Genomic DNA, 136,380 nt, shown 5'->3' on the forward strand with positions numbered 1-136,380 from the left:
AATAGAAGGGGGAAATCAACAAATCCCCACATTAGAGAACCTGAAACCAGCAGGCAAGTGTGCTTGATAAATAATTTAAACGATTATTGAAACAGTTTGCGATTCGTTTTCTGTCTATTGTCAGAATCGATTGGTCTATAATCAATAATAACCTAGTGTATACATTAAAAATTAAAGCGTGCTGCTGTCTCTTCTCTATAACATTTACATAGAAAGTTGACCGGGGGTTCAGTGACGAACACACACACTTAACTGACACATCATAGAAAAAGTAGTGGTGGAACTGTTTACACTAGAAATAAAAATAAAAACAGCTACAAAAATACTTGGACTACAAACAACCAGCCTTAAAAATGTCCTTAAAAACACTGTGGTCATGCAACATGCTCATTCTGTGTGTGTGTGTCAACTGTATATTTTGAAGCCAGCTATCACTGTGCATGGTAGCTCTGCGCGTGTGAGCTTTTGTCTGTGTGCAGTCCAACCATGTGCTAGATCAGCAGCTCACATCCCCATGCATGACCTTAAGCCCACGTACACCACAGTTAGCAAAGCAATTGCATAACAGTCCCACCATGCAGTGGCCTGTGAGGGGCTCTGTGAGCTAACTTAGATAGCACCTCCACATTCCCTCTTCCTCTAGATTATATCTGCCTGAAATTATTTAACTTTAGAGTGCAAAACTATCCTCAAGTCCAGAAAATAAAACACAAAACACACAGAAATTTTAATTGTTATGTATTTATATGTTGAATTTATATGTTAAATTGTTATGTATAAACATCTTTAGGCCTACATATAACGTGCTTCATGCTCTAATAAGAATGCAGCATGTACACGGAATTTGCGTTCCTTTCTAGTTCACCGCCTCTTGTGCAGCAAAAATGGCCATCTTGCAAGAAGCTTAACCACAGCATGTTGTATATTGCTAAACATAGCACAATGTTTGTATGCTCTGTATAGACAAAATGATGACTTATTATATTATTATGTTAATAAACCTCGGAACGTAACAACACATTATATAGGATTTTTTAAATCTGTCACCTACTCCAGTTAGTCAGCTAGTGGCCACACATACAACTTGTGCTTTTGTTTCTATATGTGAAGAGTTGGGAAAGAATGTCCCTTTTTTGGGGCCAATTTATAACACTGTTGCTCTTACACTAATAAATCATAAGACAGGTTTATGCAAATGTCAGACGTTGTTTAGATCAAAATATGTGGGGTGGAAAGAAAGTTTTAACAAGCCAAGGCTGGCTCCTGAAACTAAACTTACCAGATTTTTGTAAAACCATGGAGCATGTCTTCATTTGTATTGTGCTGCTCAGGCAGCCATCTGATTGGTTCATGCAGCCCATCCCCCTAAAACACCCCAGCCTCCATGGTGATGAAATGAATGTATTCTTGACCTCAGAGAGAGTTCCTGGGAGAGATCAGGCTACCCCTGTTTCTGGAAAACCACCTTCTGCTCCCTCTCCCTCTCATGTGTCTGACATGAGGTAACACACTGCAGGGGGACAGCTGGAGTGATAGAGGACCTATCAGCTAGCATACACCCACCCACATAAACAAAGCTCACGGCCACACATACGCTGTAATGAATGAAATTCCTGAAATTACACAAAAATTGAGTCTGTGTCAGTGTGTACAGTTTAATTTCCTTCCCACTTATATATGATGCCCTTGTTGGATTCAAAGACATGCAGCCAATGTGACACAAAAAAAGGGTTCAACCCAGGAAGGAACTAGAGAGCTCATCGACGAGCTGTCATTTGAGGGGTCCAAAAATGTTTAGTGCAGTACACTGCATATATTTCTTGATGGCTGATGAGAGAAATGGGAACAGGTGTGTAGATGGGTGGGGCAGTCAGGTGAAGAGGAAAGCGGGGAGAGTCAGAGGGCATCTGGCGGACAGCTTGAGGATGACAGGTCTGGAGAGTTGAGGGAAAGCTCATGGCCTGAGACACAGGACAAATAGAGTAATGCAGGGAGCTGGCAAAGAGAGTGTGTCAAGTACAAATCCTGTACTTGAGTACAGATACCCTTGCCAAATATTACTCCACTAAAAGTGGAAGTCTTCAATATAAATTTCAAAAGCAAAAAGTACTATTGGTTATGTTTGTCAGGGGTTGCTGACATGACCAACACAATTAGTAGGCAAACTTTCATATTTTTTAACAGGTTTCCCTTTCAATAATAATTCAAGTTACTCAGTCGTGTGTGTGTGTGTGTGTGTGTGTGTGTGTGTGTGTGTGTGTGTGTGTGTGTCAGTGATGAATGAAGTATTCAGCTCATTAATTATTAGATTATTAGATTATGATTATTACTAAGAAATTATTAAGAAATGCTGTCACTACCCAGAGCCCAAAGTGACACCTTCACAATGCTTGTTTTGTCTAACCAACAGCTTGATCTCATAACTGTGTCAGCTGTACTTGTATAAAATGTTGGGTAGTTTATTTTATAACAAAACATATTTTATTAAGTCTTCATATGTTTTGTGTGTAAAAATCTTACTTGTAAAGTAACTAGTAGTAACTGAAGCTGTCAGATAAATGTAGTGAAGTAAAAAGTACAATATCTCCCTCTAAGATGTAGTGGAGTAGAATTAGAAAGTGGCATGAAAAGTAAATATTCAAGTTAAGTACAAATACATACAGTTTGGAATTTCACCACTGGAGTTTGTTGCTGAAGAGAAGGACCGAGGAGCCAACTGTGACAGGCTGCCAGCAGCCAGTTAGCTGAGCTTAGCTTAGCTTAGCGTAAAGACTGGAAACAGGCAAACAGCTAGCCTGACTTTGTTTTTTGTACAGATTAAACGAGATATTACATGTTCATTTGTGCTAATAGGTGAATTTTGTTACCATTGGACTGAGCCAGGCTAGCTGTTTCCACTCTTTGTGCAAACCAACCGCCTGCTGGATGCAACTACATATTTACCATAGAAGCATTACAGTAGTATCCATCTCCTCAAAATATCAAACTATTTCTTTAAATGGTAATAACATTTTAGGGAGGTTAAAAATGAAAGTGAAAATAGCAAAATATGGGACAAAATAAAGATATAGAAGATAAATGTAATTAAAAGGTTCTTTTGCTAATCCATCTATGATCATATAGCCTAGATATTCAAAGTAGTGTTGTTTTCTACTGTTAACATCATCTGTACACCACAGACTCATTAAAACTACCTGACCCAGTGATCACCCTGCACAGTAGGGTAATAATCTCTCCTCGGTCGTACCTCTACAACCTTTAGCCACACAAACATTGACATTCTGCAAATAATGTATATATACAAATTCTCTCTGGCCTACCCTCCTACCTCCATGTTCTCTCAGTCTGTCTCCAGCACTCCCTCCCTCTCCCCTCTCTCCCCCTCTATTTGGCTCCTTGTGTCTCCCTGATGAATGGCTCAATTCTTAGAAAACCCAACACGTGTTTCCTTGTTCCCTCTCTGGCTCCCTGGTGCTGATAGTATGTGAGTGTGTCCGTCAGCGAGTTTCATGCACACACACACACATACACACCCACACACACACACACACACACACACTGTACTGTAGACCTGCATTCTTCAAGAGATATTCCTTCTCTTTTAGTGCTCACTTGTTTATAGAGTGCTGTGCACTGTGTTGTATTACCACTCTCTTATAAAGGTCCAGAATAACAAACAGTAGGATCTTGGATGTGAGTGTAAGTGGGGAGGACTGGTTCTTAGAATTATTGAGCAACAACAACAAAAAAGCTATGAGACTCAGACAGAGGACACTCTGTGAGGAGAGAAACTTCTGTGATTGTTTTTCTGAAGTGGGAAACCTGTATCCTGATCTGAGGTCAGGGTATAGCACATTACATAACCTTTCTATAATATGATAATATTCGTCAGGAAAATAAAAGTTAAGAAACACACTGAAAAGGGTACATTTTGATAAATTTCTGTCTAGTGAAAATAAATCAGTAGTATTTGTTTGCGCAGCAGCAATGTTTATGACTTCAGTTTCATTGTTATCCTGACTGACGTTTGGTTTGCAGCCATACATTAAACCTAGAAATCACAGGAACACACAGATGACAATAAACAGCAATTGTCAGAAACATAAAGTCTAATCTTGACTTACGAGAAAAGTTCCTTTTAGGAGCTATTTTTTTCTTGCATCGTCAAAGCTATTAAATGTGTGTGAACATTTGCATATTTATTTGAACAAATCTAAGGATGTCTGGAAGTGTTTGCCTGTTGCCGGAAGTGAACTTAGGTCATTACTTATTTTGCTCTGGTTTATTTGATTGATTTTCAGTTATCATCATAGTCTGCAGCACTCTGTTTAGTCAACTTGTCTCTCTAGCCCATAAATTTTCCAACATGTCAGCATAATGAGGTGACTATACTACTGACTAAGTAAAGTGGAAAATAACTTATTTATTGTCTGATATATATTTACATTACAAGTTTTATTACTTGCTATCAATAGATGTCAAATAACATGCCTGTTATTTTAACGTTTGATATTTTCCTCGTATGGAATTGATATGAGTAGTTTGATGTCTTGAGGGTAGATGAGAAGCTCGATACCGCTCTCCTATCTGTCATTTTAATCTGAAGCTGAAGCCAGCAGCTTAGATTGTTGCCTGACCACCTCACGGCAAAGATAAGACTTTAGGAAGTCACTGCTCCCAGACATAAATAGTACAGAACATAAAAAGTACAGCACATAAAAGTTGTTTTTTTTGAAGACAATAAAAGAGTATTATTTCTAAAGTAAATGTTTTTCTTTTTGTGAAATACACTCTCTAGACGTGGGATTAATGAGAAAATCAATACCACTTTTATGACAATGTATGCTAAATAAGAAGCTACAGATAGAAGCAAGTTAGCATAAACTGTGGTTTCACAGCAGGTAATGTGCCAGACTATGTCTTGGCTAGATGCAGTAATTTCCTAAAATATTGTCATCACCGTGCCAGGAAATCAGCAGAGACTCCTGGAAGTAAGTGCTCCCAGAACCCACACAACCTCTCTATAAAACCACAACATGCAAACAAAACATTAACAAAATGTTGAGCAGTAACTTTAAATTTTGGGGAATAAACTTTTCAGACAGCTGTATATACTGAAAAAAGACATTTTCCCACATAGATAAGGTACAATGTTACAATTGCAGAGCTGCGATTAATGGGGTTTCTAAAGCAGAACAGTTTTTCATTAAAAAACTGTGTACGCTTTACATTCCTAATTTACTGTGAAATCTGTCATCTGGGAGTGAAAACGTACTAAGAATAATAAACAGACCAACAATGTCTTGGTCTTGTCCCGATGTCTCAGGGCAGGTGGTTAGATTTACATTTCTGAAAACTGAGAAGACACAGTCAGTACATTGCACAACTACAGATGCCTTTGAGCTGTCTGAATGTCACTGCTATTCTTGTCTCCTCTGCTCCACATACTAGATTTGTATTTCTTTAGAATAAGAACAAGATACTGTCTACTGTTGCTCTTCTCCCAGTTATACACAAGGAGAAATGTATGCCCTAACGAATGCTGTTCTGTACGTGCTTTTAAGATTTAGCCAACTATGTGGACTAAGATTCTTATATTTTACTTATGTAGACCATTACTATATACTTCGTTGTATATAGTTTGAGTAACTTGGTTTTCACACGTCGTGTACTATTCTGCATAGTTAAAAAGGGAAGTGATACAGAATGAAAGCATTAACTTATTGTATGACAACTAAGCACTTAGTGTTTACATATTAGTAGATTAGATAGATTTAATGTGGCCCTGTTTGATAATTTACACTTACACTGAACAACTTCAGACAGAGTTTACAAGTTCTAACTAACAGCATTATTACTTAAAGAATAATAATAAAAAATCTGCAAATGCTTAATTTATCAGAAAAAAGACATTATGAATGTTAACAAATTAATTATTGTGTTATGTTTATTAGTTATGCCGTGATCTGTCTATGTATCTGTTTTATTTTGTATTTGTGTTACAGGATCCCCTTGAAAAGAGATGATGCATCTCAAAGCTATCCTGCAATAAATAAATTGCAATCAATAACAAGGGGTTCCCAATAGTCCAAATTTCCAATTGTAAATGTTAATGTTTATTAATAGGCCTAAATACATTTTGGTCCACATGCCCTTTTTCAGAAGGTCAGAAGTAAAACCCAGAAGTCCATTCCTGATTAGTTAAAGCTAAACGAAGAAACGTGTTATGCTGGATGAGGATGAACACTTAAACACAAAATGGCAATCCAGAAGCAGACTATCAGTAAATGATTTGTTAAACGTTAGTTAGCTACAACCTATAAATCATTCACAAATTATACCTTATTATACAGTAGAAGCCTAAATACGTTAAAGTAATAGAAAACAATACAGAAAACGTAATCACAGTAATATAATCATAAACAAAACTGATTTTAAGAGTGAATTTTTCAGTCAACATTGTGTGATGTCAGCGCCGGCTCAGCCAACCGGGTCGCTCGTTACATGATAGTACAGTCCGGTGGTGGGGGGGGGGGCGAATTTCTTAACTGTGGTTAAATAGCGAAGCACCCTTGAGCAGAAGATCTAAGATCAGAAAGCTTTACCGACAATGTTTGATTTGAGGACTGACCCGTTACGGATAAAACTGTAGAGGACGATTGGTGGGAAATTTGGATGGCGGAAAGATCCCCGAGCGAAGAGCGACATCAATAATTTACAATATAATGTAAGTAGGATTGCTGGACAGTACAGTAAGCCGCCGTGTTGGGAAATATTAAATATCCTTATAGGCTATTTATATGTAGCCCATTCAGTATGGGCTTGGAGCTCTGCTTCCCGTTGGCGTAATATGTGTGGCTGTTTGAATGAAGGCAGATCTCGGTGCAGGCTGCAGCCTCAGCCCGTGTGCAGATGTTTACATATCGCCTCACAGGCCACGCATGATACTACGATCCAATTATCCAATCTCATGTTGATGCAGCCTGTTTTATTCTGTCTCGTTTGTTACTCAGCTTTAACGTTTTCACGTCAGCAAAACTGACCTTTCCTTCCATTTAGGCTATGTGTATTCTGGGCTATATCAAATTTAAAGAAGATAAGGTCATACATAATTACAAGTTGTTTTGACAAAATGATATACCATAATATTAAACCATACCATAAATTTAGCTATAGCGTAACAGTCAGTAATCCTGGAGTAACTGCTGCACCAGTCACGTTAAACTGATTTAATTGGATAACCCTCCACATCATCATCATCAACTGTCTGTGGTCCCTCAGCTTCTCTGTCACCTCTGTCTGCGGTTTATATAAACAAGGCTCTGTGGGATTTCTGTTACAGACAGTGGTGTTTCCTTTGTAAAACAAAACAGCAGCTGAAGTGACAACAAATGGCCCACTGAATTGTGTCTCGTGATTGGTTGTTATGTAATACGGAAGCATTGTGATTGGCTGTCAAACAGTAATTTCCTGGGAGGGTCTCTAAGGCTTTGGTTGCGGGCGTGTGTGTGTGTGTGTGTGTGTGTGTGTGTGTGTGTGTGTGTGTGTGTGTGTGTGACTGGTCCCAAATGGTTGCACGTGGTCCATGTGGGCTGTGGCATGTACATGTGTGTGTTTGTGAGGCAACGAAAATAAAGGTACAAGTGAGACAACAGGTCTACTAATTTATCATTGTCAAACTCAAGTCCACTTCCAGTTCTTGAGAAAAGTGACGCCAGCAGATTAAAGGGTCAGTTCTCCCATATGGGAAGCAAAACACAATTTCACTCCTGTGGCCATGCAGGTTATTTTCATTTGCCAAGATATTTAGACTATTTACTTCAATTCATTTCAGTCATTGACATTGGAAACAGACCTAAACGGATTTTTTCCATCCATCCATCGTCAACCTGCGTACAGGGTCGCGGGGTGCTGGAGCCAATCCCAGATGACATCTGGTGAAAGGCGGGGTCATATTTACACCTAAGGACAATTTAGGGTTACCAGTCAACCTAGGCCGCATGTCTTTGGACGGTGGGAGGAAGCCGGAGAGAACCCATGCAGACACAGGGAGAACATGCAAACCACACAAAAATGCTGGGACAACGGGGATTTGAACCCGCGACCTTCTTGCTGTGAGGCCACAGTGCTGCCCTAATTTTTTTCATAGCCTTGAAAAGCATTTTCAATAACAATTCAATAGCTAAATTCCAGACACAGTGTCTTGGATAATCCACTGTGAGCAGTTTAATTGGATCTACTTTCTACTGCGGCACCACAGTTTGTTTCCATATTAATAGGTGTACTTTTAAGTACATGTGACATTTTTGTTTAAATACACCCAAATTTTGTTAGATGTGATCTAAGCACGTGCTCGTTGGTTTAATTGGAGCTTTGTAGTGTGTTGTGGTGCTATGGTGGGCTGGTCAGAACAAGCCTGTGATGAGCATCTCTCACATGGGTCTGATGGGTCATTAGAGCAGAGAGCAGTCTGTGATTCATTGTAATTGATGGTTATTAACAAATTATCCTCATCATTAGGATGTCCTTACATGGTCTGCCAAAATATTGAGCCATCTGTCACCTAGTGTGTGTGTGTGTGTGTGTGTGTGTATGTGTATGTGTTTCAGGAGATAGAGAGGATGCCAGTTTATGAGTCAGCACAAGCAGGTGGCGGGTGGAGATTTTAAGGGACAGTTTGTTTTACAGACAAGACAGTAATCTCATGCATTGTGTATGTGAAGGTGTGTACTTGTACTTCAGGACCAGAACAAGATTTTAACCAACACAGTGAGGACATTTTTGGGAAGTGAGGACATTCTGGCCTGTCCTCATATCTTCAAAGGCCTGTTTGAAGGTTAAGACTTGGTTTTAAGGGCTAGGGTAGAATTAGGTTTAGGGTAATATTTGGCATTTTAGTTGTGATGTTTAAGGTTAGGCTAAGGGTCCAGGGAACGCATTATTTCTATGAGTCCCCACAACTGTAGAAGTACAAGGAGCCCCCCCCCCCCCCCCCCCCACTCTTCCTTTCACCTCTCTTTCACAACCTCCTTTTGTTATCTCTCCCCAATTTCCTCTTAACATTAGATAACTTTATTAATTTACCTTTCTTCCTTTTGTTTGTTTCTTTCCTTTTTCTTAAAAACTCCCCTCTTTCTTCTCATCCTATTACTCTTTCATCCTCTCTTTCTGCACCTTCCCTCTTCTCCCCCTGTAGTCCCCCCTCACTTTCCCTAAAATCTGCCTCTATGTTTCTTTCTTTCTTTCTTTCGTTCTTTCTTTCTTTCGTAATCTCCTCAGCCTCCATCCTCTCACCCTAGTACTTTGTTGCCTTGTCCTTTAAATTAGTTTTTAGTCATTTAGCAAATTTCCACTTTGCAATGTTCTCTATAAAGATATCTGTTTACACATCATGGCTGTGGGGCCAGTAGCTGGTGTATTACATAATGCAGCATTCAATCCAAAAGAAATCACAAGCAGTAAACTTTCCATGTTGCATGAAATAATCAACTTATTTATTAACCAGCATAAACAATACTGTTGATTTCTCCTGGATGCTGAATGTATTCTGAATGTCCAGAATCAACAACCACCCATCTCGCAGCCAAGTGAATGCATTTCCCTATTTGCGTCTCTCATATTTGACATTTTAGACAGAGAGCATTAGAGGATGTGGATCAGAGAAACTGGCACAGCGCCGCATGATTGCTCTCATCCCCGTTGGAATGTATTGGCATTACACAGAGGACTTTTTTTCAGCAGTTGTTTAAAAAGCTAAATGTGTTCACATCCATGCACCCACACACTAACAAACATAGACATACCCCATACAAAGCAACACCACAAGAACAGAGGAAAGAATATGAGAATTGTTCATCTGCGTTAGCTGGCGTGAGTGGGGAGTAATTGTACACAGTGGATCAATAATGTATTTAAATGTGACAGGTTGACAGGGCGGCCTTATCTGTTGAGTGTTTGATCCCTGACAGATACAGAGAGTCCATTAAAGGTAATTTGTCTTGCCTGTGTGTGATGCTCTGCACATATTGAAGGCCTGAAATGTAAATTAAACCTTACTTAATGGACAAAAGAGAACAAGTAGAGAAGTCATAGTAGGAAAAAAAATGGAAACAAAACTCTCTCCCTCCTTCTTTTCTTCCTTGTCTGTCTCCAGTTACAGACCATGAACTATGTGGGTCAGTTGGCGGGCCAGGTCTTCGTGCAGGTCAAGGAGCTGTACAAGGGACTCAACCCTGCAACACTGTCTGGATGTATAGACGTCATCGTGGTCAGGCAGCCTGATGGCTCCCTGCAGTGCTCCCCCTTCCACGTCCGCTTCGGAAAGATGGGTGTGCTGCGGTCCCGTGAGAAAGTGGTGAGATTATAGGGTGCTCTCTTCCCCTTCACGTTTTCACTCCCTTTCTTGCGTTTTATTGCGTGGGTTTGTGTGAACAGCTATTTGAGAGCTCAGAGGCTTTTGCTGACCCTGTATTCTGACAACAGCCTAAAAACAAAGGCGGTTCCTAACAAATGATGACACATGTTTCAATCAGTGGTGGATGAAGCGTTGAGGTCTTTCACTCGTAAATAAATTTACAAGTGAAAGCCCTGCATTCAAAATCCTAGTTACTTTTTTATGACAAATTCACACTTTGCTGTAAAAGTCTGATGAATTTTACGCGTAAAGCAGTAACGTCTTTCAGCAGGTCAGAGACCATGTTGGACTTATTGAAAATCTAATAGTAGTGCATTGCAATGTTATATTACAGTGCATTAAAAGAAATAACAGTACAGCACCCCCAACACCGTATATGGATGCATTTCTACATGGTTATGCTAAAAAAGTGATAGATCCCACATAAAAATTCTTAGAGATATATTTTTAAAATAAAGATATATCTGTATACAGTATATACAGTATATTGTCAGACTGAGAGAGCTTAAGAGAAGAAGTGTGATAATAGTGTACAATTATTTTTATTATTTACAAAACTTAAAAGTTTCTGACCATGTTGTAGAAAAATCCTAAATTGAAGGTTGTTATATTCATGCCAAGGACTCTTTATTCTCATGCAGGTGGACATAGAGATTAATGGAGAGCCAGTGAGTTTGCACATGAAGCTGGGAGAGAATGGAGAGGCCTTCTTTGTTGAAGAGACTGAGAACACACGGGTGAGTAATGATTGACAGAGTCTTTACTCTGAGTCAATAAACACACACAAATATAGGACAGAACATAACTTACTGACATGAAGGTCATAAAGGCTGAACTAAAATACAGGCAGCGCTTGAATTGGACTGGTGTTCATAGGGAATACATTCAGTTCTTTCCCTCTTGCATTGTGGTAGTTTTAACTTACTTCACTTACAGATGAATCTGCAACTACACACCGTTGTCATTTTAACTATCAGGCTTAGATCTCTAGTTTTCCTGCCCAGACAAGATCCTAGGAGGCCGACATGTTCCCTTCCTCTCCCATAGTCTGCGATGCAACATGAGACTGAGTTCGGTCAGACAGCTGCTGGAGGACTGTTCAAAATCTTTTAATAGTGAAAACTGTTTATCATCATACTGTACCGGTGTGAAGCATGGCCAAAAAAAATCAAAACTGAATGATCTCAAGGACAATATCTTTCCATGAATTGAACAAATACTTAAAGGCAGTAATAATAGTGAGTTACAGACAAAAAACATAACAGATAACAGGAAATCAATGAAATGGCAACTTAAAACAGCCCAAGAGTTGTCTAAAACCATAAAAATAATCAATAACTGACTGGGCAGCTGTGCCTCAAGAGGTAGAGCGGGTCACTAATCAGAAGGTGTCAAATGTCCTTGGGCGAGGTACTGAACCCCACATTGCTCCAGAAAGGGTGTGTGAGTGTGTTAATGTATTAGTTTCTGTTTCTGATGAACATTTGGGATCTTGCGTGGTGGCCATGGTGGTTATGTTTTTCAAACACAATCCGACTCATCTCTTCTTATCTCCTGTTTTATTCATGTGTATGTGACCTGTGCTGAGTTCAGGCTTCAGTCCTCCATAGGAATACACAATGATGATGAGAAGGATGATGAGAGTTGGCTCTGGTTCCCAGTCAGGAATTACAGTTTATGTTGATTGCTTTAGTACTATTATCTCAATTATTTTGTAAAATTTCACAACTCTTACAAAACTCCAAACTCATTCCACTTGTAATACAGCCATTCTGCAATTCAAAACGTACCTTTGTGCATTAATTTGGATTGTAAACATCTGTCAGCACACAAGCCATTGACTCAAAATAAAAGTTTCTTGTGAAAAGTCATGACAACAAATAGTTTAAACACCAAAACACAACATAAGGATATCTTTTCAGTTTGGCTGTTTTAACAACCAGTGAATCCAAAACAAACGCAAGATACATGTTTCAAATTACCTTACATGTACTGAAAGTAGTAGGTATAGTACTGTGAAAAAGACAGAGACTACACAGTTTTCACATTGGGCATGGTTTTCCATAATATTTATGCTATGTGTAATCAAGATGTCATCAATAAAGACATTTTCTCCAATAATTAATGCAAAAAATAAACTTTTACTGTAAGAGGAGTATGTCGTAATCTGAGAAGATATAATTCCTAAACTAAGGATTACATTGGTCTCATTCTGCTTTCATTATTTACTGTCTTTGTCAAAGATTGGGAAACCTTTCTTCTACAGTCAATCAATCAATAGGTGCTCTGAAGGTGTTATAGATATTGTAATGCCTCACTCTTTAATGGATGGGAAAATAAAGGCTTTTAATGTTAAGGCCTTAGATGCTCTTTGAAATTCAAACAAAGACTGAGAATTATTCACATATTCTGTTTGACTATGTCTGCCACAGTGTTTGGGCCTTGTGTCCAGTCCTCTCCTTGACATAACTCTCCCTCTGCAGAGTGGAAAACCACCAAAGGGCTATTTATAGCTCTGCCAAAATTCATCTACAGTCGGTTGCACACAGACTGCAGTCAGAAACAGGCTGTCACAGATCTGTGTGGAAAAGGAGCACGACAAACAAGACAGGCACACACAACATATACAGTAAAGCACAGTGTGTCTTCCACACAGATAAACACGCACAGGATGGAACACTGTCTTATACGACAGCTTGAGGATCGCCATATTATGCTCTGTTTCAGTTTCAAATTATTTAGTGTTGTAGAGCATTGGTATTTTTGTTCCGTCTTTTATTAACAGCCTCAGTAATTGTCTCTCCGTTCCAAAGATAAACAACATTTTTAAGGAACTATTTGGCATCAAGCCCACTTTTCTGTGCCTCTCCTACCCAACCCCCCTTTAGCTATCTCCCTCTCTGTCCCTCAGAGTGTAAAGTTAAGCTTGAGGATTTGTTGGGGCTTGTGTATTGGCAAATAGATCCTGCACATGAAACATTAACCAAATGTTCCAGCAGAAATTAATCGTCACTCTAGAACATCAGGAATTTGACTACCTGTGGTAAAAAAACAACCCACATGGGGTAATTTATCTTGATGTTGTGCCTTACATGTGAAAACATAAAAATTGAGTGTGATTGTTTTCATGTTTGTCTCATCAGTTCACTGTATCACCAGCTTTCATTCAGTGTGACCGATCTCTTATTTAAAATGCTGTGTGATCTGTTTTATATCTCAGTTATAACATTATGGCGTCTAGTTATTGCAGTGTATAAACATGGTGTATTGCTAGTTCACTCTGTGGGTGAAGTGGGTTTGTGTCAAAAGATAGTCCATCTTTCTTTGATGCAGGTAGGTTCAGTTTTATTATTTACAGAAATAACACATGTAGTTTTGAGAGAAACAGTTATGCTCATCGATCGCGAATGAATCATCCAAAAGCATTTATGAATTAAAAGTGGTTTTGGAATGGATGTTTCCAGCAAGGCTAGAGTTCTGCGCAGATGAGCTATGTCCTGGCATAGTGTACAATCTGAGCACTGTCCCTTTTTCACTCCCATCAAAATGAATTGGGATGTGTTGGACTGTGTTATGACACGTGCACTGCAAGTCAGTCGGATCTGCACTATTTGGATCATCTCTTTATCGTTCACTGTCTGTCTCTGTGGCTCTGTCTATTTCTCTTTCTGGCATAGTCAGTTTAGCGAGACTGTGATGAGCAAATCTGTGTGAATCTTTGCTAATCTGAGCTCAAACCCAAAATCCCATCAGATTACGTAGACCCGTATAGGTGAATAAAAAGCATTTCTGTTTCATCAATCGGTTACACTCCACAATAGTGTGTTTTTATGGTATAACACATTTATGCATATTATATTTTTGTCATCGTTCTGTCCACTGCTTTGGTCCAAACTGAAAAATCTCAACTACTGTTACAGGCATATGGTTGACATTGTGTACAGACATTCATCTTCTTCAGGCTTTTCCCCTAGCAGCAACAGCATGTTGGCATTTATGGTTTAAGTAAAATGTCTCAAAAGCTATTCAGTGGATTGCCATCAAGTTCACACATTCATGTCCCCCTCAGGAAGAATTAGAATCACTTCGGTGATACTCTGACTTTTCAGTTAGCACCGTCATCAGGTAAAATTAGAATTTTTCCAATACTTTGATTTATGACCTAATACCAGCTAAACTAATGGCAATCGCATCAGCCTCAGCTGTACTTTGTGTATGTGGCAAATTAACACAGTTGCTGCTACCATGCTAAATTAAGATGGTAAAATATTATCTTTGCAGACATGCTAGCATTGTTATTATGAGCATCTTGTCATGCCAGTGCTAGCATTTAAGTAGAGCCTCACAGAGTTGCTAGCATGGGGGTTAGAGTCTTGCTGCTACCCCACCTATTCACATCATTCAACATCAAAAATTGTTTATTTTACTGTAGATAGGAAGTTACTTATGATTTTTGATCATATCGTGATCTCATGTGATCATGTCATGTTCTTTTGTTTACAGGAAATAGTTCCATCCTACCTTGCAACGTCACCCATCATGTCAATTGGGGAGCAGTTAATGGAGTCCCAGTTGGGCAGGGGCAGTTCTCGTCACCATGGTAGGCCCTGATGACAAAAATATATTTTGGAATTTGTGAAAATGTGTCTACACTTTTTTAAAAAAACGGTTTTTATGCTGCTCTCTCTCTCTCAACACAAAGACGCCATCCCCTGCAGCTCACTTCCTGTCCAGACTCTGGGACCGCAGCAGAGTGATGGTGGGACGACAAAGAAGAGGAGGAAAAGGAGGAGGAAGGCACGGCCAGAGGAAGGCAGTGGTGGAGGGAGGAGAGAGGAGAGTGGGGAAGAATTCTCAGAGGACGAGGACATGTTTACTATTGACTTGAGCTCGGATGAGGAGAGAGAGGTTGACGGCAGCAGGTGTGTGTGTGTGTGTAAGAGAGAGAGAGAGAGGGTGAGATAGGTTATTAAATACCTGTCAGTCTGTGGTAAACAACCTTTGTCAACAGTCACAGAACAGATGAACCACTGCCAATAACTTCTCTAGTTGTGCTTTAAGTGGAGAGACTATGTGTTTGTTTTTCATGAAAAAGTCTGTTAATGGTTGTTCCAGTTCTTTTACACCACATGAAACAGAAGAACAGAAAAGCCCTGTAAACTGAGGACATTCTGTTAATTCTGAAATTGGAATGTATCAATTTCAGCAGCTTGCAGTGTGGCTCTATGGATGGCCTAGTTCAGGCTGAAGTATCTCAACAACTATCGGATGGATTATGTCCTCCTTAGGATGAGTTGTAATGACTTTGGTGATTCCTTCACTCCTTATCTAACACTATCATCAATACTTATGTTTATAACCTAATATCAGTACTTGCGAAAATAACATTACTGATAGGCTCAGCTGTAATTACCAAAAGAATGTAAACTTGCTAAACTGAAATGGTGAACATGGTAAATATTATACCAACAATGGCAAGCACTGTTATTGTGAGAAACGTGTTTAATTCAGAGAATTATCTTATAACAATCAGTAAAACCCCTGAAAACTTGGCTTTATACTTTTTGCTATTCTGTAACATTAAATATGAATGATTAAAAAGCACAATCAAATAAGGAAATTAATTATTTATTAAGAGTTTAACACCTGCTTTAACCTGTTTTATTGGGACTGGGTGGGTGGGGTTTTGTTCAGATTTGATTGACATTGACAAAACAATACACCAACTGTCATCAGATTCTGATTCAAATGTTGCTAAACCCAGCTACAAATAAATGACATCACCTTTCACTTGCCTCATGGGGAAAATAAAAGAAATACAGATAGCTCTCATGTCAGAAAACGATGTGTTTATGGGAGAAACCATTACTCATTGAGAAAATATGTTTTCAGGGCCAGTAAACCAGTGTAACATGTTTTATGTCCTCTCTCTCTCAATTCAGTAAAATCATTTCAACAGTTAAACTTAAATGCTTAGGAACAATTTAGGGAGATAAGAATTAATGTGAGTCTGCATGTGTGTGCATGTTTCTGTTTATGTACGTGTGTGAAGCCCTTTGAAAACCGGCTCTCTTTGTTGGATGCGCGCCAGGGATTTGTTCTGTTCCCACAGTGTTCTCTCTCTCTTTTAAATAATGGCTCCTAAAGCAGGGGTTCCAAGCTTTTTGAGGAAGTTAACCACATGGCAGGGTGGGAAAATTCCTGAAACCCTTAAAGACATGAAAGAATGTGTGTCTGCCTCATCTCATGCTTCTTAATATGTATTTAATATGCAAAGTTTAGGCTGGTTTGTGACATGTGGTTATAGTCAAACAGGCTGCAAAAGTGTTTTGTCAGTGAAAGGGTGAAATATTGAATTATTAGTGTTTCAGGACATTTTTACTTGTTTTACTTTATTTGGACTTGCAGAGACATTGTGTATTTATATTGGGTGCACAGGTTTTGAAATAATGTGGGTGTGTATGGGATTGACCTCTCCTGCATGTCTGTGTTTGTGATCAGGTCTGTGTATGGTGATCAGGGGTCTACAGCTAACACGCGCACACACCCCAGCACTGATTGGATCCGTTCACAGAGGTATTATTTTGACACAGAAGACACACACACACACACATGCACAGATACACACTTAATGATAAACTTATTTTTGTCTTATTCAACTGTCTTGTAAAATCTTATTAACCCCTATTTAGTCTGTTCATATTTTACTAAGCATTTTAATACATTCTCTGTGCTCACGATGAGTAGATAATAATTATTCACTGTGTCATTCTCTCTTCCCCTCTCATATCCTTTTTCTGTTTTGTCTGTCTTTCTGTGTCTTCTTTTTTTCTGTAGTAATGTGATTAAGGAGACTCTCTCCATACCTCCACTCTGTGGACTGTCCATCTCTTGTCCTCAGCAGACCTCTCACCTCTCTTCCCCTGTTAGGTATCACCTTCAATTTTACTTTGAAAGCTTGAAATGAAATAGTGCACTAATGAAGGAAAACCACACAGTTTCAGTTCTGATTTATTTTATTCTAGTATTTTGAAGTTTATGATGTATGTTAAAGGTTCTTCATCAGTTAAAATATGGAGTACAAACGGGTCTAAATCAAGTGTCCGTCACTGTCCCAGCAGCCCCAACGATTCAAGGCCATCAACACCTAAGAGTGACTCAGAGCTAACCACTCAGAACAAAGACAATCCTGAGATGCTGTGGACCTGGGGGGAGCTGCCACAGGCTGCCCTGGTATCTAGATACACACACACACACACACACACAAGCAAATATCTCAGCACTTGCTTAAATATTTTATTCAGATTGCAAAACCGCAGGCATGTTGGTTCTACTACAGATTAGTACATTAGTAAATATTTAACTACTGCTTAAAGTTTGGGAAATACACACATACATACTTTCTTGCCAAAGGTTAGATTTCACTCTCATGTCTGTACATTTATTATGAAGTTATCACCAGCAGCCTGTTAGCTTAGGTTAGCATTAAGACCAACTAGCGGACTCTAGGAAGTTGATGCTCCGGACCAGGAAATGATCTGGCACATAACTATCTGTTACACTGAAATATGAACAAATGAGATATAATGTGTTTATTAGTGATCTCTAGAGCTTCTCATCTAAAGAAAGGGAATAAGCATATTTCCCAAAATGGAGTTATAAATAGAGATAAGAAAAGTAAGTGTAGATACAAAAATATAAATAAATATTGTGTAAAATGTTTAATCTTTGGCTCCCTCTCTCACAGCCATCCTTCCTGACTTCCCACCAGAAGCAGGAACCTGCCACAGCAGTCTCCATCCCGGTGTCTGCCAGCACTCACTTCAGAGCCATCAGGGACACTGGACCCCCCTCCCACACTCACTATGCTCCCCAGCCGGTGCAAGTCGCTGCTGATGGTGGGGACAAGGACGATGAAGAAAAGAAAAATGAAGCTAGGGTCGGACTAACCACTGACACTGGGGACAGGGCTAGAGATGAGCAAGGTAGTTATATGGAGGACGATATTGCTTACAAGCGTCTAGAATGACATAAAGATCTTAAATAACTCAATTCAATTCAATTCAATTCAATTTTATTTATATAGCGCCAAATCACAACAACAGTTATCTCACAGCGCTTTTCATAAAAGAGCAGGTCTAGACCATACTCTATTAACCAATAATTATGTAAATTGTATTATTACTCATTTATCAAGTTAAACGACCATCATGTTTTACAAAAACATTGCCAAAGGTAAAGCAACACTGTCAGTCTATACATTCAAAATTTTACTGTGTTCCTTTATAAGTGAATGTACTGCAGTTGAACAAATCTCTTTGAAGTTGGGAGTCAATCTAGCAAAATGCCTTGTGAGCCACAGTTGAAGTTGTTTGCAGGTTGTAAACAGCTCAGGCCTCTACAACACCTCTTTGTCAGACTTGCAGCACTTGCCTTTTAGTGACCACCAGTGGTAGTGGTGATTGTTTATAATATAAATATGACTTCTGAATGATTCAAATGTGACATGTTAACGTTTCCATGGATGAACCCTGAAACAACAGGAGAGCTTGATTCGTGTGATAAATCTAGTGATTTTAGAACTACAGAATCCTAGAGGGAAATTCAACTCTTAACCTCATGTAGCAGTATATCCTGTTGACCAATGAGTTTTTTATATACAAACTGATTCTCTGCTGTGTTTTTTTTCCTTAGGGAGAGAGGTGGAAAGGCCATTGTTTGCAGAGATGGACGGCTTAACAGCCTGCTCAGCATCTCCCAGGATTCTCCATGATCATCTTGATGAAGGCGGCAACAGAGGGAGTCCTATCAGAAGAACTGATTCACCATCCAAGAAGAAAGGTATTAGTGCTCTATCTTAAACAATACTAAGGATTTTCTTGAACTCAAAGTGTCGATATGCTTCAGTATCACATCTTATTTCTTTTACTGTTTGTGTGTGATGTTGTCTTGTATTAGAAAAGAGAAGTCAACACCTGGGTGCTGATGGCATATACCTCGATGACATTACAGAGCTGGAGCCTGAAGTAGCTGCCCTTTACTTCCCTAAAAGGTTCAGTAACCGACATGTACATGTAGGAGCATGTTTGTGCACGCCTTCAAATGAGTACATGAGAACTCACTCCATCTCAATTACACCAACCTGCTGTAATTACTTTCTGACTCATTTTGTGTTTTATGGCTATAACTAACCATCACTGCCTTATTATGAATACTTGCAGTAATTATTTATTAGTTAATAACTGTAGTAGCTGGCTGATGGGAACATTAACATTGTACCTTAGGATACTTTAAGCTAGTGTTTATTTGACTACATTATCAAACTGACCTACAATTTCAATGTCTGTGAGAGAGTGTGTTTCTCTCTCTCCACAGTGATGGAGGCAGTAGCTCAATGAGGGGGGACTCAGAGATGATGATGATGGGAGTGCGGAGCGTTAATCAGTCCCCACAGTCAGTGGGCAGCAGTGGGATGGACAGTGGTGTAGACAGTTTGTCCGACCAAATAGGGGACCTGCCTCATGTTGCCATCTCTTTGTGCGGTGGACTTACTGACAACAGGGAGATCACTAGAGGTAGGATAAGGAATGTGTAAGTAGGCGATGACAGAAGGAAAAAAGTGGTTACAAAAGAGGTTACAGTGCCGGTAAAACACCTGTCTGCAAACCTGTGTGCTGTGTGTTTGCGTGTGTTTCATGCTACAGAGCAGTTCCAGGAGAGGGCAATATCCTACCAGCAGTTCTCTGAAAACCCTTCTATGATCGATGACCCTAACCTGGTGGTCAAGATAGGAAACAAGTATGTACTACTATGCTATATTCAATAGTGTGATACACATTTAGACTGAGTGGAGAAACAATGACAACCATATGCTGTTTTTCAATAGTCTGAACACATTAAGACACACAAACCTGATTTTGTGTTTGTTTTGGGGTTAATGGGTATTAAAATGTATGGACAAAGTTATATGTAAAACGTGTAGCTGCGTCATGCTGCAATAAGAGATGGAGAGGTGGAGCCTTCAGAGGAATAGCTCGTTTTTTGGGAAATACTCTTATTTGCTTTCTTGCCTTTTTAAATGAGAAGACTGACACCACTCGCATGTCTGGGCAATAAATTTAAAGCTAGCGCCAGCAGCTGCTTAGCACAAAGACTGGAAACTTCTCATCTAACTCTTGGCAAAAAAGTGAATTGTCATAATTCTTCCTATTCTCTTTTGCAGATCTGAGCTGGAAAGAAGTGCTTATAGCTGTCTCTGTCATCTGTTGCAGGTACTACAACTGGAACACAGCAGCTCCTGTCATGCTGGCTATGCAGGTCTATCAGAAACCACTTCCACAGGTAAGACCAGCATGGTGAAATATACTCTCACTTGCTTCCATTTGACTATATGCTTTATGTTATCAGTTTACGGCATATGTGCTTGAATAAGTATTCAGCTTTATTTAAGTTAAAGTAGCCAGTGTTATCAGCAAATGTAATTAAAGTATCAAATGTAAGAGTACTCATTATGCAAAAGAATATGGAAAGCAATAAAGTAACTGAGAAAAAAATTACCCCTAGGACTATTTGGAACTATAACCCTGCCTTGTGTCTCAGCTTTAATTGTGCGTGATGTGTTCTTTTCATCACATCACCACTTTTTTTCATTGTGGGATTAAAATGAACCACTTGAGGCTACAACATACCTGTACTTCAGGTGTTGTCATGTTATACAGCATAGCAATGAGTGGCTCAATAAATTCTAAATAACTTTTTTAAAATTATTTTATTTTGATTATATACAGTATATTATATATTATCATTATTTCTCTGGTGGAGTTTGGTTTTTTAAAGTTTTCTGCAACCCGCTGCATCTCTTTAACCTGTGCACTCCCAGCATTTTGCAATTAATACTTCTTGATCTAATGTTTCACTGGTTTGGTTTTGCCATTTGTGAGCATCCTCTCATTATTTCATGAAAATTAAACCAAATGTTAGCGGATAATGTGTGTTCATATTTGTTTCTGACTCTAAGGTTGTCTGTGTACAGTACATATAGTATTTTTACAATAACCAAGGTGGGCAAAGCTGATAATGTTGTTATTTATACACAGTTTGATATGCCAGTAATTGAAATTGGCCGGTTTTGAACACACATGGGGAAGCTCACATCAAAGCTGCTAGTCTTATACCACGGTGAAATATGGCTTTAAATCTGTTTTCCTAACACTTTAATAATGTCATGTCTTTATCCCCCTTGTTATTTTCCCACTTTTATCTACATCTCTTTTATTTTCTCTCTCTATCCGATGTTTGTGTGTACTAAGTGTTGGTGTTTGAGTTATGTGTTTTCTGCTTTTGGACTTTTCTCATACTGCCTCCCTGGTCTGTTTGGCTCCAGCCCTCCACAGCCTGTATGATTTTTTCTTGCTTCAATTGGGTGTTGGTCGGGGCATGTCTTTGTCTGTCAGTTTGGTAGTTTTTTCATTACTGTCCCATCATTGTCAACCTGTCAATCTGCCCTTCTCTGTCTTATATGTCTCTCTCTTCATCCTTGTGGTGTGTCTTGCATTTTCTCCGATGCATTTTCCCACTGCAATCCAGTCACAATGTTTCTCTTCCTTTCAGGTTTTACTTTGCATCCTTTGCTCTTTGTTTGTGTGCCATTGAATTTTGACCTATGACTGCCTTTATGTTAGTTTTTATGTATTACTTCGCATTTTGGAAATTTATTTTGCGTTCTGTGCATTTATTTATGGGTTTAGATGTGTGTTCCGCTTCACTTCGTTTTCAGTTTCTTCAGTCAGTTTTGAGTTGTATGTGCACGGTTGTCTCCAGGCCTCAGTGGAGAACATCATGAAGGAGAAGATGCCAAAGAAAGGAGGACGCTGGTGGTTTTCATGGAGGAGCAGGAACAGCGAGTCCAAATCAGTAAGTACACAGACACACATTGTCGGTGGCCAAATATAATTTGTCCTTAGCCTTCATTATATTTACTGCACAGTAAAGAGTGTCAGAAGGGGGAAAAGCATAGGAGGCAAAGGCTGGGGGCCATTTTTGTTACTCAACATCGCCACATAATGTTTCAGTCGATTAAGCCAGTTGGGACCTTTTAACTTTGTGCACGTCAGGAATCAGTGACAGAGGCAGGAGAAGACAGAGGAGAGATGCCCTCAGTGAACAGGTGACTGTTTGTGTTTGTCACTATATTTCTCTCACAAACACTCCCATTCTCATCAGTTTTCAAAGTTTCATCTTATACCAAATTGGTATGTTTAATTTTTCAGGATGAAGGATGAGTCATCCTCTAGTGATGAGGAGAACAGATCGCCCAATCAGGCATCAGGATCCTGTCAGTCAGAGCCCCTCGTGAGTTCTGGCAGTGTCTGTTATAAGAAGACTCTTCGGCTCACCCCAGAGCAACTGGTATGCATTACCACAGTTGGCTGTATTGACTTTAATTGTTTTTTTTTAAACAAAAAACAAGCACAAAGTTCTGAATAGGATGACCAAGAGAACTGCTTGTCTGGAGTATATAGATAGCAAACATATTGATATAGCACTGATTCAGGAATCACATCTTACAAAGGAGTCTGTGAACAGTTTTAGTAACTCCAAATATGAAGTTGTAGCTTCATCTTCAGCAGATGACAAAACAAAAGGTGTGTTAGTTGTAATCAGACGCTCACTAAATATAAATATTATCGACATGGGCAATGATATGGAAGGTAGGATTGCTTATATTAAAGCAGATATATCTAATTTGAGAGCTGTTTTTGTCAGCACCTATGCTCCAGCTAATTATGATAAAAAATTATTTTCAACATTAACAAATATGCTGATGAATTTGTCAGAGTATTATTTAATTATTGGAGCAGATATGAATGCCATAATAAATCCTATGTTGGATAAATCAAACCCTTCAGCAAGCAGTTCCCAGTTATCCTGCTCCAAGGCCTTGCAGCAGTGCATGCTAGATCTTAATTTGTCAGACATATGGAGATTTCATAATCCAGTGGCTAAAGAGTATACTTTTTTTTCCAATAGACATAAATCATATTCAAGAATAGATTATATTTTTGCTTCTAAGACACTTTGCCAAAAAGTAAAAAAAGTTGATATTATTTTAGCCCATTGGAGGTGCCACTTTAATAATGAATGAATTGTTGCTCTCAATTTAAATCCAAATTGAGTGAATTTATTTCTCTCAATTTGGACTCAGTGAAAGATTTCAGGTTTATCTGGGAGGCGATCAAGGGATTTATAAAAGATAATGTCACATCATTCGCCTCCTTTCAAAATCGCTCTCATCAGCAAAGAATTGTTGAGTTGGAGAAGCAGCTGGCATCCTTGGAAAGAGCACAACAAAACTCCTTTTCTTCTTTATGAACAGGTCAGCTTAGTTTGGTGAAAAGTGAGCTTAACTTACTATTTAGAGTAAAAGCTGAGTTTCTAATTCAAAAATCCAGAGAACATCATTATTTTAATGGTAGCAGGCACTCACATCAGCTAGCCCTTCGCCTTCATTCTAACGAACAGCGGGCTTGCATTTCTGCAATACAATCTCCAGGTGGAAATATAGTAACTACTCCAACAGACATTAATGCAGCCTTTGTTTGTTTTTATAAAAATCTCTTTAAGTCTGATATGATATTTAATAAAGAGGGATACAAGAATTTCCTTACTGATGTAAATATAAGAAAACTATCTGAAACAGAAGCAGCTGAATTAGGAGAAAATATCTCCAGTACAAGAAATGAAGTTGGGAAAATCTCCTGGACCAGACGGTATTCTCATTGAGACTTATATCACTTTTTGGTCTGAATTAGGTCCTATGCTTTTGGAAATGATAAATACATCTATTAGAAGAGGATATTTTCTAAAGCAAACAAATACAGCATTAATATCTCTGCTTCTCAAAAAATACAAAGATCCAATATCATGTGCTTGTTGCCGTCCTATATCATTAATTAATATTAATATGAAGATTTATGCTAAAGTTTTAACGCTCCGTTTAAATAAACATCTTGGGAATCTTATTCACTGTGATCAAACAGGTTTTGTAAAAGGCCGTTTTAGCTCAGATAATATGAGAAGATTATTACACATCGTCTGTTTCACCTCTAAGTCCTCAGACTTTCTGAAGTCATGTGGTATTTTAACGCTTGACGCAGAAAAGGCCTTCGATAGACTTGAATGGGATTACTTTTGGGCCTTATTAGATCACATGGGGCTTGGTGAACAATTTATTAAGTATATTAAAGTTTTGTATGCAAATCCATGTGCAATGGTGTTATCAGGCAATGTTTGCTCTTCATATTTCACAATTTCCAAAGGTTCTCGCCAAGGATGTCCTCTGTCTCCTTTATTATTTATTTTATCCCTTGAACCTCTTGCTCAAAAAGTACGTCAATCTACAAATACTTTACCTATCATAATAAATTCTACCATTCACCATGTATCAATTTATGCAGATGATGTGCTTCTCTTTATTAGTAAACTCTCGCATACATTCCCTTATATCCTTTTCAGACTTCAGTAGTATCTCAGGATACAAAATAAACTTGCAGAAATCTGCTCTCCTTCCCCTAAGTAGCTCTGGTGATGATTTAACTCAAATTAAGATCCCAATTGTAAACCAATTTAAATATTTAGGAATTGACATTTTCCCAACTTTAGAATCTACAGTCAATAATAATTATATAAAAGTTCTGGAAAAAATCAAAAAAGATTTAGGGAAGTGGACATCAAGGCCTATATCTTTCAATGCTAGGATTTCTGTTATAAAAATTATAGTGTTACCGCAAGTAAATTTTCTTAGCTCTATGCTGCCTCAAGTCCACAGATTGAGTATTGGGATACTTTACATAGTCTAATCACCGGGTTTATTTGGAATAACAAAAGACCAAAGATTAAACTCACAACTCTTCAGAGAGAGAAATCAGCTGGAGGTTGGGGAGTTCCAAATTTCAAAGTCTATCATTGGTGTTTTGTATTGCATACTATAAAATCTTGGTTAGACCCCACAAAATCTGTTTGTTGGCGCCCTCCGGAAGAGAAATTAGTCCCATTAAAAGTCCCATTAAAAGAAGCTAAAATGCGTTTTGGGCCTATTATTTCTAATCTTACTAATACTAATTTGGAAGCTTGCGACCAATAACACTTACTATAATACTTCTCACGTTGCTCCTGCTCTCCGATGATGTTCAATTAAATCCTGGCCCGGTGACTCCTGGGGTACTGCAGAGTTCCGCCGCCGGTACTGAATTACAACCGTGTATTTGTGGAATTCCTCCGGTACCGGTGGTGAGTTGGCCAGATCATCATGTGATTTACAATGCGGGTAACACACTAGAATATGTTGGGTTAAAAATAATTTTGTCCCAACAAATGGCTTTTAACATTATTGGTGTGTATAGGCCCCCCTCTGCAGATGAAACTTTCTATGATCAACTCATGGGAGTATTGAAAGACTGTAATCCCAACAAAGAATTATTAGTGATGGGCGATTTTAATGTGAATTGGGAAGATAAATCTAAAAGGAGGAAATTGAAGATGATCACAGAGAAATTTCACCTTGAACAATTAATCAAACGTCCAACTAGTATTGCAAAATGTTCCAGTACACAAATTGATCTGATATTTACCAACAAACCAGAACGAATAATTAAAAGCTATAATTTAATAACTGGGTTGTCTGATCATAATTTAACCTTATGTGCCAGAAAGTTGACTAAAAATAGATTTGGAAATAAGATAAGATAAGATTTTTCAGTGCATACCCAGATCTAAGCAAGAAGAGTTTGTTAATGAAATTAAAACCTTGAACTGGGATTATATATTGTCAACTGATGATCTGGATATGGGCTGTAAAAATTTCAATCAACAAATCAATTTAGTGAGGGAAAGATTTAATGTGAGAGTCCACAAAAAATGTAAAAAAAAAACCATAATAATTTACCATGGTTTAATGAAACAGTGTGGAAATTGATGAAATCTAGAGACACTGTTTTATTGTGAGTAGTTCACATTGTATGTCTTGTGTCTTTTTCTGTGGAACCTTGTGCTGTTGGTGTGTGCTGGGGCTGAGCTATTTGGCTTGGGGTGGTGTCAGCCTTAGCAAATGTATTATTATTGTATTGTTATTACCCATGACCTGCCAAGGGACTGCAGATGTGAATTAGCTTGAAGCTATAATCTGGTACAGTGCAAATGGTAACATTTATGTTTTACTGTACGCTGTCCCTTTTTAAATAAAGAATTTAGTATAAAAAAAAGTGGCATTATCATACTCCAATATTTCATAACCGTAATTTACTGCTGGGCGGTCGGATAGTGGCTTACCCAATGTGGACGAACAACGGAATTTATTTACTTGGACAGTTATTCAATACTAATGGTCTCCGTACATTTTAAGATTTGAAGGAAAGCTATAATTTACCTGGATTTTACCTTGCACGGTAGATCGCACGGTAGATCACTCAGTAGGGAGGGTAGGGGGGGATTAGATAAAGTACAAATTGTGTTAGTTTTGTTTATATTGTCTGTGTGTGCATGTGTGTGGTTGGGTGTGCGTGTGTAGGTTGCGTGTGAGTGAGTGAAGGAATGAGGGTGTGTACATTGTATTTTTGTACATGTATACGCCTTTCTTTTATATTTTTTTTCCCGTTTTTTGTCTGTTAATATGGAACCAAATAAAAAATTGTTCACAAAAAAAAAACATGCATAAACATGTTAGTTTATAGAAGCTTTGGAGCTCTGTAGTGACGTACTACATATTACACACATGGTCCACAATGAAAATTAGGGGCTAATTAGTATCCGTGATTACATACCAAACATGATTACATCGTCTTCCCTTGGACCGGTCTCAGGATGTAAATTTCTCAAAATAGCCAAGAATGGAACATGTGGCTTCATGGATTAAATTCACATCTAAAACACTGGAATGAAAGATAGTTGGCAACATTTAACATATCTTTAAATTAAGGGTGTTATTCTCACATGGACTTTTTTTAGTGCTCCTCCCTGCAATGTGTGATGTTGCAGCAGATTGTAGCATCCTGTTACAAATTATGGACCAAATTTTACTACATTAGGGGAATACTCCACACATTATCACATTTGTTTCTTATGTGGATTATATAACAATCCTAACACTGAATAGAAAACCTTCCGTCTTTCAATTTGTGCTTTCCTCTGCATGGACTGTGTGTTCACAGGCTAGCCTGCAGCTGAAGGAGGGTCCCAATGATGTAGTGTTCAGCGTGACCACTCAGTATCAAGGCACCTGTCGCTGCCATGGCACAATCTATCTTTGGAGCTGGGATGACAAGATAGTCATCTCTGATATAGATGGAACCATCACCAGGTAAGGGAAAGCAAGATAGTCTCACTGTCAATGCTATTAGCCAGTAGTTGAAATTGACCTGCGACGACAATAGCAGAATATAATATACAGTAAATATATACTGTACAGTATATAAAAGAAGGCAGTTCAGTTTCAGCATTTCACCACTAGATGTCAGGATATACATGGATTTGTTTGTCTTGCTTGTCTTGTCTAGTTTGTCTCTATTTACAGTACACAAGTGCACCACTATTGATTATGTGATATTGCCTCTCTTGTGTTGTGCTGTAGGTCAGATACCCTGGGTCACATCCTCCCCACACTGGGTAAAGACTGGACACATCAGGGCATCGCACGGCTCTACCACAAAGTCAGCCAGTAAGCTATGGGAATCTGGCTAAATCAGCTTTTATAATACAAATATCACATTTATTTTCCTTTAACTGAAATATACGTAATGGCTGGTCATCATTCTTATGATTTCTTATTTAAACCATAGTGCACAGCAGAGTACAAGCTCTCTCTCTTTGTCTCTGTCACAGGAATGGATATAAGTTCATGTACTGCTCGGCGAGGGCCATTGGCATGGCTGATATGACTCGAGGCTACCTGCACTGGGTCAATGAGAGGGGAACCATGCTGCCAATTGGCCCGGTGCTGCTCAGCCCTAGCAGTCTTTTTTCTGCATTGCACAGGTCAGACACACACCACATGAACAACAATGCTACACTGGAGAATCAGAATTTATCTGGCCTTTAAGCCATGAAAACTAAACTGAAAATATTCAACAGTAGTGAATAATAGTTAGTTTATTTCGACACACATTGCTGTTGTCATACACAAATATCATAACAACAATTTTAGGGATTTTCAGGCTTTCATTTCACTCATTCTTGTGCATCTATTAGCTAATGAATCCCTTTCAAAACCCAGTTGAATGGAAACAGATATGCATCATGGATAAACTACAAAAAAGACAAGAAAATTTGATTGTTTTTCCCAGTGCAATGTGTTAAATGTATTGATGTCATGCTGTGTTGTGTAGGGAGGTGATTGAGAAGAAACCAGAGAAGTTTAAGGTCGAGTGTCTCACAGACATAAAGCACCTTTTCTACCCAAACACTGAACCTTTCTACGCTGCTTTTGGCAACCGAGCTACGGTGAGACTACTGCACATGACCAGACAACAAGCATGTACTTTCTCTGTAACTGGTACCTGGTGGTGATGCTGGTTGTTTGTGTGTTTGTGATTTCAGGATGTGTATTCCTATAAGGAGGTGGGTGTTCCTCTGAACAGGATTTTCACTGTCAATCCCAAGGGGGAGCTGACACAGGAACACGCTAAAACCAGTATCTCCTCGTAAGCTGTATTCTCTGTTTCACACAGATGTTTGACTTTCTGAATTCTGGTTTTGTATAGTTAAAGTCCATAATCGTTTGTCTGTCTGCCTCTGTTGCAGCTTTGGGGGTCTGTGCGAGGTGGTCGACCATGTCTTCCCGGTCCTAGCTAGAGATGAGGGAGCGGACTTCTCCTGCTCTGACACCTTTGGCCAATGCAACTATTGGAGCACACAACTTCCTGATAGCACCAACCAGGAAGAAGAAGACCCACAGCCACTTGAGACAAGCTGAGTAAACCCCATCAAATCCAGCACTGAGGATGTTACGTTCCAGCTTTTCGAAGCAACCGCAGACACAACGCTGTGGTCAGTGGTTTTGGTGATTCAGCGCGAAGGTGGCTGCCCAGACCAAGAGTGAAGATGCTGATTACTTTAGAATCACAAACTTATCCAAGAACTGTATGGATATTTCCCGGACATTATACCTGATAAATTAATGGAGCTCCGTGGCTCCTTCAAGGCTCAAAGACTTTACTTAAGATCAGTAACTACGACTACTGATTCAAAGTAGATGAATGTGTTTTCAATATCCCACATAAAGAAATTATTCAACAGTGAGAACACAAGCAGATAACAGTCCATTACAAATAAGACAGCTGTGTCGGGGAATAAAACTTCTTCTTTTTTTTTTTTTTTATAAAAAGCGCAAAAATCCCTGATGAATTTCAACATCTGCTTAGGAGTGATGCTAACTGATTGTTCTGTCGTAGGAGTGCTCAACACAGGGTCAACGACTCACATATCACACATTTGCAAGTGCAATGACTCACACGCAAACACACACACACAAAAGTAAGACTTGCAAAGGAAGTCCATAGACAATGCACAACGCTGCAGAACACAAGGATGATATCCTTCACAGCATTTTTGACTTGTTACATTTCTCTACTTCATCTCACACCGCTCTTCATTTATACTGGTGGATAGAAAAGATCAGTATTGGTTTATGCCTACTTGTATCCGCTGATGCTGATTATTTTTCAGAATTCTTTGCAAAAACTGTGTTTTAGTCTATCTAAAAATAATGAACTGTCCAGATTTGACCTAAGCCTTTTAGTGAAGTGCACTAAAATGTAAGGTCTCACCATTTAAATTAAATAACAAATGAATTAGCAGAAATTCTGCTGTACCTCGCAGACATTCAGTGCTAGCAGCTCTTGTCTGCACAACTGGCTTCCACAATTAAAACAAAAATTTGTTTGGTTTTCAAATCTGAAATCAGCCAAATCTTGTTTAGGAAAGAATACTGGATTTTTTACCCATCACATGCAATATATTTACCAAATATAAGTAGAGCCTCGGTGAAAGTTTTACCTGCTACGAGAGTAGATACAGGACACCACTTTGCACCAGAAACACCACATTACATTACAGTCAAATCATCCAGAATATGCAAAAATAGCACAGATAGTGTATCCAGTCATCTTTTGTGCCAAACTCCTTTGAAGGTCAAGCTAAATGTGTGTGGTCTTCTGACCGTACTACTGTGAAAGATGTGGTTCTGCCATATTTTAGTGACAAGACTCAAGATAAATGCGGGATAATGCAAATAACTTCCGTCTGTGTTCATTCTGTCTGTTTTTATATGTGCAAAAAAATGAACTCCAGTGATATGCTAGAATGTAGTATCTACATCTCTCAGAGTGTTGTATGTTGTTCTAATGACTAATGCTCATCAATGCAATTACTGAATAAGACCACACAGGACTTTGGTCATATTTTCAGTTTTCTAAGTTTGTTACTACACAGATCAGTAGACACACTTTTTTCATTTATTTTAAATGTTTATGTTTTCATCCGTTGATCAAATAACATCTACTCTACTGTACTGTATTAATGCAAGATGAAAGCTTGTCTGTCTATTTTTAACAAGTTTTAATTAAAAATCATTTAAAATGGGGGAAACCACTTTAAATTATTATTATTATTATTAGTAGTAGTAGTAGTAGTAGTAGTAGTATTAACATGAAGTTAATTGTAAAAAAATAAAAATAAATAAAGCTCTGCTAATATGTTGAGAGATGAAATATTGTCCAAAATACTTTGCTACTGGTGCTCATTCAAATGCACTTGCAGTCATTTTATGCTTTACTGTAACTGTCTTTTTAAACCGGCTGCCTGCTGTTGTACTCAAAGGCGGCAGTTTCAACATGTGATCACTAAAGCAATACGTAGATCAACATGCAGTACTATGGGTGCATTAATTACCTCTTTCCTGCTGTTAATCCTACATCATTTTGTTTTATTTGATGCCTCTGGTTTATCATGGGCATCACTATGGCTAGTTACATGAAGTGCAAACTACAGTGTGTTTGAAAATACTTGTGCTTCTTGCAACATACAGAAAAGTACTATCAACCCACATAAAACCTCCTGTTAATTAATTATGTTAATTGGACAGATGAAAATAGCTTTGAATGTCTGACAGCTTCAAGAAACGGAAATATGTTCCTACTGCCTTCCTGATTTCAAATCATCTGGAAAAACACTGGATTTAAGTTAGAATGTTTGTGCTGATATTAATGTTATTTTTTTTTATTAATTAATTTAAAAAAATTAAAAATTTAAATTAATTAATTTAAAAAAGTGAAATCAAAATGGCAGAATATTGTGGAGTCCTCTGATTGATTGTGACTGAGTGTATCATACTGTTATATATGTTGTGTATAGGATAGATACGTCTGATGCTGTACTTTGATTGACTTTGCTTAAAGGAAAACTAGGAATCCGGAATTAACCTTTAATCGGATCTAAAACTGTTGATGTTCACATGCCTTTGGGGAGTCCAGTGTAATCTGTGTAAGAGGAAGAGACGCAAAGGACGCATGCTGTTGTAATGTTAAGATGTATGTGGATGTCATGATCACTGAAAATTGCTTAAGTATTCTTATTAGTGCGTCAAAAGTGCTGACATGTCAAGTTGTAATGATTTAGCCCAAAAGCCCACTCGGATCTGTGTGAGGTCAGTGTCACTTCATTTGATAATTGATATATTAATTATTTCCAGATTTTATTTAAATATGGAAGTTAAAGAATAAAAAGAAGAAATTTTTTCTTTTAAATGCAATGCTCTTCCCAGTACATCATCTTTTTGATGATTATCACCTAATTCTTTCTGTGAAAGATCTATTAGAACTCTTGACCAGTTATCCAGTCTGTCTCTCTGTTGACATGGATGTTGATCCAGTTTGCTGTCCCGTGTAACGATTATGTTTTGGGCACTAAGCAGCATCCTAACAAGCAGTGTGTAGTGCAGGTTTGTTAACAATGCAGTTTGAATTAATCTGTACAAGACACATTTTATAATAAACTCAAAGGTTATTACTACTTTCTGGCAATGCAATGCTTGTTTCTTTCTTGTTCTTTTCTTTCTTCTTTTCACCTCAGACACAAAACATTAACTGAACAGAAATAACATGGAGTAGGGTCCTCAATACTTTGTTCAAGCTGCAAATCTTTGCAGAAGGCTGTGATGTTGAGGATGATAACACAGATCACGTTTCTACTGCAGCAAAATAATACTAAGTACATTTACTCAAGTACTGTACCCAAGTACAGTTGTGAGGTACTTGCTTTTTTTCTTCTTTTTTTGCTTATTGTTCTTCTTTATACTTCTACACCACATTTCAGAGTGAAATGTTGTACTTCTTACTCCACTACACTTGCGGAAATAGTTACTAATTACTTTACAAATTACTTAACATACAAAACATACATACAAAAACATGTGATCAGATTTTAAAATATGATGTATGATTACAGATTAATCCACCTAAATATTAAGAAGCAATTAAAACTAGTTCCATCCTGACTAAATACAAAGTTAAAGTACCACTAATACTGGTCCACTAATATAACTCTCAGAAGGGCCAGTCAAACATAAGTATTTTTACTCATGATATTTTAAGTACAGTTTGTTGCTAAAGCTTTGGTACTTTTACTTATATATAATTTTGAATACAGGTATTTTACTTGTAATGGAGTATTTTTATACTGTAGTATAGGATCTGAATATGTCTTGTCCCACTGGAAGGAAAGGAAACATTTAATCTTTCTTTTATTGTATTGTTTAAAAAAAGCAGCTGTTTCACATTGAATAACTAACCCTCTTTTAAATTAAGCCCAACCCCTTATCTTCTATTTCTGCAGTCCCCCCTCACCACCTTATCCTTCCCATGCTGCTTTTCTTCCCTCACTCTGCCCTTTTTATCTCAATTTCAGTTTCATGAATGGAGTAACACAAAAGCACACAGATGTGCTGCTTGGAAAAACAGGATGTTTTTTTTGACTATTTCATCACACTCCTTCTACTTCTACTTGCTCTGCTCCCTTGTAACCCCTTGGTCATGGGGCTCACACACACACACACACAGGCAGGCACTCAGGCACACACATTCCTCTTCCCCTCCCCTGTGTTTCTGCTAGAGTGAAGGAAAGTTTGACTCTCTTTTAGGAGTCGACCATTTTGGACTGGTTAAGCAAGTAGCCGATGTTATTGGTTCTCACAGTGCTTCTTGTGATGCCTATTCACTGCAAAAACTAAAAGCTAAGTAAGATTAATTATCTTAATTGAAGGCAAAATATACTTGTTTTTTGTCTGACAAGATATTTCTTCTTACCAGGCGGCTTTTATGTTAGAGAATCTCAGTTGTTTCAAGTTTTTTTCCCCCTTAAGTAGCAAGTGAAAGATTCTTGTTCTGTTGGCAGATAATTTTGCTTATTTTAAGTAATCTTTCCCCCATTTTAATGCTTTTTCCCCTTGTTTTTGAGAGCTCACTTTTTGCAGTGTTCTACAATGTATTGTAATGTATCACCCTGTACTATTTACATGTGCATTAGGCTACACCTCATTGGGTATAAAAGTAAAAAAAAATATAGACAAGCATCTGTGGCTTCAGCAAATGCCTCAGAATGACAAGTGAAAGACCCAAAGACCTCTATCGGCCGCAGGACACTTCATCTGTTCACTTAGGTATTGATCTGCATTTGAAAGATGATTAGCTTAAAAAAAGTGAAAAAGTGAATGTAGTTCATGGCCATTGACTTCAAATTTTTGAATTGAACTCAACTAAACCAAATGATTTGGATCAGCAAAGTGATTTGTAATTTCCACCTCTACCAGCTTATTACACTACAATTAAAAGCAACATATTTAACCATTTAATTGGGAGGACTCTGGTGCAGTTCTGCCAGGCCAAATAATTACAGTAAATAATCAGTTTTTTTTATGGTTATAAGTTCTTTCAGTTATGTCCTTCTTAATAATGAACACCAGTGAAGGAAGTTAACAAAATCACAAAAATAAAATTTATTACAAAAATATCAAGCTAAAGCACTGAACAAGTTGCACTCCAAATGGCTTCTCTCAATCATGAGTTGCAGTGAGCACATACAACAGAGTTGTGGATGTGTGTTCAAAATGATCTGATCGTTCACAATCACCCATCACGCAGCTCCAGATGTGAACGTGATGTGAGTCGTTACAACGGCTGAACACTGAACTACGGCAGCGGCCCGCAGGACTGCACAAGGTCTGGCTCCCTTTTTGTTTTCTACCATCGCATTTTGTTCATAACACGTTTGTTTGGGTTTGACACTGAATAATAGCGACTCTTGTTCCCGTTACATTATTATGTAATTAGTTACATAGACAGTCAGTTCAAATTCACATCGTATTACTTCACACCCAAACATTTAAAAATTTCTGCATGCGACTTGAGCAACAGATTTTTTTCCTTCAAAAATGTGTATCAGTTTTGCTTGATGTCAACATCAGAATTTGTCTGATATGTAGCTATTTAACAGGAGACAGGCAGATTAAGAACCAAACCTTTTCTACTTAGCCTAGATAGCCTATAATTCACACATAGACTGTGTATAAGAAGGCACTACATCTGCCTGTTTTCACATAATGGGTCTTTTTATTTTAACTATATAGGCTACCTGGGAAATGTTGTCCTTGTTCTAAGAAATATATGTTGGCTGTATACTGCTGTAGGCTATTGGACAGTTCAATTTGAACACATTGTTTTAATTTTATTTTATTTTTTTAAATGAAACATGATTTACATGATTAGGCTCATATTTGGTTAGCATTTAACAACAACAACATATCCCATGAGTCTCAGCCATTGGCCTGTGGTCAGAGGTTCATTGGAGGTGTAGTTGTTGAAGGCTTTTTAAATTATATGTGGCTATTTCTGTCCGGATGTCAGTGCCTGATATTGACATTGGCCTTTTTGGGGACTTTCTGTTGAAGTACAAAGAAATAACATTTAATCTCAAACTGTATAAAAATATATGCCAGACTAATGCTGGGACATTAAAACACGTGTAAAACCGCAAACATCCAATTTGTGCCCAAACAGATTATTTAATCTTACCAAAAAAGAGCCACAAAATAACTCATCATTTAGGACAACTTATTGTTCATTGCAGCCTAAATCTGCTGAAGCTAAGGACTGTGTTTAAGATCAATATAATTTTAATAATGTGACAAGAATCAAAACCAGGATTCGACTGGCAGAATCAGAATGGAAATATTGATTAGACTCAATAAAATCAAAATGACTAATTCCTTCAGTGTAACATGGATGCAGCACATACAAGGGAATGCCCATATTAATGTTTTCACTCTGCTTCTGTCCTGTCTGTTTGTCCGTAAGATGTCTGCTGAGCTCTACTTTGCCAGTGGACCAGATGGGAATAATGCAAGACTACAAGGCACCACAGTGGGGGGCAGTAAACCTTTACACCGCTTCATTAGGGGACAACCCAAGACGATTGGCGTGAGACACACACAAGCACGCTCAAATTACTAATAATCAAATACTTATTGATGATCATAATCAATATAACATATAAAATATTACAGTATTGTCCAAGGTCCCAACCTTCCATTGTTACACAAAATAAAATTGAAAAAGAGAAGAGGTCATGCTTGAAGTTGTTTTTGATTTTCTCTTAGATCATCCTGCTTGTCTTGGGCTCGTCTTTCTTCATTCTTTCCATCGCTATCTCTACAGAACACATGTGGACAGTCATCCCACCTAGCATCTTGCTTGGGGCACTGGTTGGTAGTACGATCAGATAATTATTTATCAGTGGATAATAGTGACTTATGGATTTTTTATTTTCTTAACAGCCAAATTACAAAACAAGAAACAACCAATAATCAAAATTTGAACAGGATTTGATTCAGGGCTGATGAACTCACTTCAGTTGCTAAGCACCAACAATAGGCTGTGTTTCTGCTGCCCTGTTTGCAGTCTAATGCAGTACTGTGGTGTCCCAAAACATTTGAGGGATACTAAATAAAGCTGTGTTTTTTTTCCCTACTCCGCTCACAGTACATCATATGTGGAATTCTATATATCCTGACAGAGTACAACCCAACCAAGAAAAAAGTAAGCTCTGTTGTAATATTTTGAAGCAACAATAGCCAATTTTACATGAACCGATCTGTTTAGAGGAGCAAGACAGCCCTTCAGATAAAATATTTTATTACAGATCCCCTTCAAATAATGATTGGAATAACAATTTGTGTTTCCATACATAGTTTAACATTTTTTAAATTAACATGTACTAGGATTTATTTATGTTATAATCAATCCCTCTTTTTATTCACGGATTAAACATAATTGAATTAAGTTTCTTTTAGGCATCGGCAGGGCTCTCCTTGTTGTCCATATACTGTATGAACTATTGCCGACATTGTAAGTTACATCTCTCTTTATCTCTGTTGGGGTCTACATGTAGGTAACCATATCTTTGGCTTTGAGTATTGTGACCATACTGGGGACATTTTGGTCTGTCATGCACAGCCTGCCCTCCGTAGTACACAACTACAGACACTATTCATACTTTGCTGAAGACAATGACACAGACATTGAGGAAGCACAATGGGCATCATATTATGAGGTGATTATTATTTTTTATTATTATGTATTGTTTTTGTTGGTGGAGGTGTCCATTATAATATTGGTTACAAATCAAAATCTTTAGATTTCACATTTCTTTGTGGAATGTAGTAGTCATTATATGATATCGAACAATCTTACAAACAACATACAGTTTGTGTACCCTGACTTGATATAAATTGTTTAAAACCTTTACACTCAAATAGTCAGGATTTGTGATTCTTGAGGACTGACAATACATTACATTACACTTTTTTTATTGTTGGGTCATAGCACTTATCCATCATTTAAAAGTGCAAACTGGTATTTAGAAAGCATATATCTACAACACATGACCACCAGTTCAACTTTCTGTTACTCTAATAAGCATATTTATTATTGCTTCAGTTATAAACAAATACCCTCATTGGCACCTGTTCATTAAATAAGTATTACTTTATGAAAAAAAGAAAAACATTATGAATTACCCAGTGATTGTTCATTTTGATTGACAGACAAGACTTGTGGCTTTATGCAATAAAATGGTCCATTGGGGAAAATGGAATATTAAAATAAAAACAGACATATAAATAAATAATCTTAATAATGAACACTTTCGGCCTCCATGCATTATGGCACAAATATTATAATCATCTGAAGGTGTAACACATTTCAGTTTGGTCCATGGCTTATAGTATGTGTGCACACATTCTGTTTGAGATATGTGTCTATGTGTGTTTGTCCAGGCCATGGGCGTGACTGTGGAGTCGATCTTCCTGTTCTACAGTTTTGTTGGTGGAATTATTTTCATAGTAATGTCAGCTCTGGCCGGGGCTGCCCTGCGTTCCACTAAGAACCAGGTAAAAAGGCATAAAAAACACTTCACAGACTGTGCTGAGAGCTGTGCTTGTCCCACTCGCCAGGAGAATGTCTCACAATATTTACTAAGCTTAAACAAAGTTGCAACATCACCAGTTAAGTTAAGCATTATAGTGCTGTTCTTTCTCTTCTCTTCAGGCCATTGTAGTGATGACTGCTAGTCCGAATGAAACACCAGTTGAATAACAAGCACGAGAGGAAGGTCTGAAGTGTGATGAATAAGCAGCAAGAAGAAATATGAAGCATACAAGAACAGCAAAGTATTTATCTCTGGGCACAACTGAGTCCTTTATATTAACCACTTCTTAATAGTATGCTGTGGTCATGTATAAAATGCAATACAGATTATTTGTTCTATTATTTCTATTCAATTCTGTTAAGTACAGTCAGTTCTATTACTACTTCCACCATCATGTGAGCACTATATTACCTTCCAAAAGACTCCACAGGATGGTGACATTAAACTTTCCACACCGCATAGACCATTAACTGCTATTTACCCTCCTACTCTCCACATTATTTGTTTGTGCTATACTCCATAGATCAGAACACGTGTGGGCTATTTTTTCTCTCAAAAACAATTAAATTAGTTAAGGGCAGACTTAAATTGAGACAAACTTGCTGGTTCTCTGGTTACAGTTAACATATATCACTTTCTGACAGAGGTGGAAAGTAACAAATTACAATGAATCACGTTACTGTAATTGAGTAGTTTTTCGTATACTTGTACTATTTAAAGTAGTTTTTTAAATCTGTAATTTTACTTTTAATTATGTATGTTTTGTTTAAAGTATTGTACTTTGCTACATTTCTAAAACTCACGAACACAAGTGCAAGAGAACAGCTTTATCATGCAGTGTAAGCTGTGAAAAAATGCTGTTTTAAGTTACTGCTAATGCAAACTGAACCTTTCCTGCTGTAGCAGCTTCACATTAAAAGCATTTAAATAGCAAAAGACAAGTTGACTTTTATTTTGAAATAATCAAATGCAATCTGTTTGTAAGTGAGATCAGCGCTGACCGCTCTCATTCATCAAAAATGCGTCTACACAACAAGACAGTCGTCATTTTCAAAAGTTTTCTGACAGAGGAACGGTTTGAAATATTTCAGTGAGTAATGCAACAGTCAGGAGCAGACACAGTGAGTTGGCCACAGGCTGCACACCTCCACCTTCTCAGCCAGGTAACCAACTCATTTCACTTTCGCTGTTCGCAGACTCATCTTTTGTGCAGCATAAAAGTCAGATCACGACTGCAACAAATAATTATGGAAAATACCAGTAACTGAGCAAGAGTTTGTTTAGCTGCCCCAGACTTCTGTGCCCTGTGGTATTAAAAAGCATCTGCTGTGGTGTTACCAACACTAACTACAGGTGTCTCATGCACAATAACGGCGCAGCTGCATAATAGCGTCAAAATTACCCTAATATATCATGCCAATCAAAGTTACATTTACAATTACAGATTTTAACCATCACTCCTCAGTGAACTGCCTCCTTGGCTGCAGTCTGAGAGCATTCTAGTTAAGTAGGCCAATGTAAGATATTAAATAAATATAATTAGCCTAAGTTGTTTTAGGAGGTTAAAAAAGTAACTAAACTTTTATTCTGAGTAAATTTTAAATGAGATATTTTTTACTTTTACTTGAGTTGATATTTATACCAGTAATTTTACTTGTACTTGAATATTTTTGTACTCTTTCCACCTGATAGGCACCCTATAGAAAGGGTTTATAAGCTGTAACTAATAACTTTATTAATTGTTGATAGAAATTCACTAATACTTGATACATCATCTATCTGCCATTAATAAGAAATACCTTTGGCTTGAGAGGCTGTTGGTTTGCTAGCATGACATTATTTGCTTAGCTTGGTTCCAGACCTATGAATAACTGCACACACTTCCTCAGTAATTCAGATATTGTATTCAGAACGTTGGGATTTTGTCTGATCAGGCCATTGTTTGACCACTTTTGCAGAACATCTGTACCACAATTCAACTATGAACACATTTTCTAACTGCAACCTTTATATTTGTTAATTATTAACCATTAATTACCTATTAACACTCACAAGTGAGAAACCATTTTTATTAATGCATAATCACTTTTAGAACCAAAGACATGTCACTTACTAAAAAGTGAATATTTATATTTATATATATTTACAGTATTTCTCGATTGCTTAATCACTATAACCAGGCTTTTAAACTAAGATTTCAAAACCATAATGCCATTTATAAAAAAGCACACCCCTTTCTCCAAACTATAAACACTGTTTCCCTGTTTTGAGATTTTCAGATTTGTTGAACTGTCACTGCAAAACTCTACACACAAATCTCTTCATTTCTTATTGCCTTCACCATGTGGTCATTCAGAAAGCACTAACATTTAATATTGTTCACTCAAGTCAGCAAAACTTGAGCTCAATTAGCACACAGCTACCCCAGTGAAAACACAAAAAGTCAATGGCAATTGAGCGATAAAAGGGCCCAAGTCAGTAAATTCAGTTTTGGAACAATGGGTCCAGAGACTTGGAAGGAGGAAGAGCATTAGGGAGAGGAGGTGAAGGCCTGTCCCAGACTATTTTGTGGTTGTCTGGTGTATCCATCCATCGTCAACCGCTTATCCTGCGTACAGGGTCGTGGGGAGCCAATCCCAGCTGACATTGGGCGGACAGACAAACAACCACTCACACTAACACCTTAGGACAATTTCAGAGACACCAATTATTATTATTATCTTTGGATAGTGGGAGGAAGCCAGAGCACCCGGAGAGAACCCACACAGACACGGGGAGAACATGGTAACCGGGGTTTGAACCCATGACCTTCTTGCTGTGAGGCGACAGTGCTAACCACTGCACCACCATGTATCGTACTGTATAATACATAAAGAAATAAAAAAATGTTAAAATGTACACATTTGTTGTGTCTTTTGTTGTGTTGATCATGTACATAGGTTTTTGAAGGGGAGAACCACAAGTAGCCTGGCGACCTGTCCAGGGTAACTTGTAGTATTGTTTTGGGACAACGAGGGAAAAGTTTGTTTTTTTCGGCAAGATTAAATGGTTTTGAGTGGAGAGCTTAATTTTGACCTGAAAATAGGACATTTGGTGAATTGGGTGAGAAGTGGATAAAGTTATGGAAAATATCGAGAAAAACTGCAATGGTTCACATCTCCAGCTGCACGACCACTTAGTAGTTTATCAAATAGATTCTGATGTTGGTATACTTACGGTAGTAGTTTTCAAATGGACTGGTGTATATTATAATTAGTAGTCAGTTTTCATACTGATTCTGGTGTATATTATAATTAGTAGTTTTCCAAATAGACTCTGGAGTATTTTATATTTGGTAGTTTTCCAAATGGACTCTGCTGTATATTATAAAAAGTAGTTTGACTACTTTATAAAAAAATGTCATCTATGGTACAGTGACAGAGGAAATGCTGCTGTTTAATTAATCTAATACTACATGACAGTCTACAAGGAAGCTGCAACTTTGAGATGTCACACTAACGTTTCACATTCAAAAGAAGAGGTAACGTAAGAACTTTGTTAGGCAGGAAGTGGTGTTAGATTCGTGTAGGCTACAGCTCACGTTTATTCACAAGCCCGCTGTGGTTCAATCATTTCTGACACACAGACTGTGACTAGAGACAAGCAGCTGGCAGCTATATTTAGAATACGTCAAACACTATAGTTTAATCGCTCGTTGTCATTATCGCTCCTCGACTGATTAACACAGCATTGTCTTTGTGGCTAATTTAGCAACGGGCAGTGAGTGAGTTATGTTAAATAATATTTAGAAATAATGAGAAATGCGAGGACCGTTCACTAGAAGTGACGTTAGCCTCCGCCATTCACATTCATTTTAATCCTGCTGTGACCCGGGAGGGTGCAGTGAAAAACGGGGGGGTTGGCCAGTCTGGTATGAATGTTTTCAGGAGAGGAGAAGTGATAAGGGCTGTTTATTATTATTTAAGTCATGTTATTGGCGTGACAAATTATCAACTCACCATAAACAGTGAGCGTTACCAGGACCCTGGTAGACTCCGGTCAGCTGATGTTTTTTTTAGTGGTGTTGCAGTGTTGTTAACAGATGAACTGCTACGCGCCCTCTGGTGGGCAAACTATGCAACACTCATGACTTGAGGGAAGGATCCTCTATTTCTCATTTTTAATACTCTTATCGGCTGTTATAAACGCCGATGTAGATATATCTGCCAGTAGCTTATATCAGCTGATAATAGCTGCAAGACGATAAATCGGCCGGGCTCTAGTTTTCATATTGACTCTGCTGATATTACAATTAGTAGTTTTCCAAATTGCATCTGGTGTATATTATAATTAGTAGTTTTCCAAATGAAGTCTGGTCTATATTATAATTAGTAGCTTTGAATCCCACCTCCAGCAGCAGTGATAATTGCTTTCAACTTCAAACAGCTGTGTTGTTCACTTCCCGCCGACTTGTAGTGGTTGTTTTTAAATGTGTATATTGTCTTTGTAAATGCAGTAATTGTTTACATGGAATAAGTTTTTCACAAGATTAGTCGCTTTCTGTGTCTTCATTTTATTTTGCAACACTGGACTAGATGTCACAGAAAAAATAAGCACAAGGAAAACGGTGCTGTGCCAGGCATTTGTAATAGTTTGCCTTCTACTGGTGCACTGAAGCATAACATGTTATGTGACCAAACACAATGAAAGGAAAAGGTGAATAACACCTTAAGCAGTCCAGTGGTTAAGTCATTGTCCTGCAGATCCAAAGATTGCTGGTTAGAACCCCGGTCACAGCATGTTGACTTCAATACTGACCTGGGGAAATATTTCTGTAAACACTTTTCATTTTTGACGGCCTAATCTAATCCTTCATGAAAACTTACAAAACTTTCAACACACGGCAGGCGGGTTACAACCAACAGGAAGTCGGCCATTTTGGATTAAATTGTCACATTTGGCGATTTACACACTCTGCACTTTAATGAACTCCTCCTAGAGAATGAGTCCGTGTGACTGTTCGTATACAGTGGTAGCCCATCGATGATTACACGTTGTACAAATGGTGAGTTTTGGTTGACCGGGACAGCCTGTGGCGTGGAGTGGAATATCAATGATTCGCCATGAAACAGGAATTTGTTATAACTTAAATGTACATGCTCACATCTGTCCCAAACTTTGTGATTGACAATGGCTGCTTTATATATATATATTATATTATGTATTAGTCTATAGCATGTGATTGTTTTACACTACAGGATTTAAAAATTGCTGATGTAGCAGTACTTTGCAGCACCAGCGGTAGCAGTCAGCTAACAGCTGACAACTCTCACACATATTTACTACTTATTAATAGTTTTCAAATGGACTATGTTGTATATTATAATTAGTAGTTTACAAAATGGATTGTTGTGTAAATTATAATTAGTAGTTTACTCAGATACTGTATATAAGAAGTGGACGTAGTCATCTTGATGTCACCTGTTGGTTTGTGGACTGCTGTTTTGAAGCCGCCATGTTGATATTTTGCAGCCAGCGGAACCGGACGTGAAGCACATTTGGACGAGATGGTGGAGCTAACAGCCCTGTGTGCACCTAGCTAGCTTGCTTAGCTAGGTGCATCTGTAATTCACGTTAACTGTCATTTTGACAGGGCTGACAATTTTGTCTAACAGAAATTTAACAGCCAACTCCTAATAAGCTTTTTCAACAGCTGTGGGTACGAGTCACTCTAGCCTGATTGACAGGTCGCAATGGTAACGACTTGTCAATCATAGATAATCCCACCCTGAAGCATACTCTGCTTTATGTTCTATTTTCCTCTAAATGGGACCATAATTTATTAAGTGAACATCATATTGTATTGAAGAAGACTTGAAACTAGTGATTGAAGTCATTAGGAAAGTGTTTACTGAGGTAAAAATCAGCTGAGAAGTAGCCTCATTTTACCATTATTATCAAATGGAGCCAGACTTCTTTTTGCAACCAGAAGAGTCGCCCCCTGCTGGCCCTTCAATAGAATGCAGGTTTAAGGAACTTCTGCGTTCGCATCAGTTTGCTGACCGGAAGCTAACATCAACAGGATAAAACATATCGGCATCTGTGTTATTTACACTGAGGACGCTCGGGACATCCCCATCACTTTTTGAAAGCGTTTGTTAAAAATGCTTTGAAAAACAGCTTGCCGCATTAAATGGAAAAGAACCATTGAAAGTGCTTTGAGAATTTATTTGCATTTTTAATTAAGAAAAAATGCAGCAACTTGAACTTCTTGTCACAGTTTCTATTTGGCCAAATTTTTTGTTCTCTCCCTCTGAACATGACAAAAGAGGAGGGAAGACTAAATCATGCCTGCATGTGTGCTAGTTCAGCAGGGCAGATATAACATGAGATAAGTTGATCTACAGGAGAAAGATATGTGAAAGCAACTCAGAATGAGAGCTGCACCACATTAGATTCTGTAGTACTTAGAGATTTGGAATTTTCACCTGCCACCTGAATTTTGTGTTTCCCTTTACATAAATAAAGACATTTCCTCCATAAATTAATGTAGGAAAGGCAGAACAGGAAATTTCACCAGAATGTAGGAAATCAAGTGTTTAATACTCAAAATTCTCATGGGAAGGACCCCCAGACACCCCAACTCATATTTCAGCTTTGATGATTTCTATTAAATACTGTTAAATTATCATCACGTCTTGTTCTAGTGACACCAATATGGTGCATCGCCACATCTTCTGCATCTACAAAGTATTGTTATTTGTACGCATATTGATCAGAACGGGTTGATCATCACATACCTAATATGAGCCCTTATGTCCACTACTTTTCAACACAAAGTGACACCCTTGTATGTTTCTCTTGTTGCAGTAGACGAATGCACATTATCTATACAACATGTAAGCTTAAAAAAAGAATTCTTACAATGTCTCTGTGCGTTTCTCTGCTTACTTATCCTTCTCACCTTTTTTACCCCTGACCAGTTTGCATGCCAGGGAAACACACAGCCATGCTAACTGTGGAACAAGTTATGAGAAGAGAGAGTGTTTCTTTATTCAAAAAGAGTTGTCAGCATATCCAACCATAAACATGTCACCTTTGGAAAACTGTTCTGTATTTTTTTACTACCTGAAGTGTTGAACACCTCTTCTCTTTGGCATAGACTAGGCAGAACATGGATAGAACCTCATGGCTGCCCTAAGTATTTTGAGAAAAGGGAGTCATGTTTCAGCAGCATTGCAGTTCTCAATTGCTTAAAACACTATAACCAGGCTTTTGAACTAAAATTTCAAAACCATAACTCCATTTTTCAAAAAGCACACCTATTTCCCTAAACTGTACACACAAATCCCTTAATTTCTCGGTGCCTACACCATGTGGTCATTGAGAAAGCACTAACAGTCAATATTGTTCACTCAAGCCAGCATTTGTTGAGCTCAATTAGCACACAGCTACCCAGGTGGAAACACAAACAGTCAAAACTGATAACACACCAATCAGAAGCTTCAATAGATAGATAAAAGAGCCACAGTCAGTTCATTCAATGTTTTGGAACAATGGATTCAGAGAAATATGAAGGAAGAAGTAGCGGACACCAGAGAGGAGGAGTAGGAAGAGCAGTATGAAGAGGTGGAGGAAGAGGAACGGTAGGAGTTGGAAGAGGAGATGGGATAGGAGGAAGATGAGGAGGTGGAGGAGGAGTAGGGAGGAGGAGGTGGTGGAGAAGGAGGTAGAGGATGAGAATTTCTGGCCTGTCCCAGACCAAAGACAGGATGCTGGGGCAGAATAATTTGTTTTTTGGTGTGTTGTACTGTACTGTACACTAAAGGAATAAAAAATGTGTAAATGTTTACATTTGTTATTCCTTTTGTGTTCTTCGTGTAAAAAGTTTTTTGAGGGAGAGAACCACAAGCAACATTACTTTTATCTAGTTTTTGTAGTACTGAATTTAACTCACCAGTGTGTAAGATTGTGTTTTAGTGTGTGTGCTTTTGAGGGCTTGTGTGTGAGGATAAAGTTTGGTTTTTCAGCAAGATTGAATGGTTTAGAGTGGAGAGCTTCATTTTGACCTGAAAATAGGGTGTTTGGGGAATTAGGTGACAAGTTATGGATTTGTGTTTAGAGTTTCAAGAAAAAGAGGCATAATTTCAAGAAACATGTTTAAGCAATGGAGAAAACTTTTAAGTACACACATTATGATACCCTACATATTGTCCTCACTTAGAGGACAGCATGTGAGACATATCACTAATAAATATATCTGTAAACAGAGAGAACAGGGAGTGCAATGTTAGTCAAATCATGACATGTCTGTACCCTTCATTTGCAACTGTCACCAAGTGACAAAAGGCATTTTAGTTTTTTTTTGTTTTTATGTTTTAAAGGTATGTACAACAGGGTCAGGTGTAGGAATTAAATTGTCATATATATGGAAAAAAATCAAGTTAAAATACATGCAAACATATATAACATTCATTATGTTTCAGTGGGTTCAAATTGCATTTTTAAATGTAATACAAACATCATAATCAAATTGATATTATTATTATATAATTATATATAATATTATGATGATTTAAAAGTTGCTGTGAAAATCTCAAAAATCCCCCAAAAGTGTCCATCACATCTTCATATATACATATACACATTGTGTATCAAACATAAAAAATAATATATTTTCATGAAGACAAGATCAGCTTTTCTATCAATGTTACAAAATGAGCAGCTGTAATTAATCTCTCATTCAAATCTATTCTAGTTTACACACCATATAGCATCCCATGAACAAATGGAAACAATGACATGCATCAATACAGGAATGAAATTCTGTTAAATGTTTAAATCATTTGATTTATTGTTATTACACACAAAACAAACTCTTGACATCCTCTAAACAGAGAAAATGGCTCACATTAATGTGAAAGGCAACTGTTTAACAAAATTTTTGTTACTGCGGATTTAGACTTGCAAAAGGAAACCTCATGATTAATTAAAATGTACGCCAGCTGAATACATGCACTCTGGGGCACTTAATGGAATGGCATCAAAATGTCAATCTGACAAAGAATTAGCTACCAACATTGAGAAAACAAGTGGTGAAAACAAAACCATACTGTTGCCTTTCATGTTTATATATGGCTAACTTGTTAGCAAACATTTGCATATTTACAAATCCAGCAGATACGGAGCAACTTAAAATTTGTAAATAGACACTTGCTTACTTACATCATTCATTAGGAGTCATGTTTCTGGAAACCTGGCAATAGTTAAGTCCAATATTCACTCTTATTCAGCTCTGTTTTTGGTCTCTACCAATCTCTCTTTAGCTGCTTAATGCTCCACTATGTTCACCAGATAGTTGTTAACTGTGTCTGTCTGCTGTTTGGTGCTGGACAGGTAGCATATAGTTCATTTCTTTCTTTCCCCCTTGTCCTTATTTGGAATGCCAGATTTTCATGGAACTGCAGTGTTATCAGGGTTAACTCCCATTGTTGGCCTCTTGAGGGCATAGATACCCATGAAATCTGAAATTAATCTCAAAACTTTATCTCAGAAATGTCCTAATTCTATATATTTGCGAAATGTGGAAGGACATTTTCATTGTGCAGAGCAATTAAAAACAAACCAACACATTTGAATGATACTGGTCTTCAGTGACAGGACAATAAATGTCATGTTGGTGGCATCTCCTCGCTGTCTCAAATTGATGTAGTAGGGGGCTTTTGAAAGTCACTCCCAAGGACACAGCGCTGGTGAACACGCATGTGCTCTGTGACACGGTACTGGCGAGAAAAGGTCATAGGGCAGCGGGGGCAGGGGAAGGGCCGTACGCCAAGGTGACTCCGCACATGTCTATTCAGAGAGCCTCGCTGGCTAAAGGAACGGTCGCACAGAGAGCACTGTAAATGGTGGTGTACAGGAGTTGACAGATGAGCTGATATATTTGTTGGCAAGCTCGCTGAAAGGGTAGAAGGTATGCTGACAGACAAGGTAGATGACACAGAGGCTTGTACAGAATCTGGCACACTAGGAGGTGAACAGACTGTCAAGGTAGTGGTCTGGTTCTTACCTTCCACAACCCCAGCTTTATGTTTAATGTGAGCTCCTGACTTGCTTTGCTCTTTACCAACAGATTTTCTTTCTTTAACATTTGTTTCTGCACCCCAAGATTTAGACCGAGCCTCATCTAAACTCTCAGCCCCACATTTTGTCCAAGCTGTAATGTTTCTACTGTCAACCCCTGCTACAGATGTTGCTTCATTCCATTGCCCAAACCTATTTCCAAATGTGTCCTTGTGGCCGAGTGCATCCCTTTTTTCTCCTTCGTCAGATCTGGGTTTGTAGGACGCTAGCAACTCAGCAGGTTTGGCGCTAATGTCTAGCAGTACAACCTGGTCTGTAGTCCCTGTAGCAAAGTGTTGGCTCAAAGGACTTTGAGCTTGAATGGCAAAGGTACCAACCTGCTCATCATCATCATCATCATCATCATCATCATCACTGGACTGACCTGATTGATCAAGGTGGCTAGGGTGGGAGTAGTGGTGCTCAGAGTCTCCATGTGATAAGTGAATGTTCTCCTGTGGTAGGCAGTGATAATGAAGCTGGCCACGATATGACTGCCCCACAGCACTATACGTGGGACCAGACATGTTGTTGTCCACAGGTATTGTAAAAGTAAAGTGTGGCTCTGTGGTCTCAGTGCCTGAGGTCTTTTCAAGTTCCAGAGGTGTGCAGTGTTTAAAGGCAAAGAAACCGCCACTGACATCATCCAAACATGACTGTGGTGTGCTGGAGACAGAGAGATAAACATCAGTCCTGTATCTTTTGTCTGTCATAGCTGTGTCTTTGTTGTTTGGGTCACGTTCATGCTGGCAAGAGGCAGCATCATTTGTGTTTGTCTTGACTCTGTGCAAGTGTGGGTACCAATCCGTCTTAGGTCCGAAGAGGCTACACTGCCTGTCCTGTCCATCCATTTCAGCTTGACATCCACTTGAGTAACTGTGTTTGTCTTTCACTTGTCCCTCTGGACACAAATCTTGACGATGAGAGTCACTTCCTGTGTCTGAGTCCTGTTCAGGAAGTGAAACTACAGCTCTCTGATCTTGTGAGTAAATTGACTGCTCCTCTGCTGCAGTTTCCATCGAAACAATGCAGCAATCGGAGAAATCCAATCGCTGCTGTTTGGAAGCGAAATCATCAAAGCTGAGATCAGTTCTATACTTTAATCCTCTGGTGAAACTGTGGTAATCCTTATTCACTGGAAAAGAATCATCCCTAAAATGCTTTGTGTGACCTGTAATGTGGGATAATCCATTGCCCATATGTTCATCCTGATCTGTGTTGCTGCTGTTGTAATCCTGTTTTAGGATGTCCAATTGATCTGCATTGGATTTGTAACATAAATCCTGTCTTGCAAACTGATTTGATCTATCCTTGTTATCCAAACTTTGTGTTCCAGTGTGACCTTTGTGTTTAGGGGTAATACCTTCAACAATGCTGTCTTTGTCTAATTGTGAGTCAGGGTCACCACTGGAGCTGATTGTGGCCTGAGAGACAGGGAGGAAAGGAGGCACTGTAGACCCTCCTGCAAGGCGGAGCATATCTGCTCTACTGATGTGACGTATGACAGGAACTGCCCCACAACACGCCTGTGGTGGTGAGGAAGAGTATGAGGAGGAGCACTGTGAGGGAGAAACATTGTCCCGAAGGTGGGAGGTTGAGAGACAAAGGGGAGAGTGATGTACCCGAGTCTTGTCGTCTTCTTCTCTGTTAGTTTGCTTCTCCTCCGCTTTACTTTTCAATGTTAAACCCATCAACTCGGCTCTGCTTGTCTCTTCCTCTTGCACCTCAGCAGGGCAGAGTAAATACAAGCTACTCCTGTCCTCACCAGTTCTTACTACCTCTTCCGCTGCACTCTTCTGCCAAGTCTCTGGTTTTACAGTGCCAGATGAACAAAACTGATCCATTTGCACCTCTGTGTCCATTCTAGACACCCTATGCATTTTAGCGGTGCGAGGGATTTTGTTAATCAAATTTTGAGGTGAAGTTGCTTGCCTGCAGGTACCTGTATTTACACTACATTCAGCGCTTTGACAGGCACCACAACAGGTGCTTATATTGCTTGCATCTTTTCTACCGCAGCAGTTTTTACCATTTTTACTGCTACTTCTACATGGATCTATTTCTATGTCTTTCATACAGAAACCTTTACTGGCTGTCTGCATTTGAATTTCATCACGTGTGTCCACATTAGCTGAATATTGATGACCCTCACCCTCTGGTGAATTTAAACTGCAAGTACTGTTAATGACTTCATATGGCTGATTCTCAGGCTCGGTGTAAGCATTTGTATAATCTCCAGCATTCACCTCATTGTGTTTCCAAGTCCTCAGAGCCTCCTGCAGTTCATCCATCTGCAAGTAGCAGGCAGCTGTAAGCAGACTGTAGCACTGTTGCTGGTTATGAGTGTGCGGAAAAGCCCCTGTGTAAATGTAGTCCAAAAGAAGTGCCAGTACAGGGTCCGACAGACATGGAGCCTTCAGTTCCACCAGGGCACCAGTAGAAGACAAGATAGATGCCAGCACTGGACTAGAAGCTGCCAGGACACACCTGGGCGAGCAAAGAGCAAATAGATGTGTGATGCTGCATAAAGTCATGAACATTATGCAAGACATACAACTACCAATATAAACAACAACGTCAAATATTTTGCCAATATGTAAGCTGCTTGTGTTTCGATTGGAAAAAAAAACGTTTTTGTTGCTCACCTGTGTGCTGGGTAGAGCTGACTCGGGCTCTGTCTCTGTGTGACCACACAGTCACAGAACTGACCACGCTCTCTCTGGAGGTTTAGACTTGCCAGCAGTGATGCTGCGTGGGTACTAGCTGCCTGTAGAGAGGGTGTCACCCCGAGAGTACAGTGCTCTGTCAATAGCAGTCATTGCTGCTTAGATGAAGATCAATAAGGACACTGAAAAAGAACTCTATTCAAATAGTTTGTGTTAACTTGTTTCGTTTTACTCGTTTTCCTTTCGTTCAGTTACATCTAGAAGTGTTCAAGCACGAAGAGCCCTCTCTTTTATGCTACAAACATTTATTTATATGGTTTACCAGTTTTATTTTAACTACTGTGTAGTTTAGAAACAAAATTTAAGCAAACTATTACTTGATTATTTTAACTTATCAATAAAGTCATAGCACTACATAGTCATTACAGTAGTACACAGTGCTTGAACATGCAGAAGAATCAAATATTCTCTTACCTCCATATTATAGTTGGAGAGGAACAACAAACGCCCTCTATCTTGCGGTGTGCAGTGTCCTACCAGGCCTTGCTTGCAGTTGAAAGGAGAAAAGAAACTCCATGGAGGCTATATAGTCCCAGTCTACTATCTACGCACAGTCTCATTCGGAAAGCAATCACACGCTTTTCATATTGGGAGCGTGGCATGACGCGGAAGGACAGGTGCTTATAAGGAGCACTGGCATCTAACGTCAGAATTTCCATGGCCTGTTATGGAGGGAGATTGAGACCATCCCACAGAGAACCAACAGGAGACCACAGAACTGTTGCAAATAGAGCCAATATTTCTATTCACATCACAAAAAATGAAATTCTTTAAAATATAATATAAACAAATATTCAGTACATTCTAAGTTGTCATTATGAAAGGAAAGTCCTTTCTTGTCTTTCTCCTGCAGGGAGGTCAGAGGTCATAGTCAGTTACAAAATAGTCTCTAATAAACAGTGAGACTGAACTGTGGAGTTAAAGATTGAACACATGAAACCCCAGTTGACAGAGCAGAACAGGTGTCAAACTGCATCTGTTATTAAAGGATTATTTGGCTGAATTTTTCAACTTGGAGTCTCCATCAGTCTTTCTAGTTAAACACAATCTGTGATGTATTGTATTTAAGCATTTCTATCTGCTTTAATTCTACAAAGGAAAGCTTCTCCTGTGTTGGGGACTTTTTGACGCCCCCCTGGCTGACGCTTTGTTGACAACTCCATAATAAGCCATTTCTCCACCCTTCCACACCATGTGCCTGTCACGCCTCTTAATCTCTGTAGCTTTCTAATGTTACAGGCACTCGCTGTATACAGGGCAGTAGTACATTGTCCCTGGAAACTTTGCAATGGAATTACTACAGCAACACACACCATCACATACTGAACCATTTAAAATTAGTCTTGTGGCACAAATTACAATAAGTTAATAATAACTTTAACAATAATTGTTGCTGCTAAATACAAATATACATAAAAGATGTATATCATATACTGTATTATGCAAAATACTTATCATTTTTGCAATTTATACAAAAATGAAGCAAATTACTTTTTCTGGTGTGACATACATTCAAAAACCCAGACAGAACAGATTGAAAGAATAATTAGTTCATTGTAAAATTAACCAATTTAACAGACTCAACCAAATCAATTGTAATTTTTTAAAACTCTCCATAGTATTGTATTTTCCCCATGTTATAGTGTTATAACTATCACAAGTTATATGTATTTCAGTGCTTTCTGGGTGTGTTATTTAAGTTATTTAACGTATATTGTATTGTGGCCACAATACATATATATACGTCCCCATTCATTCAAAACATTCAGGTGCACCACCCTGTATAAAAACAGCCAAGCAGTAACTAATCACATGCTCAAAAAATATTGTCTCTGACTATTTCCATTCACTGGGTGCTTGGTGACATTGCTCACGTACTGTACCACTTGTGCGAGTGAGGGTCTCCCTTGGCACACACGCACACAGCTGCAATCTTTGGAAGCACACATCATTCTGGGCCCGTATTTATAAAGGCATCTAAAGGGAAAGGACCAAGTTTAAAAGGTAGTTTAAAGAGATAGTTGCAAACGGTAAAGTTTTCAAGACCAAGCTAGGGGGAGACATCAGCTAATGCAGACAATCTGCCTTGTAATAAGTCATCAAGTCAAACAAAAAGTATTTCTTCTGATGTGTGGGTATTTTCCTGTAACCCCACCATCAGGCCACAATTCACATCCAAATACTATAAAACACCAATGGGCTGGCAGTTTCAAAGTGCATGAACAGACACTTGTGGTTATATTTACTGACAGTTATTTATTATTGAAGCAACTGAAGCCAAAATTCACTGGCACAAATCAAATATCATAAAGACTGCATATCAATGTCTGAAGTTGTTCTGTACTCCCATAGACCTTCTAGCACAAAGGGCAGGGTCTTCTTTTTTACACAAACACACGTAAATTCAACAGCACTCAACAGGAGTGTCTCTACCAGCAGAAGCACTGCAAGAACACAACACACAGACATCAAACTTGTTTTGTAAAATTGCATCATATTGAGGAATATTTGCTGGTTAACATAGCTCAGTAGCTTACAAATATACTGAGTTTTGTTTAAGCTCCCAATTTAGTAAAGTTAACAGGAGATAAACAGGATTAAGAGTCTACAGCTATGCTAGTGCCTCTGTGGGGTTGTGATGCTCACTGTAAAGAAAATCAAACTCGTTTGACCTATATAACACATATCATGGCAAAATAGTCTTCATGTGTACCTCAGGAATTCTCCCAGGATGTACAATGCCAAAATGTACATGGCACTTCAAATAATACAGATCAGCCAAATAATATGCGCTACTATCCACACAGACAGATGTCATGCCATCTGAATATGGACATACCAACCCTGCTTCTGCAACACATGAAGTACCAAGCTACAGCTTCATCCTTCTTGTCCCAGTTCCCTTTTTACACATGTAACATCATCTTCATCTTGCTCTCTTCTCTCTCTTTTACTGGCACATCCAGAACATTGTAGTCTTGAAATGTGGTGGCTGCTATTCTTAGCTTTTTGGCATAACACTGCACACGCTCAGACCTACATTAACACCGCTGCAAAAACACACAGTAGCAGCAGAACAGCACATCAACTTAAGGACTCAGCTGCCAACAGAAGTACCAGGGAGTAGAGTGATTAAAATTAGCCTTGTGGTTCTCAGTTAAACCATATACTGAAAAGCGTCCCTGGTTCTATTCCAGCTGGGGACTCACACACCTTCCTCTCAATTGGTAATTTCTGTCTGTCTCTATTTTTTAATCAATGAAGACTAAAATGCAAACCAAAAAAGCAGCAGTTAATTTACTGGATACCCACCCAATCACACATATATTATCATTTCATTGTCACTTCCCTTAAAGAGCATTCAGACAGGGTTATGAGTACATGATGCCAGCAATGACAATACAGGTGCAGCAGCGGAAAGAACACCAAATACCTCAGACAAGGTAAAGATTACACACCTGAACGTCGAAAAGTGTATATGTTTCAAATTTATTATTTAAAAGTAGCCTGTATTGAAGATTCTTCCTTTAAATATGTGGTATTATGCTCATTTTCAGGTTCAAAATCCTATTTAGGGGTTGTACCAGAACACGTTTATATGGTTAAATTTTCAAAAAACATCATATTTGTCCTCATACTGCATATTGCTCCAGCTCCTCTTTTCACCCTGTGTGTTGAAGGCTTCGTTTTAGCTATGGAGTGATACTTGTCTCGAGCTGTTCAGAGCAGTGTTTTCTGTGGGAAATGGGAACTCCCTTTGGACTGGACCTTGGGCTTTTTCACCTTGCAAACCTATTACATGCACAAAAAAGGTATATAACTCAATAAAGGAGAGGGAAAAGCCAAAAAGCACACCACCTCTTTAAAAATAAATCTCTAAAACATGTCGCTATCCAAACATTACACCCACGTGTGACCTTTGAAAACCACATTCCAAAGCCATAAGAATTAATAAGGTAGTTATTAAGTTGCCCCACCATTGCTGCTCTCAAGAGCATTCACTGCTTTGGGAAGGTTTCCACAAGATTTAGGAATCTGACTGCAGTGATGTGCTCCCACTCAGCTACAAGATCACCAGTGAGGTTAGGAGCTGAAGCTGCATGCTGGGATCTTTAGTGCTGCAAATGTTTGCCAAAGGAGATCGCATGGCTGTATGCTTGATTTTGTGCATTTTTCAGCAAGGGGTGAGCAAGGCAGCAGAACACACAAATTATTAATTTTTTAGACATACAGTGCAACTAACAAAAGACAGGGAAAGAAAGCCTTCTCCTTTAGTGCCTTTGCTATCTTTAGTATTTAATAAATGTGCTTTATTCTTGGATCCTTCAGCAGAGTTGGAATACCAGCAACAGTACTGCTAGTAGTAGCAGCAATAAGACTCTTTCAACACAAAAGCAGCTCTATCATAACTTTGGATGCCAGCCTGAAATACATAAAAATAAAAGAAATAAAAACGTTAAATCATTTGTGAAGTCCATCTGCAACAGCACCTCTCATACTGAGTCAGAGAACAGATCTCTAGACCAGTCACATGCCTCGTTCTGATCATCAAGGAGGTAACAATTAGATCCATTCAGACTCCCCTCATCAATCTCACTGTCACAATTTCCTGTTTGTGCCGGATCTCTCTGTGATGATGTGAGAGTTTGATCCAACAGAGATCTTTTAGAATTAACTCCATCTCCCCGCTTTCCTTCCCAAGTACAACCCAAATTACTGCTGCTGATCTCAGTCTGCATTCTTCTGTGCTTCTGACTCTGTCCTGTTTTAGCAGCTGGAGTAGGAGGAACAATAATGACTTCACTGTCCTCCCAATCATACACAGTCACATCACAATCACTTTTGTGGTCTGTCCTTCCTGTTGACCCTGTCACTTGAACGTCTCTCTGGGTCCTCAGGTGGTGCTGAGTCAGCAGATGGTTTTTATGCTTGTCTGGTTTGCAGAACCTCCTTTTCAGGGTAAATCCGTGGCTGTGTCTGCTTTCTTTCGTAGACTTTCTGCCACGTTGAGGCAGCCGGTTAGCACTGACGTAATTTAATTTGCAAAGAGAGGAGGTGATTTTGGCTGGCTTTTTACTGTCCAATTCAGTCAGACTTCTGGAAAAAGCTAAAGAATCTCGACTGTCAGCTTGTGAAATGAATTCACCTACTGTCAATGTTCTGTATGAGGCGGCAACAGCCACTTTTACAATGGGGGTGGACTGAATGGGAGGGATGAAGTCAAGATCGTGTGTGCCTGGTGGAATTAAACTCTCTCTGTTATTGAATTTATTACTTTTTAGTTTGTGTGTGTCTGGAGTTGAATGTGGAACATTAGACGTTTCACTCCTCACGTGCGGTTTGTCTGGCATGGAAAGTAGTGAGCAAGCATCTGTGGTCATCCTGACACTTTCCGCATGCAAGTCGAGCGTGTTTGTGTTCATATCGACCTGCAGTGAGCTGCTGAATAGATCTGCTGAACAATTGTAGGTATCCCCTTCAAGCTGCTCTTCTTCGTTATCAAAAGACAGAGAACTAGCTTTCTCATCTCCCTGATTATACTTGTGAGAAGAAATGTTTCTGGCTGGACTTACACATCCAACAGTGCTCTCACATACCTGCTCAGATAAACCATGTCTGTCACCTTCATTCACTGCAGGTGTATTTGTGATGTCCAATAATATTTGTGAGTGGCTATCGGTTATCTCTGTGTTACCTTCACAAACAGAAGCTGATTTTAGTTGTAAGTTCTTGTCTTGTGATCTGACTTCAAGGTTGTTCCTCGCTGTTTTTTTGTGATTTTGCAAATTGATATGCGGCTCTGTTTGACAAGCGACATCTTGGTTTTCCTCACACAAAAACTCTGTCAGACTCTCAGAAAAAGGCAAATCCTCCCAAGCCAAGGAGCTTGACAAACATGCGTCTGGGTGTTGCCTGGAAGAAAACCCCTTTGCCTTGGAGCAGCTGTGGCCAGGCGAGGAGGTACTAAACCAACTCTTCAGGATGGAGGTGTTTCCAACAGCTTTCTCAACAGATGAGTATGGGTATTTGGCTAATGACTGACTATTGTTAGAACTGCACTCTAAAGAAAGAAGAGGTGACAGCTCTGTCTCGTCTGTGCCTTTATGGTTCTCCAGACAGCCTCTCTGCGTAGGATGTGGTGTTCTGTTGTTGTCTGTCGGTCGGCTGTTCTCATCTCCAATGTCCTGGGTACAATAGCTTTCTTCCTGCTCTGCTGATGAAGTAACTAGACCTAGTGATTGTTGCCATGGAGGAGTGGGAGTTAGAGAGCAGTCTTGGTACTGTGATCTAGGATGAAAACAAAAGCAAAAGGAAACAATTCAACAGGTGCTTTTGCATTAGTAAATGTAGTGAAATGATCGTTTAACATATTAAATGCTGTAACTTGATTTAAATATAAGAAAACAAAATAAAAGGGTGGTGTGAAGTATATAAATATAACTCAGATAATAATGACCTTCAAGTTTATTTTTTTGTAATTCCGTTGCCTTGAAATTGTTCTTACATTTAATTTGTATTTTCTTCCACTCCAAAGAACACTTTCAAGTGAGGAAAAAGTTTTTGAGGCACATTTACTTGTCACTAGTCAAACTACTGAGCTTGTATTTTGTGCTGCCAATGTGTTGCTTTTACTTTGATTTGAGTCATTCTCACTAATTGGGCTGTTTACAAATACAGTAACGTCAGAAGTGCAAATAGGCTAATTAGCCACAGCTTGACCGTGGTTTCAGTGCATTGTTAAATATTTAACAGGCCTGAAAAACAGTGGGCAGAGTTCAAAACAAACATAAATATACATTCATAAAATATTCTGATTTTGCTTCCATATTCCATATTTCCTCTGGATTATTATTCCTATGAGAAATCTGCCTTCCTATGCATGCAAATAATCAAAACTTTGTCCAGCCCTATGCACAACTTCCTCATCTGGCATTGTGTGCTACTATTCCTGATGGTGGCGCTACAGCAACAGTCTAAAGTTAAACACCACCAAATTCATAACAAATCAGTTGTACATAACACCAATTTGAAACTTTTACCAAAATGTAGGCCAGGTGAGCTCATGTAAGCTATAGCTATCAATGGAAATTGAGCATCTTTGAACATTAGTTTGTCAGTTATGGCGAAGTCAATCTTTATAAAATTTGAATTACAGACTTGTCTATGTTGTCTCTATGTCTAGGCTATTTTGAAACCCTTGTGATTGCCTATGTCATAGTGTGAAGCCATCTATGGTTTCTCACTTAGCATGTAGCTCAACAAGATCTCTTGGTGTCTAAGGTTGTGAGTTTGAGACCTAGGTGTTGCAGAACAAACATGCTAATGTAAAACTAATTTCTAGTTTGTTTCTGGTCCCTACAGAGTCGGACCTTGATATAAAATACTGAGAATTATCAGAAAGCAATAGTTCATCAACAGTAGCTTCTTCGTGTCATTACCTTTGCAGTGATTGGGAAAGAAGACCTGAAGCACAAAGTGAGGCATTACTGAAACTGCCGGCTGGAGAAAGACGTGGAATCAGCAGCAGGTTTGCTGCTGGGGGTCTGGAGGATCCCAGCTCACGTTCTGCAGCTTTCTGAAGAAGGATTCGATAATAACTGACCACTGTGCAGCCTTCCAGGCCTGTAGCTTTGGGGAGAATCATCTGACTGGCAATAAACTGGACTGTGTTTTTACTGCTGGAGCCATTCACAACAGCCCCTCCTAACCAAGGCCTTCTTTCTGTTTCGGTTACCTGAAGGACAAAGACAAGACCATGTGTGGTTTAGAGCAAGCAGCCTGACTAACAATGAAACATGCATTTTGGACATGTTCAAATATGTATAATTATAACCCCACCATTCCTGGAGTTTTGAGGCCAATATGTTAAATGTTATTAACATTTGAGTGGTTAAAAAAATAATAATAATCAATAATATATTTACCAATCTTTTTTTTTTTTTTTTTTTAAACATAAACAAGCACTCTTAATATGGATTACTGAGATTTGTTTTTAGCCATACTGACAGCATGGCTCTAGGGACGGCAATGGCATTCTGTCGACTGGTAGGTCTCCCACTTTGGTCCTGAAATATCATTTCACAACTACTTGATGGATATCAATGAAATTTGTACATAAATTTGTGGTGTCCAGAGGATAAATCCTAATGACATTGGTGATCTCCTGACATTTCCTCTAGCACCACCATGAGGGTGCCATTTGTGGTTTTTAGTGAAATGTCTTCCCAACTGTCAGATGGACTGCTGTGAAACTTGGTAGAGATGTCCATCTTTAGGCCAATATATACTTCTACATCAAATCTATGTCGTAGGTAGGCCAGACTGACGTGCACCTACCCAGAAATGTAAAAAACAAAAAAATGTAACTAAACTTCATAGCAGCACACACTACAAGAACTGTGGTTCTTGGTCACATTTAATCCTACACATTTCTGGCTTCTCCTTCATCGCCACCGCCTTGTTTTTGTGTTTTGGTAATTTCACTAAAGGTAAATGCTGTTCATCATTGATCAGCTCCTACTGCAACATGATCTGCTCAGTTTTCCCACACCGCGAATAGGGCCATCGGACGATGTCTACAAAGAAACATCAGGATTGTCAATGACATTGGGTGGGGTCTAGATCTCGATCTATAGGCAAAAACTTGGTTGTTTGATAGGCTGCATCATTAAGAAGCCGGCATGAGGCTCCCGTGGAAAACTCTGGAAAAAGGTTCTGTGTCTTTTCTGCGACTTTATAAAACATAATGCTGATGGATATAGTCAGGGAAGCACAGAGACAGAGAGAGTGCGACAGAGAAAGGCGGGGCAAGCCAGTGTGATGGCAGTGAGAGACCGGATGTGTAGGTTTGTGTGGGGAGTAGGTAGAATAAACTTAAAAATAAAAATGTTTGTGGGGATTAAAACCTGCTTTCATATGGTGGTAGGCAATGGCTTCGTCTCTCAGGCCAACCCTAACCGTGAACCAGCGTTTTGGCATTCGTTTTGGTGATCCACTGACTTTTTATCTAGCCCCATCAGGTCTAAATTGTTATTTGTTTAATTGCATGGCTGTAGACTATTAGTCTTGATTTAAAAAATTGTGATCAAGATACATACTAAAATGGTTGTTGCACAGTTGAAAAATCTAGTCGTCAGTGCTCTCTAATGGACAAACTATGTAATGGTGACATTGTTTCTAAAAGACCTAATTTGACATTTCTGTACTGCCATTTTTTGTTACTTATTGGCCAACATATAACACTGTCTTCTACGATTTCATGGAATTGTATTGTTACTACTGTCCTAGTTGGTGGGGGTTCAAAACTGGCAGGTTTGTGGGGTAACATTTGTCTCTGTTTAATAATACATGTATACATGGACAAAGAGCGAACCCTTACCGCTACAGACAGTGGCAAAACTAACCAGTATAGACTATTTTATATTTTTTTACGTAAGTTGGGTACATACAGTAAGAAATGCTCTAACCGCTGTTACACTGACAGAGCATTAGTGTGAGGCAAAGCTAAACAAAAAACACAAACCAGGGTTGTGAGAATAGTTACATATAGCTGGAATTAAAATATTCTTACAACTGTGAGCTGTTTTTGCAACTACAGGTAGTTTAAAATTTCAACAAATATGCAATGACATTTAAACATGTGCGTCTTGCTGTATTTGGAGAATAATGACTAAAAAGAGATTTGCAAAGGCTCACGAGTTGGACATATGGTCTAATACAGTTTAATCACTTAGTGAGATCAAAGAACATGTAAAAAGGCAAAAAAAAAACAAAAATTAGTGGTCTTTGTCAAGATTTGTTATACAAATGAAATTGGAAATAATACTAAACTATAATTGGTAATAAAAGAAAATCTACAACCCAATTTCAGCCTGGTATCAATATCAGTATTGGTACATGCACATCCCAATACAATATCCAATACCCCACTGCAAGTGTACCTTTATACCAAAGACGAAATGTCTGCCAATGAAACAGTCCTCGACAGCTTTCACCAAAAATGTGGATCTGGCTGATGCTCCAGCTGGTCCCTCCGAGTTTTCCACCAACCTACAAAATTCCAGACAAAACAAAATTGCACAATGCTTTTCACTTTGCTGACAGACATATAGGACACTGATAAAAAGTTGAGCTTTTTAAATGTGTCTCATTAAACACTGGTAACATATAGGCAATGTGAGTAACAGTGACTGGTCAACAGCATTATAATTTTTACTAAAACATAAAACGTTTCTGAAATAAAACATTAACCTGCCAGATATTTTGTATCACTGTTGTTTAGGGCACCATATACTAACTAAACTGTCAATATCTGGGTAGCTTACCACCTGTGCTTTATAATTTGCTAAAGGAAACCCTGCGGCATATACTGCTTTCATGAGACTTTTCCAAAAATTCAGAAACTGAAGGGGTCACTGAAGCCAGACTTGTACGTAAGTAAGATGTTCAATTTGCAGTCTAGATGTATAACACAGAGAATGATGCGATGCTTCAGATTCAGAGCAACATGGTCAGAGTGACCTTGTTCAGCCTGTTAAATGTCTTGCAATTAAATAAAACTGAAAGAGCTGTGGCTGATTACACTATAATTCCAGCAAATTCAATCCAAAGACACAAAAAAGGATGTTCATACTTAAAATGTGTATACAACTGATGGAATTTGACAGGATTTGGAGTTGCTTGAAAGATAGTTTCCCCATACTCACCTCTGTAAACCACTTGCAGGAAGGCCAAAGAATACATTCAAGCAGGTTCCAAAAACTGTTACTCCAAATATGCATCTTTCCCGGGCCACCCTCAGTGAGAGGCGGTATCTGTGCTCAACCTGTTCCCTTGGACAGCTGTAACCACACTTGGAGCATCTGCATCTGTGGTGGGTAGACAGAGAAGACAAATATGCCCACGTGAAACTGACTGGGAGGGAGTTAATATAGAGTTGATTTGCATTGTAGGTTAACGTTTAGCATTTTCCGGGTAAAGTAATCAATTCATTTTCACAACCTTGACATAATAAGGTAACTTACTTGTATTCATTTTACTTAAATTTCATTTGTTTGGCGTAATTAGTCACAGTATTGAAAGTACAATCCATCCAAAGTACGTCCCCCCCCCCAGTGAAACAAATCTTGTGCTTTTGCGTTTTTACCTTGTCGTGTCCTGCTGTTCAACATAAATCCTGGAGAAGCAGCCTTTGCAGCACGGATAAACCACACAGGCATCTTGCAGAGATAACACAACACAATCTACCAGAGCGCGTCTAACAGACATTTATCTTGCAAAGATATTGTTACTCTGCAGATAGCAGACTAACCTGAGGCTAACGTTAACTAAAACTCTCACGAGTGTTAGATTAACTTAAATGTAAAGACAACAACGTCGATACCAACAATTGTTCATAAAGATAGAACCAAATTTCATTCAAAGCTTTAAAACAAACAAACAATTTGTATCCATTTCTTCAGCTGCCTTTACAGCGTTGTGTATACGAAGTACTTCTTCTTTTGGTTTACTGGCGGTTTGAGAGCTAGCTTGTAGGTGCATTGCCGCCACCTACTGGCTTGGAAGGAAAACAATACACTGCTAAATCTGTAGGAATTTTAATCTAAAAAAAAAAAAATTAAAAAGCTTGTATCGATATGTATTTCACCTACTTATATAAATAGCAGAACATGTATCAAAGGGACACAGGATAAGTATAGGGTGGCATTTTAATCAGTATTAAATTCCTCACCTGCACAGGTGTAGGCTAAACAAGGAAACACAGATAGATTGAACATGCTTTAAGCTACTATGCTGCACACAATGGAACCAACTTCCCGACTAGATCAAATGCGCCCCAAACCTTTAAAATTGCCTCTGTGTTTGAAATGTTCCACATAAATAAAGCTACCTTGCATGCAGGTTAATTCAGTATTGTATATAGGCTATAGTGCATAGGCCTACTTAAACGGTAGTAACGGACAGTGTAAATGACTGTGTACAATATTTGTACATGACTGCACTACATCTACATCGTTTATGAAATGCACTTCTACATTTGAAAAGTTCCTGTGAACACTGTTAACAGGAGGCACACAGAGATATAGCTTTCACCTTTAATTATCCACACAGCAACAGTTTTCAAACTACAATGGACGCCCAACCTCAACACCACCACACCCGCCCCACTCCATCCCACTCCAGCGGGAGGCGGTAAGGAATGGTGCTTGATGTTTTCAGTGATCATGTACAAGTTCACTAATTCTAAACATAGGTATCATTTACACTGGGGACACTGGGGACATGTCCCCACCAATTTGGGAAATGGCTGATTTTGTCCCCATCACTTTTTTAAATGATAATTTAATAATTTGTTAAAAAACGTTCTAAAATATCTTACAGTTAAACAACAAATGAAAATGCAGGAGAAAACAGATCTGAAAGCAACACAGAATGCACAGACATTATACATTATGCACAGATTCTGTTTTTACCTTTATTTATTCAGGGCTTTCACTGAAAGGAAGCCTCTCTTTTGCAGGAAGACCATGATTACATTGAACAGTCACACCCAGATGTACAACCACAGCCTGATCTGGGATTATGGGCCTTGCTCAAGGGCACCTCAGTGGTGGTAAATGAGGGAGGCAATACTACTTTACTACTACTTGCTTTAATACTACTGTTACTTTCCACACCCAGATTTTATCCTGCCGGGCCGGAGATTGAACCTGCAACCTCCCGGACTGTTACATTCCCCCTCTGCTGGCTGCTGGTCATGACGTACAACTCTACATGATGGTGACTCGTGTGTCTGTTTTTTCCCTCAGGTGTTTTAGGTTTGGGTGACGAGGGGAGAAACTCATAAGAGGGTGCTGGGTGCTTGGCTCCCTGTCTTGTCCACCTTCCAGCCCTGGCAGCAGCCGACCACAGAGATTGCAACTGATTTGTATTCCTTTGATTATTGTTATTTTCTTATATTTCTGATGGGACTGGTAGTTTAGTTTTCGGGGCTTTATTTCTGTTTGTTTAGTTAGGCATTGGTTTAGGGTAGAGGGGAAGCCTCCAGATCCTACGGCTCTTTGTGGGCTGGTCTGGAGGGCTTCCCTTTATTTTGTTTGTTTTTGTTTGAATTAAATTTTGAACTTATTTCATGTTTATTTCAATAAACTTATGTTTTTTGCCTAACTCCTGGACTCTTGGATTATGTTCGACCTCCATTGTAGTTCGGTAAAGTTGGAAATATATTCACAGATTCGATCTTCCGGGATCAATAACTCATAAGCAAAACGTTTTTAAAATACAAACAACTCCTCTTTACTATAGTAGTTAAGTAGACAACAAGCTACAAGTATCTTCACCTAAATGAGTTGTCCTACGAGCAGCACAAAAAGCACTGGTCTCTACGTGCAGCAGGCTGTATTATTAAAAATAGGCCAACCTAATATTAGGTATGCAAAAGTCTTTTTTCCCGAAACTAAGTGTTGTAGTATAGCCAGCAGTATATCATGAATGTGTAAGGTGATTTTGGGGGCACTACATTGTATAAGTGGGAAGTTATTTAATATTTATTGAGTATGTGTTTTCGGCGTTGCAATTTGTAGACGGTCCCTGCGCTCTCGTCTCACAGCCGGCTGCACGTAGAGACCAGTGTTATTTGTGCCGCTCGTAGGACGACTCATTTAGATGAAGATGTACTTGTAGCTTGTTGTCTACTTAACTACGAACTCTCCATTGTAACGAGCTTTGGTGGTGCTCCTAACACAGACACATGTTTGCTTCTCAAACCTTTGGGCCACCACGGTTCACTTTTATATAACTATAGTGATATATTTTGAAATGTAATGTACAACCTGAATTTTGTTTCCTTTTCCATAAATAAAAACATTTCCTCCATAAGTTGGTGCAGAAACTTTCACCAGAATGCAGGAAATTAAGTGTTAAAACAGGCTAAAGTTTAAGGATCTTTTTGTCTCATTCTCGTGAACCTAATATCGCATATCGTGAATTTGTGAAGTGTCACTTTTCAACAAAATGACGCTCTTTATTCTAAATGTATTTTCGTATTTGTGTTGCTCCACTTGCACAATATTATACTAAAATCTGCTGTTGGCTGAAGTGCGTGTAGTCTATGCCTTCTTCATGACGAAAGAGCTAGGAGTGGGACGCACTTCCCCTGAATTGATAGAGCAGCATTTACAGGAACAGCTTTCCATAACAGGAAGACAGAGATACTCTCTTTACAGTCTCAGACTGTAGGCTACTTATAAGCACGGAACAAACTACCTTCACTTTCACACAATATGGATCGTAGCTGAGTTGAGTTGCTTTTGTCGAAGGAAATAAGTGGAATACATCGTTTAAGCATGGAGTTCAAGAGGTAACGTTAATCTAGATCCTTGGAACTCGTCTTTTACTTAAATCAAGTTAGTCGCGTTAAAGTAAAGACAATATCTGCTGTTGTGTTTGCCCTCAGGCGAGTTGGCGATTGGATGTCTCTAATCCTTAAATTAGGATGTATTGCGACTGCATTAGCTGTTTCTGGTACGTATAGTGGACTTGAAGACAGCTTTTTAAATAGTCCATCTATGCAATACCTCATTCTCATAACCACTCTCATCGTAATTCTGTTTCGTGCAGGTGATGATAATAAAACAGGCCAAAATCTTGACTGTACCCACAACTGCACAGACATGAATTGTCAGTTTGAAGCGCAAAACTGTTCTGAATATAATCTGATTCTCCAGAGCAACGACGGGTATGGGTGAGTTGTTTTCATTTAGTTACTGTGTCTCTCTCCAGAGCCAGTGAATTTATAGTGTAAAAATTGTACATTTTTAGCTTAGTTTTGGGTGAGAAATTAATCAAATAAAAATATTTATTTCACAAAAATAGTTATTTTCAATATTATGTATGTAATATTAAAATCAACTGAATCACTCCAAGAAGCCAGAAATGTAAATGTTCAGTATGTTCACATCGTGCTGTATGTTGTATTACACAGGGAGAAGCATTGTCTTCTGAAGCAGTGCCACACTGGACTGTGTTGTTGCTCTGTCCAAATGATTCTTGTTCCAGGGGAGACTCATACAGCAACAGTTGGCGAAAAAAGAGGCAAAAAAATTGAGTCCAAAAACATCAGCGTCACAGACACCAGTAGGTTTACTAATTTAAAATGGAAGTACATAAATCTGCAGCTGCCAAAAATAGATTGTTCCAGAGCCAGAATAAAAGTGACTGGGTTAGGGGTAGGATGAAGGTTAAGAAACTTTCCACTTACTTATCTTTCTTCTACTACAGTGAAGCCCCAAACCCCAACAATCATCTCAGTGAATGAATCCAACGGGAATTTTGAAGTCCGATGGAAGACAAACATGGAGAGCCTTTGTGGTAACAGGTTGAAGGCTTGTGTGACTTACCATAAAAAAGGAGACACAGAAAAAGTAGGTTTGACATAACACTGTGATCATTTGTCCTGGAGATGTAGACATAGTCATGGACATTTGATTGTGTCAGGTTGCTGTATGGTTGCAGAACCCTCCTTTTTATAATTCTTGTTTCTCCATACCAGGTAGGAACATGTACACCTTTCAAACTGACAGATGGACTCAATTACTGTGAAATACCTGGTCAACACTTGGAGCCAAGTATGACATATGTGGTCAGCGTGAAAAGCCAAGCAAACTTGAGTGGCCTCTTCAGTGACAGCAGTGAAGAGAGGGAATTCACAACCCGTAAGTGTCTTTCTCACAGTCTTTTTTTTTGTCACTTTTCAAGCAGGAGAATGTATATTTCTTAGACATGATAAGACAGCTTAAATATACAGTGTTAATACTTCACATTCAGCTGTATCACGATAGTGCTGATATCGGCTGCAAGACAAATTTTCCCTCAAAAATTCAGTGCACAGAGGGATGTATGCTGATGCTTCTCTTTTCATAATCAAAACATTTTTCTAAATTTTAATGTATACATTTTTTAGGGGGGGGGGGGCATTTTGCCTTTATTGGACAGCGACACCTGTACATAGAGACAGAAAAGGCGGGAGAGGGAGAAAGGGGATGGCATGCTGCAAAAGGCCCCGGGTTGGAATCAAACCCCAGAGTTTCATAGTATTTTAAACTGCTGTGCGGTGGTTTGGAGTCTGATGTGCTTTCATATTCTTGGGTCTATTAGCCAAAGTGGTCTCTTCTCTCTCTCTATTCTATATCTATATGTTGCTTCATTCTTATGGGCACACCCATTGTTGCACTCCTGATGAAACCTGATCCATATTTTCATCTAATTTGTCTGTAAACTGTGTGTGATTGTGTGGACATGACTGGTGGATGTTAGGCCCATTTGAATATCTCTAATGAGATGCAGGCACTGAAATCAAAATAAATATTTAATCACTTTAAAGACATGCATTATAGAGTATTAATGAATGTGCTATGAGCTGTCATTGTGGATCCTATTGCATTATGATACAAGCCTGGTGCAGATCTAAAGGCAAACACTATAAAATTTATCTCTAGTTTATCTCTCTACTGTATGCCATCAAATGGAGTGATTTTAAAACTCACTTTGTATATATTACTTCACAGCTGTGTCCCCTAAGGTCCTGCAATTGGCTATCATCATCAGCCTCAGTATTGCTGCAGTCATCATCAGTGGTGCTATATATGGCTGTTATGTAAAGTAAGTCATGCAGATAAAACATTGTTTGGTTTCTCTGTTAGTGAATTATATGTAAGGCTTCTCATTAGATACTGTAACTTCTGTATTGTGTTTATGCGTTGTGTGTAATTCTGATATGTATTTGTGCATTTGATTTTAGGTTCAAAACTAAGTGGTGGGACACAGTTGCCAAATGTCCAAATCCAAAACTTCTTATTATGCTTCCAAGTGAGAAAGAGGTGAGGCACCCAGAGATGTAAACTTGATGTTGGCTATAATTTAAAAAAACCTGCAGCTAGCTTGTTGCACCTGTTCATTTTACTTAATTACCAATTAACAGTAAAGTTACAATTCTTAAATCATTTATTGTTGCCATTTTTCAGCCATGCATCTTTATTCTGTTATTACTTCTCTATATCGATGTTTTTGTTGTTGGTGTTAGGGTCGGCCATTCACGCACTGGATTTACACATGAGGCATTCACAGGAAACAATGGAGCATGTAATACAGTGCTACCAATATTTTATTTTGGAAAACAACAGCATGAAGTCAGGTTGCCATTATGACTGACTTGCTCTTTTATTAAAACAACCGGAGTTTGTTTGGCTGCACTGTAAAGCGAAACACCAGTTGGTCTTGTGTTGTATTTCAGACAAAGTAGTTGCTCAACAAGTTTTTGCTGTAGTATTAAGCCACAGTTGCTGTTACCCCCAGTAACCACGACTGTTACCAAACCAACAAGTGACATCTTTAAAAAAAACTTAAAACCTCCCCAGATATTTAAGATAAGAAACATGAAGAAGTCCAATTTAAAAGTTTTTTAATACACTGCTACAAAGTCAATGTTGAATCTAATGGAAAATAACATTTCTAACCCATTTAACTGAAAATTTTCAGACCTGTTTTTTAAATCATTTTCATTGTCCTTGTTACAGGTCTTGAAGCCTATGCCACCCATCATCTCCTCCATATGTGTTGAGCCCCTGGTTCCAGATGACAACAAACTATGGTTTGTATGGCCTTACTAGTAAATCAACAATACAACACATTGCCTTAAGGATTTCTATGTGATTATATTGGCAGTTTAAGTAACCTGTTTCTCTGTATTCAGGTCAAAGGAGTCACTGAGAGACACCAGCAGTGGGAGCCTTCAGCAAAGCAGTGGAATCAGCACTGGCTCCTCTTGTCTCAGTTATGCGAACACAGAACCTCCTGACATCAAAGCCGTTGTTAAGGACGCCCTTGATAAAGTCTTCCCCAATATCAGCCCTGTATCGCCACTGACCACCAGTCCACTTACAGAATTAAACAAAGAGAGTGGTTTATTCTCAGATTCGTACAACGCTTGTGGTGTCAGAGTTGATGACATTAATTCTGGATCATCTGGCTTTGACAATAAAACCTATTCCATCCTCCTTCCCAGCTGCCAAAATGAGATTATGACACACAGCTCGGAGGTTCAGAAGCAGGCTGAAATACTTTGCGACTCTGGATACCATCCTAGTGAGGGTGTCATTGTAATCTGTCCCGACCAACAGGTACCAGCTTGTCTTCTTGATGATTTACTACCAGTGGTTTCATCTCTTATGACAACAGACTTGTCATATCAGCAGTGCAATGCAGATTCTGGGAGATTTTCACCTGCCGAAGACACCAGTTTGTCCTCCATCTCTAGTGAAACCAACACAACTGCGTCATGTGATCCAATATCCAGAGTTGAGAGCTTTGATGAGGTGGTCATTGGTGCCACAAAGCTAAATGGAAAAGCTGAAGAGGCCATCCTATGTGATGACAATCCCTGCTACAGATGTGTGCCTGCAGGCTTACACAGCTGTCCTCCAGTGGATGATGACTACCAGGCATTTCAAAATCTAGTGGATCATGCCGATCTTTTGTTTTCAGAGACGAGAAGTGTTGAGGGCGAGGAAAATTTGAGCAAATATCCTGAGGAATCATTCATCAACATGCCTCAAAGCTTCTGTGGCCCAGTTGTTCCAGGTTCCATTAATAATGTCCAAGGTGGCCAGTGTCTCTCTGAGCTCCAAAGACCTTTTCCCTCTTTTATCTCTGCTGGCCAGTCTATGCCAGTAATCACTGACAGTGGCTATCAAAGTGTGTAGCGCTTAATTTTCATGCATTCATTTGGCGGAAAATTATGAAGATGAGAGAGAGGATGATCTAATGGACTGTGGGGTTCAAGTCTGACATATGGCTCAAGTGTCAAACTTGGATACAGCAGCAAAAAACTTTCACCTCAAGGTTCATTTAGTAGAACTGTTTTGACATGCTTTCTGTTTGCTATAGTGATTCAAAGAAATCCCAACATTTGTAGCTTAAGAACACTTAATTTCTTTAACTGTGCATAACAGCCGTTGATGTGAAGCATCCATAAAGTTTGTACATAAAAACATTCATGTAAAATTTCTTTCAGAAACCATGTACTTGTTTTGAGATAAAGTTTGAAAAGTGTGCTTGCTGCAAATGCTTGAACAAAACGACCACAGTTAGCTGATGTATCTGTCTCAATCACGTTTAGCTCATGGGAAACTGGTGTTGCATTCCTTAGATATTAATGATCTGAGAGGAAAACTGTCTGAAATCATGTGTAACTTCTGTGAAATATAAATCAACAGAAAAGCCATAATTAGATTAGATTATTTCAATCTTCCTCGGAGTTTGCTTTGACCAGGGGAGTAATCACAAGGAAATGGCAAATAAACCGAATTTGCCCATTAACACTGAGCCTTTTAAGGGGAAAACATTGACTTAACGCTGTGTCTGAGACAAGCCACAACAATCAGTCATGCTGACTTAGTGCTGTTCTGGGTTGGGAAATTACTTCCTCATAGCTCTTCTCTGGAACTGTTAAGCCACTTCCACAGAAACACACCATCACCATCACACAGTAGATGATACTCATCAAAGCTAACTCACTTAATTCAAAGGAACATTCACATCATTTGCAGTGGTGGAAGAAGTATCAGATCCTCTACCTAAGTAAAAGTACTAATAATAGACTGAAAATGTCCTGCATTCAAAATCTTATTTAAGTAAAAGTGTGTAAATATTATCAGCAAAATGTTCTTAAAGTGAAAGTAAACTCATTCTAAAGTAAAATGGTCTTTGATGGTGTTTTACTATTATATTATGATGTTTCTGGATTAATATTACTGCTGCATTAATGCGAATGTTGCCTTTTTCTGCTGTAGATGTTTAAGGTTGTGCTAATTTTGACTGCTTTACATACTGCTGGGTAGTTTAATCTACAGCCATGCATTCTATTATATAAGATCATCATATGTTTGTAGTGTCACTGTCCTGTGAAATACACAAATCTTTAAAAAGTGAAGACAGTGTTTTACAATGGCTGTAGTGCTGACAGGCATATACAGTGAGTTATGTACAAAGAATACACTTAATATACAGTAGGCCTACATAGTCATTTCCCATGCTCATCTTATAATGTGACTGTTCACTGCATGTAATATTGTATCACACTGCATGTTCAAGAAATGTGAATGGTGTTAACAGGAGGCACACAAGTTTAAAAGACTGCGCTTGTGTATTTATACAGAATAACAACTGTTTCATATGAATTTCAAAAGTAAAGGTACCTGTTGCAACATGTAAGGTAGCTCATCTGCGAAACACAGCATTAACTCTGCTTCCACCTGGTGGTCTTACATGAATATACATTGTCTCACTGCTGCCACAGTTATCGTCATGTGGAACCACGCGAAAACCATGTAATCGCAAACATATTGGAGCACTGACTATAACCCTGCAGGTGACACATGCATGCCAGAATTAAATGGAACACCCTAATACACTGTATATTCAGCATAAAAACCTGTTCAAGGACCGTCACAGCTCTCTGCTCCACCTCGGTCTGCATTGTATAGCCTGTAGTGTTTCCTGTAATTGGAGGAGCCACTTAAGCTGTGAGGAGGGGTTTTGGAGGAGCATAGCAAGATTGTCATAACTGCAAGGTCTTTGATTGGAAGAATGCAGTGGAGGAGGAAGTGTGTCCCAGAGACTCTGATTTAATCTGAGCTCCTAAGAATTTTTTTTATTGCTGAAACTCCTGTGTAACCGGTGACATATCAGTACTGAACTCCTTTGTGCACACCTCAAGCTTAGACTGCAGCATGCAACAACCAGGCCGGCTGAGGCTGAGGCCATGGCTGGAGGAGCAGATTCAGTCTGGGAGGTATCCAGGAGTCAGCTGGCTGGACCAGGTAGACCACTCCATCTCACCCTCATCCCATACCATACACACACATACAGACCTAGGTGCAAAAGGTTTTGTTGAAAATCAGCTTGGGCAACGTTCAGAGAAATAAAGCATGAATTAATGAAATGCTTTTGGCAACAATGGAACCAATTCAATGCTCTTTTATTGTACTTTATGCTACAGTCAGCGAGAATCTTCCAAATTCCATGGAAACATGCCGCTCGTCATGGCTGGAGTATCGACCGAGATGCTACACTCTTCAGGAGTTGGGCTATGCACACAGGTATGAGCCCCACACAGTTACAAATGCGTTTTTTTCCAGATGGTTGGTCCCCTGGTCAATTTGACTAGTTGTTTGTATTGACTGCTCTTATTCTATCAATCTAAAACCTGAAAGCTTGTGTTACATTCTTTGCTGAAGCTTTGATGCAAAGCAACAAATTAGTAAAACCACAGTTAAAAAAGCTTATATTTGTGATCAGTCACCGCACTACAGCAGGGCAAAATGGCTAAAATCAATACCATGATATTAATGAAAATATTTTTATGATTAACCTGCATTCCACTAATGCGTTCACACAAGTATGTATTTGCAATTTGAATTTGCATGTAATAATATTATTGTAACAAATCAACAAACAATCATGTTAAGTTATCCCTCAGCCCTGCATATTAAAGTGATGTGTTTCTGGAATAAGTAGGCCTTATGTTGTTAAACATTCTTCACTGCCTGTTAAGAGTCTATATACAAGACATCTTGCCTCACCTTGTATTTGACATTAATTTTCCAGTTTTACGGCTTGTCCTGGCATCCTGGCGGTGGACAGTCCCAGGTTCAATTCTGGCCAGGGATCTGTCAACACTGGTTTTACTGGATGACTTTATTAATGAAAAAAAAATTTCTTAAAACCATAGACTAATCCTCAGTACATAATTTTAATTTTTACATAATTTAAAAGTAATGTTTCTAAATGCTAGCTAAAGTTGTGCAGCTACAGTGGCACTTGGCTATTTTCACTTAATTTAAAAATGTTGAAAAAATGTTTCCTGCTTAATAGAAGTATTTCCAGAGAAGAGCAGCCTCAGGTGTATCGCTCAGTCAATGCATTTCTAGATCTACCACATTCCCAGGTTGACAAATACACAGCAACCATAAATAACAACAGTGTGTGCCAAACAAATCTCAGGAGCAGACACTTTGATCTCAGTCTACTTCATTTAACTCCCCTGCAATGACAGCTCAATGCCAAACTGAATTCAGAGGAACAAAAAGATGATTGGTCGTTTCATGTGGGTTTTTAGGGTGTGCAAACGCTGCACATTTACAATTTTTCAAATGCAGTTGCCCCTGCTGATGCCTAGATTTGTATTTATATTTGAGGTGCAAAGTTCACAAGGCATGTAACACTCTGTCAAGTGCAAATCCTTTCTAATAATCCTCTCAGTTCATTTAATGGTTACCCTCTCATAGGAATGAGGAAATTTTGAAAAAGTAATCTGTGTCAAATTACTGATTACCTGCTTATAGTAATCATACAAATAACATGGAGTGATTTGTTTTGCTTTCTTGTTGATTACGTTGTGTCCAGAATATACACTTAAATACACCAAATTCATAGATTATAATATAATAATAATTTAATAATCTTCTTCTGTAAATCACTTTTGTTTCATAATCTCATAACCAAATGTTTCGTTAATCTAATTTCTTGATGTTCTGAGTAACGAGATGAGTAAAGTCATTGTACACACACACGCACACGCATCGCATCACGTCACTCCAGTCTTGGGAAAGTCATGCTTTATGACTGTGTCTGCATCACATCATGGGAAAGCTCCAGTTCAGTTGCTGTCAATGTGCAGGGCGATCGTATTGCTGTCAAAGTACAACAGGACGACTCTTCACAAGATCATATTCAGCAGTTAAATATGTATGGATACAATGTATAAAGGGGTATGTTCGAAATTTCAGCTCAATATTGAAGAGATTTTAATTAAACAAAATGATTAAAAAGTAATAATGTAAAGTATATAACTGAACCATCAATTAAGAAACAAAAAAGGATTAACAACAGTGGGAGGTTGCAGCATGTGTATTGTAAAGCTGGTGCTACCTGTGCTCCTTTTCTTCCTGTCAGTCTTTGTCTGCTGTAAATGATCCATAGTACAATATCTTACGCTCCAGTGATTTTCACTGAGATCCAATTCACACTGTGGTGCTAAATAGGACAAGAGACTCACACTGGATAAAGTAACTTGACTGTATAGACATGATGGTCTGTCAGCTGGTAATAGATAATATTTTACTCAAATGCAGCAGCACAGTTTAAGCTGTTACAACATTGTTTGAGAATAAAAATAAAGCGATAAATCCTACCCAGAGGTTGTTGTTCTCATCAAAACATATTGCTGTTGGATTGAGCAAATTCAACCCTTTTCAGGTTCAGGTTTATTTAGTCTATAAAGAATAACTTATAGGTGTCCAGTAGATCCCTGTGCAGTTAGCCAACACAGTTGATCCAGAGTTGATGATGTAAAAATCATGTTAATTTGGAAAGCTGTAAAAGCCTTCTGCAGCTTGCCCCAATCCATGTTTTACTGCGCAAGTCTGTGCAATGGAGGTGATAAGTGCAAAGTTATGAGAAATGAGGTTTGAAAATACCTGGATTTTCCTTTAACATGCCCTGAAAATCTTGTTTTCGCCAAACTTCTCACCTTGCTGCAGTGATGCACAGGAGTACTCCAGGAATGGAGTAATTTCTATTTAAAGGACTCAGCACGTTTTTTCCAGGAAAATCCAAAGGATGTGGGGTTTATGCATGCTCCCGAGTGCCTTTCACTCCTCTACAATATTAACAGTGCACAATACGAACTGCTTAGAAATGGAGTCTGCTAATGTCAACCAACGACCAGCACCCAACACAAAGTCAAAGCTAAATTACTGCAAAGCTTGTTAAATAAATTGTAACATTGTGGTTTTAGCTGGCTAATGTTAGCTTCTTGCTAATGCAGACAAATTGCAAGCTAGCTATGGCCATTCAGACCCCTGGGGCTGATCTCGCTGGTAGATTTACTGGCATGCTGTTGCTGGTTGCTGCTGTTGCGGCACGGCCGGCGCCGGAACCATGCAGCATGGCTGGGTTTGCAGCATGGCTGGGTTTGCAGCTAACTGGCTAACCTTAGCTCGCTAGCAAAATACTGTGTGCATAATCAAGGAAGACGCATCTCTCTCGCTCGCTCTCTTAGGTCCAAACTGGGTTAGATTAGCTCTTATCCTGGCTCTCTTATGTGGTGTTTGGTCCGGCTGGTCTGGCTAGATAGTTGGAAGATGCCATGGACAATGGTTGTGTCAAGTACTGCTGCACTTAATCCAGTCCCTACCCTTTTCTGACATTGATGAGTGTATTTCTGTCGTAGGCTCATATCTGCTTTCTACTAGCCAAGAGCGAAACAAGGCAGGGGCCAACTATCTAACTGAAGTTGGCTGTATCTTGGCTCTTCGGCATGGGTCTGGTGTTAGTTGCTTAGTGGCATTGGCTGATGGGGTGATTTACAAACAGCAAGGTAGTCAGTGTCATGGAAATACAGGTCCAAATAAAATAGAGGAACATTACAGACAGTAACATCATTCTAAAAATGATTGTAATTTATTTTCCAGAATTCAGTGTTCATTTCAGCATTCAGTCAACTGGCGCCCTATGATGATACTCGCTCAAGCCTAGTAAATAGGGACCTAACCCAAAAACCAAGAACAAATACACACACAAAGACCCATGTTTGTCTCTGCACTTGCTCACTTCAGGGCGGTACTATCCAGGCAAAGACAAGCCAGATCCCAAGACATGGAAGGCAAATTTCCGCTGTGCCTTGAATTCTCTGCCTGATATCTGTGAGCTGCAGGAGCACAGCAAAAAGAGAGGCAGCAATGCCTACAGAGTCTACAGGATGCTGCCAAGCACACAAACACACAGACGTAGGAGAGGTAAGACACAGCGTTAAAATGTATTTGTCAGTTTAAAAGTAAACCTATTCTGACATTTTCAAAGACAGACCTCATGTGTGACAGTGCTGTCCTCGGCTCTCTCAGGACTGCGGTTGTTCAGCAGGCCCCGAGAAAGACAGGTGAGCTTAGGCGATGATACATACACCATGCACACTCGGCAACCCGCAACAACTAGACCCGTTTCAGACACACCACAGAAGGTGGAGACCCCCGCAGAAGACACATTTGGCAACATCCAAACACACGGTGAGACGGTTGTTGTCAAAGTGTTTTGTTGTTGTACTGTCTGTTGATTATAAAAGACGTTGCCTCTGCAGCCTGGTAATCATGATAGTTACTGATTTTGTGCAGGGATGTGGGAGGCCAAAGCAGAGGACCAGGAGCAGAATGAGGCTGTGTTTAAGGTAATAGACCTTTAATGTACTTACTGACAAAACACAATGAATTTTGGTTTTCTGACCAAACTTTTTGAAGGTTACTCTCTCACATCCTAGAAACGAGATAGAAAAGCATGTGATGAAATTGCATCCTATTTGACTTAACTGCTTAGAGATGAGTTGTATATTCCTGGGGTGCAGTTTGGGTTGTGCAGGTGGTGTCTGACTGACTGACTGTAGGTATTTGGTCTCCCATAGTTGATGGACCACTTAAGCAGCGCTGATCTCTGGAACCAAACTGGGGAGCAGAGAGGATGGAGAACACACACACTGTGGGACCACTGGCACTGTACGACACTGTAAACCTTATATATTTAAACAGTTTGTGCATTTGTGTATATTAAGACTGTCCTTGACTTCGTACAGTTTTTACTAGCAGTTTTATGATTTCTTCAAATAATCGATTCATTTAGTTAATTAAAGAATGGTATCTTCATGGCTGATTGAAGACAAAATGTGGATTTTGTGGACTTGAGGGAGAAAATTAAAAGAAAGACAGCACATCTTTCTTAGTTGACCAAGCCACAAAAGAAATGTTCGTGTGTGTGGTATGAGTGTGAATAATCACATGCTGCAGTTGTAAAACAATATAAAATCACAATTCAGTTAGATAAAGCTTAGAGTTCCCATCTGTTTCTGTCTTTGCATGTGTGTTTCAGTGCTGTTTTGTTCTCCTCAGGTGCTGGTGATGATAACCAGTACTCTCTACACACGGAGAACTACAGCGATCTGTTTGGTCCCAACTACGTCAAGGAGCTTTCCGATTGGTCCACATATCAGCCAACACTGATGCCATAGCTGTGCGCTAACAGCCTATCCTGCAGCTCTTTGTGTTTACCACATACTTGAGAAAAAGCATCCCCCCCCCCCTCCGCTCCAGGCTTTCTTGCTAACCTTTTGCTGATTTCCTCCTGCTGTCTATCTGCTCAGCTGACTGCTGAAACCCAGAAACAGGAGAGGGGGAGCAGACAGAGAATATTGCTCTGTCAGTCAAAGGAGCAGGCGGTCATCCTCTCTGCTGAGCATGCTGAGGTGAAGATCCTGTTTCAAGCCAAGCTTTACCTCTGTCACCATCACTTGGGTTCACTATGGTTCAGTGCCTCAAACTCACTGAAATGACACCAAGCTCACACCACAGCTTACAGAGTAAACAGATCTAATTTCGCTTCACTGCAGGATCAGTTATTGCTCTACGGTGTCTTTGAGTTTTACTGGATGTTTAGCCAACACACAGTAAATGAAGTGCAGGATAAGTGGCTTTCACAGTTTGCAGATTTGTGTTTGTTTGAGTGGAGTTCAAGACTCATGCTTTGCTATCGTACACAGTAAGCTCACTCAAGTTGCAATAAATGCAGTATACATATATATTTTTAGTCCGTATATATACATTTGATTCCTATACCTTTTTGACTTTGGTTGTACCAATTTTTAAGATTTCTCAGAGATACTCATGATCATTTTGTATATTATATTTTTTGGGGGCATTGGATGGTGCAATTTGTTGTGTGTGATATTGTAAAATGTGTTATGTGTTTGTTTTGTATTTTCAAAAATAACTCTACATTTACAAAATGTAAAAGCAGCTAAAGCACACACACCTTGTTGGGAGCCTTTACATGCCGTATATATATGTGCTTGTTTGGTGTGTTCGCTTGACATTTTATTTTTAACAAAAAATGTTTCCCAAGATATTTCCCCTTTCATCTGAATCCTGTAAAAACATTATGGTAATTGACAGAACAGCTCAGAAACATGGAGTGTTACAGATTGTCTTGTCTTTTTGGCACTTCAATAAAATCTATAACCTGCAGGGAGAATAAATCATATTTGGTATAATTCACTGTTGTTATGATCTCACCAAAATCAATCCTCCACTGAATTGATGTGATAAATAAAAAAAGCTTACCTGTAACATGCTTTTATGGTTTATTGATTTTTAAAGATTTGTGCATTTTAAAATTTTCAGAAAGATATTTTAAAAGCCCAGATCCTTCAAAGAAGGTGAAAATGTCCTGTGTGAATTGCTCTCTTGAGATCATGTAACAGCAATCAATCAGGTTGAGGTCAGGACTTGTTGGTGTATTTTCTTCTGCTGAAGCCATTCTGTTGTTGATTTACTTCTGTGCTTTGGGTCTTTGTCCTGTTGTATCACCCATCTTCTGTTGAGCTCCAATTGAAAACATTCTCATTTTTTCCCGTTTATGATAGCAACCCTTCCAGGCCCTGAGGCAGCCCCAAACCATACCTCACAGTTGGGAAAATGTTTTCATGTCGGTGTGCTGTGGCTTTTTTCCTCCTCCTTCCTGAGTCTTCAGGTGACACTCTAGGATCCTTCTTAAACTCATTAATCATATAATTATCTCAAACAAGTCTGCTCATTCTCCTCTGACTACTGCCATCAACTAGACATTTTGGTCCACACAACTGCCGCTCACTGGATATTTTCTCTTTTTTTTTTTTTCGGATCGTTCTCTAGAGATGGTTGTGTAAGAAAATCCCAATAGATCAGCAGTTTCTGAAATACTCAGACCAGCCCTTCAGGCCCAAACAACCATGCCACGTTCAGTCACTTAAATCAACTTTCTTCCCCATTCTGACACTCAGCTTGAACTCAAGCAAGTTGTCTTTACTACGTCTGTATCCCTAAATGCATTGAGTTGCTGCCTTGTGATTGGCTGATTACCTATTTGTGTTACACAACTAAACAGGTGTACCTAATAAAGGCGCTGTATTTACACGCTATTTTCATGGTAGATATTTTGACTTATCAGAAACACAGATGCAACTAATAACACTAATAGTAGCTTTGTTCCTTTGAAGTGTCACAATGCCACGCCAGCGTGTCAGCAGGCACAATACTATGGCCTTGAAGACTTGCATACCTGAATGTAATGCAGCCTGTAATTACACATGCTTTTCCTGATAAATGCAGCTGAATGTCTAATAAAAAATCATTTTGAAATTTATAGATACAAGTTACTTTTATAGATTAAGCTGATGAAATACAACTCATTGTCAAGATTAAACCAGTGATTCCCAAACTATTTGGCTTGTGACCCTACACATTGACACAACAGTATCAACAATCTAATCACAGAGCCATTTTTCTGCAGAATTGATAATTTTCAGTTAAAGTTTTTCCTAAGTGGGATAATGTAAACAGGACATTTACTTGCAGTGGAGTATTTTTACAATGCTATACTTATACTTTTAGTTCTGTGAAATAAGCTCAACCCCACCCGTTCTCACCCCCCATACATGTGGTGGTTTGCCCCAATGAAAACATGAAACACACGCAGTTGGTCAAGTATCAACATTGAACATTTATTTCTCCTTTTTTAATCCTGAAAACTGCAGAAAAAGACAGATGAATTTCCCTTCAAATGGGAACTACATATCAGGCAGTTCCTGAGAAACAAACCAAAAAAACAACAAAAACACTACTCCAACTGCCTTCCCAGGAAGATTATACAAGAAAAGTAATCAAAAATATGTATGACCCTGAATACATATAAACCATGGATCCATTCCTTTTATGTTACGTATTTACAGTATGATCATAAAATAAGTTCTATGACAGGAATCCCATAATAATTTTTTTAAGTCACATTCAACCAGTCCACTAGCACAGCCTGCTGGTCACATAATATACTGCAATCCTGTTGTCTGCACATTACTACAGCATTTAGCCCAGAGCTGGAAAAAACAAACTAGTCTACACATACGTTGAGCTCTTTTCACAAAGGATTTTACTACAGCTAACATTTAAAGAGGATGAGATATGAGATCTCTGAAAATATTTTAGCCCGATGAATCACATTATTAAAATCTGTAGGTGAATGTTGGGAAAGTGGTTTTAAGGCTATAAATGATTTTACAAATGTGACTGTATCCATTAGGTATTTTCTGTCAGGTGTTTCATGTTGTCTGGTACCAGCACCAAATATGGAATTCTTGTATCATATACAGTATAACGACAGCACTCATTTAACACCAATCTACACAGACTTTTGCTTGACTTAACAATACAACCACATTCTTTTGTTGGAATAGTTATGATCATACGATGTACATGGAGGACGAATACTGTGTGCATTGATAGATCCAGGCCTGCTGGTTTGATTTATGAGCAGAGTGTACACCTTTATGTAACTGTATATTCACACTGCAGGCTGCTCCGTCAATATCTGAAATTTTTATCAAGGTGTTTTCAACGGAGCCTGGATCAGAAATTTGAGTATGTGTGACAATACTGGAGGGACGAAAATGTTCCAGACAGTCAAAGAAAAAAAAAAAAAAAAAAAAAAAAAGGGACCACAAAGTGTGTTCACTATTACAATTGACAACCAGTGTAATCAGGCAATAAGAGCTCACTTGAGAAGAAAATTAGATCTCCTTGGAAAAGGAGGGGGAAAGTTCTGCTCACACTAATAATGTAATTAAATTTATATTTAGGGTCAGAAGGGGGATTTAATACATTTTGTACTTTTTAAATGTTTTTTAGACAAAATAATGTTAACATCACATGAAAACATCTTTAAACACTGAAGCAACTTAATCACTCGCTTACACACACACACACACACACACACACACACACACACACACACACACACACCCCGCTACAAAGGTGGGTCACATTGGGCAGAATGCCATTTAGTAAGCTGTCTGTCAGCTCTATGAGGTCCGACGGGACAAAATCATCTCTGCCCAAACTGAGGGTGCCCAAAGGAAAAAAATAAAAAATAAAAAGATGATATATTTTTTTTAAATCAAGAGAAATACTCTAAGAAGTCATGACAAGACACAATGTGTAACACAAAGTGTGCTGAAATAAGGAACAGCAGTTAGAACTAGCTTACAGAAAGGATGTGATGGACATACAATAGGTAAACTACAAGGTTTGGGAATACTGCTGACTTAAGTCAAACCTGACCCATTGGTGCAGGTGTTTGCAGTGGTGATTTGGATACTACTACTACTACTACTGTTGGTACACAAGCCTTGAGAAGAAAATACATATACAAAAAACAAGAATCTTCTTGAAACCACTAAGCTCAGTATTTGCAGCATCAAGCTGCCAAATGACACTAGTAAAACAAATAACGAACATGACTTCAGAAGGCAGATTAGGAAGTTCATAGTTTATTAAAATTCTATATGGTTCGATCTAAATGAGTATAAAATTAAAAAAAAGTTGAAATCAATGCAAAATTCCTAAGCAAGTGTGAGTGTACAATGTATGGTCCAGTGTACTCTACTCATTTCAAGTTTATTACGAGACAGCAATCTTCAACCCTGAAAGCAACTCAGAATGAGTATTTCTCAGAATAAAACCATGAAAGCTTTTTGCCTTGCTCCCTCTACCTGTCCTTTGATAAACCTCTGAGAATAAAGAAGGAAACTGAATGTTCCAAATCTCCAGTGTGGCCCAGCCACCATGAGGTCCGTTAACAAATCAGATAATAAATACAGGCATCCAAATGAGCTACAACAGCGAATAGATTTCTAAACTATTTTCCTCATGCGCGCACACACACACACACACACAAGCATTCATCTGACTGAGATTGTGAGCTTTCTAAACCCTCTTATCTACTCTTAACAGTTACTCTTTACAGTGCAACAGTATGGCAGCAAATGGATAGCAGTGCTTTCATAAAAAAAGGAATGGAAAATAAAAATATATACAACATTATGGAAAAGCAGTAGTTTCATCTTTTGGTCCTGCATCCATTATAGACAGAACTGCTTCCTCATATCAACAACAGTAGTTTCCACAAGTATGTGAAGGGCTGCAAGGGGCGAAACAAAACAAAAAGGAACAAAAGTTAGGATCTCAAATGATACTGATGAGTGGGGGTGAGCCCAATCACACAATTTTACCATCAAATCTATAAGCACAGTTGGTCAAAGTTTGGAGGACATTCGCTCTTTGAGAGTGAACAGGCTTGAGTGTATCATTTGGGCTGTTTAGGCAGTGAAATTAACAGTGAAAGTGACCGTGGCAACATCCAGTGGGAGTTTAAAAACAAGGCGGGGGGGGGGGGGGGGGGGGGGGGGGGGGGGGGGGGCAATAACAGTTAACCAGTTGACTGAGGCCAGTAGAAAGCAGAAGATCCCATTCAGGCCAGTGTTCAAAATTAAATGTACACAAAGTCCCCTCCCTTACTAATGAAAAAACAATAAATTTTACTGACAGCTGAGTCACCGTCACAAGGAAAATGGAAGTGGTTATCAGCGCAGCAAAGCTAATCAAGAGGAAAAAGGACATTCACTCCTTCGTGGTGGGGGGGATGAATTATTTCAAACCACACAAGTGTACATGGCTCAGTAGAAATATGTGCTGGTGTGAGGCATTTCACCAGACAAGCTCATGGTTTGGTGTAAGCATGATTTGCCGTCATTTCTTATGACACAGAATGGGTGGAGTCAAGTCAGACACTTTCAGCTGAAGATGTTGTCTGGAAAGTCTCAAAATTTCAATACCAGTGTTCTTTCTCAACAATAAAATGTGTTAAAGCTAGCAGTGAGCAGTGTTTATCAAAAATGCTCTGTTAAATGCCGCAAATAAATATTTTTTGCATTCGGTTTTACATGTGAAATCGGTTTTAATTAAATTTTCCCTCACAAACAAACATGACCTTTTACCAGCCAGAAATATTTGCATAAAACAAGCTTGGGGTAGTGAAAATTCTGCGGCTGGAATAGAAAAAAAAAAATTGCTCACCTGGTTACAACTGAGAACCTTCAGACCCACCATGCACGTAACCCCCTTTAGATTTCATCTGGGCCTGAACAAGGTCCACCTACAAACATCAAGGTGCAAAATGTTAGCTCACTGAAATCACATTTGCTATACTCTTTTGGTTGAATATTCTGTAAAGAGGACATAAAACTTACTGATGCCAATCCCAGACCCATGTCCCCCGAGCCTACATGTGTGGTGTGAACAAAGTTTGTCGGTTCCCCGATCATGGAGCGGTCGATCCGTCGCCGCCGTTTCTGTGTGAGAATGTAAAAGAGGTAAACAGCAGCTGAAACACAGCCTACTCGTCCCTTTCCTGTCTGTCTTCTGAAACTCTGCGCAGTGGAGGCACAGCTGAGACACAGGTCAGCGTTCATAGTTATTTGTATCTTATCTGATAGTAGACAGACTGGCTGGCTGATTACAATAAGGTACAAAATAAATCTAACTGAATCTGAGATTAGAATGAGGTTAGCTTGAGGCCCTGCCACGTTCCTATTTCATTAATCTAGAAAAAGAGATGTCAGACATGACATATGAAACAGTGTTTTTAATTTAAAAATCTGTCTAAGAATAGTGAATATGCACCAGAGACTACTGCTCTGTTTATTAACCTATATTCTAGCCAATTCAATTTGTCTTCCAAGTTATCTTCATACTCACCGGTTGTGGCTGCTCTGCAATGCAGCAACTGAAACAAACCCAGAACTCAGTCATTCTGAGGCAGACGAAGAAGCCGCAGCAGTTTCCTCTCTCACTTCAGACGACTCTCTGCGTCTGTCTTCCTGTTCAGTGCTACCAGAGCCAACAAACACACGCCGGAAACTGATGACAGACACAGACCACTGGTTTATCCCGGGGTAAACCGTTGGCACAAGAACTATTCTCCCAACACGGGACAGCACACTCCTGTCAACATGTGAAAGGTGAATAAGAAAACAAATAAAACAACATTTCCACCACTGTATACAGACGTACTATGAAAAATTAGTCATCCTTGTCGAGGTTTTCCTGTGTAAAAGTTGCCGTGTACTAGCTGATAGCACCAATTTGCCACTGCCTTCACTAAAAGCAGGTCTCTCCGATTCCCACAGTTAATGAGGTCAAACTTGTTGGGAGAGACACTGGAGCACATATAGTTATTTTAATAAAAATACTTCTATTTCATCCCCTCCCAAATAACTGCTGTTACACACATTGTCTGTACATACATTTCAGGTATTTTGACGTTCTCATACAGAGTAATAAGCTATACAACATGAAAAACTTAAATCTAAAGCAATATGGTGTACAAATGCAAATATTTGTACAATACTGTACAGGTCTTAAGGTGAAATCTTAAAATGGAACAAATGAGGTCAGCGTGTAGTGAGTGTTTCAATGTGGGATCCTGAGCAGTTACCTACTATGAAACAAAAAAGTTGTCCAAGTGATCTATAGGTTTCACTTCTCCTTTTTTAAGTCATCTCTTGCGGTAAACAACAAAGTATTGGATCAGAATAATCTGCCTATGTTTCTGTGTTTGTCGTGCTGCTTTTAGCACTGCAGCTTTAAGGTATCCATTTTAATTTTGTATCTACCTGGAGCTGAAAGGACCTAGAGGCTTATTTCAATAAGGGGTCAGACAAGCAAATGTGGAAAATACAATTTGGTGCATCATCTGACAAAAAGACTGAAATTGCTTATGTTGTTACTACTTAACATTTCATGTAGTGTGACTGCTAAATATCCTGACATCATTGGTGAGAAATGACTCAAGATGACACTTTTACTTTCAGGAAATTTAAATACCTGAACCAAGACACAAAACACAATAAGAACAGCAGAAGAAATGTAGGTTGTGTTTGGCGGAAAGACGGATTTAACTGAATTGTAAGGCTATCCAAAACAGTTTCAGGATTTTAGATTTTAGATTTTAGAAGTTTGACTGAACAACAGCAGAATCACGTATTTCATGATGTGTCATGTCAGTGAATTTAATGTTTTGCTGTGCATAACTTTATTTGGTAGCATAAAAAAGAACAGGATCTCCCCCCCCCCCCCCAAGGCATTATTGCTGTCAGGCAGAAGGTGACAGGATGATCAAATGACCTGCCAAATGCATAGAACTCGCTGACCAAGTAGATTTCCTCATTTCTAACTCTGGCTGACATCCCCATCGCTGACACCGGCTGCACTCCATACAGGTGAATCATCTATCATCATGTGCCAGAGGACGAGTGCTTAATGTTGATCTTAATGACTCTGCTGAGATGCTTAAAAAGATCACCGTCTCTGCCTCTGATCTCGGATTACACGGACGCAATCAGTATTTACAAACAAATTAACGTTATGTAACTTCGCTGCGGCAAAGGCGCTCTTGTTCAAATGGCGAGTCCGAGCTAAAATCACAACTGGGTGCAGTCCAGTGTAGTTAACGTTACTAGTGACATCCCAATGTCTGACAATTGATTTAGATTAAACTGCTTTAGTAGAGCGGGGTCGTTGCCTGCAGCGAACCAAGCGTTAAGTTAGCATTTTCAGCCGCTGACAGAGCTAGCCCACAAGCTAATGTTCCCTAGCCCGCTAAGAGCAGCAGGTCGGTGTTTCTTCTCCCACTGACAGCTGGCTAACTAGGCTAACTGAGCCCGTTTTCGAAAGTGGGACTTCAACGTTCAACAAAAACGAAATGTGAAACAAATGAATGTTAACGTAACTGTTTAGTAAACCTATTCACAAGAGTTATTATAATTGTACGTGAATAAACTTACCAGATGGCCACCGTTTACCGAAGTAAGAACGTAACGACCGACTGAAAGCTAAAGAATGCAAAAAAAAAAACCCCAACCAGGAACTCAGCTCGCTGATTACGTCAGTCGACTTCCGTTATAGAGAGTGACCACTTCCGCGTTGACCCACGTTTTTACAGGAGATATTATTATAAGGAGAAGTGTTCGCTAATAAAAAGTTGTTTTAAAACACTCAAGATGAGGCCACTAACAGACGAGGAGACGAAAACGATGTTTGAGAAGTTGTCGAAATAGTAAGTGAACTTACAGGATATTTTATCGTGCCCGTGAAGATTCAGTTGATTCCAACAATGTTAGCATCCTTGTTAGCATGTGAGTGTGTGATCCACGTCTTTTCTCCCGCAACAGCATCGGTGAAAACATAAAACTTCTCGTGGACCGACCTGATGGTACCTACTGTTTCAGGCTACACAATGACCGTGTGTACTACATGAGGTAATCCAGGATACGTTTTACTGTATTTATCATATTTAATAACACAACTCTTCTGTATATTTACATGTTTTTATTTTATTTCACACTTGCTTTGGCATAGTAAACGTCCGTTTCCAATGCCAATAGATGCTCATAAAAATGATTTGATAAATTAACATGCATGTTTATGTGCCAATACTAAATCGTGAACTGAATGTATTATCGTGTCGTGTCCACAGTGAGAAAATCCTTAAATTGGCCACAAACATTTCTCGGGACAAGCTCGTGTCAGTGGGAACGTGTTTTGGAAAGTTTACGAAGACCACTAAGTTCCGCCTGCACATCACAGCTCTGGATTTCCTGGCGCCCTATGCAAAGGTGACCATGGGCGCATCTCATTTCAATTATTTGTATCTTTGCTGCCATCATTTGCATCCCTCCCTCTCTCCTTAGCTCCTACAGACGGACAGAGAGGCAATCAAAATATGTAGTTAAGTGACCGGTCCTTTTCTGCAGAGCCTCAATTTGAATTGATGTCCAATGACGGCTACACCCCTGGGTCATCCGTCAGTCTCTGAATAACTTCCAGGAAGAGCAGCGTACTGTGGAGCGAGGCAGAGATCCCAAAAGGCTTATTGCAGGCCATCCTCATAGTCCATTGGTATATGTCAGTTCTTAAGGGTTTTCACTGTCCATCTACTGGCAAATTACATTTGTAAGCAGCAGGACACACTGGCAAATACCACTCTCCACCATATTTTAAATGACAGACGAAGGCTTGCCACCAGTTCTGTGATAACTGGTAGCTCATGCCGTAACATTAGATATACAGAATGTATTGTCAGCCTCTCCTGGGTGCCTACCTTCAGTTATAAAGATCCCCGCTGATAATTAAGTGGGCAATAGCTAATGTTTGTGCGCATGACTTGTACTGTTTTCATTCTTTTTACTATTGTTGGATGCTTTCTGTAACCAGGCACAAATGAATTTCACCGCACATTGTACTGTGTATGCGACAAACATGATTTAATGTGTTAAAACATTTCACCTCTGCTGCTGAGATTAAGTTAGGTGTGCTCATGCATGAATAACTTGAAGCTAATCTGTCCATGCCTTCAGTTCAAGGTGTGGGTGAAACCTGGAGCAGAGCAGTCTTTCCTCTATGGGAACCATGTGCTAAAATCTGGGCTCGGGAGAATCACTGAGAACACTATGCAGTACCAAGGAGTTGTGGTCTACTCCATGGCTGATGTGCCCCTGGTAAGTTTTGTAACTGTTGTGATTGATGACAGAGATCACAGTGCACCACCCCGAGCTTATAATCCTGTTTGGGCAACTCATGCTGAAAATGTTGAGTGCACATGCTTTCACATAAGAGTAACCTATGCACTGAGATGTGCTATGGTGAAGCTTTCAGTTGTATTCTTGTTTTCAGTTCTTCACAATGTATCATGCCTGATTTGAATGTACCCACGCATACTCTATGTACCAGACATTCAGAATACCATATTTGCTAGAGTAATTTAATTTGAACTTTAGATCAGAAGATGAAATGGGTTGGTTTTTGTCCTTGTTTAAAACATTTTCTGAACCAGTTGTGTGTCTTATTTGTCAGGGTTTTGGAGTAGCGGCCAAGTCTACCCAGGAGTGTCGGCGAGTGGACCCCATGTCCATCGTAGTGTTTCACCAGGCCGATGTGGGAGAGTTCATTAGGAATGAAGACACATTAACATAAATATGCATTAACAGCTGGACTGTAAAATGCATCTTTTCTTAAACAATTGCATACGCAGTAACATTCGCACCCAGAACAGCTGGAGAACAGAAGCGGTGGGATTTAAGTGCCTGGTTCAAGGGCACCTTACCAGCAGATGTAACTAGCCCATATTTCCAATTTAGGGACTGAAATAGAGACCTGTTGACTCACTTTAGGATACGCTAATCTGCCACACACAGGATTCCTTTGGTCAGAGCCTCCTGATACTCCACTGAATCATATCTTGTCAAAATGAAGGGGAATGCTTTTCTGTATCTTTTGTAAATGTCACCTTTCAAATAAATCCATGTCTTTGTATTTGAGTCTTTGCGAACGTAAAACTGCATATAGGGCTGCAGTCAAAATACATGCATCAGACACAGCTGCAATTTGTATAACAATAAAAAGGGACAACAAATCGTGCAAACTGAACAACCAAACATTTAATGAACTAAAAGGAAAACTGTACAAGATTAAGAACATAGGACTTCATGCTGAACCGTTGAACTTTAACTGCAGCTCATGTCATGTTTGACTTCTTCATGGTCCTCCACCTGTCCTTTAAGTTGACATTTGTTCGATCAGTGAAGGAGTAATACGCCTTTATCTTACTCCAGTTGCCCTCGCCAAATTTTTTTACACCTTCTCTTAACTTCTGAGTCTCGCTCTCACTCCACTTCTGCAACACAGAAAAAACAGGAATGTTAGGTTACTCTGCTTTCTGCTGTTGTGACAAAACAGACAATACGCTTTATTTAATTTATGTCAGTGTGGTTACGTCATAATGCAACTGACTAAACTTGAGATGTTTGCCGGTGTGCTGCTTTCATCGGCTGCTGACTGATGCAGGAGGGCTGCAAAGCATCAACTGTCCGCAAATCTGGCAGGAGATGTGGCGATGCACCATACTGGTGTCATGAGAACGAGACGTAATGATAATTTCACACTATTTTATAGAAATTGTCAGTGCTGAAATATGAGGTGGTGTCTGGGGGTCCTCCCCCAGAAAATTTTGAGCATTAAACACTTCATTTCCTGTATTCTGGTAACATTTCCTGTTCTGCCTTTCCTACATCAATTTAAGGTGGAAATGTTTTTATTTATGTAAAGGGAAACACAAAATTCAGGTGGCAGGTGACAAATCAAATTCTGTAAGTATTATAGAATCTAAGGCATTCTATGTTGCTCTCACATATGTAACTCGTGTAATATCATCCCTACTGAATTAGCACACATGCAGGCATGATTTAGTCTTCCCTCCTCCTTTCTTTTGTTCACAGGGAGAGAGTGGAAAATTTGGCCGAATAGAAACTGTGACAAGAAGTTACTGACTGGTGCTGCACGTTTTGAGGTCATTTCATCAGTACCTTGTTTTATCTTACTTAAATTATAAATAAGTGCAAATAAACCTTTCTCAAAGCACTTTGATTTGTTATTTAACATTTCTTGCATGCTATTTTTCAAAGTATTTTTTTTACAAATGCTTTCAAAAAGTTACAGGGACATATCCCCGGTGTAATTACACGTTTTATCCTGTTGATGTTGTTGATGCCTACATTACATCCTGCCACTGCTCTGAAAGATTAGCTTAGCTAACATTACTGGTTAATAACAGGGGGCAAAGTTCTAAACTTAGCAACATTACTGTGTCTGACAGGACAGTTAAAGAGATGGTATTATGCTCATATTCAGGTTCAAAATCCCATTTAAGGGTTGTACCAGAACAGGTTTATATGGTTTGATTTTCAAAAAACACCGTGTTTGTTTTGTCATACTGCACATTGCTGCAGCTCCTCTTTTCCCCCTGTGTTGAAGGCTTCATTTTAGCTATGGAGTGATACATCTGGTCTCAAAATGATCTTTGTTGGGAGTTGCACACGCGCAGTTCCTAGTTAAGGACTACTAGCCAATCAGAAGCAGGGAAGGCTGGGTCAGTGAGAAGCAAACACTGCTTTGTTTCTGCTGTACATGTTGCCGACCAGCTTGGCAACATAGGCTACGTTCAGACTGCAGGCCTTAATGCTCAATTCCGAATTTTTTCCCAGATCCGATTTTTTTTGTTTGACAGTTAACATTATAGATTAAATTTGGCCCACATCAGACTCCAGTCTGAACTGTCCGCAGCCAGAAAGTGACCCGCATGCGCAGAAGAATAACACGACGTCACACGCAGCACGCTGTTGCAGGCTACAGAAGTAAACGGATTAGCTCGCTGGAGACTCCCATTTTTCAATGTCCTTTCACCGGTCACATTTTTCCCGAATTCTGACAAGTGTTCACAACTTTCTGTTCTTTTCTTTACGGTTTTCTGGCATTGGACGCATCTGCCCCACAACTCACTCTCCGTGTCGGAGTAGTGGTTTGGCAAGCGTTAAATGAGCCGCATTTAGCTTTCTTCCCTGTGTCGTCACAAGGATGAAAGGGAAGCGGCTGGAATACAAACGAGCTGTTTTCAAGCAGTTCAGAGCAGAGTTTTCTGTGGGAGATGCGAACTCCCTTTGGGGTGGACTTTGGGCTTTTTCACTTTGCCAATCTATTACATGCACAAAAAGGTATATAACTCAATAAAGGAGAGGGGAAAAGGGCAAAAAGCATAATACCACCGCTTTAAAATTGTAAGCTAGCTTACTTCTGTCTTACATCAGGCTTGCTTTCCAACTAACAGCTCGTTCGGCAGTCTTACCGTCCTCATGCATTCAGCTGTCAGACTCCGCAGTGTAGCGGACTAGAAAAAGACCCGCCCTACGCTGCCTCTGATTGGCTGATGGGTTGAGGCATTAGGGGTGACGATTGGTTAGGCACAGCCAGTTGTAAAGCTGCAAAGCTCATGCTATAGAGGAGAGGACTCGGTAAATAAAACAAGCAGGCCTAAATGCTGTCTTAGTGACGACCCACCCACCCCACCCTTAAAATTCTCAGACTTCTTTTTTTAAACTTCCTACCAGCACGTAACGTTAATGAACCACAATGAATTTGTTCATTTATGACTATTGCTATACGTACTCTCTTCCTGTGGCCTGAATTTGAAATGGTGCTCTGGTTGTGCAATCCTTTGGGGAAAAACAAAGATATATTACTGTATGATCAGGATGTGGACAGCTGGATTTATACAGGATTCATGAGATGAATAGCATATTGTTGATGAAATAGTACCTGATACATTTGAAGTATTGCTGCTCTTCTTTCTGGTGGTGAAATACGACTCTTCATCGCTCCATGTATCCTTACTCTCCTTTGCATTATTGTATAGCTGTTTCCTGCGAACAAGAGCAGAGTTTCTGGATGGAATTTGGGTGCATGTTTATTGTGACGCTAGTATGAAAATCTCTTTCTAGTAAATACATTTGTGTAGTTAAGTCATCAATAAGTGTAACTTTTGTGTGCCTATTGGAATGAAAAGTGGGAGGGACATAAATACATATTAACAAAAAAAAAAAAAACTGCATTAATCTACATGATGTAAAATAATACATCAATTACCTTCTAAACAAAAAAATACTTTTATTGGTGCACATTACGCTAAAATTCATTCACAACGGGTGAGTCCATCCATTCTTAGCTAAAGCTGCTGCTTTACTAACCATTTTGAGTGGGAAGGACCTTTGTCTTGAGCGGAGTCCTTGTGAGGGGTGGAGCTCGTTTGAGGCACAGGGTCAGAGAGTTCGGGTGAGCTGTGTGAAGAATCTAGGATATGGATGTCACCTGTATTATCTGGAGTCCTGCATAAACACATATGATATCAATGTTGGCAGTCCTTGAATCGTAACTAAGAGTGACATCAAATTCATGTTGTATTTGGACTTGCTTTCTGAGAGGATTGCTGGCCAGTTCCTGCTGGTCTTCCTTACTGTCTGATGACCACCGCTTAGACTTTGACTTAGACATGACGTTAATGTGTGAGGGGAATTGAGTATCAGTTAGGCATTGTCCAGAAAAGGGGAGAGATGTTCGGACTAAAATCATGCTTTGCTCTTTGTCAAATTCACTAATCATGTATTGTGTTAAAGTAATGTGTACTTAAATGTAGATATCAGAAGCTGCAAACGGGAATGTAGAAAAACAGAACGCAGATGGAAAACAATCAGGTCTCCAGGTCCATTTCACGGCCATGAAATAGTTTGGTAAAAGGTGCAAGAGCTCACCATTTCTCAAATCTTATTGCTGTCCACCAGCACAATCCTAGTTTTCTTTTAAAGACTCTTGCTCTGTTGGTGAACCCTGCCTCTCCCTGTGCCTCTGCTAATTGTGATGCAGATTGTGAGAATATTTTAATACACTTTGTCAGTAAGGTGGAATTATTAAGAGTCAGTATTAGCCCAAACCCAGCCTTTTTAGATGTTGTTCACCCTACCCAGGATCCTTGGAGTTACTTTTCTTCCATTACCATGGCAGAACTTATGGAAACTATGTTGAAGATGAAGCCTTCCTCTAGCCCTCTTGATCTGATTACTGCAAAGTTTTTAATAGAAGTTTTGGAGTATATTAGCCCACACCTACTTTTAATTTTGAACAGCTCATCATCTACTGGTTGTGTCCCGGTCTACTTCAAGACGGCATGTGTGCAACCTGTCCTAAAAAAAACCTAGCCTTGACCCCAACATCCCTGATAACTACCGCCCAATCTCTAAACTGCCTTTTCTTTCAAAAACTCTTGAAAAGATAGTTTCTAAGCAGCTCCTTGCTGCAATGGAAAATAATTGTATCTTTGAAAAGTTCCAGTCTGGTTTCCGTAAGCATCACAGTACTGAGACAGCACTCTTGAAAGTTACCAATGACCTCCTAATGAACGCTGATGCAGGCAAATGTTCAATACTGGTTTTGCTGGATTTAAGTGCTGCCTTTGACACCATTGATCATGGCATCATGTTAAATAGACTGAGGCACAGGGTGGGGGTATCTGATAATGCACTGAACTGGTTTTCTTCATACTTATCCAATAGGAAGTTTTGTGTCTCTATAAATAATTTTAAGTCTTCTTTCTCTACCATCAACTACGGTGTGCCTCAGGGGTCAATCCTTGGACCTACTTTGTATACTCCCTCTGGGTGATATCATACGCAGGCATGGTATTTCCTTCTAACTTCAATAAAACAGAAATCCTGGTTATAGGTCCCCAACATATCTGCAATCAAATTCTGCCCTCTTCTGGCAACCTGCTACAACACGTGAAGCCTGTTGCATGAAATCTTGGCGTGTTATCAGATAATAAGTTATGCTTTGAGCATCATGTTTCTAAACTTGTCCAGTCTAGCTTTTACCACCTTAGAAATATTGCAAAAGTAAGGCCTATTTTAAATGTTACAGATGCAGAAACTGTTATACATGCTTTTATCTCCTCATGCATTGATTATTGTAACAGCCTCTTCACTTGCCTTAATCAAAAAACCCTAAATAGGTTACAGACTGTACATAACTCAGCTGCTCGGCTCTTAACTAGGACAAGAAAATATGATCATATCACCCGTTTTAGCATCATTGCACTGGCTCCCTGTTTGTTTTAGGACTGATTTTAAGATTTTACTCATTACTTTTAAGGCTATTCATGGCTTTGCTCCTGACTATATTTTAGATATTTTAACTCCTTATGAGCCTTCTGTGGTCTAAGATCTTCTCGCAAGGGCCTCTTGTCTATTCCTGGAGCCAGACTAAGAACAAAAGATGACATTTGCTGTCAGGGCCCCGAGGCTCTGGAACGACTTGCCTGAGGAAATTAGGCTGGCAGGGCAGTTTCTTCCTTCAAATCTGTAACTTAATTTACTGGAAAGCATATCCAGATTTTATCTGAGCTGCCACTCGTTTTACTATCCTGCCCTATCATTCTTATCACTTTGTTTCCTTGTCTCAACTTCCTTATGTCCTACTGAACATATTTATTATACTCTATTGTGATCCTTGTTCTTATATTCTGTATTTCACCCCCCTGTATCTTATTACCCACGTGGTTATTTGTTTTTGCATTTTATGTGTGATTTGTTGTGAAGCACTTTGTACTCTGTTTGATAAGTGCTATATAAATAAATCTTATTATTATTATTATATACTTGTACTCTGCACTCTCTGAGTAGTTTAAACTTCATTGACTATCAGTGATGTTTAGAATAAATTATGACAATCTTGATATTACCAATCAGCACAATCCCTCTTAGATCTTTAACTGCTATAAAGTGTCTATGTACTATTCCCTGGTCTCAGCTCAAATTTGATCAGTCTGCAACACTCAATTCCCAACATTTACGGAAAACTCGCCCACAATACCTGCACCCAAATAGCAAAAACCAGTCTCTATAATATAAGAAACTCATGCAAGACTGCAAATGTAAGACTGTTTTATAGGTTACTTTTATGTATGCTGTGGGTGATGAGATGCTTTTGTGTACCGATATCTTCCTACAACATAGACTGACTTAAGCAATAAGCGTTGAACTTAAAAGTTACGACAGCAATCCTACTTACCACTTTAAATAATGTTTGTATAGTAATTTTTTTATTTGCTCCCATTTCACACAGCCTGTCGCAGCCGTTAAAAGAAATGCATACATTTACTATTTATTAAGCTTTATGAGCATATATTTCAAAACTCATATTAGGTTTAATATCATATATGGTTAGCCACCGGTGTAGGACTGAAAACCCAGGGTTAATCATGAAGTTACCTTGCCAACGTCAAATCTTGCTTTGTAGTACAGGACCCGGGACTCACCTGCTGAGCGAACCGTTGGACTGGTTATGGGATTTTCCCACACAAGTTTCCCCACTGGCTACAGAGCCAGACGACTCCTCACTGTCTGCGGATAACTCTGCCAAACTAGTAGAGGCTCTGTGTGAGAAAACGAGCAGTTTTAAGCACCATACAGTGACTGAGCAATACATGACCAGAAGCAGTCTGCTCATGAGGTTATGTACATTCCTACTTGGAACGTATGTTTTCGGAAAAATACAGAAAATCAATGTAACGTAGTTAGAGCCTAGTGTTCTGTTACTGATGACCTATTAATTCATGTCTTTGAACATAACTGAATAGTTCCTGTAAAATTCACTGCTTCCATTTATTCGGTTTTACAAACTTCTTTTAATGAGTGCTCGGTATCACGACACATAGTTGTACTCTGTTACACCTGGAACTTTTGAAAAGCTCTCCATTAGCTTGTAGCGTGCTCAGACAAGCATCCAGTCCTCAGCTGGCAGCAGCTCCTGCCTGCCTGACAGATAGCAACGTTTTTGAGACACCACGCTAGTCAAAACTATCACCGTGATTAATTGTGAGGCGAGATAAGGAACAGGCCTGTGTGATGGAGAATGTGCTCTGGGAAGTGAAAACACAGATTCAGCAACATTTATTCATTTGCCTGTTTAATGTCTCTTAAAAAATACTTTTACCTGGCGCATATTTTGGTGGCTTGTCGGGAGCGCTTCCATGTGGGTGGGGTAACCTCATTTTCTGTTACCGGGTTATTGGGTGTTGTCTGTACTTGCAGTGGTTCCTCTCTTCTGACTTCAGCCTCCAGTTCCTGAGACGCTGTTGTGCACTGCGAGCTCCCTTGGCTGTCCGGCTCGACCACCAGTCGTGCCACAGTGTAAAGCCTCCTGTTCCCCCGCACTGGGGGCGTCTTTGAGAGCGAACCTGCCTGCGTTTGAGAAACAGCATCTGTTTGTTGTGGTTGGTCTGCTGGAGAAGCTTCCAGTGGGCTGCCTGAGTCTCTCTGAAATAGCCCATCCTGCTCCGAGTCCCGCTTGGTGCCCTTCTCGGGAGTAGGCGAGAGGCGCAGGGAAAGATCTTCTCTCCTTGCCTGCTTCTCTTCTTCCACTTCTTCCTCCAGCTGAGCAAATGTTCTCTCATCAGAACCTGAAGCTAAAACTGTGTAGGCTGCCTCAAGGCTGGTCTTCTGGATAATTGTATGTTTACTGGAAGATCAGACAGAGCCACAAATGAGATACTGAACAGAGTATTTAGGCCAGAGAATTAGAGAGGTTGACATATTAGAAGCTTAATACAGGATATGTTCCCATAAAATTGTACTGGTAACATTCTAGCCTGGAGCCCAATCACACCAGTGGTCTTTAAATGCTGATATGTGTTTAATGCATTATGTGAAATAGTGTGCTTGGATATGGTGAGCAAATGAAAAATTTACTGTGTGGTTATAGGTGTGAAATGTGGTTAGAGTAGCTGCTAATGTTGGGTATCAGGGTATTAGGCTAATTCTTCCTGATAATTGAAGACAGACAATTTGATGATTTTGACATTCTGTCAGTGAGGCCTTGGCCCTCCCTCAGAGATGGGCCTACTAAATTTTGTATTTGAACAGTAATGACAAACTTGTTTAAAATGAACAGAGAGGGAGAGAGAGCCTACGAGAGTACAAACTGGACTCCGTTTGGTTGTGTACTACAGGACGGGCCAGGTTTGTCTTGATCATCAGGTACAGCTGCCTTGTCTGGATTTGCAAGTCTTTCATCAGCAAGTTGTTTTGCAGCCTGTTCCACATATACAAACCGGAAAAACATATAAACGTATTAAGACATGCACTTCACCAACAAATCAACAGTATTGTATCTGTGAATTGGCTGAACAAATTTCAAGGTCATCATTGGCATGCAATTCTTATCAAACTCATATTAAAATGTTTCTTGTTCTAATAAGGCTCATGATTGGTTAACAATTTAATACACTTCTAAAAGTTCCTCATCAACATAAAGAAAGCAAATTTTTAATGTTTCACTCAAACGAGTCTATCTTGTACTTAATACTTAGCAACATACCTTGTGGAGAAAGGGAACACTGACTGGGCAGAGCGTCTGGCAAAAGGTCAACATCTCCTCCTTAAACCGCTTGAAGTCGATCTGCTCGATGACTTCATGTGCGTTACTCTTCTGACTGATGAGAGCTCTGAATATAGCTTTCTACAGAGAACAGACATTCAGTAATGTGTAACACAAGCATGCAAAACTAAAGAACTGCTTAAAATCAATAACAGGCTGAAAGATCTATCGTTTCATCTTCAAAAATGTATAGACATACATGCAAGTCATATTAAAAAGGAATTAACATAATAACGCCAATTAGGCCCAACATGATACAAAAAAACATTTTTTGTGTGATAGAAAATAAAAAAACAGGTCCAGTGCCTGAGACGCTGTCGTGCACTGCGAGCTCAACAGCCTCGGTTTGTGGTGTTTGGTCTGCTGGGGAAGCCTCCAGGGGGCTGCCTGAGTCTCTCTGAAATAGCCCATCCTGCTCTGAGTCCCAGTTTGTGCCCTTCTCCGGAGTAAGCGAGAGGCGCAGGGAAAGATCTTTTCTCCTTGCCTGCTCTCCCTCCACTTCTTCCTCCAGCTAAGCAAATGTTCTCTCATCAGAACCTGAAGCTAACATTGCATAGGCTGGCTCAAGGCTGGTCTTCTTCAACTGAAGAAGAAGGCTGCTGGGGGAGGGATGCGTACAGGAGGGAGCTGGAGTGGAAACTCAAACCAACATTAAGAATGTGAGGAGTATTCAGGTTGAGGATCCGTCCACCAGGGCACCTTGACTAGAGTCAGCGAGCCAAACCAGTTCAGGAGGCTGCTGCCCACCAATCCCCCAGCTGCTCTGATGTCTACCCTCTCCAACATGTTTCCACTGGTGTCTCCCTCCAAACAGCACACCACAACCCTCTACATCAGACACACTGACCATGGCGTCTAATGAGGTAAGGAAAGAAGGAAAGCAGACTACAACCTAGCCTGAGGATGCTCAGTAGGTGAGTTGTTCAGGTCAGTGTAGTCCTCCAGCATGTGCTTAACCTCACCCTTCGTGGGTCATCAGACCAAAAAAACAAACCTGCGTTCAGGCAGACTAGAAAACACATTTCACGTAGTTGTCGTGTCTGTATCCAAAAAAAAAAGAAGATTCAGATAGCACAGCATCTCCTATTGTTGCTGTTTGATTTCCTCACCCTTGCAGCTACTCAACAAGTGGCATGGCTGAACAGAACACAGATTATGAAATATGATCCTGAAAGTTCTCGATTTAAAGTCATCTGTTTCACTTGGCATTTTACCTAGTAGTAGAACCCACACTTCTAACTAATTAACACTTACTTAACTGTAATACTGTCACATGATTATGATTCAGGACACTGCAATGTTTCTATAGCAATGCACTGACAGTATGAGCAATGACCATATGAATGCACTAACAAAAAGAGAGGAAGTTAAATTGTGATAAGACTTGAGTGAGCATGCTATTTTAGATACTGAACTCACCTTGCCAACCATTTGTTTGGGAAAGTGTTTGTTCAGCACCGCTTTTGCTCTGTCAAAGTCCTTGTTCTTAATGAAAATCCCAACGATCTAAAGACGTAAATAAAAATACAATTTGCTAAATCAAATCTGATTAAACTTTGTGAAAGCAAGTATCTTAAAACAAGTATAGCCACATTTGTGTATTACACGCCTAGGTAGTGTAAGCTGGTGTATTCACGCACGCATGCACGCACACACAAAATAATTTATACAGCTTTTAATTTAACAAGAGTATTTGTGTGCTTACCATTTCTCTAAGTGAAGTGCATACATTCTTGAAATACTGAGGTGGAATACTGCATTTCTGATTCATACGTTCCAGCAATATTAAGGCTGATTCCAGAGGACTTACTGACGTGTCAGAATCACAGAATGCACCTGTAGACCAAGACAAAGCAATATTCATCACGGTGTTTGGGTCACAATATGCTAGGACTGGATGCATGCTTCCTGAGTTATGGAAAAGCCTTGCATTTGGTTTTACATTTTGGTTGTAACGATACACTTAATCATTTCACATCATCACAACACTTTTAAAGCACGTCTGGGTCTGGTCACAAGCTACATTGCAGAAATGTTTTCCCCATATGAGCCAGTTTGCAGCTTTAGATCCTAGGTGGGGCCATTTTGTGGTATATGTGGTGAACCAAGTGAGAATTTACAGTAACAGGGTATTTTACTTACTGGTAGGCAAGTAAATATTACACCGAGCTTATCTTAATGGGTTTTTTTTGGTTTGTTTTTTTGTTTTAAGTAAGTTAAGTAGTAAGTAATAATTTACTTACTTACTTTTAAATTGTACCCACACACCGTAGATGCAGCTAAATGAAATTCCCAACAATACAAATGTGTTCTACAAAGTTATGGAGCTCTCACCAGGTCTTTCACCCTCATGTATCCAGCAGAGAAACTTCAATACTAGAATCTTTGTTTCCATGGTATCAGTGCGCTCCACAGGACGATCGATGACACCTGTAACAAGACAATGAATAGGCTTGTAATGTCACCCAAAATACATGTTCATAAGTAATCCATTCACATTCGCACACGTAGTTGGCTGTACACTCTCTGGTCTTCATGCTGAATAATGCCTTCACCTTCTACCACACAGTAAGAACTCTTCAAATGAAACAGATGGGAATCAAACAGTGTTATCAGCACATACGTTATTTCATTGACATTTACCTGAAAGAGTGAATTTACTGCGGTAATGTGAGCTGCCGGCTCGAATACGTGTTATTTGTTTTTTTATCAACATAAATCTATGCATGATTGAATAGTTTAACAAATCGGCACTCTCCTTTTTATGAACATAAATAAATAAATATTAAATTAATAAAATAATAATTATATAATAAATAATGCAAAAATGGAGTTACATTTCTCTAAAGTTTGACCCATCACTAAACCAACTCATCAATAGGTTAGTTATTGGTTGTCATGTCACCTACTTCCTAATATGTAGGTCGATGGCATTTCAGCAACCACTTAAATCATTTTAATTTTAGAAACTCCATTGCAGGCCTATTAAAGACCATATATGCAATGATATAATAAAATGTGTAAAGTTGTTTTACTGTGCAGTTTTGAGAAACTGGTTCTCCAACACATGAAGAACAACATCCCAGCCAGCCTGGACCCTCACCAGTTTGTTCATTTTAGGCAACCTTTCGACTAGGGCTGGGCAATTAAACAATATTGATAAAGTATCGCAATATCATTTTCCTCAATAGCAATATAACAAATGTTCAATAAATGTTTGATTTAATTCATTTGAATGATGATCGAATTAGCAATTTCTTTTTTTGAGGAAAAGGGACTGAAAAAAAGATTGTACTTAGTTTTACTCATTTATATTTGTAGAAAAAAGATTTTACTATAATAGTTTTGAATGGTCAACCTCAGATTTGGCATCAAGTTTTTGTTCTGACCATAAAGAATATTTAAAACCACAAATACCTTAAGGTTTCTTCTACTTTCACTCAGGAGCAAAAATCAGCCTCTAAACCTGAACTATATAATGATTTGACCTTTATCGTGATAATTATCGATATCGAATTATATGAAATTATTTACGGCGATAACATTTTCAACGGCATCGCCCATCTTTCGACATACCTAAACTGGAGGTTTTTAACTTTGCAAAGCAGTCAGAATCTCAAGTCACACAATTGGCTTCAGTTCAAATTACCTGCCATCAGGACAGGCGGTAAATCAACCCTGTTCTACTATGGCCCTTGGTCTTGAAATAATATGCAGGCCAAGCTCAAACTTAAAACCCTAATTTCTTTAAATTATTTAACATAGAATAAAGGACGTGCTCACTGTTAGCTGCGGCTGCTTTGCCAAATAAACATATGATCAAATATTGCTGCTTTGTCTATGAACTGTAAGGAATATTGTGGCACCTAAAATTGTTGTTGGGTTTTGCGGTTGCTGCTGATGTCGTCTTGTTATTTGTTAGAACCTGCTATTTGCCTCTGGACTAGGTCTCACTTGCAAAAGAGGTTTGTGACTTCCTAGTTAATTAAATTATATTATATACAATCACCTCAAAGAACATAGACCTACATTTAGCCTATGAGAAAGTAGAATTGCAAAATAAACTTTCTTGTTTGTTTTGCTTAAGTTATAACGTTGGGCTAATGATACATGAGCTTTAGGATGTTATGACTGAAGTTTCCTCACAATGAACAATGTTTTCAAACTTAGCCAGGGCTAACGTTAAGGGCTGGGGCTAAAATAGCTAACACCTGAAAGAAGGTAATACTGTCCGTGACGAGCATTCAGGATCATTCAAAGCGGGCCAGTGACTTAAGTCCTTTTAGGACAGTTGGCATGCAGTAAACAAAATGGACTGGTAACATAAAAATGAGTTTGGACACAATGAGCGAAGTTAGCTAAACACAACTTGGCGCGGCAGTTTGTTACTTACAGCCCAGTATGTCTCTTAACCCACAGAAGTCCGCGTATTGGTCCTTTTGAAACATCTCTTGAGCTAGAAAAAAGTAATAGTCTATGAGCCAGCGGTTCACCACTGGCTCGTAGTCAATTTGCTCTGTTTGTAAAATGTCCCTTGCTGCCATCATGACTTCTCGGTAGAGACAGCGCCGCGCCACAACAAAGCTGCAAAATACTAGGGCTTGTGTTCTCTGAGTTTTGCTTTTCAGGCAGCGCTTCCTCCCAGCTTCTGGCGCAACCACGGTAACCATTTAAACGCGTAAGATACACATTAATAACGGCAGGATTAGGATAAAAAATGAATTCAAGCATAATCGTGATCTGTCAGTCAAACTGAAGGCGACGATATTTGATCAAGGCTTTAGGAAAGACAATATATTGTGGGGAAGACTGCTGCCTGTCAGGTAGATTCAGGTAATAAAACACAATCGTAAACTCATTCTTCTTTTCTGAGTTCATCTGCAGATCTCACACCAGCAGAAAGCGTTATACTGCCACCCACTGGACGGAAGGAGGTAGAGTGGCTTTTAAAGTTTTAAATGCACATCTTTATTGCAAAAAGGGGGTTACAATTCAGTTGGATCTTACAAAGATATACATAACAGTATACAAACATATAAAACACAGATAAAATAAGCTAAGGCTTTGCCAGGAGAAGCTCATAGGCTATTACAAAGAGAAAGAGGACCATGTATTGATAGTTTTAACTGCCTTTTTGTTGCTGGGGCCAGAAATCAAATTGATATAATGCACAACCTCATGGAGAAAAAATACAAAATCATTTTTTTTATGGCTGAATTTACATTTATGAATATGGACTTTTGGCATCAGAATTTTAAGTACATATTTTCTTTGACATCTATTAAAGCAAAAATACCACATTCTCCCACATTAAGGCAAAGTCTTTATAAATATGGTCAATGATGAATCTGCTCAAGTTTTGCCAAAATGTTCTGGTGTGTAAGCAATACCAAAACAGGTGCAAAACAGTTTCGGGTGGTTTTCACAGAAAAAAAAGTTTGTATTGATGTCTCTTTTAAGAATGACACTTTCTTCACCTTGTTTACTATCAGGAATCTGTGAGGAATGATCCAAACTTTTTTCCAGTCAATGTTGTTTACAAATCGGTTCCACTAAAACTTAACATGTGGATTAGATACCATTTCTTTCTGAAACAAGGAACGAATGTTATTATTTTGAGGAAGTAGAGAAAAACAAATTGTTCGAACGGGTGATTCAGCCACACTGGGGAGAGAGACAGAAGTAGGTGGAGGTCTGCCAGTATTTCTAAAAAGCATTATTGTGCCTGATGGAATGGCGTCAGATACAATTGCAAATTCTCTTGGCGTAACTGGAATATTAGATGTTAATAAAAATTCTCTATAAGAGAAAAATCTCCCATCTCCATTAAATAGCTGGCTCACTAGCAGAATCTGATTCTGTAACTAACTCTCAAAAAAGAGTGACTTGTTTTTATATAAAATATCTACATATCTATCTATATTATTTCAAATAAGATAACTGTGAGGTGAGAAATTGTGCTTATAAATGAGAGACCATGCTAAAAGGACCTGCTTTTGGAAAGTGGACAGTTTTACAGGGAGTTTGTTCACATTGTAATTATAGTTCAAAATAAAGCCCAGACCATCACAGCCAGAGAATATGTTGTGGGGAATAAAATTCCAAATCGAGACAGGGTTTTTTAGAAAATGCTTAGCCCAATTAATCTTAAAAATATTGTTTAATGAATTTAAGTCCAAAAAGTTGAGGCCACCAGATTCATAATTATTCATAAGAACACTTTTTTGATATAATGTGTTAAGTTTTAAATATGTTTTCAAAGGTTTGGGCTGTGTATTTACCATTTCCGATTTTATATTATTACACATATCTGATGTTAAGTTTTTAGTTTTAAGTTTTGCTTACTCGCCACTGTCAACTCAGGACACCCTCATATCACTGTAATATCCTCATGGACATTTCACGTTTTCATTTTAATATTCCAGTGTTGAAATATTTGCCTTTGTTTATTTACAGCTAAGTTAATGAAACTTTGTTCTGATTTGTCTAAAACTATTTCTTTATGTGTTCCTATATTTCCTTGTGGTCACTTTAAGAAACAAGGAAGTACATCATGTGACTAGTGTTCAGGAAGTAAATGAGCATGGCACAGGCAGGAGTTGTTTAAGATAAGTCAGCTACATCTGCATGCATCTTAGGCCTTTGGCAGCATTGTGGGTATGGATTGATTGTTTATTGTCATTTACAACCTCAGAGTTTAATATTTTGGGAGAGTTTGTGAAGTTTGATATCAGAATCTGCCATTACTAATGGTTGCACGGTTCTTAAGTCATATTAGAAGTTCATAGATGGACAATTAGGAGTGAATGAACAGATAATTGATCACATGTTAAACAGACAAGATTTAATTCATATTAGAGTTTGAATGTACATATATTTATGTCCTGTATCTCTGTACATGTTAAAGGCAAGCATAGTATTTATTATGCTTTTGTACACTTCAGTTTCACCTTTCCTTGCAACTTCATTAAACCTGTGGACAAGAGACCAACTGTCTTCAGAGTCTTGATGTTAGGAAGGAGTTTGGCTGGCTGTCAAACTATATACAATATATATACTGAGGACAGTACACATGTATTTGTTTTTATACATCTCTCACTTGAAAGTGTGTCTGTCTAATTGAGGAGGGATGCTGCATTTTATTAGTCAGCTGACATTTGGAAAAACTTCCAATGTCTATACTTGGAATAATTATTATAATTACATAATGTTTTTTGTCACTGATTTGCTTAGGTCGGCACCTGTGTCAGATTTAGGTCACTAAATGTTTCAATATGTCTTTACGGGATCTTTTTTACTTTGCAGCAAATTTGTTTCCCCCGTTTCTGTTCATTTGTACTGGATTTTGTTATATCTCAATTTTAAGGTAAAGCGTAACTAATAACTATGGCAAACCCTCAACACCTTGTGTGTTATCCAAAAACAAGTGCACCCAGGTGCAGAGAAAATTAATTGTGTATTAAGGACAATCAATCACAATTTATAGCTTTAATTTAATCAAGTTTATTATGTAAACGAATGACATTAAAGATATGACATTATAAGATTATGACACATTAATAAAAAAAAATTGAATAAAACATTCCATGTATATATTGTTAATAGTAACCTTTATACTTTGTTTATAAAGCTGAAGGACATTTGTTCTTGAGGAAACAATCTCTCAGCAGAGTAGGAAATAAAACCTTTCTCAGCTGTTCATAGCAATGTTAATGGTAACTGTCATCAAACACCCGTCAATGTTCTTTATCACACATTTTCTGTGTAAATCTGAGAAATACCTTAGTGTATAGGTGTATGCGATTTTGCAAATTGTCAAACAATCCTCTCCCAATGGCAATGGTACGTTTTTGAATCATTCAGCAGAAGGAGGAGAAAATACAATTAGCGGTATAACCCTTTAAAAATTGTCATTCATTGTTTCTATTGCTGAGCATGAATGTTAAACTACATACCCTGTAACAGCATCCCAATTTCAGATGTTATGATTACAACATCTGAGTTTGGTCATGAAACAGGATTATCTTGTTTACATCAACCAAGCCCATATTATTGCCCTAATTATACCAGTCAACATTAAATACTTACATCAAAGCAATCTCTGTCAATCCATAATTAGCTCTGATGGTCTGCTACGTCCTACAAATACAATTAAAGGTTTAGCAGTGTATTAGTGCTGCCACTGTTACCACAAGTTCTGCTTCAGATATTTACTTCTATTCTAATGACCTTCTGTGTTTATAAGATTCAAGGCCTTGCATTCGCTCTGGATGTAATTTTGCAACCAATACCTGCAACTATTTTTAATAACAGCTGTTGCTTGATCAGCAACATTTTTGTGCATCTGCCAAACTAAACAGCATGGATTTTTACCGTAGTCGTCTGATATGTATTATGCACACATAAATGAAAGACAGATTGAATATGATTTTATTGGACACGCCGTGTGTTTGGCTCAACCGCATTTCATCGTGCACCACTTAAATTAAAAAGCACACTGAGCACGTTAGGATAAATGACTTGCCGAATGCACCATGCTGAATGAGAAAGTTTGACATTGTTTGTAAGAAGGTGATATTCTCACAACATAATCAGAAATCTGTTGCTGACGTGATGCAGTCAAGCAGAATAAAATGAGAAACGAGAGGCCAGCATTAATAAAATCCCCTGATATCAGTTAGCTTTCAGTGCTGTTTCCCTTAGTCCCAAAATAGGTTAGATTTACATTCTAATGCCAGCATGTTTCTTTATAGCCATAGCACATCAGATATAATTTAGTGTAAACAGTGGAGATATAGTTCCTTCTCCTGAAAACCACAGATGAGAACAAACAGCAGTATATTGTCCGCTATGCGAGGAGACTTGGAGATTTAAAAATGACACTACTCTGAATACCAGCCTATCAGCCAGGACTTGACTTTAAATCCTCAACTCTAGATTCAAAAGGTCACACTCATCCAGTGCAAACAGGCCCATTGATTATGAGTAAAAACAGGAAACAAGTTGTCACAAAATTTTTCATAACTACACAATAATGACAAAATCACTTTACTGAATGATTTTTAAAGGCATGGCATATACGTGCTCCTATAACACTGGGAAAGTCCTGCCACTAGATGCTACCATCAGAAGCATCTGCTGAGCTCCCTGACACTTATTATTGAAGCTTGTATAAAGGGCCTCGTTCCTCAGCATTTTTAATTCTACAGGCTGACAGCACAATGGAGCTTGGCTCTCTTGGTGGGAATGAGCTCACAACAAGCCAAAGGAGGTTGTGCTACTGTTTTAAGTTCTCCTTTTCAAAATGTGGCACCACACGGTGGCCAGGGAGCATGCAAAGCCACCACGTCTGAGACTTGGCTCGGTCTCTGGGTTTGTAAGGTTGTTTTTTTTTAAAGAGTTTAAATGCTATGAAGTCTTATCCAACTGCCCTTGTATATGGATTCCACATTAACAAGCCACCACGTCTGAGACTTGGCTAGGTCTCTGGGTTTGTAAGGTTGTTTTTTTTAAAGAGTTTAAATGCTATGAAGTCTTATCCAACTGCCCTTGTATATGGATTCCACATTAAGAAAAGAAAATGTGTACGAGTAAAACAATCTTTTTAGTAGCCAAACCTTCCTTCAACCTGAATCACTCTGTTATGAGAACACAGTGTGGCATATCAATGGTCTGGGGGGGGGGGGGGGGGGGGGGGGGGGGGGTGTCACTGATAGTTTGTGGAGAATGAGATGTGGAGCAGCATGTAGGAGTGGTGGAATGGCAAACTCATGGACACATACATACAACTAATACAATAACAGTAGTCATCTCCAGTGAGTCATCGTGGTCAACTGTTGAGGAGTGGTCACTGTGACCAAAGTTAAAGAAGCTTCAGCAGTTTAAAAAAAAAAAAGAATAAATCATTTCTACTGGCCAGAGGAACCGTTTCAGCCCAAGGAAGGAAAAACGTGACAAAGGGCATGAAGCAAAAGCCACTCAGTCCTCTGGAATTAAAATGAGGCTTGTGTTCACAGTAGCCTGTTCATCCATTTGAACAAATAGTGATGGTGCCTCATTTCCTGGCTGATATGCTGATTGTTTGAGCTGTTAGATGCAAATCAAGGCAGCACAGTTCCATGTTTGATGTCCACTGTGCTCCTTTTCCAGACCTTTTCTCAAGTGAAATGTAAGTACTGCACGTCATTGACTGTGATCCCCTTGTCTCGGTCCAGTAGTAGCAGATTCAAGCATTTCCGTGTTGCCGATCCCTCTTCAAAAAATTAAAACGCTAATCTTGAATCTCATGTGCGCAGCAAAGAAAACAAAATGCTGAAGTTGTGCATTGAAGGTGCAGGTGTTGAGTTCAAACAGCACCTCGGGCGGTCTCGCAGGGATTAAAAGACTCACTTGAGTTACATACTGCATGCTTTACGTAAAAACACACAAACAAACCAAAACGCTGCTCATGTTAAAAACAATATTCCAGTTGTTCAGCATACTCGTGCAGGCCAAAGGTATTGGGTCTACATCAGCATGTGAGAAAGAGAGAATACAAACTTTCAGTGGTGGTTGTGATGCAGTGGGGTCCCGCTGGAGGAGACTGCAGCTGTCCTTGTCACCCACACACAAAGGACAGCCTCAGGGAGCAGAGGTCCATCTTAGCCCCGGCATACAAGAAATCTTGCTTTAGAAACGTCGAGTGCTGGCAAGCTGCATCAGTCTGTCCTGCTCTCAGACAGAAAACTCCGATCCACCACGGCGACCGTGGGTCAACAGCAACAGGCGCCGCAGACGCAGGCCAGTGAATGGATTGCACCACAGCAGGGAGGGCGGACCCCCAAACACAGCTTTCATTCCGTCCCATCTCATGCGACGCTCCCATGTGGGCTTCTCATTTTTAAGACGCTCAATCTCCTGCAAGATATTCAAACCCCTCTGTAAATGAAAGATTCCCTATTAAGTTGTATGTTTGCTTTGGCTCATTTGCATGCTAAGATACACAATTACATCAATAAGCACTCAGATAAGGCAACAAAGAATTAAATAAACAAATTTACATATCATATATACTTGGAATAGCCAAAGGCATTTATCAAGACTTAGCTTCCCTTGCCGTCTTTTTCCTTCATCTTACAGTTACCCTCCCTGCAACACACACAACCTGTTAAGAGGAAGAAAGCTTGCAGGGTGCGGTGCATACTGACCGTCTCGTCATTGCAGATGGAGTGGATCTGCGTACCAAACATCACAGCTGTGAAAGTGAGGAAGAGGACGGCTTCAAGACAGAGGAAGATTAGCAACAGCACAGACACCCCTGGAGAGAAGTCACTGCACTCTGGTCACAGTAAGAGAGACAGACAGGAGGAGAAATGCAAAGAAATTTGAAGAGGACATATCTCAAAGTTGTGGAAACTAATAACCTAATGTGTGGATTCCATACATATAAATGTAGGACTGGACGTGCTGTGTGCACATCTCTAATGCATCTATCCATTTTACACAGTCACAGTAGGCTGGAATACCGGTAAGCATGGAAAACAAATTGGTGGCTAATATGCCCTTGCTAATTCAGAGTATAATCTTGTAGAGGACAGTAGAGGCTGGAGTTCTAAGAATTAAATCTCTTAATTTTCTGGTTCATTCCTGCAAAGAGACGCACATGGGAGTGGGAAAAGCTCTATGGCAGCAGTGATGATTGTGCTGCACAACTCCAATGACCTGTGCAGAGCAGCTGTTCTTACAAGAGTTAACAACCACTTTCATTGTTCCAAGTTGTCACAAAATTTTTCATGACTACACAATACTGACATAATCACTTTACGGAATGATTTTTAAAGGCATGGCATATACGTGCTCCTATAACACTGGGAAAGTCCTGCCACTAGATGCTACCATCAGAAGCATCTGCTGAGCTCTACTTGTCTGTCTCCTTTCATCTCTCTAAATAGTTTCAGTTTCTTGTGTAAATAGCTGAATTTCTGTCAACCAAATGTCAGGGTCGATTCAGCAACACAGAGAGGCCTTACCGTTCCACTGGACTTTAATACAGGTGAAGAAGTGCATACCACTGAGGCCTAGGGCATGGGCAGAGATCAAGGCTATGTACATCTGCAGAAAGAGGAGCAGAAAATGAGGGAGAGAGATGATGAGGAAAAAGTGGCAGAGAGAAGGCAAAAAGGAGAAGCCATTGCAGTCTTTCCCCTAGGATTTCAGAAACAGTGTGTAATCATGGGGTGGAATTTAATCAATTAAACAAGAAAACATTACAAATTAATATCAGTGAATATGATGCATCAAGCAAATATGCATCTAGACATAGTCAAATGTAACTGCAATTCTTTATGGCATTTTACAGTTAATTCCATTTTTGTTTTCAAATATCGTGATTCTGTCTGCCTAATTACATTTATTTTTGTCATTCTTTCATGGAGGGGCGGGCCGACCCCCCAAAACAATGAGAAACACTGCATCCACACTCTTTTCCCACAAGTTTCCAGATATTGTGTTTATTCATTTCACTTCTGTAATAAAACTCTAAAAACTTTTGATCAGCAGTGTTTTTCAACCTCTCTATCTATGGCAATCTGTAAGGAGAGAAAACTAAACATTGCACTGCGCAGGTGACCTTGTGCTGCCCAGCCATATGACAGCTTTATGTTTCTGTCATCAAAAAAGTTCCAGTCAGCATATGAAGCCATAAAAAAGTGCTGAATTTGTCAACAGTCATAAATGGCTTTGACAGAACATTTCATGAAGGCCTCTGTCTGTCGTGCACTACATCATTGCTGAGCTGTAAACCTCAGCTGGTTATTGCATCATGAAATACTAGCGGGACAATTTTCCATTTTTTCCCCTCTAGTCTGATATAAAGTCATGTAATTTAAGAAGAATGGCATTTTGTAAAGAGAAGGGACTATATGAACTCTATGTTTTTTCAATTATCACAATGAATAAGTGATATGTGAAGGAATTACCTGATGTCTAATGTTCATTTCTAATCCTTAACATACCCTTTGTTAAAATGAAACAAACTGAACCATGAGTACTTGAGTGTACTTACAGTGAACAGTACAAAGAATCTCTGATTCTTTTCTCCCACGCAGTTATTGACCCAAGGGCAGTGGTGATCCATCTTCCGGATGCATCTTTTACAAATACTAGATAGAGAAGAGGTTGATGCATGACACATTGACTCTGCTTATGTCATCAATTATACTGCTCCTGTTCACGCAAAAAGTCCTTATACAGATGTTTTCAAAAGCACAAGTTGGACAAGGCGGGGTAAAGGAGCATGTCACAGTTTAATGTGTTGTAAAATTGGCCCCAACAGTTAAGACTGACCTGCAGTGGTGTGCCCTCTCAGGCTTGATGCTGCAGCACTTGGGGCACTTGTAGATGACCTCACCAGGCTTCAGCTGTAAGCTCTCCATGTACTCCTTGGTTGCATTGCCCTTAGGAACTGCACCCTAAAGAGGGGTGAAGACAGACAAAGACAAATGCTGTCAGTTACAAATCTGTCCAAACACCCACTACTTGGACACACTGTTCCAATAGTTAACTTATCTTCAGCAGTTAAGTAAGACTCGTGTTTGATTATGACTGAATTTATATACACAGACTGTGCTGGTTATTTTTTCAGGCTGACAAAATGTAGGGTATTTTTTAACTAAAGCAATCTCTTTGGTCTGGGAGCCCATAATATAGCAATTTCCCGAATGAATCAGAATCGGGTGTAACTACCACTTAAAGTGAAATGCACAGCTAAACTTAAGACCTTTAAAGCTTATTCAAAACCCTAGTTTGACACACTACTGCACAACTTGCTGTGTACTATTTTGGGCTTTTAAACGGAGCAATTGTTGGTCGGTTTCTCCGAGTAAGAACCAACATTCAAGAGTCAACATTGAAGCAGTAGCACTAAATGTTTTTGAGCTACAACCCCCTGAAACATGAATTGACTGGATTCACCAAGCACAGTCACAAAGTATCAGTGACCAAGTGCAAAAGAATCCCTGCACCAACAGCCCTTTTGAATGTTTCATCACACACTGTAGTAGGAAGAGGCATACCAAATGATCCATTGTTAAAAATGTCAAAAGGCTTGATATAATATGCAGGAATGGGGGGAATAAGTAATTATTTCACCATTGAAATTGTGTAGACCTTTAATTGTTCAGTGTGTATGTTTTAGTGGCATCTGAATCGCAACCAACGGCTCAGTCACCGCTCACCCCTCCCTTTGCAAGCGCGTAGGAGAAGCTACGGTGTCCGACACGCTCTGTCGGCTCTTCTGCTAAATAATATGTGGTCCTCTATTTTCTTTTTCTTCTCCTCCTCCTGCTTCTCCTTCTTCCATATTCAATGTAGTGACGAAACGCACTCTGTAGAGCAGTTTGTCCATTTGGGCTACTGTAGAAATACGGCGACTTACATATAAGGGGTAATGCGGTGTATGTACATAGAAATGGCTCATTCGAAGGTAATAACAACATAACGGCTCGTTATGTCTTTATGCACCACTGAAAACATAGTTATGTACATTATATTGAATTTTTTGTCTATAGATCCTCCTAAATATTACACACTGAACCTTTAAGCAAAAACTCCAAAAGCATTTAAAGTTGTTCAGATGTGTCAGATGTGGTGGAAATGCAAACTCTAAGTTGACTTTGTTCTTGGGCCTATTATTTTCTGGGAGTACTTCTTATAAATTAAAATGTCATAAAATTTAGTAGACTGTCCTACACAACTTTCCCACACAGCGTCCCTCAACTCAGTGTGCTTGATTATAAGTGTCTTTACTACAGTATGACTCCCAACCCTAACTCAATTCAAACAGCGAGCACCATTTCAACTTGTATTTAATTAAGATGATTCCTTACAAAAAAAACCAACATTTTCCTTTAACTTAAAGTACATCAATAATTTTGCATTATATTTGAGGGACTCTAAATATTATCGTATGGTTATATCCTTTTATTGTGGTGTGTGGTATTTGTTTTGCTAAACACAAGCTTTGTCTTACTCATAGACCCTTAATGTTTTCTCTACCTCTTCATTACCCTGCTATCTTACTTTTACCCTCCTTCCCTCATTCTTACTCTCCTTAACACGCTTACCGGGTCAGTCAACATGGTGCGCAGATGTGAGGCCAACGCAAGCACAGCCAGTGAGTTGAAGGTGGCCCCGTTCAGTAGCGAGTACCAGAAGTTTTTGCCAGGAAGCAGCATGACAAAGTTCACCACAAATTCAGCGTACAGCACCAGGAACCAGGTCATGCCTGCACACACCATCCCACAGCTGTCCTGAATGAACCACAGTGTGCGGTTCCCCGCTGTGTGGCCCGCGTGGGGACCCCCGACCATCACCCCGGCTGCCAGGCTCCCTGTCTCGACATCTGCACCTGCCGACAGCAGCGGGTGGTGCTGCTCCATATCTCGCAGTCGGTGGTTTGAAGACTGCATCCTGCCCTATGGAGAAGGGAAAAATTGGAAGCAAGACTAAATTGAGGGCTACTGTCTGCGTCTTCACATAATAAAAAAGGAGTGATACATATACAGTAGTTATTTCCTTAAATACACACCGTTTTCACAACTACTGTTATCTATGTTGGTTAAAATACACAAATAACACAGGGTCACAATGGAAAGAGAAGAGTCACATGCAAGAGGTGCAGCAGGTAAAACAAGGATACAAGGATGGACACGTATCGCAATTAGGGCTGAACAATTTTGAAAGAATATCTAATTGTGATTATTTTGACTGATACAGCAATTACGATATTGGAGTGAAAGATCACTTTTACATCATTATTCTCATTTTCACTGAAAAACATATTTAAATGATTATAGTGTGATTTTTGATCTGTACAAAAGATGTTTTCTTAAGTCTGTAGAATATGATGTGTAGTCCAAGACATCTCTGCAGCACAACAATATTCCATTTGAAATCGTATTTTGACACACATTATGCCTTCAACAAATAATGCACCACACAGATCGCAGTAGGTCCATGAGTCATAAGAGTTTCTTTTTCTGTATTTATGTCAAGGTCACAAGAGAACGTTCAGGACCGGACCGAGAGACTAGGTCTGCAGCTTTAAGATAAATCAATGGCTACCCTGGTCCCGCTAGGAAACTGATCCTGCAGCTGATGAATGTGCATGAGGAATACAGGCTAATAATAATCTTTAGACCCAGTTACCTTCTGCTGGCAGGCTTCACTGTGACTCACTGAGACAAAGTAAACTACTTAAACAAGGTATATACTGTGATTTTAGTTTTTTTACTGTTTGATTAGCCAGAGGTCAGAACCAAAACATTTGTCTGTCTATGCCCAAATACTCATGGAGTTTAGTAAGTTTTAAACCTCTACTTTAGTTCCATATTACACAAAAACATTCAATGTTTGTTATAAAAACCCATTCATCAGATACCACTTTAATACAATAAAAGTTTATTTATTCCAGCGCTTCGGACAAATCCACATTAATGATCAATTATTCCCTTACTACTGAGAAGGCGGGACTTGCCACTCTGTCTAGATAAACTGCCAAACAAGAATTTCACTTGTATCTGTTAAAAAAAAAGTGTTCAAATCACACTTTTCAAAGCTTTTCCTTAATGACAATAAAATTTAGGTGGCTAGTGATGATACCAAGTAGTAGTAGTACTGCACATTCAACTGAAGAGGGTTGTTGCCACATGGAGAATGTATTGACATAGCAGTGCGATTCCTTGCTGACCGAAAGAACGACCTTCCATTGAAGAATCCTGTTCAGCGTGCTTTTACACCTCACCTGCCACTCACTATTTAGTTGTTATTAAATGGTTAGGTAGAGGTGCTTAATGTATTTGTTGATGTGGTGTTCAGGTAGACTTTGGCGTGCTGCTTTGAAGCAAATGACTGCATCATTTTGTTAAGCTTTTAAATCAAATGACACATTTCCAGTGAGATGGGTGGTGCAGAGCTAAGCTTTCAGTCTTTAGCTGACTGGCCAACCAGGCGCCCTTCCAAAACACCACACTGCTGTTTGTTTCTGCTTGCGTCAAAACCTTCCAAGTCAGTGGGTGTCATTGAAATTGCTTGCAAAAATGTAGATGCCAACGGGGATGAGAGGTTTTTGGCCTACAGAGCAGAAACCCCAAACCAGCAAAAATATCTTCCTGATAGCCATAAAAAAATAAAATTAAAAAAAAAGGATCCAGTCAGAAGTCCAGTTCAAGCTACACCGTGATCTCATGGGAACTGTGAGGATTTCTATTAAAAAAACATTTCCATTATATTAGAGTATAATTGATCTGTTTCCTGCTCCTAGCTATTAAAATATTTGTATGCACTAAGACAAGCAGACTTGTAAGAGGCTGGTTATGCAAACAACTGGCTTCATGACCTATTTTTGATCATGCAATACATCTAATCTTGGCGCAGCATTTAAATTAGGTTGGTTATAGGCTTCTCATGGCTAGTAACACACCAATGTAAGTTCTACAAGATAGTGACTTTAAGTCTCTATTACTTACTTTCAATTGATGAGAACTTGTTTGCGTGTGCAGAGGATAAGGTCTGGAGTATTTTTAAAAAAGTTGAATTCAAACATGACATATGCACTGCTCGACAAAAAGTGACAGCGAATCTTACAGCATAAGATTTAAGTTACCTGGCCAACTGACACCCCTTTATAAATAGACCCACCAAACGTCTACCTGACTAGAGGTGTTATTAGTCTGAGTAATTGAAAACACCTGAGTGGGTATGCTTTTAATTACAGCCCTCCTGAACAAATTAAATAATGGATCAGTGGCATCGTACTATATGTAGCCTAAGTTCCATCATAATAATTAAAATACTGTTAATAATGTTATGCTCGGATATTAATATGAAATACACATTATGTGCCTCAATCTCCTTATAAATAACAACAGCAGGTCTGTTCTCTATTGTGCATTATGAGGGAGTTCTCAAGTTGCTTGGGTTCAAAGCTGATCCAGGAAAATGCTCCACCAAACACCATTAAAACACCAGACATTTGTCAGCAAGTCAGCAGAGTGTGAACCACGTAGTGAACAAAATAAACAGCAGCCACAATTGCACTTAATGATATGACAGGATGCGTCTCTTAATGATGTGAGCACAGCTGAATGGTCTTTCCAAAAATGAAGCTACATTTTCATACATCAAAAAGATCAAGACTGGACCTGAGGCTGGAGGAAAGCACTGTGTCCACTGATAGATCACACATGCCTGAGGCTACTGTTAAGAGCATCAGCTAGTGAATAAACTGGCCATAGAAGACAAGATCTATCAGGATCTGAAAGAGTTGGCTCAGAAAACTGTAGTGACTGATTTATCTGGCTAATACACACATACATACATGTAATTTATCAGAGCAGCATGTTGCAATGACAGGAAAACAACGACAACACTCTCAGCTTTTTCAGGTTGGGAAATATTAAACACAAGGGGCTTAATCAGTTAAATGAACTACTGGAGAGATGAGGCAGTGCTAAATGTGTCCGGATTAAGTCATATTAAAGTTTGATATTCACAAAGCTCATGTAGCGGGAACCAAAGAAGCTGAAAAATGCTGGGAAATCCTAGCAATGCCAGCAGACACTTAAGTCTGTGTATAAGAAACTTGACAATAAAAAAACAAACATCATAGGGATCTGTAGACAAATGTGACTTGAAAAGTGAACACAGGTTGACAATGCTGTTTGTAGAAGGTTTCGGAGGGCCCCTGTCTTGCTGACTTTTAACAAATGTATTCAAATGCAAACAGTGTTGTTTACCACACATCACCAGCATTGAACAGCATGCCGTTTTTCTGCTGAACAAAATAAATAATTAGCATTGTCCTTAAGAGGGCACAAAATGCTCTTGGCCAGTTTGAGGCATATTGATTTTACTGTGGTCAATGAAAGGGAGGTCCATTAAAGCCACTGGTCCCTTTCTCCTACTCTTCTTGTATCTCTTACTCTCCTCTCTCTGACATACATAACGAGCAGTCACCTCTGTGTTATCCTGCTCAGATCACTTTTCCAGGGTCATCCCGGTCACTCAAAAATATTCCTGAAAGAAATGGGTTTCGATTTTCGAAGTAATGTTATGTTTCACATTGTCACATTTCCAAATTGCCAAACAGCTTGATGGCCAACTTAAAGTCATTGCAACTGAAAACAGTGAGGACCGAAAATTAAACTACCCCCTCAGTGGGAAAGTTGACCCAACGTAATAAATTGCAAATAATTTAATTGCCAATAAGATTACAAACACAACCAACACATCACCTGTAATTTCTATGGCTGACTGTAACACTCAACCTACAGTGTCCACAACCAAATAAAAAATGTTTTATCAAGTACAGTTGGGCTGGCTCATCCAGTTCAAGACACTTGCTGCACAGCTGAAGTAAACATTTGTCATAATTATACTCTTTTATTGACAATTATTTATATAAACCTACGTCTGCACTCAAGTTATTCTACAGGCCAACCAACGTATATTTGAAGGCTCGTTTTCCATTTCTCCTGATTGACAGCAGCTTGAGAATTCTTTCTCTCTTGCACTCTTACCATTATAATAAGTGTAAATATGCCATTAGCATTCTGTGTCGCAGGATTGTTTTCAGACAAAACAATAATTATCAAGAAATTACAAGAAACAAGAACTGCCAAAATGAGGAATGCCACTCTTCTAGCTTTTGCATAAGAGCAAGCAGACGAGGTGACATGAGGTTGGCTGCTCTGCTCAGTTTGCCCTTGTTACAAATTCTGCTCTGAGAACTTGAAGATGTGCAAATTGAGAAATATGTGGGACAACCTACCTAATAGGTCTTCTCTTTACAATAACATGCTGTGGTGTGTACCTCCTGGACCTGCATTCAGGATGATGTAAAAATTAAATACTGGCAGGTAGGCGAACACCTGAAAAAGACAAACACACACAAACTGTTTTTAATCTTGGGATCAAAACATATTATTATGATACAGACCCCCCCCCCCCCCCCCAAGCTTGTTGCTCTATTCCATATGAAAGTCTATGCAGCCCTTAGCCCCGCCCTGTCCGTCTCACTCACTCTCACCTCAGTGACACTGGATAATGAGCTACAACAGAAAATGGAAAAGCACAGTTTGAAAATGTTAAGGGTGGGGCTGAAAAGTTCAGAGAGAAAAGAGTCAAAGGTCATTGCTGAAATGCAAGTAAATGTAAAAAAGTAATCGACTCATTCCGTAGTAGTAGTAGGTTACTAGTACCCGGGAAGAGGAAGATGCCACAGCCCTGTTCATGGGTGAAAGAGTAGTCAGAGAGGACAGCAAATCCAGAGATAGTGCAGATGAACGGTAGATATGCGTCTAAATGTGTTAATACATGTTATCAGAATCAGTGAAATGCAAATGCTGTTGGTCCAGTACTGTTTTGTAAATATACCAGAAAGAAAGAACTGAGGTAAAGACTACAGTAACTGTGTGTTCAAACAGGCTGATGGAAAAACTAAAATCTGATGCTTAACGTTAGTATAGCTCTGAATGTCTACATTTGGCTGTCCTGTGGGGATTTTGTGGGAAATAAATCACTTCATTATAATTGTTGTGTAATTTTATTTTGCTAAAATAAGCATTTTCATGTGATTGTTTTTGTCTTGTTATTCTACACATATAAATGTTTTAGACATTTACATTTGTTAATTAGCTAATTTTATTTAATGTCTGCCTTTGGTTGCAAATAGCCTGTACACATTATAAAACCAATCAATCCTTTCCCTCACACAATTCACACTTTGTGTGGGAGAATGTGTCTTTAGTGATTTGCTAGATCTGATGCCCATCAACAAGATTCCTACCACTTCACTAGTGTCTACAGTCTGGTGTAAACTGTTGCTATGTTTTTGCAGTTTATCTAAAATTTTGCCTTTATTAGTTAATTTATATATTATTTTATTTGAAACCAGGTTTATGATAGGTGCTACTCTCTTAGGTTATGTTCTATGTTTGGAGAAGTGTTCAACCAGTTTTATTTTATTATTCTCTGTACTCCCATGACTTAAAGCTAACCAGCTGACACTGAGCAGCAGTTAGACACTTCTCTGTCTCAGTGAGGCTTGTGGATATTTTAGTCTTTTGATCTTGAGGCTTCATGTGATGTGAGGTTGTTCAATCATGACAATTTCAGGATGTGTTCTGCAGCCTTTTTAAAGTAGTAGTGCTATACTGATCAATGGCTGTGATGCAGCTAGGTGGTTTATTAGAGGCTGGTCCTGTTTGTAGGTGTGTGCATTAGCAGGGCAGCCGTGGTGGAGTGTACGGTGAATCGTTCTGGTGGGCTGGTCAGGATCAAAGTCCAGGGCCATTTTTTTTTTCTCCCGGTCTGTCCCTGCTAAGCCCTCTCTAAAATAAAAACTTTCTACAACCTTTTAACATTCATACAGGTAGCATTTACTGTGGGAGTGCAGTTTTAGCTAGGTGTACCTAATAAACTGGCAACTGAGTGTATAAACTCTGGGGTGATTACCACACACTGCCACAGTTTCTACGATGTTTGCTTCATCCCCAGAGTCTGTGTGGTGTCCAGGAGTTTGCAAATGTTCTCTTTTTTACTTCCAGGAAAACACACCCATCATGATGGCTATTCGTTGCAATGTGGTGACACTGCATCATCTCAGCTGATAGTCTCATGAGTAATCACTGATTGTTCTCTGTTGCCTTGACTCTGGGTTGTAAACCAATCCTGTCCAGAGTGATTTGGGCACCTCAACGTAGCCGTGGTCTCTGTGCAAACCACCAAATTACAGCGGTAATACTGACATGACAAACACTATCGACCTCCTACAGGTTTTTCTTAAATACTATTGCCATTGTCTTTGTCTGAGAGGTGTGTAACTGGGATTAGAGTCCTTCTTCAAATCCCTCCTGCAATGATAACTGTTAAGGTCGTGACTGACCCCCCCCCCCACACACACACCCGCACGCACGCGCGCACACACACACACACACACACACACACACACACACACACACACACACACACACACACACACACACACACACACACACACACACACACACACACACACACACACACACACACACACACACACACACACACACACACACACACACACACAAGCACAGGACATAGCAGCCTGCTATCCTGACACTTCACATGGACCCGGATTGGATGGTAAATCACGCTTGCTAACCACTAGCCATTTAGAGAAGCTAACACAGCTAGCATGCTAACACCGTATGCGAGCCACGAGCGCAAAAAACAGAGCCTCCCGGGTGACAGCTAAATTACATACCTTAATATTCCTAATTTCCTTTGCTGTGAACGCCTTCTTAATACATTTTGATGTCCCGTTTGAGCTAAACTCCAGCTCCAAGGCGGCCGTGCCCGCAGAGGTAGCAACACATCGCTCTAACAACGGGCTGACAGTACCCACTAACGACTGAGCTTCCGGGGTTCGCCTCGGGTTTGTCCGTTACCGTTCGCGAATTTCCGGGGAAGAATATTTACTCAAATAGCGTCATCTCGTGGATGTAGCCAGAATTGCAACTACTAAACTGCGATAATCTTATTTCTCCACTCGCGAGTGCTATTGGCTAAATACAATGTATGACAGTCCCCAAGTGAACTTTGAGAAACTGCGCTGCATTTAGATTGAAAAGTAAGGTTGGTCTACAGGCCTATATGTAGGCCTATCCGTGTCTAATGTATGCATGGATGTATGTTATGTTATGTAGTCTAATAAGAACAGGTCTACAGTTTTTAAATGATATATTGATAACTTATTTCCTCAAATTACTTAATAGTTGAATTATAAATCTCAACGTATTGCATTGAGGGACCACACCAGTGTTTTCTTTTAAAATGCATTTTACATTTCTGCAAACAGTTTTGCATGAAAGGTTTCTGGATGTAATTTCTCTCACCATTCCAGTTAGCTTTGACTGTCACTCATATGGTAAACAACAATGATCAAACTCCCAAAACTTGAATTGCGTAAACCCATTGAACATCTGCATTACTTTCTATCACTGCTAAGGTTGCATGAATACTTTACAAAACAACCTGCACTTGAACTGCTCCGGTGAGCCAGCTTTGTCAGGAGGTATAAAAAGGTAATTACTTATAGAAAATGGATGAATATTTACAGTGCTCTGGCTAGCCTGATCTGATCCCAGTCTCTCCCAAAAGCCCTAACTCACTGAATCTTCTTTGCTATTAGTCATGCATGGATTTTGGTTCAAGGTTATGGTCACTTTAGCAAAGGAGAACAACAGACGCAGTCCTCCTCTCTATGAGGCTGAAACGTTCATGCATGTTACTCTTCTGGTCCAATCAGTGATGTCATAACAGGTAAAATGGTCTGTAATATTTAGCTTAACTTGAGGTTTCTTGTGGTCAGCTGGGGACAGACGCCCACTTGTAGCAGCATGTCCCCAGAAGAGAGCAGTAAGACCTTCCTGGTAGCAACCTCTGCTATCACGTGTCTCCCAAGAGTAGATTATAAAGCCAAGACAAAGCAGCCTGGCCCTTCCGTGCCCTGTGTCTGCAGCTGCGTAGTGAAAGCTCAGGGCTTCTGCCCTCTCCTGTTCTGGTTCAGAGCCGATATCAGCTGTCTGTTTTAGAGCAAGGGAGAGAAAAAATACCCAGCAATCCTCTAAAGCAGCTTAAAGGCTGAATCAGGGGACTGGAGTCCTTTCCATTTCCAGAACTGCTCTCTCTCTCTCTCTCTCTCTCTCTCTCTCTCTCTCTCTCTCTCTCTCTCTCTCTCTCTCTCTCTCTCTCTCTCCATTATGGCTTGATAAGCATCTGACTGACTGCCAAAAGAGCAGCCACAGTGGTTGCATGTAAACTGTCTGCTGCATCCTCCTAAAGTGCCTCCCCTCCCCAATCCAAAATACATCTCCCCCAAAACATCTCCCACTTGGATGTATGAGAATTGGCCTTTAAAGACTGTGAATAGCAACTGAGACAAGCAGGGGTATGATTTTAACTCTTGATGTAATCAGAAGTCTTGTATCCGATTAAATAATGAATGCTAAGTGCTCATGTAAAAAATAAAATCTCCCGCCGGGGGCCTTGGGTTCCACTGTGCATTATTATTTTGGTGCAGTCCCCCCCCCCCATCCTTTGTTGACATGCAGGCTTTTGGAGTGAAATGAAGTGAAGCAAAGTGGAGTGGAGAGCAGAGTGGTTTGAAGCAAGTGTGCAATGTGACTGTAGCTGGTCCCCTTGTCAGTGTTTGTGTGTGTCTGTGTATGTGTGTGTGTGTGTGTGTGTGTGTGTGTGTGTGTGTGTGTGTGTGTGTGTGTGTGTTTGTAGGAATAAAAGGGGAAAATAAAATGTGGGGCTTTCCTTACAATAGAGGGGATGAGAGGAGGAGAGCTAAAAATACATTTGGCGAATGAGGGAGAGAGAGAGAGAGAGAGAGAGAGAGAGAGAGAGAGAGAAATAAAACACACAACCAAAAGATGAGTGAAAAGAAGAGTTTATGACAGGATACCACAAATCCAGACCAGTGTTAGCATCATTAGCACAGAAATCTATCTATCAGTGGAGACTCCCTTATTTTCATTTGGCCGGGGAACAAAGCCACAGCTGAGCTGTCTCACTTGTTGGCTGTCTCCCAGAATAACATATTGAGATATTATGGGTGTTTAAAGGATGTGTCAGCATAAACTCAGATATTAACAACTCCACAAACTACTTCATTTTGATATGATGCATGTGATCTTATCTACATTTGTTGTATTGTCCGTTTACTCATAGCTAATTAATTAAGACACAGAAATACTCAAATTGTTGTTTATTTGTACTTAATTAAGATGGTATAATATACACGTGTACTGTTTAGGAGCAATAGAAGAAGGTAAGATACTGTTAAGATAAAGTTATGAAACTTTTCTGAAAAGAGGGAAAGCTAAATGGTGGGTTATGTGTGAGACTATTTCTTGGGCATTAACGTGCTGGTACGCACATTTTCTTACCTTTGGACAGAGCCAGGCTTGCTGTTTCCAGCCTTTCTGCTAAGCAAAGCTAACCAGCTGCTGGCTAGCTTTATATTTAGTGTCATGGATCTTTTCATCAAAGCGGCCGTGAAACTGCTCACACTTGCACTGATTGCACATCTTACCCTTTGAAAGGACCAGTTGTATTATAAGACGTAGCAGTCTTAAGTAGCAGGCCTGAGCTATGATGATGTCAGAGTGTGGAGGCCTGTTGACTTGAGGAAAATGTCTTGTTGAAAAGAAAAAGACAGCAAGCAGAAAAGTCTTCATGAATGCTTAAAGAGAAATGCACCTCAAGAGAAATTTCCTTGGGGTTTTTGAATTAAACACCACGACCTAGCAACAATTTATCTGTGGTCAGAAATGAGAGCGAGAGAGGGTAGAGGGGAAAAGAGAAATGGGTGTAGTTGCAGTTGGGTGCAATGTGTGATGAGTAAATGCAATCATAGGATGCTACATGGAAATATTTACAGTATTATATGGAATATTAGAACTGAATTCAGCTAATGTTAAAAAGGGCCCATTAAATTAGAACACACAAATCTGTTGAATAGATATCACACATAATATTTGATGATTCCTAAACTACAGTAGGTATGGTGACACTTTAGGTGAATCCATAAATATGGTCAATGCATTGTGTAGTATTTATAAATCTGTATGTATGCCATCGCCACTGGCATTGTGTTCAAACATCACATGACCCAGTGGCTTTTAAGGACTAATTCTGCTTATTCACTTACACTACACCATCTGTCTATGCTGTAAAAAAAAATAGTAAGAAATAAAATGTATGCATGCAAACTCTCCTTCAGATAGACCAACATGACTAGGAAACAGCAGACTGTCACACAGGTGTCTACAATGGCATGAAACACAACACTGACCCGAGCGGGCCGTGATGCATTGAACTAAAGCCTTGCACACGCTTATCTCTACTGCATCTACGTTAACCTCGAACCACACAAATCCAACACAAATCCAACCAAGCCTTTTAGAGGGGATTTTCTGCAAGAGTAAAACAGACAAGGGCCAAGACCAGGACCAGCCCTGTATATCTGGGGGCCCTAGATCATTCTGGGGGCCCTGCTTCACAGTATATAGACAATGAAGTATTCATGGAGTTACCGTATACAATCATAACCTTTATCAATTTTATTTGTACCTTTAGCAACATGATGGGTTGCAGTTCATTGATTGCTAATTAAATACACTCACTGAAACACTCAAAGTAAAACTGACTTTTTTTTGTCTGAATGCTTAGCCATGGAAATTTTAAAATAGTGTTACCTGTGTTTGTCCCAAAAAGATGAAATATTCTACAAACATTCTAGTTTGATTTTATATTTATTTTATATTACATTATTTACAGCATTATCTAGACAAGCATATCAAGATAATAATTTGGTATGAAAAACTACCTATGTAAAGTGCAAAAGAACTTTAATAAAACACAAATCCCTACTGTACACAATAAATGTAATTAGCCAGTGGCCATGAAGAGAACACTGAGTGCAAAAACAAGAGTCAAAAGATTCAACCAGCAATACATTAAAAATCACTGACCCCTGCAAACCAAGTCAGTCCTAACTTGGTCAGACAGTTTTGATGGCCCCTGAGCAGGGTTAAGCGGTGGAGGTGGAGTTCCCAGAAACAGAAGACGTCGGTTTGCATTCATCAGTGGAGCTGTGGGGTAAAATTAATTGGAAAATGTTTAGCAACTTTTGTACACACAATTTCATTGTCAAAAAACAGGAAACAAAAAGGAAATTCACCCACTGTATTACCAGTCATAGGGCACAAAGGTGTGTCAACTTGAGCATGGTATGATGATGGGCCTGGTATGAAATACAAACATTCACATTTGTTGTGATTAGTTGTTTAATTAATTTTAAGCCTAAATCAGACATACGGTAAAGTTGTTGTAAAAAAAGACATATTATTAATTTACCATTGGCAAGATATAGTTAACTTTGAGTTGCCTATATATAAATATATATATATACACACTACCGATATACTCTACCAATCAAAAGTTTACACCCCCATTTTTCTAGTTTTTCTAGTAGTAGTTTATTAAGTAGTTCAAGTCCAGTCAAACCAACTGCTGACCAACTGGTCTGTCTTCCTAAATTAATATTGTGTATAAAATATATATAATATAGTACAAATAAAGCTTGTACGGTGTATTAACACAGGCTGTTTCAACTTATTTACAAATTGGGACACCTGTAGAAATTTGTTTTTGCATCAACTTTTAAGGCTTTATTTACTTCCATTGCTGCAGAAAAACGTGAAGTTGTTAACTCATTACTTGAGCTCTGAAAGTTATATTATTTCTCAGTTTTGCTGACCTAAACTTTGTCTTTATATATATCTTCAGCCACCACCAAATAGAGACAGTGATTAAAAAAAAAAATTATTTAGCTATACAGCTACTACTAATGTATTGTTTTAGCCTTGTTGTTAACATGTACACAAAGAAGAGTACATTCATTTACACTATGATAAGGAGTTATAGACAGCACACACAGGCACGGGCGTTACGTATGTATGTAATTGGCTGACAGTTTTGAATCAAATAAACGTGATGATCCTTGCTTGTTGTTGTTTGTTGTTCAAAAAGACTGTCAGTAGCTAGCATTACATTAGTAACAACAAGTATTAATTCATTGCAGATATGTAACTAAGGGTTGCCAGCTCAGTCACTGAATCAATTCAGCAAACGATACATGAGTTTGAGGGCCTCCGTGGCGGCTGCTGCTAAGAAAAGCTCTGGCTCTGGCCAAGACCTTTTGTCCTCCAGGCCATCAGCTGTCCTTGTATGTTTGGTTGCAGTATGCAAAAACAGTTACAAAATGCTTGAATGAGCTCACAAATGAGTAAAAGATAACAGCTCAAGATGGGTAAAGGTCACCAATGTACCTCTCTGGTTAACTAAAGCTCCTACAGTGTATTGTGGTGGACTTGAATGCCTTTTGAGAGCCTGGTGAGGGACATCTTTTTAATCCACTCATTGTTTCCTCCTTTTACTGTACCATTCTATTTTCTGCAGAAAGGGATTGTTACAATGGATTACACTGAGGCTTCGGTGAGAGGAGCCAAAGGACAAAGAAGTACCTTGTTGACACACACACACACACACACACATACACAGGTGGTAGACATTATTACCCAAACATATCTCTGGCACTCTTGCCAAACCTCTCCAGAGTATGCCTTGATGTGATAGGATTAGAGCTAAGCCTTGACCCAGCAGGTGCCATGGATTCTTTTGGGTCATCTCTGTTTAGCATGGAAAGTGTAGACTACAGAGTCACTCCACTCTACTTAAGTAATGACGTTCATGCTTTAGTGCCAGCCCATTCATTACAACTCCTGGCCAAGGAAATCTAGACTCACTTTTTAGAAAAGAACGCTACTCAGTGGCCAGTCTGTACCACCTCTGAGACTAAAAGAGAACAAAATTTAAAGCAAAAGTTCGACATTTGGGCAAATACACTTATTCATTTCGAGCTAGATGAGAAGATTGATCCCACTCTCATGTAGATTAGCTTAGCACATAGACCGAAAACAAGGAGCTAGCCTGGCTCCGTCAAATGGTAACACAATATTCCTACCAGCTCATTAATTTAATCTGTACAAAAACTGAAGTGTAAAAATGACAATTTGCCTTTTTATGGGGAGTTATATGCCTGACTACTGTATTTCAATCTGCCGGTTGACTGTCAACTGCTCAAAGCCAATAAATACTGACACATTATTTTTCTTTCCACCAGAAACTCTCACTTGACTGATACCAGCTTTGCGTCAAGTCCTGCCCCCTACTCTGCCTCAGGAGTAGCTTACCCTAACCCTAAACCCACCCTAACCATAACCTTGAACAACCTTACCAACGTATTAAACGCCAAACAGAGGCCAGCCAAATAACCCTACTCAGACAGATGATCCTCCGTAAAACAGCAAATCTTCACTTGTACACTGTGGTTTTTGTCTGGATGTGCTAAATATTGAGCATTATAGCTGCTGGTAGGTAAATGTTGTTACAATCAGACAGAACCAGGCTACATCTTCCCCCTGTTTCGTTTTTAGCTAAGATAATCTAAACTAACTAACAGAGTGTAAGCTGTAGTTTTCAAAAGGGTGGGTTTTTATCATAAGTTTAGTCAGCTCTGTCCTCACACACACACGCACGCACGCACACACACACGCTTCCTAAATGCTGCATCACATTTGCCAAGATCAATACAAAGTTTATATGAGGGCTTTTAAGGTCAGCTTAGCTTTACTTTTCATAGGGAGTTGACAGAGGGGCATTATTGTGTGTGTGAGAGTGTGTGTGTGTGTAAGTCACAGTTGAGTGGAGATCCTCCTAAGTCTGAACCTTTGTGGAGTTGAGGCATGACTCACGGTTTACCCCGCTGCTGCATGCTGCGCCGTGTAAGAGACCACATAGCGGATGAGGTCCATCAATAATTCAACAAAGACAGACTTCATCTTTCTCTGGTTCTCACTCGCCCCCTCTCTCTCTCTCTCTCTCCCTCTCCCCTCGGTGTCCTGTCTCTGTTTCTAACTGAGTGAATTGTCCTCATGCTTCCACAAACAGCCTGCATTTGTGGGCTCCCTCATCCGTCTGCCTCTCTGCTAACTCGGCTGTCCCAAACCACTTAAAACAAGACCCACCCAGGCAAGCATTGGCTTTTAAGGGATATTTTCCTACACTAGTAACAAGACATCAAGTAAGCTTTTCCTGATCACGTAAGATTAGGGCTACACAGAGTGCTAAACCTGTTCTGCACTTAATCTGAGATGCGGGCATTTCGAAGTAAAATGTCAAACTTGGAGAAGTCAAACGAGTTGTGTTTTAGAGGATTATTGGAGATTATACTTTGTGGCTCAGTGTTTAGAGGTTACTACTGTGTCTTTGCCCCCCACATAGTTTAGTGCCACATCTAAAGATATGTCCTGTCACTGCCCTGCTCCAAAGCACTGGCAGCAGAACTGGATTTTGTCTTTGAGAGCTGTGCAATGGGTAAAAAACTAGCAATTATATTTATAATATTTCTGTCCATTTCCCAAGTTCTTTATTTCACACAAGATGCTTCTTCCTACTTTCTAGGCAGCCATAGATGACTTTACACCTGGGTTATCCATCAGTGAACATCAAGCTTGGATTTATTTTTGTCAAAGTTACATCACTGTTGCCTGGAAGTGAACCTGTATGATGTTCAATGTGACGAACTCACAGTGAAGTGTCGAGTCTCTGCAAGATGATTTTCATGCTGTACAAAAACTGATAGGAAACAATGGGATGATGGCTTGAAGAACTGAAAAGTGTAAATTACTGTGTTCAGACATTTAGTCAAAGCAGCACATTACGGTGACTGCACCAGCCAAAACTTAGCGTGGGCTGTATCTAGAAAGTATACTTTAATATTCAAGGAGCTTTTTACTGGGATAATTGAGAAGGCTGACAAGCTTATTCAAAAATTATCTCACACAAAGTGAGTGCCAGCAGCCTCCATTTTCTACCTAAACTATTAACCATTGATTCCATAAGATGAAAAAGCAGGAGACAGAGTTGAAAGCCTCCATTAAAAGATACATTAGTGGGCATTATACTGCTAATCCTAGGGCCTTTAAGATCCTGATAATCTGGATTACAGCATTGGTAGATCATTTTATAGCATAAATTGTTTTAACCCCCCCCCATATATAGTCTTATGCTGTCAGTGGCACCATATGTAATAGAATATCCACCGTAATCTAGGATATATTCTCATGAAAAAAGTATTTTGACACATTTTGCGTCTGTGGGGTTGAAGGTTAATGGCCAGAGCTGGTCAGTGAGCTGGGACTCCGTATGTAAACAAAAACACACTTCCTCACACACCACTTTAAAATGGGACACATAAATAAAGTGTTTGGTGCCTGATATGAACACAAACAAATTTGGCCTTATTTTCAAATATCACAGTTGTGGGAAAGATGGGTCTATGCAGCAGACTAATGTCAAACAGCAATCACAAATACTGCCATATTAATGGAGTTTGTCCTCTGAGACAACGATCTGTATACTACAATACTCAATCTGTATGCTGCTCTCATGACTGATTAACCTGAATTATGTACCATTAAAACTTTCCAAAATAGTTGTATGCAAACCAGTTGATCCAGATCTATAGGCCATTACACTATCATTCACTATTTTCTGCTTTTTGTTTGCAATTAAATACGTCATGTTGTCAGTGTCTTGCAAATACCTTGCACATTCAAAGGTTCGATGAAAAAAAGTGGATTTTCTCCTCATTTATGGTTCATGCTCAACCTGTGACCATAGCCTTCATTCAATTTCACAGTACTTATGTATGTGTTTTTTGAAAAGATCTCCATCAGGTGAAAATATGTGGCTTATTTTTATTTTTCAGGATTTATTTGTCTTTTCACGAGTTAGTGTGATGCATCCTTCAGTGTAAAAACATCTGGAGCTCCTTCTTATCTTGTTACTCGCCTGTGTAACAGCAAACCACAGAGAGCCTCTGAAAGGGAAATCATATTGAGTTTTCCATTCACTCTGAGAGCAATCAGACCACAGCATGTCTGACTCATCCTAACACTTCAATCTAACAGACCAGCTTATCAGCAATCTTATTATAGGTACGCAGACAGACAGAAAGACAGACAGACACCAACGCCACTTTCACAATGTAAATCTGCGATTCTGACTCTTTGGTGTCAATGTAAAGGTGATAAAGAAGAGACTAAATAGATATTCCCACATTTGTAGTTAACGGGGTCATGTTTGGATTCGTATCTGCGAATTCAAGATTGAAATAACTTGAAATTTTGTGAGCTGAAATAGTGCCATTCTTGGATACTTCAATGTACCTTTGCAAAGAATAAGTTTTAGATCCCTGAAATTCAAATCATATAATTTTGAAACTGTAAAAAGAAAAAAAATATAGCTCTCAAAAGGCCCTCGAACCGCATCTAATCGATCGTGTTCTTCTTACAATGAATCCAACTGCTGTTCGTGAATCTCTCTTTTGACAACAGCTAAACTGTCCTTCTAAATACAACCCGAGAGACAATGAGAATGACTGTTGACAATTTACTGCATTGCCAGCAATTGAATACTGAATGAGTGCTTGCCAAGAGGTGAGACGTTGTCATGGAAACATATTCAAAGGAAAGAAGATCCATTTGCCAAGATCTTAACAAAACACCTGACTCAGCCAAGATATTTGTTATTAGTGAGACATTACTGGCATGGCTACCAGCAGAGGCAATCTTATTGAGAAATTTTAATGCATTAAATAAGCTACAAGGTACATTTATTTATCATTTTACAACACATGGGGTTGTATGACAAGATCATATGCGTGACATGAAACTGATATCAGCAAAAATTAAGATTTGTTTTTCACACTATAGGAATAAATGGAACAGAAGAAATAAATCCCCATTCCACAGCAGATGCCGTCTTATGTAAAGCAAACAGTGAGCCTCTTCCTCGGTTCGCCTGGCATCCTCTGTGCTTCAGTCCATTAGCTTTACGCTGCAGTCAGCGGATCATTAGGCCCCATCTGCTTCAATAATGCAAAAAGAGCAAACCAAGCAATCACCTTGCAGCCTTATCTGCCTCTCAACACAGCAGGAGCCAAATAGGTAAACAACACATTATCTGATGAATACTGTGTGCAGCAACTGGCATTATGAACTGTGTGCACGCAGGTGTGTGTGTGTGCAACTGGCTGCAAGGCATGCAACTCTTCTAAACAAGTAGAGAAGAAATGAGGATGTGGTATATCACTTATGCACACACCTGACAATTTTGTATTTTCTGCATCACTGGAAATTTAACAAATATTTACAAACCAGGTATAGAGTGGATCAACTGATGGATGACACCAAATAAAGTGTGTACACACTCTTACAGTAGGCTTCTATTTTTGAATGCATTCTGACAATCTTCGTCAGTCAGAAATGTGAAAAAAAAAAAGCATCATCTTGATGACAAATCGCAGATAGGTTAGGGTATCTGTGATTTGACGTCCCCAGCTGACAGATATGACAGCCCTGCCCACAAAAGGGACAGAGCAGCCAATGACAGGATTCATTTCAACCAGATGCCTATGTGGCCAAACCAATGGGAGCGCAGCTGCGTTGTTCCCCTGCCTGCATGGCTCTGTTTGGTGCGCACATGTGACCGCAGAAGGCGCTTACTGGTATTTAAACATCGTCTATTGGGTGCAGAAGTGGACAGCTCCCCTCCGTACAGGTAAACAAACAAAAGCACAATGGCTCGTTTGGCTCCCTGTTACGGATGCTTTGAAGCCCTTTTCTCTTTATAACTCTCTGTGAAAATCTCCATTTTCCAGGCTGCGCATCATCTTTGAACATGAACGGAATTATTTTAAGCCGCTGACGAAAAACAAGGCACCGTGTTCTCTCCACAAAGAGCAGTTAGGCGGATGTTGTGACACCTGTGGTTGATTCTGGATCCCAGTCTCATAAAAATAAAAAGACTCCCGGGAGAGGTGCTCCGGCGCTGTTTGATCTCGAGTGGGGAAGCGCAAAGGTAGACCTAAAGCCATTTACGAACGCATTAATTTCTAAGCCGCTCTCGGTGCCTGCTTGCAGACAGGAAGGAGCATGGATAGAGAGGAATTTGCTCTGACTAGTGCGTTGAGGGGATTTACAGAGCTGGGGGTGTGCTCCTGTGGAAACTAAACTAAGGACAGTGGCTGAAGCGCCGTCACAGCTCGCCATTTCCCTTGAAGCATCTTTTCTTTATTATTTCATATTTTCGGCGTGGAGACAGATCCTTTGTTTGAACAGTCATGGGGAAAGATGAGTGCAAAACAATGCTGGACGCTTTGAACAAAGTGACCGCTTGCTACAGGCATTTGGTCATCGCCCTGGGAAGCACCTCGGACTCGCAGAACCTGCGAGAGGAGCTGAAGAGGACCCGCAAAAAGGCCCAGGAGCTGGCCGTGGCCAACAGGACTAAATTGACCTCTCTGCTCAAAGACAAGACCATCAGCAAAGATGACCGAGCCGAGTACGAGCGCCTATGGGTGCTGTTCTCAAGCAGCATGGAGCTCCTGGAGGTGGACATGAAAAGGTCCCTGGAGATAGGGCAGGATTTCCCCCTCAAGGTGCCGACGAGACACCTCATCCAGACGGGGATGACCGGCAGCACCACCACCGTGGCGGCCCGGGCCATGAGCGTGCAGAACATGAAGTACGAGGCGGACAGCAACATCGACACCGCCGACCTCAGGGACCTGCAGTCCGAGATCTCCCAGATGAGCCAGATGATGGAGGAGATGGAAATGAAGGTGCAGGTGGCGCCGTGGGCAGTGGAGGCGAAGCAGGAGGCAGGCGCGGAGCTCAAGTCCAACATGAGTGTAGGAAATTCCTCTGTGGGTGTCATCTCCATCTGCGAAGAGGAGCCCAAAGAAGAAGACGGAGGAGGAGGCAACAGGGATACCGGCTTTGCATCCATCTGCGCCGTGCTTGTATTCTTTGTCATCGTGACGGTCGCTGCGGTTCTGGGGTATTTGGTCATCAATATGTCCTGAACTTTCCTCACCAACAGATCGTCCTGATGGGCACCCTGCACGGCTGCCCACGGGCGCGCAACCGTGGTTTAAGAGCCAGCGGCTCCACAAGAGAGAGAAAGAGCAATTTTTTGTGGGATTTGAGGGGCTGAAACATTTGCGGACACACAAGTTATTAATCTCTCTCGGATTTGTGAATGTATTCGGTGGAGTTGATGAGTTCCACTAGATAAAAAAAAAAAATTAGAATAGCCTATAGGCCAGTGTGTCATTCGTTGAGGATGGCCTCCGGCACAATTTGAGGTTAAGTTTTTTGAGGGGCCAAGGGTCGTGTATTTTTGGATTCTTGGGGGGGGGGGGGGGGGGGGGGGGGGGGTCGTCCTGACATTACGTGACAGTGTCTGGCCATCGGGATGATATGAACAACACGTAATCCAAGTGGATTAGTGGAAAAGCTCAAGCATAAATGTAGCCTACTGTTAAGTATTCCCCTTGATGTTCAGCTGATTGGTGCTTTCAGTTTATGAATTCAAAAGTCAGATATGTTCCAGAGAGCAGGGGGTCATCTAGCCAGGTCAGGTTGTATGGGAGCCAGTGTTACAATTAAGTTCTCCACATCACACAGGTTGGGTGTGATCAAATCTGCACTGTTCCACACTCCTGTTAGCACAATATTAATACTTTCAAATAATCTTTACTATAGCCAGATTGTAGTAGGCCTACATCTTACTCCATTGCATTATATCACAATGTGCTTCATGAGAGCCTTGGGACCTGAGATACCACAGTCTTCTAATAATGCACCCGTTCACTGTACACCTGTTCATGTTCCTTTTCAGGGGTTTTCTCGCATACAGTGTTGAATGTATACATTGCAACATGTGAATAGAGGGTTTGTATATACAGACTGCTGTGTCAGATAATGTACATACATAAGTATATTTATTATAATAAAACTTTTGAGACACACTTGTGAACGTGCTAGCTCCCAGGTGTTTTACAGGAAATGCCAATGTAGTTTTAGCACAGGGTCCGTATGAAATGAATGTCATATTTTTATTATGAGTGAGGTTAAGATACATACATCAGATGTACACAGTGGCATTTAAGCAGAAGATTATCTTAGACGTAACCACCTGGGTGGTTTTGTTTTAAAATGGAATGGAGACTAACACAGATGCTTTAACTCCCTAATGGTTTTAGTTGTAAGAGTCTTTCAAGTTATTCCTGGAATGGTGCACAGGTGAAGTCAAAGGTGATGGCAGTCCGAGCCAAAGCCTCCACATGGCTGTGAGGGCAGAACAGTTGTCCGGGCTTGCATGAACTCAGTGTGGGCTTTGAAAGATTTCATACAGAACACTTTGGAGTCAGAAATAGTTTCAAGTCAGAAATCTTAATCAGACGCTATCAAAGCCCACAGACTGTTTACACAGCATGAGTCTGACTGCATTTGCTATTTAACTTAGCATACTGTGTCTGATTTTATGAAATAATTAACAAGATTAGGAAATTATATAACACTCGACTATACTTCCCTTTCTTTATTAGGGGTTCAGAAAGGTTTAACTAAAAATGTGTCATTTCAGTTGGGCAGATGATTTTGTTACACTTTATATCACTCCCACCTAATGACAATTTTGAGGACCTTTTGTAACCTCTTTCCACAGTAATCGAACATTATAAAGCTCATGCATACCATTATAGGAAAAAATAACCTAAATATTTAAAATATGCAGTGAAACTAACTGTGAATATTAAAAACTTAAAACTTAATTTCTTCCCCAAAGCTGTATTAATAATTTATTCAAATCTCTTTGTGGGTCTCAATAAATCAAACATTTTCCAATTTTATAGTAAATGATATAGTGTATGGTACATTATTGTAAGGAAATTATTGAAAGAGACTCCACACTGCATCACTGTTTACAAGGTCTTTGCCAGAGACTGAATTGAAAAGCAGATATTTATAGAAAATATCCTATATAGTAATCTTCTCAGGTAAAAATGTGAAAGTGAGATTTAAAAAATATAGGCAGTACATCAACAACTAAGTGTTTAATTATCAATGCTGAGATGTTACTGTAAGGATTTGGTTTCTCTCTATTCACATCAGCTGGCTTGTTGAATTATTGCTCCAATGTGAATGTTAATGAAAAGTCTGTTGTAACTGCTGGCAGCTTGACATTTGCACATCAAACAAGCTCTAAACTGACCTCCCTCATTCTTGAGGAGGTTTTTTGGTAATAGTATACGGTGAATAGACCCCCATCATTTAAAGACAATTCAGGCTGTTGAAGTATGCAATAATCTCAAAAGATCACATTTATTTAAGACTACTCTCCTCTTCTAGGCAGATCCTGACTCCTTGTGAGAGTAATGGATTGCACGCAACAAAATAACATTTCTAGTATTACATTATATTTATTAATATTAAAAAAACCTAGCAAGTGTTAAATAAAGCTATGTAAGGAAGTTCCAGATTAAGATAGCAATCAATCATTTGGGACATTAAATGTAACTACTTAAATGCCTTTTCCTGTTATCCACTGTGTTTTATGCCCACTCTGTCTGTGCCTTTCCAGCCTCCTGACATTAGAAACCTGTGGAAAAACATTAATATAACATAAAAAAAAATATATATATAGAAAATTAAATATAGAATAGCTCCACTCCTAAAAGGCCAAAGAGTCGAGAGCATTTTAAGACAGGACCATGAGGCATGAAAATCAGTGGCATACTATGCTCACACCCGATTCACAGCAGGCTTTTTTGACATCTTGTTTATCCTTGTTGTCATTTCAGAGAAGCACCAAGCTCTGCTAACAGTGAGTCATGTCCAGATTCATGACAGACTTACATTGTCATGCGGAGATCCAAAAATATAAAGGCGATTAATTAAACATGGGGAAGAAAGGGAGGGGATTTAAATCGTGGACGAGATAAAGCACCCTGAAACACCGCACTTCAGAAATTGTCCCTCACATTTCGAGGAGGAATGTTCATGCAAAAGGCTGCTGTGATGCAACTTTCAGACTGTTTTAAGTGTGCTAAAATGATTTTGTCGCAATCTGTTATGCAAGCTGCTTCTCAAAATACCCACAGTATCAAAGTTTTAGAGTATTTGCTTCATTGAGTGTAAAAATCGACCCTTTACAGGTGAGTAAATCGACTTTCTTCACACATATTAGGAGGCGCTTTATTTAAACTAAGCATGACAGAGCTTTATATTTGCTTGGACACATAAACTAAAGCATACTGGATGATAGAGAGGCGAGCTACACACTTGGCAGAGACAGACCACTGCATCATCACCTCATCTGGACGAAGATGGTGGGTTTTCTGTGGGTTGCCATAGAAACCCTCAATGGACTCTCCGCCACAAACAGCACAGAAGGTTGAGCAGTGTTATTTTGACTCACCCCCTTTCTGCTGCTCCCCCCCCCCCCACACACACACACACCTGAGGCAGGAGATGTAGTGCGAGGACAAAGGAAGGCAGCGATGAAGAGGGGGGGAACAAAACCTCAGCATCCTCCCCCATGCTGGCAGATGAAATGTGTGAAAAAGATGAGATGAATCAGATTGAGCTGTGCTGACCTGTTCTAGTGTGCCTCGTAATTTAAGAAGGAAGTGTTCCCATCAGGTCAGAGTGAGGGGACCTTTCCTAACAAAGCAGACAACAACTTTATAGATCGATTAAAAAATCAGTTTGAGACAAAATCTAATTACTCTGTAGATCTTTCCCCCTCTTCCTCTCTTTTTCTGCGTATCTATTTCTATATATTTTTGATGCTGTTTATTCAACGCTCATCCTGATTGAACCTCTTCCTGGAAATTTCTGCTCACCTCAGCAGCCTACTCTGTCACATCTAAAGTGCACTTGTTGATTCTGTGCCAAAAAGATGACGAGTTATGGATAGAAATTGTGCTCCTTAAAAATATATGTTTGTAAATGTAATATGCTTTTTTAAAAATGTTTCAAGCGTATTATAACCCTAGTTAAAAAAAGACAGAGGCACAGCACTACTGAACTATACTCACGATAGTTATACCCACCAGACTGATGGTCGTGGTAAATACGACTGCAACTACACACAGCGTGCGTATTTATATATATATATATATATATATATATAAAAAATGCTATGCTATGACAGGGAACCATGCTCTGTCATCCGAAATAATGATTGTTAAGTTTATTACATTTACTAAACTGCCATTATTATTACTACCGGTTCTAGTGTTACGGTGTACTGCAGTTCTGTGTGTGGTTTGTCCAAGTGGCGTTGCTGCATCCCACCAAAAGCCACTGCTGTGGGTCGGTACAATCAATGTCAAGCACCATATTGTCTTGATTTCATTACTTTCAAATGTATTCAAAAGTGGAAAACTTGAATGCAATATGTTATTTAAGCTATATCACTGTTGACTGTTATATAGTTTTTGAAAAGTGTTATGGAATTATAACTTTATAAATGCTTATCGTCTCGCAATGAGCTGGTGGATTAATTAATAAACAATTAAATAAATAAAAAGAAATGAGAGGACAGGACAAGAAATGACTTGAGAGCAGGGGAGGGGATGAGAAATGACTGGAGAGGAGGAGAGGACCAGAATATAGGACCAGAAAGGAGGAGAGAAGGCTAGAGAGGAGAGAACATAGGAGTAGTAGAAAATAAGCAGAGCAGAGTAACCGCCCCTGCTGTCCACTCAATTTACTTGTAAATATGTAAATAACAACAACAATTTGCTAAACCGTGGCCACAATATTTGGACTTGTCTTTATACAAGGCAATGCATAATATATTTCTGTTTATATGATTGTGGTTATACTTTATGAACTTTATGAATCCCTAGTCTCTGGCATTACATACAATAAAACAAGGAAAAGGTAAAAAAAATGCACAAAATATAGCAATGTCATATGACACTTTTTATACATTACGGGGGGAATAATAATTTAAAACTTTATCCCATGTGTTACTGAATTTTTAAATATTTTGGAATGGCAAGGAATTAGTTCACAATTTGAGATTTGGGGGGGGGGGGGGTCGCACCCCTAGACCCCCGCAGCAGATTTGCCCCCACCCCCAATGTCAACTCCATGGCTACCACCTTATGCAGCACGAACCATATGCTGAACTCTTTCCCCTTCTCTTCCACCCCCAACCCTCTGACCCCCCTTTTTTTCTGCACCATTATATCATAGGA

General features: G+C 39.3%; 11 protein-coding genes across 20 annotated transcripts; 6 read left to right on the plus strand and 5 right to left on the minus strand.

Annotated features, from left to right (window-relative positions):
- Positions 1-6,542: 6,542 nt before the first annotated feature.
- lpin1 (lipin 1) lies at positions 6,543-32,474 on the plus strand. 4 transcript variants are annotated; one of them, XM_038701580.1, is made up of 23 exons: positions 6,543-6,727; positions 10,154-10,354; positions 11,056-11,151; positions 14,918-15,014; positions 15,117-15,336; positions 16,916-16,990; positions 17,252-17,344; positions 17,533-17,647; positions 18,162-18,399; positions 19,109-19,255; positions 19,373-19,466; positions 19,790-19,989; positions 20,119-20,212; positions 20,686-20,755; positions 22,235-22,327; positions 22,528-22,580; positions 22,684-22,822; positions 27,619-27,767; positions 28,038-28,124; positions 28,289-28,441; positions 28,792-28,906; positions 29,003-29,106; positions 29,207-32,474. In XM_038701580.1, exons 2-23 carry the CDS (start codon positions 10,163-10,165, stop codon positions 29,376-29,378), a joined length of 2,796 nt encoding a protein of 931 aa, XP_038557508.1. In that variant the 5' UTR covers positions 6,543-6,727; positions 10,154-10,162; the 3' UTR covers positions 29,379-32,474. The 4 variants fall into 4 exon arrangements, with proteins under 4 accessions (XP_038557508.1, XP_038557509.1, XP_038557510.1 ...); XM_038701581.1 differs by having other exon boundaries at positions 17,536-17,647; XM_038701582.1 differs by lacking the exon at positions 17,252-17,344.
- Positions 32,475-34,530: 2,056 nt separating this feature from the next.
- Positions 34,531-38,878, plus strand: LOC119890340. Of its 3 annotated transcripts, none has more exons than XM_038701573.1 (7): positions 34,531-34,677; positions 35,812-35,934; positions 36,114-36,225; positions 36,496-36,552; positions 36,905-37,066; positions 37,791-37,904; positions 38,062-38,878. In XM_038701573.1, the coding sequence occupies exons 2-7, from the start codon at positions 35,846-35,848 to the stop codon at positions 38,107-38,109; spliced, it is 582 nt and encodes a 193-aa protein (XP_038557501.1). In that variant the 5' UTR covers positions 34,531-34,677; positions 35,812-35,845; the 3' UTR covers positions 38,110-38,878. The 3 variants fall into 3 exon arrangements, with proteins under 3 accessions (XP_038557501.1, XP_038557502.1, XP_038557500.1); XM_038701572.1 differs by having other exon boundaries at positions 34,532-34,677; positions 36,114-36,218; XM_038701574.1 differs by lacking the exon at positions 36,496-36,552 and having other exon boundaries at positions 36,114-36,218.
- Positions 38,879-47,281: 8,403 nt separating this feature from the next.
- LOC119889774 lies at positions 47,282-51,312 on the minus strand. Its single transcript, XM_038700584.1, has 3 exons — positions 51,184-51,312; positions 50,689-50,810; positions 47,282-50,530 (listed from the first exon to the last, which is right to left on the minus strand). The coding sequence occupies exons 1-3, from the start codon at positions 51,187-51,189 to the stop codon at positions 47,620-47,622; spliced, it is 3,039 nt and encodes a 1,012-aa protein (XP_038556512.1). The 5' UTR covers positions 51,190-51,312; the 3' UTR covers positions 47,282-47,619.
- Positions 51,313-53,005: 1,693 nt separating this feature from the next.
- Positions 53,006-62,271, minus strand: ddias (DNA damage-induced apoptosis suppressor). The gene is made up of 5 exons (XM_038701846.1): positions 61,916-62,271; positions 61,476-61,637; positions 60,711-60,819; positions 58,209-58,504; positions 53,006-57,057 (listed from the first exon to the last, which is right to left on the minus strand). Exons 1-5 carry the CDS (start codon positions 62,035-62,037, stop codon positions 55,263-55,265), a joined length of 2,484 nt encoding a protein of 827 aa, XP_038557774.1. The 5' UTR covers positions 62,038-62,271; the 3' UTR covers positions 53,006-55,262.
- Positions 62,272-64,945: 2,674 nt separating this feature from the next.
- LOC119890718 lies at positions 64,946-70,051 on the plus strand. Of its 2 annotated transcripts, none has more exons than XM_038702098.1 (10): positions 64,946-65,128; positions 65,225-65,292; positions 65,389-65,506; positions 65,753-65,904; positions 66,049-66,191; positions 66,320-66,482; positions 67,335-67,428; positions 67,568-67,646; positions 68,343-68,416; positions 68,519-70,051. In XM_038702098.1, exons 1-10 carry the CDS (start codon positions 65,115-65,117, stop codon positions 69,525-69,527), a joined length of 1,914 nt encoding a protein of 637 aa, XP_038558026.1. In that variant the 5' UTR covers positions 64,946-65,114; the 3' UTR covers positions 69,528-70,051. The 2 variants fall into 2 exon arrangements, with proteins under 2 accessions (XP_038558026.1, XP_038558025.1); XM_038702097.1 differs by having other exon boundaries at positions 64,947-65,128; positions 65,389-65,512.
- A 693-nt stretch (positions 70,052-70,744) lies between these two features.
- On the plus strand, positions 70,745-77,993 carry LOC119890719 (interferon regulatory factor 1-like). Its single transcript, XM_038702099.1, has 7 exons — positions 70,745-71,645; positions 71,825-71,924; positions 75,444-75,623; positions 75,729-75,890; positions 75,996-76,048; positions 76,280-76,370; positions 76,761-77,993. Exons 1-7 carry the CDS (start codon positions 71,556-71,558, stop codon positions 76,877-76,879), a joined length of 795 nt encoding a protein of 264 aa, XP_038558027.1. The 5' UTR covers positions 70,745-71,555; the 3' UTR covers positions 76,880-77,993.
- A 1,391-nt stretch (positions 77,994-79,384) lies between these two features.
- Positions 79,385-85,676, minus strand: cdc42se2 (CDC42 small effector 2). Of its 2 annotated transcripts, none has more exons than XM_038702101.1 (5): positions 85,580-85,676; positions 83,493-83,738; positions 82,985-83,086; positions 82,812-82,890; positions 79,385-81,876 (listed from the first exon to the last, which is right to left on the minus strand). In XM_038702101.1, the coding sequence occupies exons 2-4, from the start codon at positions 83,544-83,546 to the stop codon at positions 82,816-82,818; spliced, it is 231 nt and encodes a 76-aa protein (XP_038558029.1). In that variant the 5' UTR covers positions 83,547-83,738; positions 85,580-85,676; the 3' UTR covers positions 79,385-81,876; positions 82,812-82,815. The 2 variants fall into 2 exon arrangements, with proteins under 2 accessions (XP_038558029.1, XP_038558030.1); XM_038702102.1 differs by having other exon boundaries at positions 83,493-83,654; positions 85,580-85,667.
- A 15-nt stretch (positions 85,677-85,691) lies between these two features.
- On the plus strand, positions 85,692-88,111 carry nip7 (NIP7 nucleolar pre-rRNA processing protein). The gene is made up of 5 exons (XM_038702100.1): positions 85,692-85,851; positions 85,967-86,053; positions 86,272-86,410; positions 87,152-87,292; positions 87,648-88,111. The coding sequence occupies exons 1-5, from the start codon at positions 85,796-85,798 to the stop codon at positions 87,765-87,767; spliced, it is 543 nt and encodes a 180-aa protein (XP_038558028.1). The 5' UTR covers positions 85,692-85,795; the 3' UTR covers positions 87,768-88,111.
- A 95-nt stretch (positions 88,112-88,206) lies between these two features.
- On the minus strand, positions 88,207-101,392 carry terfa (telomeric repeat binding factor a). Of its 2 annotated transcripts, XR_005442289.1 has the most exons (13): positions 101,002-101,392; positions 98,943-99,038; positions 98,314-98,444; positions 98,028-98,114; positions 96,549-96,689; positions 96,142-96,263; positions 95,166-95,690; positions 94,489-94,605; positions 91,370-91,507; positions 90,942-91,045; positions 90,792-90,838; positions 90,472-90,618; positions 88,336-88,467 (listed from the first exon to the last, which is right to left on the minus strand). XR_005442289.1 is itself a non-coding variant. In XM_038702095.1 (12 exons), exons 1-12 carry the CDS (start codon positions 101,276-101,278, stop codon positions 88,309-88,311), a joined length of 1,944 nt encoding a protein of 647 aa, XP_038558023.1. In that variant the 5' UTR covers positions 101,279-101,392; the 3' UTR covers positions 88,207-88,308. The 2 variants fall into 2 exon arrangements, 1 of the variants encoding a protein (XP_038558023.1); XM_038702095.1 differs by lacking the exon at positions 90,472-90,618 and having other exon boundaries at positions 88,207-88,467.
- Positions 101,393-104,081: 2,689 nt separating this feature from the next.
- On the minus strand, positions 104,082-119,046 carry zdhhc7 (zinc finger DHHC-type palmitoyltransferase 7). 2 transcript variants are annotated; one of them, XM_038701382.1, is made up of 8 exons: positions 118,891-119,046; positions 116,416-116,515; positions 111,710-112,060; positions 109,932-110,056; positions 109,651-109,747; positions 108,617-108,698; positions 107,795-107,925; positions 104,082-107,504 (listed from the first exon to the last, which is right to left on the minus strand). In XM_038701382.1, exons 3-8 carry the CDS (start codon positions 112,052-112,054, stop codon positions 107,322-107,324), a joined length of 963 nt encoding a protein of 320 aa, XP_038557310.1. In that variant the 5' UTR covers positions 112,055-112,060; positions 116,416-116,515; positions 118,891-119,046; the 3' UTR covers positions 104,082-107,321. The 2 variants fall into 2 exon arrangements, with proteins under 2 accessions (XP_038557310.1, XP_038557309.1); XM_038701381.1 differs by having other exon boundaries at positions 104,082-107,525.
- Positions 119,047-129,841: 10,795 nt separating this feature from the next.
- On the plus strand, positions 129,842-131,521 carry LOC119890389 (regulator of G-protein signaling 9-binding protein). Its single transcript, XM_038701645.1, has one exon. The coding sequence runs from the start codon at positions 130,447-130,449 to the stop codon at positions 131,188-131,190; it is 744 nt and encodes a 247-aa protein (XP_038557573.1). The 5' UTR covers positions 129,842-130,446; the 3' UTR covers positions 131,191-131,521.
- Positions 131,522-136,380: the final 4,859 nt, after the last annotated feature.

Source organism: Micropterus salmoides, unplaced genomic scaffold (assembly GCF_014851395.1).
Source record: "Micropterus salmoides isolate LMB-PRFRI ecotype aquatic unplaced genomic scaffold, ASM1485139v1 Ms_hic_scaffold_6, whole genome shotgun sequence".
Lineage (NCBI taxonomy): Eukaryota > Metazoa > Chordata > Actinopteri > Centrarchiformes > Centrarchidae > Micropterus > Micropterus salmoides.

Excerpts from the sequence above, each read along its gene's own strand:
- lpin1 (XM_038701580.1), top strand. The coding sequence starts at position 10,163 with ATGAACTATGTGGGTCAGTTGGCGGGCCAGGTCTTCGTGCAGGTCAAG. Across the intron at positions 10,355-11,055 it reads TGCGGTCCCGTGAGAAAGTG|GTGGACATAGAGATTAATGG; the intron begins GTGAGATTATAG and ends ATTCTCATGCAG. Across the intron at positions 15,015-15,116 it reads GGGCAGTTCTCGTCACCATG|ACGCCATCCCCTGCAGCTCA; the intron begins GTAGGCCCTGAT and ends CTCAACACAAAG.
- LOC119890340 (XM_038701572.1), top strand. The coding sequence starts at position 35,812 with ATGTCTGCTGAGCTCTACTTTGCCAGTGGACCAGATGGGAATAATGCA. Across the intron at positions 37,067-37,790 it reads AATGGGCATCATATTATGAG|GCCATGGGCGTGACTGTGGA; the intron begins GTGATTATTATT and ends GTGTTTGTCCAG. Across the intron at positions 37,905-38,061 it reads TGCGTTCCACTAAGAACCAG|GCCATTGTAGTGATGACTGC; the intron begins GTAAAAAGGCAT and ends TCTTCTCTTCAG.
- LOC119889774 (XM_038700584.1), bottom strand. Across the intron at positions 50,531-50,688 it reads CAGCTCTACCCAGCACACAG|GTGTGTCCTGGCAGCTTCTA; the intron begins GTGAGCAACAAA and ends TTGCTCGCCCAG.
- ddias (XM_038701846.1), bottom strand. The coding sequence starts at position 62,037 with ATGTCTGTTAGACGCGCTCTGGTAGATTGTGTTGTGTTATCTCTGCAA. Across the intron at positions 58,505-60,710 it reads ATTTCGTCTTTGGTATAAAG|GTAACCGAAACAGAAAGAAG; the intron begins GTACACTTGCAG and ends TTTGTCCTTCAG. Across the intron at positions 57,058-58,208 it reads CTTTCCCAATCACTGCAAAG|ATCACAGTACCAAGACTGCT; the intron begins GTAATGACACGA and ends TTTTCATCCTAG.
- LOC119890718 (XM_038702097.1), top strand. Across the intron at positions 66,192-66,319 it reads AAAAAGGAGACACAGAAAAA|GTAGGAACATGTACACCTTT; the intron begins GTAGGTTTGACA and ends TCTCCATACCAG. Across the intron at positions 67,429-67,567 it reads ATATATGGCTGTTATGTAAA|GTTCAAAACTAAGTGGTGGG; the intron begins GTAAGTCATGCA and ends ATTTGATTTTAG.
- LOC119890719 (XM_038702099.1), top strand. The coding sequence starts at position 71,556 with ATGCAACAACCAGGCCGGCTGAGGCTGAGGCCATGGCTGGAGGAGCAG. Across the intron at positions 71,925-75,443 it reads GAGTTGGGCTATGCACACAG|GGCGGTACTATCCAGGCAAA; the intron begins GTATGAGCCCCA and ends TGCTCACTTCAG. Across the intron at positions 75,624-75,728 it reads AACACACAGACGTAGGAGAG|GACTGCGGTTGTTCAGCAGG; the intron begins GTAAGACACAGC and ends CGGCTCTCTCAG.
- cdc42se2 (XM_038702101.1), bottom strand. The coding sequence starts at position 83,546 with ATGACTGAGTTCTGGGTTTGTTTCAGTTGCTGCATTGCAGAGCAGCCA. Across the intron at positions 83,087-83,492 it reads TTGCAGAGCAGCCACAACCG|AAACGGCGGCGACGGATCGA; the intron begins GTGAGTATGAAG and ends ATTCTCACACAG. Across the intron at positions 82,891-82,984 it reads TGGGTCTGGGATTGGCATCA|GTGGACCTTGTTCAGGCCCA; the intron begins GTAAGTTTTATG and ends TGATGTTTGTAG.
- nip7 (XM_038702100.1), top strand. The coding sequence starts at position 85,796 with ATGAGGCCACTAACAGACGAGGAGACGAAAACGATGTTTGAGAAGTTG. Across the intron at positions 86,411-87,151 it reads TCCTGGCGCCCTATGCAAAG|TTCAAGGTGTGGGTGAAACC; the intron begins GTGACCATGGGC and ends CCATGCCTTCAG. Across the intron at positions 87,293-87,647 it reads CCATGGCTGATGTGCCCCTG|GGTTTTGGAGTAGCGGCCAA; the intron begins GTAAGTTTTGTA and ends CTTATTTGTCAG.
- terfa (XM_038702095.1), bottom strand. The coding sequence starts at position 101,278 with ATGGTTACCGTGGTTGCGCCAGAAGCTGGGAGGAAGCGCTGCCTGAAA. Across the intron at positions 94,606-95,165 it reads GCCACCAAAATATGCGCCAG|AGCCTCTACTAGTTTGGCAG; the intron begins GTAAAAGTATTT and ends TTTCTCACACAG. Across the intron at positions 88,468-90,791 it reads ATTCAGGCCACAGGAAGAGA|AAGTGGAGTGAGAGCGAGAC; the intron begins GTACGTATAGCA and ends TCTGTGTTGCAG.
- zdhhc7 (XM_038701381.1), bottom strand. The coding sequence starts at position 112,054 with ATGCAGTCTTCAAACCACCGACTGCGAGATATGGAGCAGCACCACCCG. Across the intron at positions 110,057-111,709 it reads GCACCATGTTGACTGACCCG|GGTGCAGTTCCTAAGGGCAA; the intron begins GTAAGCGTGTTA and ends ACCCCTCTTTAG. Across the intron at positions 107,526-107,794 it reads CCATCTGCAATGACGAGACG|AGGGGTTTGAATATCTTGCA; the intron begins GTCAGTATGCAC and ends TTTCATTTACAG.
- LOC119890389 (XM_038701645.1), top strand. The coding sequence starts at position 130,447 with ATGGGGAAAGATGAGTGCAAAACAATGCTGGACGCTTTGAACAAAGTG.